The sequence below is a fragment of the Pseudoliparis swirei genome, chromosome 22 (assembly GCF_029220125.1).
Source record: "Pseudoliparis swirei isolate HS2019 ecotype Mariana Trench chromosome 22, NWPU_hadal_v1, whole genome shotgun sequence".
NCBI classification, from domain to species: Eukaryota; Metazoa; Chordata; class Actinopteri; order Perciformes; family Liparidae; genus Pseudoliparis; species Pseudoliparis swirei.
In genome coordinates, this window is record NC_079409.1 from 4,490,969 (window position 1) to 4,635,147 (window position 144,179).

Here is a 144,179-nt window from a genome sequence, read left to right on the forward strand (position 1 = left end):
CAGGTTGAGCTGAGTAATTTAAATACTGCTGGATATTGTAGCATATAAAAATGTATTTTATGTTGTCAAGTGGCAAAAGTTGGAAATACTCAAGTAAAAAATATCATAATAATACTTGTACAGTCGTGTAATAGACCATTCATCATTATTCTTATAATTATTTATTTTGTTTAGCCTTTGTTAATTTTTTTATCTTTTATTTCTTTCTTTAATAAAAAAAATTCTGTTTTACTTTCCTGTTTTCTTCTTTACAACTGTAAACTGATACACAAAACAAATTAAATACTTGATTATATATATATATATAACACATTGTATTATATATTTTTAAAGTGCTGTAATAAACCTCTACCCCCCACAATAAAATAATAATAATATATATATATATGTATATATAATTATTTTATATTGAAAGTGCTGTAATAAACCTCTACTCTCCACACAAAAATAATATATATATATAATTATTTAATTATATATTTTTAAAGTGCTGTAATAAACCTCTACCCCCCACAATAAAATTATATATATATATATATATAAATATAATTATTTAATTTTATATTTTAAAAGTGCTGTTATAAACCTCTACCCCCCACATTCGCCTCACAACAGGGCTTCTTTTCCGGGTCACCTGTGCATGGCGACCCGCTGCAGCTGCTCCCTCATCCACAGAGCGTCGCTGACCGCGGAGTCGTCCAGGGACAGGAACAGCACGTGGGTGCTGTCCGGCAGCTCCTCCACCAGGCTGACCAGGGACGACTCGGAGCTCCACATGCACTCCAGGAAGCCCGACTTGTTGGAGAAGGCGTGCACCACGAGGGCTCCCCGCGGGCCCCCGGGCTGGTAGGAGAACTCCCCGTCCAGGGTCGGGACGCTGAACGCGGCCGCGGGGTCCCCCGGCTCCGGCCCGGCGGGTGAGGCAACAACAACGGCAATGAGCCACAGCACCGAGGGCTTTGGACACAGCAACGCCATAGTTCCCTGGCCACGGCGGGTGACCGTGAACTCACCACGAACAGCCGAGCATTTCTTTCAGTTTATCTGAAGACAAGAGGTCGCACTGCCGTTAAACTCGACACACGTCGTTGTTGTGGACTTCCTAAATCCACCGAGACTTTTAAATTGGTGGGCGGGCCGTGCTGTCTTGTACGGTGGCTCCGCAGGGACACGCAAGCGCAGAGGAACGTAAAAAGGTTTTCCATTGGTCGACAAATAGATGACGTTTCTCGAAGGCCTAACCCGGAAGTGGAGTTTTGTGTCGCACTGGTTTTCACGACAACGAGCCGATGTTTCCCTTTTAGCTGGAAATAAGCTTTACAACTTATTAAATAGTTCAATTATAATTCGACTCGACTATGGTGCGGATTATGTGGATTTATTTAAAATATATTATATGAATAAATATTGTATTAATTTGGTTAATATATATATTATATGAATATATTAGATTAATTAAATTAATATAATCCGCACAATCGGTCTGACATGACCACAAAGAGACACGCAATAACCAATATGAATTTAAATTGACAAGGGCCCGCAAAACAACTTGGATGCAAAATAACCATGCAAGAGTTGTTAAATCATTCTGATAAAGCGTATCATTATTTTAAAGTTTCTCACTACAATGACTTCCAGGATCCTGTTTCCATCACAATGTTGAACATACTTTCTTCACAGTAATATTTAAAAGTGTCATTTCAAAAGCAACAAACCCCATTTCACTCCTCGGTATCATCACAGGTTTATTAAGTGACTTTGTACAATACAAATGAAAAATAAAATGAAAAATACAGAAGTGGAGTACATAGCCAAAGCCAACTGCGGCGTCGACTTCATTTTCCGCAGAGCATCGACGGATCGCTGTTTAACGTGAACGGGAGTTTCTGTTAAACGGCGGACGCTGCTCTCAAGTCTGAGGATTTATTTTTGTCTAAACATACAAAAAGAAGTTATTACTCCAGCTGGCTCGGTATATATATATATAAAAATAAACTAAAGTGAAATATAACACTTAAGACAATATATAAATGGTGGTCCAAGGCTAGTGGGAAATAGCTAAACACAGAGGGAAGAAAAAGCAATTACATTTCAGGAGAAAGAGAGAGAGAAAAAGAAAGATTTAGCTGTGTTTTTTTTTTTATTCTATAAAAAAGGCCCAAGGTGGATTTTATTGTTTGCAGGAGGGTTAAAAGTTCACTTGAACCCAAACAAGAGGGATGAGTTAATGCCTTGTCCTCTTCTTACTCGAACACATGAAGGAAGATCATGTCAGCGTTTATATATATCGGTACTTTTTCTTCTTCTCCCCGTAAACAAATAAAATTCACCAGAACTCGATTGTACAAGTTTTTTTTCCCTTTTCTTTTATCCGCGCTCTCCATAAAACTGTACACGTCAGTCATTAAAAAGCAAAGGAGAAAACAGAGAGAGCAGCAGGTAGGGGCAACAATAATAATAACATCAATAATAATAATAATATGGGTGTGGCCGTTCTGAAATGGGGTTATTCTTTTATACTTTGATGTCCCGAGGCAGCGGTGGGAGGGGGGAGGGGGGCTCTGTGGTGGCAGTTCTGACCGGACCCTCCACCTCCTCACATACCCGCATTACCCCCCTCTAGTGGCTGGGAGCAGGAGCACAGCTGTGGTGGCAGAACGGGGACACAATAAGGGGTGGGAGGGAAGGAGAGAGAGAAAGGAGGAGGAAGAGGAGGTGGTGGTGCGTGATGTCAGTGCCACACATGGGGTGTCCTGAACCAGCCACATTGGCAAACGAAGAAATAACTGGAGTTGTGAGGTCGTCCTGACGACCGTCTCCTAGAAGATTTTGCCTTTCTTTTTGTTTTTCTCCAGAGTTCTGCAGGAGGGAAGAGAAACACAACACACTGCAGCATGAACTCCAGCTCTTTTACTTCCTCCTCCTCCTGATCTAATAGCCGAGGAGGTGCACTGGAGTCAACAGTTCTCTTTTGAGCAGTTGGAGAACTTTAAATCCAAATCTCACGTATTCAAACCAGATCGGCGAGATTTAAGCGGACAAAAAAATACTGAAGTTGTGATCTTGAAGGCCGGCAACTTGATACGAGAACTTTCAGATCTTTCACTCTTGATTTAATTGCCAAACAACCACTTGGCAATAAAGATTCTGTTTCTGCATTGGTGTCAGATGGCCACAAGGGGGCACTGCTCTGTTACTGCCCACCATTTGACCAGCAGTTAAATGAGCGTCACGAGGAGGCGTGTCTGTACCTGGAGGCCTCCATCCTCTGCTGCTCCATGCGCTGCTGCGCCTCCCAGTTCGCTCTCTCCTCCTCAAACACGCGCCTCTTCTCCTCCAGCTCTCGGTGCTGCGCCTCCAAATTCTTCTTCATCTGTTCGTGACGGCGCTGAAGCTGCAGAGAGAAACGGGAGGGGGGGGGGGGCTTCAGTGCTTTGAACCTCCATCTGAACAAATCATAAACACTTGCGCAACACTCGGTCACACCACCGAGGGGCGTCAGCTAAAGAGGAAGGAGCTCAGACAGATGAGGAGCCACAGTATTCATTAAACCAGAGGTGTGTGTGTGTGTGTGTGTGTGCGTTACCTCTGCTTCAGAGTCTTTGAGCTTCTGCACTTTTTCCTTTACTTTCATCTCGAACACCTGCTCCATCTCCATCTCCATTTTCTTCATTTTAGTGATATGCTCTCGCCTTTCCTCCTCCATCTGGGCCAGGGGACTCCTGCACGGGGAGAGAAGGAGAGCGCACACACACACACGCACACACTTAGATCAGCACTACAGGGCATTCACAGACACTATCGTGACAACATTAGCACTAATCGACCCCCCCGCCCTCCAAAATGCATCATGTCTGGGTGCAGGAGGGCAAACGGAGCGAGGGGGAAAGAGTTAGGAGGGAAGGGATCCAACGAGGCGGTGAGAGGAACAGGATACCAAACCCACCAGGAGACCTTCAGGACACCTGCAGGCGGCGGGTTCAATGTTAGTGAAGCTGCAGTGTTAGTGGACAGAGACCCGGCATGACCGCGTGGAGCGCTTCAATTATAACTGGGGAAGAGGAAATGGCTCAACGAGACAAAAACGGCGCCGTCTTCATTATCGTGACTCGCAACCCGCTCCACACGCCATGTGCCGGTCTCCGTTAGTTCTCCGAGCGCGGCCAAGAGGAGGGCTTCAGAGGCTTTCTGCTGTTGGGAGGGGAAATGAAGGCATTCATTCAAAGCTGTCAAACTACATCCAGAAGTTTCTTCTGCCGATCCTGGACTGGGTAGAAGTCTGAGGGAGGGGGGGGGGAGGACAGCGGAGCAGACTTAAGTCAACAGAGAGGAAGAAACAACCCGAGTGCAGCCAGCAGGCGAGATCGGAGAGTAGATTATAAAAATAGGAACAAAAGAAAATCACCACTTACATTCCTTCAACTGTGTCGAGTCTAAAAAAAAAAAAAACACATACGACCAAACACACACACACACACACACACAGACACACATAGCATGCAATAATGAGTTCATGCACTGAAATGAACCAACAGTCTCCTCGACGTGTTCCGTGACTTCATTTATCCTTTTTCACTGCGAATGTGGGAGAAACAAAAATGGAAAGCTTGGAAACAATAACAGTGTAGGTTTTGAGAGCCGTGTGTCGGATCCATTAGTAGAGTTGAGCCGTGAGCGAGTGTGTGTGTGTGTGTGTGAGTGTGTGTGTGAGCATCAGCAGTGTAAGGCCTCCAGTCCGCTTCAGAGCTGGAGTTGGAGCTTATCGAGTTAGCCATTCTGCTTGTGTCTCCAGGAATGAGAAAGCCGACTGTCCCTCTGGATGAAAACCAGCAGCAAGTTGTTGTTGTTGTTTTGCAACGGGAGCAGAACCAGCGAGTGTTTGTCAAACGTCACCGACCGGGAACGAACGGGCGGCGAGTGAAATCCCCCATTTTAAGACTTTTCCTCATTTAGATGAAAAATGAAATACCTTAATAAACGAGGATGGGAGTAATTAGTCGACCGTCTACAATCAATTCCTTCAAATCGAATGTCAGCCGTGTTGCTTTAGGAGAGTTTCACCAAGTTAAAGAGAAGCTATTTTATAACCTATATAATACCCAATGCAGTAGAATACCCCAAAGGGACCAGTAGGGACGATGAGACCTGCACTTAGTTATTATTCTCACATTGATTTATGCATTTCCCAGTTATACTACATCATTCCCAATGAGTTATAGAATAAAATGATGTGACCTGGAACGGCAGCATCACAAGTTAAATAAATATCTCACTCGGCAGTAATTAGCTCTCTTGCGACATCCGGATCAATCGATTCCATCGCGCCTCCCGGAATGACGTCCTAATAATCGTGCAGTAAATAACCCTAAAAGCTCTGGGTTCATTCGAGTTTAAATCAAACGAGCATTATTTAGCCGTGAGCCGTCTCCCGCGACCTCCGCCCAGCACTCACTTGGTGCACAGTTGACCTTTAGCCCTGTTGTTGTCCACTCCGTTGTAGGTGACGGCCGCCAGCTTCCTGCTGCGGTAGTTTTCGTAATGGACGTTGTTGGTCACGTCCTTGAGGTCCTGCATGTGCGTCCTGGGGACGACAAAAATATTCAAAATATTTTTTTAAACGCTGCGCGTCGCTTTTCAGACCGGTCAGTCGGCGGCACCGCCGTCATATTTTAAAACAATGGCCGATGGGCATTTTTCCTTTTGTGAAAAAAGGCGATCTTATCTCGTTAGAAACTCGGGCGGCGGGCGATGAGTCAGCGTTATCCGCATGAACATGTCGCCTCTCAACACCCTGGAGCTGCTACACAGAAAGCCTCAAAGCCATCTGAAGCATCAGAAATTATATCAAAGAGAGTTTTGAAGGGAAAAACTCAATTTAAAAAATACATTATCGATTACAGGAAAATTAATCGCTTGAGTTTAATCTTGTAGAAGATGAAGAGGAAGTGAGTGACTTCGTGGCAGTTGATCATAAACCCTCATTAACTGAATCGAGCCGGTTCCTCTCCCCCTTACCTGATCAGCATATCTCGGAGGATGGTGAAGTCGCAGTGGTCGCCGTTCTCAACTGGGCGGGAAAACAAGAAGTCGGTCAGCCAATCAGCGGACAACGAGTCCACTTCCAGTTTGTCGTGCCTGGTTTTCCACCGCGCGGCCTACCTTCTACGACCCCCCAGGGGTATTGTCTCCCTCGGATTCGTTTGCCGTTCACCTCGATGATGGTGTTGCTTCCGACGATGGCCAGCGGCAGCTTGTCCTTTATCTTCTTCACCAGCCTGTTCTCCTCTTCGTCATCCGTCTCCGGGAACTCGTAGATCTTGATCTTGTGCTCGAGAATTTCACTCATGATCTGGAAGGAGGAGATCTTTTAGCAACTCCTGGGACAGATGATGTGTAAATAACGAACCAAAGCACGCGCCACCGGAGTCTCAATTTTAAATGCCGATTGTCTTTTTGGGTCATGATAATAATAATTTATATAGCGCTTTTAAAAAAGGTACTCAAAGACACGTTCCATGTTACATTCATACGCCGTAGACACAGCTACAGGGAGCAATTCAGGGTCAAGTGTCTTGCTCAAGGGCACATCGACTAGGGGCGGGGATTGAACCTCCAACCCCCTGATTGAAGGACGGGCCTGCTGACCACTCGTATAACAACTTCCACTGCGTGACACTGGCTGCAACATATTCCTCTTAGTGGTTTTCAAGACATATTTACATCAGATGGCAGATTTTATTCAACATTACCACTGAAGCTTCGACCGTTCCCTCAGATGTTCCCAATTCTAATTATTTGAAACATCTCAAACGCACCGTGACTTTTTGATGTGCACTAACTGCCGACGTCATTTAGCGCAACGCAGCACACAAAACAGGGCTCATACACATGTTGACCAAGGGATTTCCATGACCTTTCCATGACCTTTCCGTGACTTTAAACCAAATTTCCATTGGTGAATCTCGGTGTTTAAGTGACTCAAATGAATGGGAGACAATAGTTTGATTAAAAAGAATAAATATTGATATAAATGTTTATTCTTTTAATCAAACTGCGGAAATCAACATGTGAATAAATACAAATCTCCATGACTTTTCCAAAACTTTAGGAATTACATTTTTCTAGGCCTGGAAATAACCTTCTTTTTTTTAAAATTCCATGACTTTTCCAGCTGTTCCATGACCGTACGAACGCAGCAAAACACAACGGTTACATCTTAAAAAGGAACTTCATATCAATCGTTCTTTTTATTTTATAAATATTGATAAAAAATATGTACACACCAGAAACCAACATGGCAGAACAAACCGCTGTAAAAAGCCATTTGGATACATATTTATTTGGCTTTGCTTGGTGAAGCACATGTTCCCCCCATCACACCGATGATAAATAAATAGAAAAGTTAAAAAAAGATGCTTATGTTCTCTGCAGCTGTGGAAACCACTGACCTGCTTCTTGAACTGTTGGCATTCCTCGGGGGTCATGGTGTCCGATTTGGCGATCAGAGGGATGACGTTGACCTTCTCGTGCAACCGCTTCATGAATTCAATGTCGAGGGGCTTCAGCCTGCGGGGAGATGAAGACACGGTGTGAGGTTTGAATGGATACGGCAAGCATCATTCGGGGCGAACGCGCGTTTATTTGTATGTTTTTGGCTTCCTCGGACAACACGCGGATGAGAGGAGCGCTACCAAATATGGAAAAGTATCCGCGTGACCGCGTGACTGATGGTTGTAACGTCTGGAGAAAAAGACGCTGGTAGTCGTGAGAAAAGCGCCGCCGTTCTTGGCTGTCTTTGAGATGAATAAATAAACATTAGACTCTCCTGATTTATTGAGTTATGGCTCGGCATCTTGTAAGATATTCATCTTCTTTGGTTCCTTGAGTGCACATTCTTCAGTTTGGGGGAAGGCCGTATTAAAAGATTAAACAAAGAAAACCTTTAAGGCCACCAGAGTTCAACGAGCAGATTGTCTCTCAGTGTTGGAGGTCATTGTGCTGCTGTGTGAGAGCGGTCAGCTGGTGGTATGAGGGGATGCTCCGTGTGTCATAAGCTGCCCATCCTCAAGGCTTGTGTGGGTACAGAGGACAGGCTTGTACACACACACACACACGGAGAGCTACTCGGATAATTCATGCAGCAAAAAAAATAAAACCGGCCTCCAGCGTCTTATCGTCGAGCTCCTATGGGAAAATGCTTACGGTGCACTTTAAAGTCGCAGCAGAAGGATTTCTGTTGATGTTCCCAGTTGGCTGACAACAGATACTTGATGTTGAAAAGATGCAGCACTTTTTTTGGAAACCACTTTCTTAATATAAAAAAAAAAAAAAGAGTTCACGTGACTGAAAAAAATGGATTCAGTGAAAAAGTGGCCATGTGCTCCAGAGAATTGAGGATACAAATCAGTGACGGGAGAATCAGAGGAATCGCGAGGCCAGTGAAGATCCACACCTCGACGGACTCCTGAGAATTTGAACGCGTCATCTACGGAACACCAGCGACAGCTTTTCAGAACGGGAAAACAAGCGTTCGGCTTCTCGACCGAACGCTTCGTGGCGCGAGGAGCGCGTCCGAGCGGCGGCGGACGACACGGCGGCTTGTGAAGAACAAACGGCGGGAGGTCAAATTCCACACGGTCGCCTCGTTACGAAACGTGGAGCGATCGGCGTCACGAGACGGGCGACGTGCCGGCGTCTTCACCCGTGTACGAGCTTTGACCCCGATTCAGAAGACGAGCAGCTGAGAGGGGCCGAGGGGGGGGGGGGTTGTATTTGTAGAAGATAAAATAAGTGACAGCGTGACCTCTGCGCCATGGCGACGGCCACCGATCTGTTCCAGAAGCAGCTTGCCGAGGGAGAGCCTTTATGACTACCCTCTCCAGGGATTTGAACCGGCAACACAACCTGCTTTTCTGAACGTTGGCCGACCTCTCGTGTCCCTCATACTATTCTTTACTCATTTCCTCACACTGTTCCTGCCTCCACTTCAAACCTGTTGTTTCCCCCCTTAATCAATCCTGACTTCTATCTCTTCGTCGGGAGTTTGATTCTCAGAGGAAACACGTCCACGGTGTATGAAGAAACGGATTCATTGACTCACCCGTGTCCCGAGGGGGCAATGAAATAGAGGCAACAGTGAATTCGGCTGTCGGGCATCAGTCGTCTGTTCACCCGGGATTCAGAGTTCAGGTAGTCTTCAAATTTGCTGTCTATATGGTCGATGATCGGCTGCCAGCTGCGTGAGATACAAATGAGATAGATATGACGACTTGCATTCAAGACAAATCCCCCCACACACACAAATAGGAAATGGGAATGGTGGGAAACAGCTTTGATTTTTTAGGGATCCCGAGGGAATATGAGCTGAAGTGGTGGCGATCCTTACCAGTTGCTGTTGTCGACGGCGTCGCCGAACCCCGGGGTGTCAACTATCGTGAGCAGCAGCTGGACTCCGCCTTCTTTGATTAAAATCTTCGACTGCTCCACCTGGCCCGGGAGACAGAATGAAGGGTTTAACGTCAGCCACAAGCGGGGCCTTTGAAACCAAATGGTTTAAAATGAAGCCAATGGCACGGCAGATCAGACGTTTCAGGTAAAAAAATTAAGAAATTCTCGGCATAGCAAAGTCTGACATGGCGTGTCTTTTTTAATTTTATTTAGCCAGACATACACACACGCATCTGGAGGTCAATTGAGTCACTCAAGATTCAGGAAGGACGTTGCGTAATCGGGGAGAAGAAGAAGGAAGGGTTCAGGGCGGGAGGCGACAGCGAGGCTGGTTTGAGCCATCGGGAGGGACCCGCCGCAATATACCAACCGTTGTAAAAAGGACCAGAGACTTTTGTTGTCACCAAGCCCCAGAATACTCTGAGGATGTATCTCCCGAGTAGATTAACCGCGAGAGCACATTGAAAGAGAGCAATAATTAAGTGGGCATTTAAGTCATTAACACACTTCGTGCTATGAGGCGGTGAACGATCCTGTCGTGGCCACATTTTCAAATAAACCGTCACATTGAAGGCGGCCACCAGCAGCCGGTGGTTAGCAGCCACAACCACAATGTGTGACAACATGTCAATGCCATTGTTTCAACTCTAATAATAATTATAATAACTTTATTTATATAGCACCTTTAAAAACAATGTTTACAAAGTTCTCCTCAGAGAGTCAAAGCAAAACAAGTGGAAGAGCAAGAAACCAATATTACATTTAAAAGTATATCTTAAAAATAAAAATAAATAAATTTAAAACCAAATAAATTTAAAACAGACAACTACATTAGGGGAACCAAAGTTCTGCATAAAAAGACTAGATCACGTAAAAGCTGTTCTAACGTTTGGTCTACTCAGTGCCGTATGAAAACAAACAGGCGGCCCATCCAGTCTGTGTATCAAAAGGTTTGTTGTTGTTTTTGCCAAACCTGCACAAACCTCTTGGCTAAAAGATTGTCCGCATTTGCCCAAATGTACCTGCACAGTCTTTTTAATGCGATGGGAAGGTCCAGGGTACTCTGCCGAGTAAAGGTCTGTGAGGAACAGAGAGTTGATCAGGGTGGACTTACCCAACCCCGACTCACCTGGAGAAAAGCAAAAAGGAGAGAAATCAGTAACGCGCTGCGTCACTTGGAATAAAACGTATATATTTGTTGTGTTTTATCCACATAAAGATCCCTGTTGACACCCGAAAGACAACCAAAGGCCACGGCGTCTGTCCGGGGATGAGTGACATTTGCCCAGGACATTAGTCCATTCGGGCGAGCAGCTCAAAGGCTATGGAAACAACAGACAATGGCTCTTGTTCTGTGCAGCTGGCCGGCCGTGTGGTCTGGGAGGCCTCCCGAGCTTGCCGGGCCGTTGTGTGTGTGCCCAGTTTCCAAGCTCCCGATGAAAAGAATCATTAGTGGAAATGACCACTGACACTGCCTGCCTTGGCTGATACCCCCCCCCCCCCCAACCCAAGTCAATATTTAACAAGCCACCATTTACACCAGAGCTGCAGCCAGAGGCTAATGCGTGGCGCTCGCACTGTAGCGTTTGTTAGTCGTGGGGTTTTCCCGCTGCGGGTATGCGCTTGTTAAATGTGCTGCAGTGTGCGGTGATGACGGGCCTGTGGGAGGAGCTTCTGTGAAGCGAGCAGGTCGTCGGGTCGTGTGTTCCACGAGGCCCGGGCGGACGGGCCAGTCATTGCTGGTGATGCCGGTCCCGTGTCCTCTCCTTCCGCTTTCCTTCATCCTCTTTTACGCCACACTGGTGGACATGTGGGCTCACAGCTCATCAGAGCCAAGAAACGCTGAATATAGTGTGTGTGTGTGTGTGTGTGTGTGTGTGTGTGTTTACATGCAAGAGACATACCATAAAAACAATGGCAAGCATTTTACGACCGACGAGCCTGGAGGACCTCCTCTAGTTTCCTTATTACCGTCACATTGAAAATGCGGAAGGTAATGTTTTGATCACGGTGTATTTATTTATTTTATGCGTGTTACTCGCATAACTCAAAAAGTATTAAACCGAATCGCATGACATTTGGTGGGATGATTGGTTATTATCCGGGGACCATTTGATTAGATTTTGGGATTGATCGGGTCAAAGGTCAAGGTCATGAAAAGGTCAAAATCTTTTTACCATAGCCCGGTCAATTTCTATCCAATTGGCATGCAACTAATGCCAAAATGTTCATAAGTCAATGCCCAATCTTGTGATATGCGAAGGTATGCGCTCTACCGAGTGCCCGTTCTAGTTGCTAGATGCAACGGCATTCACAGATTACACAAATACATTGATCGGCATAATGAGCTCAAAGCAGCAGCTCCTCTCGACAACACGCTCCAGTTAAACTCGCCCACGATTCAATAAAGAGCGGGAGTATTTTTGTAGATACTTTGGCCCCAACGTTGTGGTGCTCCGTCTACTCGGCCAACTGAAATGACGCTCTTATGGTAATTTAACGTGACAACGGTAACCGTGTGAGAAAATGGACCGTTACAGTCCGTAAAACATTCTAAATAGGGTGCAGAAATAAATTTACATATTACTCATGTGATGAAATGTCAGAAGCATAATAACTGGATAAAATCGTCGTCATACTAATTAGGAATATTAGAAAAAATCCAACATGACGCTGAAATCCATCAGCGGCGTTCAAGCAGGCAAAAAAACCAAAGTGCTGTCGAACGTTATGGGAGATTTGCTATTCTTAGAGGCATGCTGGGTAAATTCTGTCGGTCCCACCACAGGAAATGGTTTTGACCCGAGGAAGCATTTTCCATCCAAACGGGGACCGATGAGCCGAGAAGGATCTTGGCTCAGTGTCAACCACCACATCCAGACATTTTAAAAGAATGTCTCCGTATTTTTTTTATTATTCCGAGTCCGGCTCTCAATAGATCCATCCCAAATGTTCCTGTTCTGGCAGACAGTGTCAAGGACCTGACATTGAGATTAATTCAGACAGCAAAGCAAAGCAATGCAACCCCCCCCCCCTCCTCCTCTGACTCAGCCTCTACCACTACAAAGCTGGGGGCATGTACACTTGTGCATAAACATGACCGTGCACTCGCACAACTTTTCTTTTTCAAAAACCAAATGGAGGAATTTGTTCACAATTACAACGACTCATACAAAAGCAGAGCGGCGTGTGTTCTTACCCACGACCATCAGGGTGAACTCAAAGCCCCTCTTGACGGACTTTCTGTAAACTTGGTTGGGGAGGCTTGCGAAGCCAACATATCCTTCCAGATTCTTTTGCTGCTGTAAGAAAAAAAATGACACAAAATTAATCCACAATTAAAGATAATCTCGCACCACTCACTGCTTTAAATGTAGGAGAAGAAGAAAAAGAAAAAAATCGCTCCTCCCACACTGCCAAACCTGAAATATACTCCCGGTCTTCTCACCACCTGAACTCTAAATGTTCCCATCCAGTAGATTCCAAGTCAGGGCGACATCTTTGTTTTCTACTTGTGTTTGACAACTCTGCTTATTGCAGTTTTCATTGAAGACATATATAATGTAAAATGACTAAATTATTCAAATAAAATGGAAAAATTAAAGCGGTTTTGGTCATGTTTGTATGAAGCAGGACGCTGGGGATCTTGAGATCTTGAAATAAAATTCAGAAGTGGTTTTTCAGCAGAGCGTCACGACGCTGGTTGTACACGATGATTAAAAATGTTAAAAAAGCCGTCAGCTTAGAGACTGTGTAGATGTATAAATGAAAGGAAACGGAGAGTCATACGAGGGGAGGGGTGGGATGGGGAAAAGTTTGTCATGTTTTTGTTTTGTCTTGTTTTTTTTCTCTCCTTGTTTTCATCTGTCAAAAAAACCAACATCATCCTTGTGTGGTGTTTTATATAATAATAATATTTTCAGCATAACAAACTGTAAATGCTGGCTATTTCACTACAAATATCCTGTAAAAAAATGTTTAATAAATAAAAAAAGCCGTCGGCTATTTAAGGCACAGAGAACATTTCAATACTTACTGTTTGTACTGCTGTTTTGAGTCGATCGATGGAATGTTGTCCCGATGTGCAAGAAAGGCCAGCGTTCCCAGGGTCAGGAAGCCAGGGGAGACGGGGCACAAAAACAAACAAGCAGCAGAGAATCAATCTCAGGCCATCGGACAAACAAACCGCTCCGTCTCCAGAATCAGTTTCCCGAGCTGAGAGAAGCTCGAGGCGAAATGATTCACGATCTCGGCCACCGGAGCGACAGACAGTTGGCCAGCGTGGTGCCTGTTCCACTCTGCTTGCTCCTTTAATGTCAGCAGCGTCCGTGGCGAGGAGGATTTCTGCCTCTTGCTCTTGAGCATCTGCATGTCAGCCAACAACATGTCTTCTGTGCAGGGTTCGTACACATGTTGACCGATGGAATTCCAGGACTTTAAACCAAATTTCCATGACCAAACTGAAATCTCGGTGTGTACATGAAAACTTTTTGAAAATGTAGTATTCAAACAATGAGAATTACAAAGCGTACAATATACCTTAAAGGAAACAAATGAATGCGAGACAATAGTTTGATTAAAAGAATAAACATTACTATACATGTTTATTCTTAGAAACACTTATATAAATGTTTAATCTTTTAATCAAACTATTATCCTTTATGTGCAAATCCATCTGTTTGGACTTGGCGTACGCCGGCTTATAATTTGAGTCTTCCTTTCAAAAACATATGAATTATTTTATACTCGACGTAAATGAACATGTGAATATCACAAATGTCCATGACTTTTCCAAAACTTTTGTGATTTAAGTATTTACCATAACTTTTCCAGGCTTGGAAATTACCATTTTAAAATTCCATGACTTTTCCATGACCGTACGAACCCTGTCTGTGTGACACGGACTTTACATGCAGGATGTGCAGTTTAAATCTCATCAGCATCCTCATGCGTGTGAATCATTACGTGCCGTGTTCTGCAGAAGGTTAACGAAACCAACGCCTTTTATTTTTTTAAATCACATCTTTTTTGGGGTATTTCTAATCTAAAAAGCAGGAAAAAAATCGTCAGAGCTGTACATTGTTAAATGACGGTGTTTCCCTTTCTGAAAATGTCTGACAGGCATATTAAGGAAGTGATGACAAAGGAGGATGTGATAGAGATGTTAAAAGTGTTCATTCTGCAATTTAGTGGTCTGAAGCCAGTGAATTTAAATGTTTTAAAAAGTCAAACATGAACTCTGGAGGTACTAGATCCACTGTAATCAAGATTAGATGGCAGCCGTGCCCTCCTCATGCCTCACAGAGACACATCTTCTAGCTTTGGCTTCCTTTGCCTAACCTGGATGCTCCAATCATGGCAGTTTAACCCTCCTGTTGCCTTTAGGGTCAATTTGACCCCATTCAATGTTTAATGTCGGTGTTCCTTGGGGTCAATTTGACCCCAGGCTGTTTTTCACTGTCAAACATATAAGAAATATCAACTTTTTATATATTTAAAGGGCTATTTAGGTAGTCAACAAACAAACATAAAGTACCTCACACTTAAACTTGGGAAACAATATTAATTCTAATAATTTTCTGGAGGTTTTAATTGCTGGGGTCAAATTGACCCAGAGGGTAAAATATGTTAGTAAATATAAAGGTAACAGGAGGGTTAAGCACATTATTGATCTAAATCACACAGACAGACAGACACACACACGTCATTAAAGCTCACGAGCAGTTCGCCGTTTAATCCAACGCTCGACACCAAGTTAGCTAGTTAGTCCAACTAACTGCTAGTAATTAGTAATTAGTAACTAGCTTTAATGAAACTACAGTACAGGTCGCCCCCAGTCTTAACGTGTCTAATTACGCGAGACATGAACACAAACGGTGAGGTTGACTGGGAGACTTTGCTAAAAGGCAGGAAATGACTCCCCCAATCAGGGACCCTGCTAGCCCGGCTAGCTCGGCTAGCGACTGGAGGCGGACGACTGGGCGTTGGTTGCTCAGACAACTGCAGAAGCTAAAAAGCGGCACCGACAAAATAAATATTTAAAAACCAAGCAAATACAGACCAACGCGAATCATGACAGGTGCAGTTTACACAGCGGATACGTGCGGGCTCACCCATAACGTTGTCTCTCCCTGCCGCTTCAAAAATACCGATCATTCACGAGCCGACATTCCCCTCCTCGCTGATTTTGCGCCCGCGCTACGCAGTGTGAGGCACGCAGGGGCTCGCGTGCCCCGACGTGCTTACGCCTTGAGGCTGACGTAAATTCTACGTGAATCACAAAGGGAGGAACGCTCCGGTATCGCGATAACTTATATGTTCCTTGTATGCCTGGTATAAAATGATGAGTTCTCGCGATAACTGTCTAAATACTTTTATTATGTGTTTTTGGATCTAATTACACGTTTGAGCACGGTAAATAGTAGCTACAACGAAGCATTCGTTGTAAAGTTATTAATTATATGGGGTCAATTGTACATACATACATCCCAAATTCAAAAAATGCTACCCCGAATTACACTTAAAACATTATTGGACTCTTAAACTTAAAAAACAATTTTGAAAAAGGAATGAGAAAACTGACATTAAATCCTGAATTTACTGAATTGAAAATGAACTGCTTTGGTCCAGATGATCAACATATTTCATGCGTTTTGTGTGTTAATTTTAGGATCTAAGAGAAAAGAAAGGACCGTGAGTCAAAAATCCACTTAGAAATGCATAAATATATTTGTGATTTTTCTTTTACATTTATATAAATTGTAATTTATTTACGTGTACACTGGAATATATTTGTGAATCGTTCTGCTCACATTTGTAAATTAAATATATTCGTGAATCGCTCTGCGTTCATTTGTCAATTTAATATATTTGTGAATTGTTCTGTGCACATTTGTGAATCTTTGTTTTTATTTGTGAGTCTCTCTGTGTGCATTTGTAATTATTGAGACTGATCCGACTCCATTCTGAAGAGCCTCATTTGGCTTAATGAGCTGAAGTCAGCGGATGCAGTTCCCCTCCAGGGCCACCAGGGGGCGCTATGAACCCGGCTATTGAAAGCCGCCGACCTCAAACGTATGGAGGACTCAAAATGACTTAAGTATAAATAAATAAATAAATGCAAACGACCTCACAGCTCCTCCGTTCGCCCTCAGAGATGAGACACAAGCCGGCAGCTTCACTGGAAACACGACACGGACTAAATGAAATCATATATACATACTTTTAATAACAACAAAACAAAACAAATGAAATGTGATGAAATGTTTCAGGTTAAAAATTGGCAAAATATGGAAGACGTCGCACATGTGGAGTTAAAGTACACAGGATGCTTTGTTACTCACAGGAGATGTTTTACCTAAACAACATCCTTTTCTTCATGGGATGTACATTTATTGAGGCACAAATGTCATTTAAGTCAATTTTTTTAAATTATAATTTTCTTTTCCAGCAGCGAGCCGATGCCGATGTACGTGTTGCAACATTATGCCACGTTCCCCATAATCCTAATGCACGTTTTCTTTCTTTTTAATTAGTGTTACTTCTACGGTAAACAGTATTTCACTCATTTCTAAGGTAAACAGTATTTCACTTAGGCAAAACATTTATAAGACGCTATCTGTGAGAAGAGAATATCAAATAATGCTGTCTAAAACTGTCTTATTTTGTTAAAGCATAAAATAAAATAAAAAATAAAGGAACTTTTCGTTAATACTGAAACTTGAACATTTCGGGTCGACCCAATAACTGCATGAACGCCATCTGGGATTAAAACTTTGCGTTATAGAATATATGAGAGAATAAAGTTGTGTGTTAGCTTACTTTCACTGTAACTATATTTGATACTGCAATTTCAAAAAAGATAAAAATCAGGCAGAACATTGTAAAACAACTGCTCCAACCGAACGACACGCTTTTGAAAAGGCGTAGTTGTGCGTGTTGGCGTTCCTCACGCCACCGATATACAGCTGCCCGTTAGCTTAGCTTAGCATTAAGACTTGAAACAAGGCGGAAAATGTGAAAAACTTTTCACAGGGAATCACTCCCTGTTTACGATAAAAAGCTCCACGTTTACGATGCAACATTTTCTTAATTTGAGTCTTATAATGGTGCTCTCGGAAAAACATAAAAAGACAAAAAATATAACTTCCTGTGAACAATCCCCCACAATGCAATGCATCACATTTTAGGGCTGACCCGTTTTGAAAATCTCGAATTCGCATTATTTTTTACTAATATTATTTCATATATTAGAAGGAATGATAATTTCTTTACATCATCATTCTCCTTGAAACAATTCAAAATGATTGTGGAGAGATTCAGGGATTTATACCAAAGACAAGGACAATATTTCATTTAGAAATTGTATTTTTTACACATTTCACTTAATTTAAATGAACAAAAAATATTGCGCCCCCTACAGTCGACCGCATTGTGAGATTAAATAGAATATCAATAATGTCTTTGATTTGCCCCATCACATTTCATAGAGATAAACCACAGTGTGACGACCACATTACTTACTAACTCACTTGCAGTTTTTCCCGTACGCACTTTTCTATTCTTCCCGTATGAACTCAGTCACATTACATTTGAGAGCTTCTACATTTCCCTTTTGTGCACATAAAAAACCTCATTATTTCCCCCCTCTTCAGATTCTTTTTAAAACCAGCGTACATTTTAAGTCCAATATGTTTAATAACTACTCTAAAGCTAACGTTGTTTATTATGAAATGAGGTAAAAGGCAATCCATGCGAGTATGAATACAGCAGTGTGTGATCCCCTGTGGTTAACGAGGGGTTAAAAAGGAAACTGTGATACACTTTTAAAAACTTTACTGCATGAGCTCTTCTTCAAGCGATCTGTGAGAGGTAAGACGCCAGCGACCCTCAGTGTGACCTTCAGGTCAGACTGGGAGGGAAGACGGGAGACAATGTTCTGCGGAGGACGAGTCAGAGGAGTTCATGTGCCGTGCATGGGGGGTGATGCTAGTGTGTGTGTGTGTGTGTGTGCGTGTGTGTGTGCTGGCTGGTGTCGGCCTCCTCAGAGTGTTTCTCCAGGCTCTGCAGGTCCTCCAGCATCTCTTCGATCAGAGGGGGCATGGAGCCCGGGATCTCCATCTTCAGCGTCACCACCCTCTCCGCTCCTGTGGGAACAACAAAAAACACACGCGACTCAATTAAAGGACGGATTTGAATGTTTTGGGGGATTTTTTTTGTTTTTGGGTGAAGTGTCTGAAACCAGATGTCTGTGGTTCACACGTTTTATTCTACGATACATAAAACACATTCGGGAATTCACAGAAATATATACGAGGTAAATATTCCACGTCACTATTGTCATCATCACGATAATCATCAGAATATAAATAAGAATAGTGGAAAGATTTTACCCTAGATTTTTGTAAAGAATGTCATTTTTAGTGAGAAAAGAAACAAACAAATAAGGTTATCGTGAATCATGAGGTCACGAGGATAAAGAAATGTTTTAAATATTGCGTGAGTCAGCTCTTTATATGATATATTCTCATGTAATAATCCCAATAATGGTAATTCACCACGCTCAATTTATCGACAGTTTTTTAAATTTATCGGGAGCCACAATAATATCCCTTTTTTTCTGAAGTTTAAAGCTCTTTTTTTCTAAAATGGTGTGAAACATAAAAGTAGCGCAAACTTTGCTAAAGAGCTTATTTTCTGCAATTATTTAAATTCCAATAAAAAATAAAAATTATAATAATATTGTCCTTTTGCTGAGGGAACTTGTGAGACAGAAAAAAATCCATCTTCAAATTCTTGAAACACGCCAACTGCAGATTTTATTCCTCAAAATAAAGAAATCCTCATATCATTGTGATAACTACACATCAGTGACGTCATGGCGGTCCACGCTCTGACCTTTGGCGCTGATGCTGCGCAGGTCAGTGATTTTCATGAGGGCCTTGGGGAACATGAGGGGCATGCTCGGCCGCCGCTTGCGGGAGTAGATCTTCAGCGCCTCCAGCAGCGGCTCCTGCAGCACCTCCACCTTCGACGGCTCCTCCAGGTCCTGGCGGTCTGTTTGAAAACCGGAATAATTTAGCTTCTATGTGTGAAAGGGGAAAAAAGTTGTATTTCTCTTCTTCTTCTTCTCTTCTGGGCTGCAGTACCTCCGGAGACGAGGCAGATGGCGCTAAGGAGGCCGCTCTCCGTGTCGTCCATCTGCAGCGGCAGCAGCTGGCCGGCGAAGGTGAAGACCTGATCCGTCAGCGGGCCGAACCCGGCGTTGTGGATCTGGGTGCGGGTCAGGGTCAGCCCGTCGGAGAAGGTCATGGTGTCCTTGTCGGGGGTGTAGCGAGTGCAAATCCTCAGGATCTGGACGGGAGAAGAACAGAGCAGAGGAAATAAAAAGAAAGACTGGATTAGATGGAATAAGTGTCAGGTGCTCGTGAACAATATTTAAAATGCACCCCCCCCTCCCACTGTTTCTACACATCTGTCAAATAAAGATGAAAATGACAAAAATATGATAAAAAAACTAAAAAAAGAAAGGACATCGAGTGTTGGACGTCATATTTCTACCCGCTTGTGCTTCTATCTCGGACATTTCATTTTTTTGCCCCCGATTCCAGATTAAAATATGCAGGAGGTGATTCACAGCCTCACGAGAAACACGGCGCTCCTCGAGAGAGATCCGGGTTCTGATATATTTTATGTGATTCTTGTTTAAATTAATTGTACTTTAAGTACTTTGTGTGATATTTTAGGAGGAGAATATTGAATTATTTCAGCGTAATTCAAGACAATCTTGTGTTGTTGAAGGTAAAAACACTTGAGAACGCCTGCAAGTCGAGGAGCAGGGCGCACACACACACACACACACACACACACACACACACACACACACACACACACACACACACACACACACACACACACACACACACACACACACACACACACACACACACACACACACACACACACACACACACACACACACACACACACACACACACACCAGGATGTCCAGGCAGGCGGTTTTGAGTAGAGTGATCTGGTCGGCGATGGTCAGGCCGGTGAAGCCGGGCACTCGCTTGGCGAACTCCACCACCTTGATAATGCACTTGGTGGCGAGCTCGCTGAACTTGTCCCACAGCCCGAGGTCCAGCTGGATCCGGTGGTCCGAGCTGGAGTTCTGGACGCGGGAGAAAAGACGAAAGAAGTCGTTTAAAGAAATAAATAAAATGGATGCGATTAGAGATAAAAGTACGAAAAACAGCATTTTTTTGTGTGATGAAGGGCAGACGCTTAAATCCATCACTTGACTAAATCACCACAAAATAAGAATCCATCTTTTACAACAATAAAAGCATTCTTTTATTTGGCCATGTGTGGGCTAAAACAAAGACATATTGTGAACGTGCATTTATTTAGCGCTGTTTTTCTTTTTTTTTGTCCAACAAGTCTTAGTCTGGAAAACCGGTCAATGAGAGCAATATTTACTGAGGGAATAACTCCAGAGATACAAATCGGGACTTCTTTTTGCGACCCGCGTCGCCCCCTGCTGGTCAGTAGAGAGAATGCAGGTTTAAAGGCACTCGAGCCAACATGGTCGTTTGATCCTTTGTGTTATAAACACACATTGTGAGACCAAACCAATGCACACATCAAACGGAAAGGATGAAGTGTGTGCAATTAACTGTCAATCAGCCCGATCAGTAGAAACTGCAACACAAAAAATATTTTAATTAACATCTTTTCAAGCTTAGTTGAGAAAAATGCACAAATGTTTCTTCTGTGATTTTAAGTCATTGCACTTTAGGATGTTCAACCCTAAATATAAACAAAAAGCATTAATAAAACGCTAAAAAATTTGACCTTGACTGTAAAATCACTTAAAATATCCTTTTTTAAAATGTATTTAATTTAGGCACATTACGATTCTCTTTTTTCTTCTTCTTACGATTCATCCAGGAACAAAAAGAGCAGCAGGTGTCTTCTCATCATCCTCTGACTCATCAAACCCGGAACGTGCGAAGCAGTTAAGAATGTGTGGAAAGGGCACACCCAGACCCGTGAGTACGTTTGGATAAACGGGGGGAGTTTTTGGGCTTCTGTCCCGGAGGCACAAGTTATTCCTGTTCGCGGCGTCACGGGTTGAACGAAGCAAAAATATAGAATATTCCCGTTGGTCATGAGGTCATCGATTCATCGCCATTATAGAAACGACCTCAGCTCATTATTACAACACTGCAAGTGCTGTGTGGAAAAGTCACGCAATGGGCTCACATGTCCTATTGGTGGCGCCAAAGAAGCACGTACGCACACACACACACACACACACACACACACACACACACACACACACACACACACACACACACACACACACACACACACACACACACACACACACACACACACACACACACACACACACACACACACACACACACACACACACACACACACACACACACACACACACACGATAATCACTCACAGGTCATGTGCATGGTGAGGTTCAGTATGTGGGAGTCTCGTGCTTACACTGCTGGTAATAATAATAATAATAATAATAATATTAATCATAATAATACTTACAATAATAAATAATAAGCATAGGGTGGTACGCCATCGCTTATGGGCTGGTTTAGTATTTTACCTTTCACAACTAAAATGTATCAAAACTCGGTTGAACATGAGTAACTCCATATTTAAAATTGCACAATTAAAAAGAAATCTTTGTTTATTAAATTCAAGTTCAAACCCAACATTAAATCGAGTTTAATCAATATGGAGATGCTTTCTGACCCCAAATTCAAATAAATAGATGTATATGTGTTGTAGTTCCACACATATACATCTATTTATTTGAATTTGGGGTCCGAAAGCATGTAAGCGGACTTTAAAACAGAGCTTAAAACCCTTTAAATTCTCTGGAAAAGCCTTGACACCGCAAGCTTTGGGAAAGTTTAACCACTTCCACCTACATTTCCTGTTTTGTTTTATCTTCTGTTTGCAGCGACAACATACATATCTGTTCAATGCATGCTGTAATCAACTATTAACCATAAAATACATCTAAATCTAAAGCACCCCTGGGATGACAGCGCTGACTCTGCAGAGGAGCCCTGAGCTCTGGACTCACGGTGGTGTATTTGCCCAGCTGGCACAGGGAGGGGAAGGTCTCCCTGTGCGCCCGGCAGATCTTCTCCACCGTCAAGCCGAGCTCCGCCGTCAGCTCGTACGTCTCCATGATGGTCATCTTCACCGCCTCCTTCTTCCCCTTCCGGCTGTTTCTGTCGTTTCTCACTGCTGAGGGGAAAAAAGATGACGACCGTTAGAAGACGTTCAGAAGTGAAATGAATTTAAACTCTGAACATTTTGGCATTTTTATTTTTAATTGTCCAAACTAATCAGAAAACACAAAAGTGTTCATTGTATACAAACACATAGAATTAATATACATGATGTATATAAAATATAAATACAATTAATATTAGTATATATATATATATAAACACAAACATATATATATATGCAATTAAATAAATATATATTAAATAGATATGTGTTTATTTAACCCTTGTGTTGCCTTAGGGTCATTTTGACCCGAATCAATATTACACCCTCCCCCCGCTTTAGGATTAATTTGACCCCATTCAATGTTTAATGTCGGTGTTCTTTCGGTAGTCAACAAACAAACATAAAGTGCCTCACACTTAAACTTGGAGAACAATATTAATTCTAATAATTTTCTGGAGGTTTTAATTGCTGGCGTCAAATTGAACCCAAAGGGTAAAATATGTTAGTAAATATAAAGGTAACAGGAGGGTGAAACATTGAATCGGGTCAAAATGACCCAAAGGCGGGGGGAGGGTGTAATATTGATTCGGGTCAAAATGACCCTAAGGCAACACAAGGGTTAAGTAAGTTAAGTTAAAAATATATATATACATGATGTATATAAACAAAAAAATATTACTATATATATATATACATATAAATACAAACATATATATCTTCTAGGTATATATATATATACAGGACTGTCTCAGAAAATTAGAATATTGTGATGAAGTTCTTTATTTTCTGTAATGCAATTAAAAAAACAAAAATGTCATGCATTCTGGATTCATTACAAATCAACTGAAATATTGCAAGCCTTTTATTCTTTTAATATTTAATAATTTTTTAGTTGCATTACAGAAAATAAAGAACTTTATCACAATATTCTAATTTTCTGAGACAGTCCTGTATATATGTAATCTAATGAATATAAATATATGAAATATATATATATATATAAATAGAAACATGTATATATTCTAGGTACATATACATAATTTAGTAAATATAATATATATATATATATATATATATATATACACACACACATTTGTAGGTGAAGGCCACACGGGGCCCTGACACTTTGAGTCTGTGCCCGGTATTCAACCTGTCCGGTAATCCATCAACGGCTCTAGACCGTTGGATGATTTCTACACATTTCCTCCATCAAAATTCAAATGGAGGTACACAGGATTTCAACGGCGGTTTGTAAAGCCTCTAAAACTCTGCACAGCTCTCAGTGGAACTCTTTCTCTGCTCAGGAAGACCCGGTCTCCAATGTCATCGGTCGTCAGTAAACCGTGTGGATTAACTGCTGCTCCGGGAGCCCGAGAAGCAGCGCGGCAGGTTAGTCCTTCATAATCGCCTCGCTAACAGTGTCAACACGTTTCAGAGCGTCCCAGTGACACGGCTCTGGCAGCCACACACATGCTCAGAATTATGCAACCAACCCTCCTCCTCATCATCTCTGGGTGCCCTACATTCACTCGTCATTGTATAAACAAGTGAGATCGTGTTACACGCCAGCGGACTGGGGCGGTTACATGGCGTCCACCTGTGTGCGCCATGTGACGCGTTTATGTAATGCGTGTGGACCCGGCAACCAGGACAGCATGTGGGGGGGGTGGATCCTCCACTGCCCTGAACACACACTCTGTTCACTGGGTCGAGTTCACTGAGAACGCCAATGGCTCATGTTAATGTATAATCTATTCCGACGAATCTTGACTGAACATTTTCTGGATTTTTTTTCTTATGGAAAAACAATAAATTAAGTTAAACCTTAAATCAGATGTACTGGAACTCTTTCTTACTGTTTCCATACTGGTTTTTGCTGGGTAGTTAAATGAGTCATAAGCCTCTCTCATATATATATATATGTAATATTTATATGAAGACATATCCTTTAAACAAATGTATTTATTCAATTTTCTCACCCAAAAACTATATTTCACAAGTTTACATTTGAACACATCATGAAAACCAAAGATTTGGCATAATTCTGACTGAATAGAGCCTGAACGCATCACGACGTGAATCGGCGGCACCTCATGAAATAATGTCTCAAGCTGCTTTTCCTGGCGGGTTGATGCCAGGCAGGAAAACATCCTCTACTAAAGAGTGAATGCTGAAGAGCTTTAAACGTGCATTCTCTCTAATGGCCAGCAGGGGGGCGACAAAGAAAACCCGGTCTAATTGTATACAAGTCGATGAGAAAATGACTACTTCTCTCTTGATTCATTGTAAACATTAGTGTATGGTCTCAAGCTCTAGTTTCAAGTCTTCTTTAATACAGCATGATGTTCATTTAGAGTAAAATAAAAATAGAGTATGCTTTAAAGCGGCTGACGTCACAACGACTATGTCGACTTTTGTTGGTGCCGTGGCTGAGCCGGCGGATAGCAGCTCACAGCGCAAACGGCGCAAAATAGTTCTTAAATTCACGCTCTCAAATTTAAAAATAGGAGATAATTAAAACAACACACACACCGTCTGAAACAGACATGAGCTGATATGCATCACTTTGGATGAGTCAACGTTATTAACGGGATTAAAAGCAAAAATACGCGAGTAAAATGCAACATAAGTTAACCACTTATATAACTAAGAGGTTACTGCTTCAGCAAAAAGCAGAAGTTGAGAGGCCGACCCTTCAGCCGCCTCCTTTATCTTCCTCCATCTGACCAGTGACCTCTACGGTACATTGCCCCCCCCCGGCGTCTCTCGGGGGTCGGACACTCACACTCCTTGGACATCCCCGCGGCGAAGCACCGCTGCAGCCGACAGTACTGGCAGCGGTTCCTCGTGATCTTGTTGATGATGCATTTTCGGTCCCGGTGGCAGGTGTACGCCATGTTCTTCTGCACGCTGCGGCGGAAGAAGCCCTGCAGAGGCAACGGGGGGGGGGGGGGAGGAGAGGAATTTTATTTTTTAACAGACGCATTCAGTTTTATACTTGAAGGGTGCGTCGTGGTATCAGTGGGCTGTTTCTCCAAATACAATTAATCCTGTCTGGACTTGTTATGCGTTGAGATATTTACTCCATTCGTGGTCATTAGGACGCATTACATCACCAAGTTAATGTGGAGATATTGATTTAAACTAAAAAAGGATTTAATGTCGCCTCTTTTTTGTTGTTGTTGTTTACAAACATTACAGATGTAAAGAAACCTTTGGGAGACTTTTATTGTCACTTTAATTGAGAATAATAGCACTTTCCGATGATATATTTCGACAATAAAACTGTGATGTGTGTTATACTTTCTAATGAGCAAAAATTCAGTTTGATTCTGCAAAGATGTCCCCGACTACAGCTTCAAATGTGTTAAAAAAATAATCTGTCGGGTGGAAACGTCTACACACAACTCAAGAGACACATCTGAAAGTACACCAAATCAGATTGTTCACAAGAGCGCGTTGAAGTCGTGGAGATGGAAGTGTTCCCCGTTGCTGAAATACTGACGAGCCACACGTTGACCAGGAGTCCAGGCGCTGTGGGGATGTTTTTGTGGCATTTCTTTTGTTTTTGCGGCCCACTACAGAGGGTCGTTTTACATGTGGTTATGTTACCTTGCAGCCCTCGCAGGCGCTGACGCCGTAGTGGTAGCCCGAGGACTTGTCCTGGCACACGAAGCAGGGCTTGTAGGTGCGGGGCGGCGGCGGCGGGGAGGCGGGGCCGGCGAACAGGTCGTCCGAGCCGGAGCTGGAGCTCTGGCTTTCAACGGCTGCGGAACACACGGAGAAGACGACACCGCGAAACACTCGTTACACGGTTCACACACAATGTGGCTGATGGATTTACATGACTTTAAAATACATTTACATGGACTGTTGCTTATGTAGCCAAGCATGGCTGAATATACACTTCCCTGGCATGGGGGCTTATCAAGACACCTTCCCTACTGTTGCTATGGCAAAGTATGAGATCGTATGCCGGCTTATATTTTGAGCGTCTTTCTTTTAAAAGCATGTTAATTATTTCAAACTCAACGTAAATGAACATGTGAATATAACAAATTTGCATGACTTTCCCAAAACTTTTGGGATTACAATTTTTTTTTTCAAGGACTTTTCCAGGCCTGGGCATAAACATTTTAAAATTACATGACTTTTCCTGGTTTTCCTTGTCCGTATGAACTCTAGGGAGGGTGTATATATATATATATATATATAAACACAAACATATGTATCTTCTAGGTATTTGTATGCATATATATGTATGCAATTAAATAAATATATATTAAATAAATACATATATGCGTTTGTTTAAGTAAGTTAAGAAAAATAATAAACATGATGTATATACATAAAATAAATATATATATATATATATACAGGACTGTCTCAGAAAATTAGAATATTGTGATGAAGTTCTTTATTTTCTGTAATGCAATTAAAAAAACAAAAATGTCATGCATTCTGGATTCATTACAAATCAACTGAAATATTGCAAGCCTTTTATTCTTTTAATATTGCTGATTATGGCTTACAGCTTAAGAAAACTCAAATATCCTATCTCTAAATATTAGAATATCATGAAAAAGTATACTAGTAGGGTATTAAACAAATCACTTGAATTGTCTAATTAACTCGAAACACCTGCAAGGGTTTCCTGAGCCTTGACAAACACTCAGCTGTTATAAATCTTATTTTTTACTTGGTCTGAGGAAATATTAAAATTTTATGAGATAGGATTTTAGAGTTTTCTTAAGCTGTAAGCCATAATCAGCAATATTAAAAGAATAAAAGGCTTGCAATATTTCAGTTGATTTGTAATGAATCCAGAATGCATGACATTTTTGTTTTCTTAATTGCATTACAGAAAATAAAGAACTTTATCACAATATTCTAATTTTCTGAGACAGTCCTGTATACATACATATAAATACAAACATATATATATATATATTCTAGGTATATATATATATATATGTAATTTAATGAATATATTAAATAATTATATATACAAACATATATATCTTCTAGGTATATATATATATATATAGTATATATAGAATCTAATGAATATAAATAATATTGAAGAAAATCGTTATTAAATTTAACCTCATTAAGAAAGAAAATCGGAAAAAAAGGCAAGGAATATAATAATAATAATAGATTATGATAAATAACTTTCATGGTAGAATTGAATAATTCAGATGAGAAAGTATTAATCCAAAGCACGTCAAAAACATCGATACATGAGCCCTTCTGCATTATGGATTACAGCCACTCGGAGAGAAGACTGCACACCGAGTTTGAACCTCTCGTTGAATCAAATATTCATAGGAAGATAATGTGAACGTATGTTCATCCTCACAGAGACGGAGGCTCCTCTGAATGATGTTCAATTACATAACAATGTCTCAGTGGGACAATGACTTCACCCTGGTGGTCGGGAGAGAGAATGCAGCTTAAACACGTGAAGCATATACTTCTATACAAGAGGAGTCGCCCCCTGGTGGTCAGTAGAGAGAACGCAGCTTTAACACATGAAGCATAGACTTCTATAGAACCAGAGGAGTTGCCCCCTGGTGGTCAGGAGAGAGAATGCAGCTTAAACACGTGAAGCATAGACTTCTATACAACCAGAGGAGTCGCCCCCTGGTGGTCAGTAGAGAGAATGCAGCTTAAACACGTGAAGCATAGATTTCTATAGAACCAGAGGAGTTGCCCCCTGGTGGTCAGGAGAGAGAATGCAGCTTAAACACGTGAAGCATAGACTTCTATACAACCAGAGGAGTTGCCCCCTGGTGGTCAGGAGAGAGAATGCTGCTATAAAACATGAAGCATAGACTTCTATACAAGAGGAGTCGCCCCCTGGTGGTCAGTAGAGAGAACGCAGCTTTAACACATGAAGCATAGACTTCTACAGCCAGACGAGTCACCCCCTGGTGGTCAGGAGAGAGAACGCAGCTTTAACACATGAAGCATAGACTTCTTTACAAGAGGAGTCGCCCCCTGGTGGTCAGTAGAGAGAATGCAGCTTTAACACATGAAGCATAGACTTCTACAGCCAGACGAGTCACCCCCTGGTGGCCAGGAGAGAGAATGCAGCTTTAACACATGAAGCATAGACTTCTACAGCCAGACGAGTCACCCCCTGGTGGTCAGGAGAGAGAATGCAGCTTTAACACATGAAGCATAGACTTCTACAGCCAGACGAGTTGCCCCCTGGTGGTCAGGAGAGAGAATGCAGCTTGAACACATGAAGCATAGACTTCTACAGCCAGACGAGTTGCCCCCTGGTGGTCAGGAGAGATAATGCAGCTTTAACACATGAAGCATAGACTTTTATACAAGCAGAGGAGTCACCCCCTGGTGGCCAGGAGAAAGAATGCAAATTGAAGGCACCTTAGCGTTGGCTTTAAAGAAACTGTGTCATGAATAACAGAGTAGGCTCTTTGGAAATGTATTCAACATAGAATGTACTCCTCCATCACACACGCACACACACACACACACACACACACACACACACACACACACACACACACACACACACACACACACACACACACACACACACACACACACACACACACAGACTTGCACCTATTGTAGAAAAGCGGTTTATCTAAATTCTTTCCAGTTCAATGTGTCATTTCGCATTAGTCCCTCCTCCCACTTCAACACCACCTTTGAGAGGAGGGTCGCCCGGCCTCCCCGCCGGCTCTCTGAGCACCTCCACCGGCGCTGACAGAAAACGAAGAAAGTCCCTTTGAAAAAAGGGAGAAAAATTGCTCATCTACATCCCCCTGGAACCCGTGGCCCCTGATTGAACCTGGAATCAGCGGGTCAATCGAGGACAACCCCCCAAAAAAAGAAAAATCAGCCCCATCTCTCTCCTGAACACAAAACAATGCCGGAGCATGCCACAAGCCCAGCTGACTGATGAGAGGGAAGGGGGGGGCAACAGAAAGTGTGTGTGCGTGGAGCAGCGGGAGTCATTTCGGTTGGGGGAAGGGAGGAAGAGGTCGCCCGGTCCCATTTCAGGTGGTGCTATTCGATGAATAAACCTTTACATAAAAAATATTTTGGAGCCTAAAAGATACAAAAAGGCAAGAAAGTTGTGTAAGATTGTCATTACTTTAATGAAAGAAGAATTAAAAGAAGCTCTTTTTGTGATTTTACTGACATTTTATAAATTTGATAAATCAAAATTCAATGGAAGCAATTTCTGTTGCACCAAATTTCCTCATTTGTATGAAAGTTGTGTCCAGAAATGATATTAAAGGAACCGTAAAAACAGATAAAACATTACATTTACTGACAAATTTGACAAATAAAAGCTGGACCCAGTCAATTAATTAATTTATATGAATTATTTTAGGTCATATATTTGTGTGTATTTTGTCTCCACCAAGCATTTTGGCTTTTTTGACGGATAAAACGTTGTTCTTTTTTAAAATAAATTCAGCAAGTAAGTTTAAGACGCCCAAAGAGGTGCAAATATTTCACATAAATATTACAGTTAGTCCTCTACATTAATATTAGTGTTGCATAATTTTTGAGCATTCAATAAATCAAGCAATAAAAAAATGACACATTAAATAATATATTATCAGCCACAGGGGCCATTTTTCTGAGAGCGAGCACATGCCGTGAGTTTTACTCGACACTACTGCCCGCCTTGTGTACGCGTGTTGTACTTGTACTTGTATGTGAGGACAGTACACGGGTTCTTCTTCCATCCCCGGCAACGGTCTGGCTCTCCTCTGTCTTCGTGAGCCGGTGACCGTCCGGTGAACCCGCGGTGACCCCAAACTGACCGGCCCCAAAACACAGACCAGAGGGTCGTTGAGAGCATTTTAAAGTTGTTAACACTGAACAGTAGTTGTCAACGGTTATACCGTCTGCTTTGAAGACGCATTTTATACTATTAAAATTGTGTTTTGTCATATTGTTGATCTGTATGCGTTATGGCTGCCGCATGAGTTATAGTTGTTGACTAATTAATTATTAAAACACTTAAATCTAAACATGAAACCATGATTAAACATTTATATTCTGCATGTAAATGTTAAATAGTGAAAGAATGATTAGATTAGAGGAGAAAAACTCAAATTCCTAGTAAAAATTAAAGCAACATGCTTAATTAAGCACACTTTAATGCCCTTAAGTCCGTTTTTGTATTTATTATAATATTATTTTGTCGTCTTTTAAAGCATTTCCTGATTAATTTCATTGTGTTCATATTTTTTAAATCTAATTTATATCATATTTTATTTGCTACCTGCATTCTGCTCAAACTGTTTTTTTTTTTTACATTTGCACAATGGTATTATTATCTGTGTCATCTGTAAAGCACTTTGAATTGCACATAAAAAATTAACTTTGACTGATTGAAGGGAAAAGTCACAACAGGGCAGATATCAACAAAGCATATTTATATGTGTATGTTTATATTATCAATATTCATATAGCTACCCAGTGCATGTATTACATTGTTATTCCAAGTGGAAGAAATTGTTTTTATGCAAACTATAGCAACCCACCCATACGGATCCTTACTATTAAGCCGTTTGTATTGTATGATCCACACTGTTAACCTCTTTATATTATATAAGATTGTGTATATTTTGGATTTGCACCTCATCGTTATTATTGTATTTCCCACAATTCCGTCTGGGATAAGTAAAGATATCTCCCCTTCAGTGACACTAGGTTTATTCTTAATTAGATGCATGACTACATCATTCTCGACATTTTGATTTCAGTCTTGTTGACTACATGATGTAATTCTGTCTGGAGGAGGACGTCAACCACAAACTTGAAAAGCCATTTGAGGCACACACAAAAATGGCCACTTAACTTAATTTTTAATGTTATATATATATATATATTTCTTCTTTTTTCTCTTCTTTTTAAATAAGCTGCCACCGACTTAAAAATCATTTTCCACCTACACTGCGAGCAGCGGCGCGGCTGCCAGTCCGCCTCGACCAGCTCCGGGAAGAAGGCTGCCAGGTCCAGGTCCTGGTCCTGGTCCTGGTACTGGTCCTGGTACTGGTCCTGGTTCTGGTCCTGGTCCTGCAGCATGCACGCCGGGCTGGACGTGGTCGCGTACAAGTCCATGACTTCTCCCGGTCCGAAAGCTTGAAATTCCAGATAGTCAAACATGTTTTTCTATAGGTTTTCGGTCCGTGCGCGCGAGACGACGTTTGTCCGCACGTGCAAATACCTTCACACAGCAGGGCGGGTTTTCTTCTTCTTCTAGGTTGTGCTTCTTCTCCCTCCTCCACCCCGTGTTAGAGTTTGATGCAAACGCTGTTACGAGACTAAAACATGCTCGTGTTGCATTCAAAAAAGGGGGCGTGTGCGCGCTCCCGAGGAGAGCGGACCTATATATGTGATTGAGAAATCGTCGCGCGACGGCGGAGGGGAGGGGAGGGGGGAGACGACGACAGGAATTTCTGAGTCTGTTTAGCATAACAAAGTTAAAGTCCCCCAGTTAAAGACTCTTATCTCGTCTCCATTGACGAACCGTCTCCACTCGGCCCGGCTTCCTACTAGTTATGTCACAGCGAGCGATGGCGTTGCCTAATGTATGCGGGTGAACTCCCGGTGAACCGCCTCCGCTGCTGTCCTTCACATGACCCAGTCTGATGACGTCACCGGCAGCGGAAACAAAGTAGCGAAGTTACGCGACTCGGAGTAACAAATGTATCAATATTGGGAAAGTAGCCGAACTTTGAAAAGGATACAATCTGAAGAAGAAGAAACATAGATATGATACATGTTATACATATATATGTATATATATATATATATATATATATAAATGTGTGCATAACATGCATGTATAATATATATGTATAACATGTATACAACATGTTATACATATATATATATATGTGTGTGTGTGTGTGTGTGTGAATAACATTTTGGGAGTGGATATTTTCTAATTATTTGCCTAAATGGAAAAACAACTCAACACGTAATTTTTTCATTTTTTAAAGAAAATGATGTGTTGAGTTGTTTCTCCATGTATATGTATATGTGTATATATTTTTGTATTACCGGTTTAAAACTCTGGCGCCTACAATCCCCATAATGCAATTCAAGTGTGGACATAGGCCGGTTAAAAATGACCAACAAAGTAATTTTCTCAAGTAAAAGTATGAATACTGTAAACGTATTAATACCAATATCAAAGTTTAACTTTTTTTAGCCCTAAAGTACATTACTATCATCGTGAAGAAGGTCAGAATTAAATTATTAACAGCCTGTACATGCTATTGCATCAATAAGGATTTATTCTGCTTTCAGATAGAAATAAGGCTTCATGCACCTCCACAGGGTTAGAAAATCAAAAACAATAAAGATCTTTATTATTAATAAAATCCTTCTACCGACCAACTGAAGTGTGTTCATGTTTTGAGAAATGTATATTTATGTGATGGGATACAATACGTATACCAAACTACATAGACTATTGGTTGTAGAATGTAAAATGATAATATTAAAACCATAACTTGTTCAATTTAATGCCGAAGAATATGTCTCATCTGATATTTATATATTTTCCCTGTGCATGTAGCGTCACCCCAACATCTTTTATTTTTATGGAACGAAAGAAAACAGGGTGGCTTGTTTTAAGCTTGGAGATAATTCATTATTTAGAGATATTCCAATGACTTTTAAAATAATGTCACGAGTAGATAAAGTGGATTTCTATTCAGCCATTGTTTAAGCTCAATGAGAAAAACGTCTGCATACTCGAATATGTGTTTAGTTAAGAAAATTTTGATCAAAGAACTTTTCTAAGGCAAGAGCGCAAAATATTCCAGGAATTCACTCAATGAGCTTTAATGTAGAAACAGTTGTGTAAATCCATTGTACTTTTGTGGCATAACAACAAGGGGATTGTAGTCCAAGATAATGTGGACGACAAGTTAGGACACAGTGTATATTGAAAAAATACAAATTACACCCAGATAGAATATGCAGCAATATGTAACCCCGTGGTTGCAATGTTCTTATAAGAAGTGTATCGCATGTATTTTCACTGGGCGTTGATGATATTCAAATTATTCCAGAGTTTGAGTGAAATTCTCCTCCTGTTTCCCTCCAAATCACACAAGTGCAGTGAGATTAGTGTCATTATGCAGGAGGACACTCAGGCTTTCAGCTTTGGATTCATGGCTCCCCATAAAGAGACACTTTCCCGTCTTAAACAAAGGACATCAAAGCAAAGCAGGTCAACACCGATGTTCCCGTATTGGCATTTCACGATTGAAACCATGTGGCCTTTTATAAAATCAATGCTTTTTAGGCTCCGTTTCTCTTCATTTACGTCCACTTCAATTCTTGATCTTTGACTTTAAGTGAGAAATATTTGCAGCCAGGAGGATCCATAATTAAATCTACCGGGAGATAAAGTAGGTCAGCTGCAAGATGGGTGGGTGGATAGTTGGGGGGGAGGAAATCTGTTCCACTTCAGGAATAATGGACCAATTCACCAGCATTCATCAACTGGAAATGAATAAAAACAACTTCCATGCCTCCAAAAAAAAACTAAACAAAAAAAAGAAAGAAAGACAAAAAAGTGTTTAAATACATCGTCTGAAACGTGTCGATTAGAACGAGAGATGTCAGGCGGGCGATGCCAGAAGGAGAATGCTACACTATGTTGTTTGAATATATAAATACACTTGATCTCCTTCAATGCCACTGCTAACCCCATTGAGGCGTGGAGGCAGCACAGATCCAATGTTAAAGGAGGCTAATTACTCCCAGTATCTCCCACACTCCAGGGAGGCGAGGTCATCCAGAGGACAGGCAACGTGAAACATTCCTGCAGCCTGCTGCTGCCGGACCTCCCTCTCAGTCTCAGTCTTCCCCTGTCCTCCTTTTCTCCTCCTTTGCCCCCCCACACACACACACACTCCCGTCCTCTTCCCTCTGTCCCATTTAGCATCGCTCTAATTTCCTCTTCTTCTATTTTTTTCTTGCTCTCCGTTCACTCTGTCAATTGTTTTCGTCCTGCGGGAGGAGGGCATCTATTCAGCCCTCTTATTCATCAATCACATTTTGCGGCACGTGACGTACGGATCTGTTTTCGGCCCTCTGAGGTTGTACTTAGGGCGGCTTTGAAGTAATGCTGATGCAGGCAACGCTAATGTTCTCCCAGGGACAACGCTAACTTGCTGATATTAAATCGGTATAGCGATGATAAACTAGACTTCCAGATGACTATAATCAAACTCCATTTGGATTGCCAGCACAGAGTCACGGATACCTCCGTGGATGTATATAGAGAACGGGATACGGCGTTGAATGTGGTGCCCCTCATCATTCCCATGAGCCCTGTGAGACTTCCAAGTGTAACATTCTGATGGATCTGAAGAACAAGGGTGCAAGTGTTTCCTGTAACTCCGCCTCCCAGCCCTGAAACAAACGCCTGTTTCCCAATATAAGCCTATGAGGAAAGTATTTTAGGGCCTGAAGGCTTCACGTGAAGCTCAATGCTCTTGTTGTGGATTAACACGCCCACGGCATGGAGTTTCCCTTTTCTAGTGTTAACCTACTCTACTGTGCCTCTGATTGGTTTACCCTGATATTCTTACCCTAACCAATCATATTCTTCATGCCTAAACCCAATCAACCGAACCAACGAAGAGGTGAAATATGCAACTGTAGACTGTATATAAGAAATGGACGTAGTCGTTGCAATGTCACGTTGTGGTGGACTTTTGTCGTTTTTAAACCTTCAGTTCAACATTTTGTCCGTCGCCATCTTGGATTATGATCGTTGCCATCTTGGATTATGATTTTCGCCATCTTGGATTATGATCGTTGCCATCTTGGATTATGATTTTCGCCATCTTGGATTATGATCGTTGCCATCTTGGATTATGATTTTCGCCATCTTGGATTATGATCGTCGCAATCTTGGATTATGATCGTTGCCATTTTGGATTATGATCGTCGCCATTTTGGATTATGATCGTCGCCATCTTGGCTTTTCACAACCAGTGGAGGAGTGACGTAGAGACGCCGTATAACAGCTTTGATAGCGGGCAATCACAAGATAGCCCCGCCCTAAAGCATATACCCTGCTTTATGGCCTATTTGACTCTAAATGGACCATCATTTACTCAATAAAAATCATGCTGTATTGACGGATATTTTTAAATGAATGATTAAGACCATAAACTCATGTCTACAATGTTTCCTGAGGGAATAAATCAAGAGAGAAGTAGAATCATTTTCACACTGGGAGGGCTTTCACTACATTGAAACATGCACCCGCCTAACCAGCCAGTTAATCATCTTTGAATCCTGTTAACAATTCCAACAAAGCATTAATCCCTGTACTTTGTTTCAAGTTAAGCATCTTCCTCGCTTCATACTTGCATCGCCAAGACACAATGGGCTCATTACTGTCCCTTGTGGCCAGAGAAAAGAAGACACCCGCCACGCCCACCGATTGCAGCGGGTGTTTTTCCATCCATCAGCCACAGAGGGCAGCAAAGAGTCCGTTCAAAGGTGGGGCAAGGAAGATTGTTTTTAATGAGGGATAGCTTCAAGTTTTTTCTCTGGGAAACATCTGGGATTGTCTCCCACGCAGTGAGCTATCGTCCATCGTTCATCAGCCTCAGCTTTAGGCTGAATACTTACAAGTTCATTACAACATGCTGCTAGCATGCTGGATGCTGAAATTGGCACAATTAGCATGGTAACATCTTACCATTTAGCAATTTAGAGCGCAGTAAAGTTATGTTTCGTGGGAGATGATGTCGTTAGTTGTATTGCATCGTGATGGATCTGTCATCTTGCGTTTGACGAAGTGCAAACTTTGAGCGCCTACTGCCGCTAGATGAAACATCAGAGGATCCCCAAAATCACTGGGATTCATCCAACGAGGACCATGAATGTCGCCGTCAAATATCATAGAAATACTTTTGGCAGTTGAAGAAATATTTTACTCTGAATCACCAGACTAAGTGACACTGGTGGTCCTGGAGAAACATTACCAAATTCTATTTATTTTCAATAGACATATACTCAATATAGATGTATTATAATTAACTTACTATATAACAATGCCCTTTAAATATGAAGAACTATTTACTCCATTTTTTCAGTTATTGTTTTTATCCTGATTTGACGGAAAGCTACCCCTCGATAGAGAAAACCACACAAAATTAAACCACATCTTAGTTTTGTTAAATCGTTTTCATCTGCTCATCATTTTTGTGTATTTCTCCAGCATCTTGTCCAAACATGGCGTTGCAGCAAATGGTAAATAGACTGAATGGCTGACTGCCCAACAGATCCTCAGCCTTCCTTTTGATTCTTTACAACCAGTTGTAAACCTTCACTTGGAGCTTGGCACCATTGAGGGGTTGTTTATTAGAGCAATATATCTCTTTATTTCCACTGTCACACAAACGGCAGCGGGATGACGGGGACGGAACAGGTTTAAAAGAGATTTCTGTAACTCAAACTCCTCTTTGAAGTCTTCTGGAAGATGGCGCTTAGCTTATTAACACAACTGAAAATCAAGATCACATTGCCGACAGATGATCAGTTGCCACGTCTGTTTTTCATTTGGAACATCTGGGGCCAATAAGATATTTGGACCTGCAACCAAACCGTTATCTGTCCGGGATAGAGTGGATCTTTAATGACTTCCCCGTACCCTTCAACTGTATCAATGACACTCGTCAAACTGATGCGTCTACCTTTTATAATACTCAACCAGATTTCACCTCACAGTCAGTGAGCTGGTCAGTCACTTACTTTTAATAGTGTGTATTACTTACTTGTAATGGTTTTTAATACTTACTTTTAATGGTGTGTATTAATTACCTTTTATGGTTTTTAATACTTTCGTTTAATAGTGTGTATTACTTACTTGTAATGGTTTTTAATACTTACTTTTAATGGTGTGTATTAATTACCTTTAATGGTTATTAATACTTTCGTTTAATAGTGTGTATTACTTACTTGTAATGGTTTTTAATGCTTGCTTTTAATAGTGTGTATTACTTACTTTAAAGGTTTTTAATGCTTACTTTTAATGGTGTGTATTACTTACCTTAAATGGTTTTTAATACTTGCTTTTAATGTGCGTTACTTACTTTAAATGTTTTTTAATACTTACTTTTAAATAGTAGTTTTTTCTTAATTTTAACTTTGCATTGTGTGTATTTATCCTGTACCGTATGATATTGTTTTGTGTTGTTCGGTCTGTCGAGGGACTACAGATGCATATTATCTGAAGCTACACTCTGGTTCAGTGCATTAAATGGTGACATTTATGTTTTAACTATACATGGTCCCCTTTAAATAGAGATAATAATAATAAAAAGAGACAAACTTTGGATTTATTTATTAATAAATGCTTTCAGTACACCCAAAACACGCAATCCATGCTGCTACATGACTCGATGAATACTTAGCTCGCTAAGTAAAGAAACACATTTTTGGATGTAATGTCAATTATTGGAAGGAAACAATTTTTAAAAAATTGTGGCATATGCCATTTCTCATCACCTATTATCCCATTGGCCAATGTGGATGCTTAATTACGGTGTTTCCCATGAAAAATGTGCAAGGAAATCTGATTCCCAAATGTTAAATTTGCCTTCATCCTACAAATGAAACACAGTGAGCTGAAGCAAAACCTCACAAAGAAATAACATGTTTAAAAATCTAATTTATCAAAGACGGCAGACTTTAAAGAAAAACACTCCCCTCTGAAACAAATGGCATGCATATGGGTTAAACCTAAAATAGGCACAGTTATTAAAAACAATTGTAGGGTTGTTCAAAAGCATTATGGGTTATACAGCTAATCACGGAGGTTGTTAGAAGCAAGAGCAAATTGCCTAAAGTTGGAATCACTCACATCTTTCAGCGACCTGAGGAGCAACCAGTGCTCTGCATTTTACAGGCTCATCTTTGACTGTATGCAAAAGAGGAAACTCACAAAGGTCACCTTGATAAGTCACCTGATAACATCAGCCACAAACTGCATGCGGGCGCCAGTTGTTTTATTACGAGAAAGCCACAAATTACAGCTAAAGTGTGTCATTTTGATTTACCCTACACCATTTACCAACACACACACAAATACCAGAAATAAACAGTTAAACTAAGTTTTACAGTGTGGTCATGATTCATTACAGTAAGATACTATATATATTTAAAAAATACGCAATAACAAAAAATATTTTCGGTTTTCGTAATGTGAGCCAGAGATGAAAGCACAGATGAAAACATGAAATCATCTATATATATATATACATACATATATACATAAACATATATACACATATACATATATATAGAGTACTATCCTGATAAGATAATAAGATGCCTAACAAACTAATAATAATGATAATAATAATTATCATTATACGATAAATATAATAAATAAACAATAAATCCAGTATTTTCATCAACGAAACTTCTGATCAACGCTCTGTAATCAAATGTCTGCTGACCTTTGAGAGAAGTATCCTGTGCAAGGCTAAATTTGTTTAGACTCATATTTGAATAAACAAATAAACATTAAAACGAAAGTCATCTTGGTTTTTGTATGACCATGCAAGATGTTTGAAAAGTGACATTTTCTTTGGTAATTTTTTTCATAAACGTACTCTGCGTTAAACACTTAATAAAGAAAAAGTGTTTCATTAAATATATATATATATATTTTAATTAAAGTCACAAAATTACCTTCAGAGACGAGAGGAAAAATAAAAACAACCCAAAGCATTTCATGTCTCACACACTAAATCAGATGTGAACTAAATACATTACAACGCTGCCATACCTCCATTATTGACCCTTAACAAAAACTGAGCAATGTCCAATGACTTGTATGCAATCTACATTATTCTGTCACATCTAACACACACATCACACGCAGGAGAAGCTTAATTGCAACGAATCCTGATAAAAAATGAAAGTAGAATTATTCAAATAATCTCAATTTCCTCCGACAATTTTTCTTTAAAACGTAAACATATCAGATACTTAAAATAAGCCCAAACTACAAGGCAACTTATGCTTGAAAAACTGTGAAATCAACCTTTTCTCGTGAGCTACTATTAATGGGGTTCATATTCACCAAGACTAAGAACAGTATTGTTTTTAAGCTTCTTCATGAATCAGAAGAAATACCCCCCACATCAAACACTAACTATTAGTCACAGCAGAGTATGTTAAATATGTTTTAAAATCTGACAACCAAAGTAATTCTAAACGAAGCTGGTGATGACATCAAGTCCTTTACTCACCATGTATCAGGCAGAAGTGAAGGTGTCGATACATAAAAAGGAAGAAAACAGAAAAGTAAAAAATTAGAGCACTGAAGATAACATAAAATGATAATTGCAGAAAAAAATTGAATATGTTTTACATCTAAAATTCTGTGCGTTCCTTCTGCTTTCTGGGCGGTGTCTTCCACGTCAGCTTGAAGTCGGTCAACCCCTGCCTGGTCAGCGCCGCGCTCAGCTGTAAAAAGGAATGAGAACCGGAAGGAGATCCTGTAGTTTTCTGTCATGAAAATAATCAAAACAAAACAGAAAGAGTTGCAACCTGCTGCAGGATCTGGGCGTTGGTAGCTGGGTCTGTGATGTCAGCGCTGGTCTTCATCTTCATCCTGATCACGGTCTTTAAAGTCGGAACTGAACGGTGAAATAAACATTGCAGTAAAAAACAACAACTCGTAATGTAAATTTGGATCGATATACGTCTTAAGAATCTCGAAGGATCACCTCCATGGCAGACGAAATTTAACTTATGTGTACAGTCGCCGTCGTCCCATTTTTGTGAAGTTATCATGTAGGCGCAGTGTTCTCTGCGTTGAAAGTAATCGGGGCTTCCACTGCTCCAGAACCTGAAGGGGCTCTGGGACTTGTCGGACCAGGTCCAGCGCACTCGGTACAGGCCGATCCAAACGATGCGATTGCCTTTCATTGCAGAGACCTCGTTGTTTTCTTCATCGTTCTCGATGAAGGCCAAGTCTGTGTAGTGCGCTCTGCAGTAGTCGCGGGCAGCGGGCCACTTCATCTCCTGCTGGATGAACACGAAGGTTTCCTCACTTTGGCTCGTCTCCGCTAGAAGAAAGAAAAGAAGAAAATAATTCATCAATGATTCATGTGTGGAATTCATTTATAACCTTATCAGAAATAAAAACACAAACATATATATGCATACATATACACTTAATTATATAAACATACATATATACAATATATACTGTTCTGCCCCACATTGTCATGTGTTGCATTTGAGACGCCAAGTGGTGTAGAATGCAATTGCCTCTTTGTTTTGGAATTGTCCCTCCTCTCTTACCGTAGTTACTTCCTGTTTCATGATTCTCCTGAAAGCACATTCTGCAGCGACGTTTCTCCTTTACGGCTGAAAAGCCTTTGAAGAGCTAAGTCTGTGAGTATCTATGTATGTAACATGTAAATATCTGCTATCTGTGTCATTACTGTTATCGTGTAATATTGTGCCGTAGCAACAGTCGCGAATTAGAAAACATTAGCATCTAGCTAATCGCGATTAGCATTTCGTCATGTTACGGTTAGCTTAGATTCTTAAATATTCAGGAGATTTATGTTGATGGATAGGGGTAATTTCTGGCATGATGGCTTTGTGTTAATCATAGTTTTGTTTATGTATATGTGTGTGGACAGTTTGTCAGGTTATGTCATGTTATGTCTCCACAGTTAGCTATCTGCTAAGCTACATACCTGCAAACTCATGAGGGGTGAAAAAGGTGACATGGGGGGGGGGGGGGGGGTGCAGGTGACTTTCTTTTTTGTCACCACACCACATCCACGTTGTTTGAAGCCTCAAAGCTTTTAGAACCACAACTACAGTCATTTTATTGTTCTGACCACAAATCTAAATAATGATAATAAACAGTTTAAGAACAAAAGGTTCTCCGCTCTGACTCAGCCCTATAATGATAGTAATAACAAATATACATTGTCATTATATATAATATGGTTAAAGTCATTCATGAACCAACTTCCTTTTTTTTTCCTGAACAGTCCTCATGGACTTCTCCCTGAATCTGTTCTGTCTCTACCTGTTTGTCACGATACTCATATTATAACTTCTATACATATTACATACCTGCCATAAATATCATGATACCCGATACCAGAATTCAATACCATAAATACGAGACTGGTATATTTATCTATAATAGTAATAAATGTGCAGACAGCTCGACACGGAGCAGCGCGTGCGCTCCGATCGCTCTCTTAATGAAGTATCGATACTAAAAATATGCTAAATCACATCGTGTTTAACGTACGGGTACTTTGTTAGCATCGCTACACCGTGCAGCGTGACAGCAGCAGATGTAGCGGGCTAACATTCAAGCTAACCTGAACCCCCAAACGCTGTGGACATCTGAACGCTGATTGGCCGAGACGCGACACGTCCCATCAAAGATGTTTTATTGCGAAGAGCACCACTTCACACTTTTCTCAGCGTCTCACTGCAATCTCAATGGCAGCGGGCCAGGTGACCCCCCCCCAAAAAAAACCTCTTCGGATCTCCACGATTCACGTGGATGACCTATTTTGAGTTCAAAACGGTGAATTTCACCGAAAGGTGACAAGTTTGCAGGTATGAAGCTAACTTAAAGAAGCAAGATCAGAATACATACATATTCATATATACACATACATACATAGATACACAGAAGGGAGCAGTATTTGTGACATGTTCTATGAACAAATACATTCAGTATGTAAAATCCCTGAACTCGAACGTCTCACCGGTGTAACAGACGGACGAGAGAGAAATTGATTCACAGCCGTAGTCGTCCCATTCTCCATTGGGCACCATCTGGACGCACAATTCATTTTCCTTAGAGCCGGTCGGTTCATTTGGCGCCCATCTCTGGAAACCGGTTCTGCTCGTTTCCCCGGTCGCTGACCACCTCCACGAGTTGGTGTCGCTGCCCATGCTGTACTTCCAGGATTGCGGGTCGTCGCGTAGCCCGATCCACGACTTGGTGACGCCATTCAGCATCCTGATGTCATCCACGCTCTCGAAGGTCGCCAGGTCGGTGTATTTCTCTCTGCAGTATCGCTGAGCGTCGGCCCAGTTCATCGGTATTTTAACATGGTAGTACTTACGCAGGGGGAACCGAGAGCAGCAGCTGAGGCTGAAGCCTGAGAGAGGGCAGATTTAGGATGCAATCAACATATGTGCACATTGAATCCAAACAACTCCTGCAGACGTCCCACAGCTAGACAACTATCACTGTTTATTATTGTAACTACCACAGTCACGTTGTACATTATATATATATATATATATATGAGAGATTTAAAAAAAAAAAATTTAAATATATATTCAGGGTGGCCTCGGGTCCTTAAAAAGTCTCAAATCGCCGTTCCTAAAAATAAGGCCTGAAAAGATCTTAAATTGTCTTAAATTCAAATATGACTGGTCTTACTTTGTTTTGGTGTCATGTCACTGTGAATATAATATACACTTTTATTAATCCCCAAGGGATTACGAGGCAATCTGTTCCGCCAGGTCTAATATTTTGCTCCGGTCGGCTCTGCGGTGTCTCTGGTGTCACCAGGGCCACGCCCCTTCTCTTAAAGGGGCCCCGCGTAGTCAGTGCTATCCCCTACAATGTGAAGCATCGGCTATTGAAGAAAACATGGGGGGGGGGGGGGAATGCAAGTTCAACAACAAATGGCTAGAAAAGAACGAGTATTTCTGGGTGAAACGCTTCTGAAGCTGCGTTATTATTTCACGTGCAGAGCAAGAAGCACAGAGACTAGCGAAGGCCGCCAGCAGCCCGCGGGGCTAGCTCCTGCTCCGCCGCTAGCAACAACGTCAACTACAACGCTGGAGGTCACCGGAGGAAATCCAGCGCCGTGTAACAAAGAGCTCATCACCGAAGTCCAACAGTGCGGTGCGTTCTTCATTCTGTTCCACGAGACTCTGAACCAGACCACCGAGAGACTCTGAACCAGACCACCACGAGACTCTGAACCAGACCACCAAGAGACCCTGAACCAGACCACCACGAGACTCTGAACCAGACCACCACGAGACTCTGAACCAGACCACCAAGAGACTCTGAACCAGACCACCAAGAGACTCTGAACCAGACCACCAAGAGACTCTGAACCAGACCACCACGAGACTCTGAACCAGACCACTAAGAGACTCTGAACCAGACCACCAAGAGACTCTGAACCAGACCACTAAGAGACTCTGAACCAGACCACCGAGAGACTCTGAACCAGACCACCACGAGACTCTGAACCAGACCACCAAGAGACTCTGAACCAGACCACCGACCAACTGGACTTCATGTGCTATCGGTTCAATGACCAGGTCCAGTCAGGATCCTATGGAGCTCATGGGCCATGACACGCCCAGGACCTACTTCAGCATCTCAAAGTAAGTCTGCCATAAATATATAACCTCTTGTATATGTTGGTGTATCATATAGTTCAGCTTTACTGATTCTTCAAGTGAACAACATCTATGTATAGGGCACTACACGTTAAAATTCAGTTTTAGAATGGTTGTATAGTCTGGTCAATATGTCTAAATAGTAAACACGAGGCTATAGGGATGGCTCACGTTGCTTAATTTGTTTTTTTAAAAGTATTCATTCATATTGATCCAGTCTGACATTAATCTGAAGTGGTGGTGTCATAAAGAGATGTGTTGACTGCTGTATGGCTAATGTCTGTGTTTTCTTCTTCTTTTTTCCAGGAGTGTGCAGCAGCTCGACCTCAGACATGTGACTTATATCTCAATGGACAAAATGTCAATTGGAAGATTTTTTTATTCATACAGTATAAAAAGGATTGTTTTCCTAATATATTCACAAAAGCTCAGGAGTAGACGTATGAACTTGTGTACAAAAATCCATCACATAGAGACATGAGAACTCACACACACATCCATTCTATTATGTAAATGAATTTGCATTTTAAAAGCAGCTGGAATTGTTAAATATGTTATTTTTTTGTTCAATAGAAAATATGTTGCCCATATTTATTTTAATATATTTACTTAATTTTATAAGCATTTGTTCATGGGACCTAAATGTTCTGAAAATATTGTATTAATAAATATAATTTAGAACAGCAATGGCATTTTTGTGTTATTCTTTCGCATTACACCATACTGTTCATTTTGAAAAGACATCGGTGTGTTTACTTTTAATTAAATAATTTAGATTAATGTATATTTCCACTTTTGATTTGTATTTCCATCATAAGTTGGGTCTTAAATTTTATTTAGACGTGGTCTTAAACAGTCTTAAATTTAACATGTTTATTCCTAGACACCCTGTCTATATTCAATGATAAGTTCACACTGAAAGGAGCAATTTGAAACGGTTAAATGCTTAAAATAAAATCTGCTGAAAACACTTCGACATTAACTCGAGTGACATTTTTGAAATGAGGATATCTACTTTTAATGTAATAGTTTTAGATTATGATACTTCTTTTATTGCAGTCAAGAAAGATCTGCTGTGACGTATGTCATTAGTTTAGTTAGAAACTTCCGTCACATTTTGTATAAATTAGGTCCTTCTGAAGCACTTTTCCTGCTTATACCTCGATAACAATTTTAAATAGATTTATTGTTTTTTACCTGCATGGCTCAACAAGCTTACATTGTTACGTCATGCACCGTTAAATTATTTAAATGACTCAACCTTACCGAAGAAGAGAAGAATGAAGGTCACGGAACGATCCATTTCGGATTTTCACTGCAAACAATAAAAAGAAAAAAAAGTCAATAATCAATATAAAAACTGAACTCTTAAACCTTCCGCATGAGCAACACGGGTGTTTCCAGTTATTCTGCTCCGGTTGTCACTGAGAGAGGTTAAAAGATTCAGGAAGGTCCAAGCAGCTGCAGCAACAATAATGGGAGATTGGAGTAGATAAGCTCTAATTAGAAGTTAATTAAACACTATTACAACTAACTATTCAATTCAGTTTATTTGTATAGCCCAATTTCACAAATTACAAATTTGTCTCGGTACTACTAGTACAAGTTAGTGAGTGCAAACATTTCAGATTCCAACTATTTAGTTGAGATATTAACAACTTAAAAAACACCCCTACCAACGGCTCTTGAATGAACAATTATGCCCCTGCAGTTTATTATAAAAGTGAAATAGAAAAAGTATACTCACAAATTTAAGGCCCGGCCGTCAGACGACGGTGTTCTGAGGTTGAAAGCATCGACTAAAACAACCTTGAGTGATTTATAGTGTCTGACAAACATTTTCATATGCAAAACGTGACACCAACACAGGCATCCTTTAGCGTCTGCATCCGACACACCTCGTCGTCTAAAGTACAACATATTCCACCAGGGCTCACGTGACTAAAAGATAGACGTTGAGATTTGAGAAGTTCAGCCGAGGCAACACGTCTACCTCGTTAGCTGAGGAACAGATCACGTAGCTCGGGTTAAAATAACCCCTTTTCTGGCCTGGTGACGAGTAGCACTAGAAGATTAGAGGCTGTTCGATACTTAGATGTCGAAGTTTCAGGCACTACACAGACAATACATCACCTATTTGTTTACAAAAAGAAGAATTAAACTCTCGTTCATCAATTTCTGGTTGTATGTATTTATTGAATGTCGTTATTTATGAATCTCTTTACAACTAAAACACGATTATACAATAACTGCAGCATAAGATACTGAAGAATAGATCGATGACAATAATCTTCAGTATTATGGGTTTCATGAAATGGAAAGTAAGAAATATTTCTTATGAGTTGATATATTGGTCAGTTTATGACGTAACATTAAATCTAAGTTTTGACTCTAAGTGCATGTGTCAAACTCACGGAAACTACAATTTACAAGTGACATCTTCACACTGCAGATGCAGCACCAGTGTGAAAGCTAACACACACAAACTGAGAAAACACACACATAGAAACACACTGAAACTATATATTTAAAATATATTCTCAATTTCCTATGACCATTTAACTTTAAAATTATAGAGATACTTAAAATATCCCCAAACTACAAGGCAACTTATGATTGAAGTACTGTGAAATCACCCTTCTTTCTTAGGATAATAATAATAATATTAATCTAAATAATAGATTGCTACTCGCATGTAAAAACAATAAATCCAGTATTTTCATCAACGAAACTTCTGATCAACGCTCTGTAATCAAATGTCTGCTGACCTTTGAGAGAAGTATCCTGTGTGGCGCTAAATTTGTTTAAGCTCATATTTGAATAAACTAATAAACAATAAGACGAAGGTCATCTTGTATTTTGTATGACCATGCAAGATGTTTGAAAAGTGGTGTGGTCCAGATGGACAATCACCTTTAAAAAAATTATAAAATACCCACATTTTACAAATCTGAAAAAACCCACATCAAACACTTCTTATTATTCACGGCAGAGTATGTTTATATATGTTTTAAAACCTATTTGATAACCAAAGCAGTTCTAAATAAAGCTGGTCCTTCAAGTCCTTTTACTCACCATTTATCACAAGTGAAGGTGTCGATATTATTGTCAAGATGACAGAAAAGTAGAAAATTAGAGGAGAAACAAAAAGAATATGTTTTACATTTAAAATTCTGCGCGTTCCTTCTGCTTTCTGGGCGGTGTCTTCCACGTCAGCTTGAAGTCGGTCAACCCCTGCCTGGTCAGCGCCGCGCTCAGCTGTAAAAAGGAATGAGAACCGGAAGAAGATCCTGTAGTTTTCTGTCATATTTTTCTGCCTTAATATAAACACACACAAAACAGAGAAAGAGTTGCAACCTGCTGCAGGATCTGGGCGTTGGTAGCTGGGTCTGTGATGTCAGCGCTGGTCTTCATCTTCATCCTGAACATGGTCTTTAAAGTCGGAACTGAACGGTGAAATAAACATTGCATGAATAAAAAAAACTCGAAATGTAAATTTGGATCGATATACGTCTTAAGAATCTCGAAGGATCACCTCCATGGCAGACGAAATCTAACTTTCAGGCGCCACACAGACAATACATCACCTATTTGTTTACAAAAAGAAGAATGAACCCCTTGTTCATCAATTTCTGGTTGTATGTATTTATTGAATGTCGTTATTTATGAATCTCTTTACAACTAAAACACGATTATACAATAACTGCAGCATAAGATACTGAAGAATAGATCGATGACAATAATCTTCAGTATTATGGGTTTCATGAAATGGAAAGTAAGAAATATTTCTTATGAGTTGATATATTGGTCAGTTTATGACGTAACATTAAATCTAAGTTTTGACTCTAAGTGCATGTGTCAAACTCACGGAAACTACAATTTACAAGTGACATCTTCACACTGCAGCTGCAGCACCAGTGTGAAAGCTAACACACACAAACTGAGAAAACACACACATAGAAACACACTGAAACTATATATTTAAAATATATTCTCAATTTCCTATGACCATTTAACTTTAAAACTATAGAGATACTTAACCCTCCTGTCGCCTTCGGGTCAATTTGACCCGATTCAATGTTTAATGTCGGTGTTCTTTCGGGAGTCAACAAACAAACATAAAGTACCTCACACTTAAACTTGGAAAACAACATTAATTCTAATAATTTTCTGGAGATTTTAATAGCTGGGGTCATATTGACCTCAAGGGTAAAATATGTTAGTAAATATAAAGGTAACAGGAGGGTTAAACATTGAATCGGGTCAAATTGACCCGAAGGCAACACAAGGGTTAAAATAACCCCAAACTACAAGGCAACTCATGATTGAAGTACTGTGAAATCACCCTTCTTTCTTAGGATAATAATAATAATATTAATCTAAATAATAGATTGCTACTCGCATGTAAAAACAATAAATCTGTAACCTCCGGCGCGCCTTTCGCCTGGTGGTCGCCCGCCGGCCCACCCCCCCAGACTGTTTCTGCCATACCCTTTGTCCCTCCGCCGGCTCCCCTCCACCCACCCTTGTTGATCCTTTGGGACGTCTGGTATCCGTCCCTTAAGAAGGGGGTACTGTAACACCCCGTTCTGTTTCTCCTGTGTTCCGTGTCTCCTATGTTCTGTGTCTCCTATGTCTTAATTGTTTAATTCCCTACACCTGCCCTCAGCCACTCTTGTCTCGTTACTGTCTGATGTCGTACACCTGTGTTTCCCCCCCTATATATTGTGTCAGTCTTTCCCTCGTCTGCTGTCGGATTGTCGTCTATGGTTCCGTGTCCTTTCCCCGTCGTCCTGTCCGTGTTCCTGATCCTGCCTGCTTCGACCCTGCCTGCCTGCCCTGACCGATGATCCTCTGCCTGCCCCTTTTGGACCTTGTTTATTTTGCAACTGTTTTTCCTCATTAAAGAGTGCTTTTTGTTTTTTATATTGCGTCCGGCCTGTCTCTCTGTGCCTGAGCCTCACCCTGTCACAAGGACCTGACAAAATCCAGTATTTTCATCAATGAAACTTCTGATCAACGCTCTGTAATCAAATGTCTGCTGACCTTTGAGAGAAGTATCCTGTGTGGTGCTAAATTTGTTTAAGCTCATATTTGAATAAACATTAAGACGAAGGTCATCTTGTATTTTGTATGACCATGCAAGATGTTTGAAAAGTGGTGTGGTCCAGATGGACAATCACCTTAAAAAAAATTATAAAATACCCACATTTTACAAATCTGAAAAAACATCGTTCATCAATTTCTGGTTGTATGTATTTATTGGATGTTTTATTTATGAATCCCTTTACAACTAAAACACGATTATACTGTACAAGCAGTGCAAGATACTGAAAAATAGATCAATGATAATAATCTTCAGTATTATGGGCGATATTAAATGGAAAGTAATCAATATTTCTTATGAGTTTATATATTGGTCAGTTCATCACGTAACATTAACTCTTTGTATTAACTCTAAGTGCATGTGTCAAAGGCACAGAAACTAATTTACAAGTGAAATCTTCACATTGCAGATGCAGCACCAGTGTGAAAGCTAACACACACAAACACACACACACACACAGATACACACACACAAACACGCAGATACACAAAGTAAAACAAACTCTCTGGGAGTTGCTTTTTTCATCAAGCACCTAAACAGAAGGATAAAGGCATTTTTGGTATTTACATAATTATATTTGTGTGTGTGTGTGCGTGTTACCAGGCACGTGCACAGATAGAGCCCTAGTGGTGCTCAAGCACCAGCCCTTTTGCCCTGGATGAGAAAAGTGCCCTTTTTGCTGGAGACACTTTTTTTTATTCATCAGTATTTAAGAATAAAAGTTACTCTTTCTGTCATCAAGTCCTCCCAAATATGTTTTAATATCCGACGGGGCATTTATCTGAGAACTTCGCCCCGACCCGCTCCGCGGCGCTCACGAGCTCACGTGCCCGCCCCCCCCCCCCTCCCTTCTCCTCCACTTCCTCCTCCACTTGGTGCTCGCGCAGTGCTCCTCGCGCCACCAAACGGGTGCACCTCCTTCTCCTCTGACCCGCAGCACCAGACAAACAGGTCATGACGGTGTTTGTCCCCTGACGTTGTTTTGTGACAAATCAACCACAACATTAGCGCTGCTGAAAACATGACGTCACAACTGGTCCGTCGTTTCCTAAAAAAATAAACAAACAAAAACTCACGAAATCCGTGATTTCAAAGCCTTGTAGCTGTTTACTGACGTTAGTTATGTTTAGAGCAGTGGTCGCCAACCCGTCGATCGCGATCGACCGGTCGATCTCGGAGACGTTCCCTGTCGATCTCCAAAATAAAATGAAAATATAATCAGAAACACATTGTTCCTTGTTTTCGAACATTTTCTAAAGTGTCTTCTGAAATGTTTTCTTCCTGACTGGAAGATTGACGTCAGAAAAGATCTCCGCCTGATTTTAATGAACGCCTGAAAACGGGTTCGCTTGTGTTGTCAGCTGTGCGCCCCGAAAGAGGGGAGCGTAGGCCTATAGGACAGGTGGGGCGCAGGGGAAATGCAGAAAGACCTTGATAACTTCACATATTGCATAAGCTCAAAGTACACCGACATAAAACTACGTCATCAATAAATAAATGTTGAAATGCCTGTACCTTCGTGTACATGTTTACGTTAAGGCATTAACAGGTTACGCCTGCGCATGCGCGACAGCCGAGATTCTTGGCGACTTGCCAGGTCTTACCTCCGTGAGTTGGGCTTTTCTGCTGTTGTCCTTCAAAACAAAAGCTCAACATTGAGCTTTTTTTTCTTGTCTGATAGAGCAATCTGGTTTACTTGAAAGTGATTGCAATTGAATTTATTCGATTATTTGAAAAGGGACAGATGCAGGAGTCACAAATGGTGATTCTCATATTTATTATTATGAAAATTATTTAAATCTGAGGATGTCTGTAGAGCTGATGTGAATGTAATCACCAACGGTCTGAGTTCAGAACCAATCCCAGATGAGAAAACTTTCATGAATACCAAATTTGCCCCGAAAAACTCAGTGGAGTTGAGAAAATCACCAAATCAAAGACCAGGAGCTGGATTACTGACAGACAGCTGACAGACGGCCCCAGACTGGCTGTCTGTGATTATGAACAAACTACAAGCTCACAGGCAGAGTTCAGTCACATCCATCACACTGACTGGAGTCACATGGCTTGATGGCATTATGATGAGAGCTGAACTTACACGAGTTGCACTGACTGATCATGTTGTCAGTGTTGTGTTGTAATTGGATTGGATTCAATTTATTGTCATTGCTAGAGTACAGGTACAGAGGCAACGAAATGTAAATAAATACAACATTTATATTGGTAGTTCATCCAGCTGCTCATTGAAAATGTGTTTTTTCTTGTTCATATTTAACAAATATCTTACTTGTTATATTACACTTAAATTCTGTGTACCTGGTCACATCAATTTGAACGCTGGACCAAAATGACAATTAGGCCAAATAAAAAGTTGTAAGTCCAGTCTGGACAGTCGTTTTCTCTCAACGCCTCAATAGGTAGATCTTGCCGGTCATGAAGGCGGAGGTCAGGGATCTTGGGCTCAAAAAGGTTGGTGACCACTGGTTTAGAGAATAGAGAGAGAGAGAGAGAGAGAGAGAGAGAGAGAGTGAATTCTTATTCCGTTCTATTTAACAGGGGCTAGTCTAGGATTTGCGTGGCCAGACTGAAAAAAAATATCATAAGGCCTCTGGTATTGTTCAGAGGGATGTCTGTTGATGTCTATCAATATCGCTCATTTTGAAAATGACGTAAGAGAGCAATACTGATCCGTATCAGACCAGCGAGGAGAGCAATACGTGGCTGGCATGACGCCCATTAGCCAATCAGAACGCTTGTAGGCCTACTGTTGTTGCTATATAATAATTCATCTTTATTCATAAAGAAAATGTAAGCAAGCGGTCTGATGCTGCCAGAGGAAATGCAGGTCGAGGATGTATTGCATCATCAGTGTAAAGCTGCTTATGCTTCAACTCTGTCAATTCTTTTTGTGGCATTGGGTGCCCTTTTTTTTGGTTTGAGCACCTGCCCCCCAAAATGTCTGTGCACGTGCCTGCGTGTTACCTTACCTTTTTCTGACCGTTTCTTCCAGCTCAGTTTGAAGTCAGTCACATCCTGCTTAGCAAGTGCTGCACCCAACTAAAGAGAGATGGTTCTTAGAGTATTTAGCTTTGTATTGCTTTTCAGTCTTTTTTAATGCACATACACACACTCATGTCTAAGTACCGAGCTTCACCTAATCCTAATTATAACCTAAACCTAAACTCTGAACCGTCAAACTGCCCTTTGAAGAAGCGAGGACTGATCCAAATGTCTTCAATTTCCAAAATGGTCCTCTTACTCTGCAGGCCTCAAATGTGTCATGGTCCTCACAATGATAGCTATGTAAGTGCACACACACACACACACACACACACTATACCTGTGTTGGAACCAGTTCATTTCAATGCGTTATGTGCTCTCTAGCAACACCTAGTGGTGTTTGTGGATAGCTGCACTAGGTAGATTATAAACACGGAGTAACCGGAAGTGACATTCAGGAAGTCCGCTTTTGGCCCACGAGCTCACGGAGTGTAATCTGTTGACAATCTGCGCAATCCACGCCTTAAGGTCCACTAAATCGGCTTCATCCGTAAATTATACCCAGTTACATTTATATTAACATGTTTACGTTAATATGTCTTTGTTTTGAATACAGTTTTGGTTATTATTAGTTAATGGTCAAACACTTAATGATGTACAATTGTATTTACAAAAGCATGTGTTTTGTGCTCTTTTTCAGTTTTACAAATTATTACATTTTCCTGCATTAAATCTGCCAAATACAACAACTGTCTGTTCCTTGGAGAATACGGTGCTGGATAATGTATTGTCAAGCTGGCTGTTTAGCTGAAGAACACGTTTGAACAACAAACTTTAGCGAAAACAGTACAATACCCGCTTCATCTGGTCGGCACTTTGGGCTGAATTTACCACGTTTCTGATGGACTAGATCTTCATCCTCACCACTGTGTTCCGTGTTTTGTAATCTGTAGCCACAAACAAGAGCAAAAGGAACTCACACGCACTTTCAATATTAAAATCTGAATTAATTAATTAGATTTTTGGTGGGAATGTTTTTTGTTGTTGCTGTAACAATATTACTTACAATGTCACTTCAAGGTATTGTATTTATATTGCTTTGAAAACATCTCAATTAACTTATTTAAAGTTTCTCACCAACACTACATTTAACGAGATTACATCTGAATGCATCATGATAATGTTGAATTTTACCTTTGCCCAAAAGTCATTTTCACTGACTCGAGCCTGAACGCATCATAATCAACAGTGGTTACACCACTAAAATGTATATATAATATATATCCTTTATTTTGACTCCTGTACTTTTTTGTACCAAATTGTATTTGCCAAAAATGTACAGAATTGAAATAATAGAAAAATAATTAGCAGTGATACACCTCACATTTGGAAAATTAGACTGTGATGATTTGTCCCCATAAGCTTTGATCTATCGATCATTACACAAATCACGTCTCACCTGTGAGCAGAAGTATCGCCCGCACGGCTCCGTCCATGACTTTGATTGACTCTATGCAAAAGAACATGAGAACATAAAGCACATAAGTATTCACATTAAAATATACTGAAATTACTGTAAGTAAATGTACGCATTGTTCCAATTTCAGAATGAAGATCATAATAGTGAATTAAAAAGATTGCTCCATTACTGATCACTTGCTGTTTTACAATGAATCAACAAAGTCTTAACTTTATTACATCATTGTTCATGTGTTGATTGTTAATCGGAATCTGCAAAGTACATAGTAAAAAACATGATGTACCATGTGTAACTTTAAAACAATTATTTTATCATTCATCTTTTTTCACGGTCATTTTCCACTATTTTCATGCACACTCATACCACAAATTTATATATATGCTGCTCTCAGTAGACACAAGTAAAGAATAAGAAATCTTAAAGTCATTTATTATATGACGAGCTGCAGAAAGATAATTTCTCCTTTAAACAATTTGCAAAAAAGAGATGTTGGATAGTTACAAAAATAATACATGCAGCTACATATTTACAAAGATGCCAACGTACCAAATGTCTTCAGTGTGTTGATTGTCCGTCCTCTTCGAGGTTTTACTCTCCGGTCGTGTTTGAGGCGTTTCTTATACGGCAATGCAAATCAGAAAAGTAGTGTTTAAGGACAAAGGGTCCACTTTGAGATACTAGTTACTACTCTCAGATACCAGTACAGATCATTTAGCTTGGCTTGATCTTTATATAAAAGACACGACGGGAAGATTATCTGTAAATCTCTAAAACCCTAACTGATGATTGTTAAATCACAAATATCCTGAAGTCATATAAACTGAAGAAATATTTGGGGTATGGATCCTAAAATCAATACATGACTGAGGAAGTTATTCTTAGTTGGGGTTACAAGAAGGTTAATGTTTTCCTTCAAATCCACGAATTATTAAATTTGTTGTAAGTGTTGTTATTTTAATTGTTTTACTTTCGACATAGTCGGCCACCTTAGCGTAGCTTAGCTTAGCATAACGTCTATACAGATTGTAAAGCCCTCTAAAGTTGTGTTTTTAGGCTACACAAAATAAATGTAATTAAAAATGCAAGAGATAACCGTGTTTGCTCAGTTATATTTGAATAATACATCTGGAAAGTCATAAATGCAAATAATGTAGTTTGCAGCATGTCTGACAAGATTTACCTGAAACATTCATACAAATGAGAAACAATTATTGAGTTGTGCATCAGCGGAGTATTGGACCATTAGACCGAACAGGTGGATTCACTCTATCGTTTGAATTTAAACAAATGAGGCCGGCCTGTAAATGATGATATTTTGAGTCCTTTTGTGCCACATTTATGTTTCTAAATCAGAGCTGGTTTTAATAAAAAATATCTTTAGTTTTCCCTGCCCTCTCTTTATTTTACACCAGATCAACGCTGCACTACTTTCCTCTTTAACTGCCAGGTGTCATCATCAGCTGTTGGATGTTGATGTTGATGTTCTGCAGCCTCTCGGATTTGAATGAAACATTTCGAGAGATTTGAATTCTGACACGAACCTCGTGAACAAACGTGTGTAGAGAAGACATCTAAAGAAAACACGGATGATTGAGGACTTTTGTAATTTCTTTTAAAAGTAATAAAATAACATATTTTAAGTGTTGCAAGTGTGCACAGGTGTTTTCACTCTGCGCTCGATAAAATGCAGCCGGGTTCAAAAGGTCGTGCCGCGCCGCTCATGGATCACCGGACTCTGAACGCATTAATATTTGTTGACAATTTACATTTTCAATTTACATTCGGAGGGCAGGGAGAGTTTTGAGTACAGAGAAAATCTCCTGTTAAAGCATTGAGCTTTTTATGGAAAAGAAATTCAGATAGAGAAGATTAGTTTTTTTAATATTTGGCTCTTTGTCTTGACGGCATGATGCTCACGTGCTCATGTTCTCTATTACCTGGGTATTTATTCTGCACCCATTTGTTTTCAGACATTTATAAGTTCGGGGTCTTTAATTTGGATAAAGGGCAACACTGTTATAGCAGGTAACTTTTTTAGCCATCTGCTAAAAAAAAAAAAAAAAATGCAACAGTTCAGCTTCACACCTTCTTTCTCTTACTAGTTGTTTTCATCCCATCTGCCTGTTTTAGTAACTCTCATGTCATTCCAGATCCTGCTTCACACCTGATCATCCCTCATTCCCTTCACCTGGTCCTCATGCACGTCTCACCTGCAGCCCATCCCCTCACTACTAAGGTCCCCTCACAATGCAGATGCAGCACCAGTGTGAAAGCTAACACACAGATACACACAACCACACAGATACACACAACCACACAGATACACACAGAAAGTAAAACATGTGTGTGGTGAAGCTGATTTCAATCTTTAGCATAAAAGACAAACGTTCCAGCTCACTTTGAATTGAGTCACACCCTGCTTAGCAAGTGCTGCACCCAACTAAAGAAGAAGAGAGATAGTTCTTAAAGTAAAAGTAAAAGTAAAGTAGTAAACCTAATTCTGACTTGAGCCTAAAGTCTAAACCGTTAAACGGGCCTTTGAAGAACCGAGGACTGGTCAAAATGTCCTCAATTTCCAAAAATGTCCCCTTACTCTGCAGGCCTCAAATGTATCATGGTCCTCACAATGATACATATGTAAGTGCACGCACAGACACACACACACACACATACTTTATACCTGCTTCAGCAGGTCGCCACTAATGGCTTGATATCCCACATTCTTGCTGGACTGGATCTTTATCCTCAGCACTGTTTTCTGTGCTTTATAAACTGTCGTCACAAACAACAGGAAAAGGAACTCGCACCCAATTTTAATATAAAAATCGACATTAATTCATTCGAATTTCGAAACACTTGTGAGAATACTCTAGATTTCTAAATATAAGCCGATATGTTACTGGTTAGGATTAAATGAAGATGGCACAAAAGCACACATTTAAAAAAATGACAGGTTTGCCTTGTAAAAAGCATTTGTTGGATGTTGTATGATAATCTATAGGTCCTCCATTCTGACACCAAGTCAGTGATCGGGCCTATAATACTATAATAATAGTAATATTGTGTATAATATGGTCATTCATGAACCAACTTCCTTTTTTTGTTGTTGGCGTGAACAAGTCTTCAAGTCTTGTGCTCTGCTGAGCCATGAGTCTGTTCCTCGAGTCTGTTCTGCCTCTACCTGGTTGTCACGATCTTCTATACCATACCTGCCATAAATATCATGATACAATACCATAAAAACAGTATACCATAAATACGATACTGGTATATTTATCTATAATAGTAATAAATAAAATATCTGTATGGTTCACTTTTTACCAACTTTTTCAACACTTAAATGACAGTAATATTAGTATTAATACAGCAAGATATTAATGAAACTACATGGAGCCATCATAGCATTGATCAATGATTATACACTATGAGGCCGTTAGTCTCTGACCAGAGGATACAGAGTTCATCAGGAAGAGCAGCTGTAGAGTTACAGAACTTTACAGACTGAACTTCAACATTTCACTTCTGGCATCTTTTTTTATTTTTATTTTTAAAGCCGAAAATTCCGCCACTTAACGCCCCTCGCTGTGAGCGCTGCGCTGCGCGTGCAAACAGCTTGACACGGAGCAGCGCGTGCGCTCTGATCACTCTTTTAATGAAGTATTGAGACTAAAAATATGCTAAATCACATCGCTCTTAACGTACGGGTACTTTGTTAGCATCGCTCCACCGTGCAGCGCGACAGCAGCAGAAGTAGCGGCTAACATTCAAGCTAACCTAAACCACCAAACGCTGAAGACATCTTGACGCTGATTGGCCGAGACGCGACACGTCCCATCAAAGATGTTTTATTGCGAAGAGCACCACTCCACATTTTCTCCGTGTCCCACTCCAATCTCATAAACGCCGGCCGGCCAATTGACCCCCCCCCCCTACCCCAAAACAAAAACTCTTCGGATCTACACGATTCACGTAAGTCACCTATTTTGGTTTCAAAACGGCGAATTTCGCCGAAAGGTGAGGGATTCTCATGCCTGATTTGTTGACTGTTAAGCGATAAAGCGATTCATGTTGCCGTGTTCTTTGGCTCATATCTCGGTGATGCTTTGGTGCAGAAGGATTTTGTAAAGATATTTAGAATCTGTGTTAAATCGTCTCGCTTTTTGCTATCTGGCTTTTTCGGATAGCACCGAGCTACGGGCTTTTTAATGGTTTATTTAATAAGGGACAGTGCACATTGATAAAAACATTGCAGTAAATGTGCCAGAGTTAGCTAAGAGGCTATTTTTCATCTGTAGTCCCAATGTTGCTGATGTTAAGAACAAACCTAAAAACATAAGATTACAAATACAATCTACAGATAAAGCAAATAAAATAAGGGAGAACAATGTTAAAATGGACAGAATAAAAACATAATGTCAGAGATACAACGTAAAAGCATACAGACTAAATGTGATATATAACTGCAAACAGGTGAACGACAAGAGAAGACACGCAGGTGGAGTAAACGACCGACCAGCAAGTCAAGACATACAGAGACCGGACAACAGACAGACAACAACTGACAGACAGAAAAAATGAAAGTCCAACCTGGACAGATGGAGGAGGGAGGAGCCGTTACAGTCTAGTGCTGACAGAGCTGGGTAGTAATGAACATTTCTTTGTTTCTGCTTTAAAAGAGTTGAATGATTGTAGCTCTCTGATAGATACTGGAATATAGTTCCAGTCAACTGCTGCTTGTACTGAGAATGTGAGAATGCAGCGTGACTGAAAGCACTTTTCCTGAGAGGGACGATACAATCCCCTCTCGCTGCTCCTCTTGTGAGCCGATATCCAGTTCGTGTGGTGACACATTGTTTGAGGAGGAGAGGTCAATCCATGTATGATTTTGTACATCAGACAGACGTGCACATATTTAATCAAGTTATCCCAACTAAGCAAGTTGTATTTTTTTAGTATAGGACAGTGATGTGACAGAACTTTTTTTTTATCAAGAGTTTTGAGCGTACGCTTATATGACTGTAATGGTTTGAGAGTAATGGCACTAGCATGTGACCAGGTTGTTAAACAGTAGGTGATGTGGGAAATAACCATTGAATGCATGAATGTTTTAGCCTCTGTTGACATGTAGTTGCGCGAGAATCGGAAATTGGATAGATTGAATTTTACCCGATTACAAACTTTTTTCACCTGTGATTTGAAAGACAAATTAGAATCAAAAAGTACTCCCAGGTACTTGTATTCAGATACAACCTTTAGCCTCTCCCCAGATCCAAAAACATCCGGTTCTACACTATCAGAGTTTCTGATTATGTTTTAGTAATTATTATAGTTGGTGTTTGAATTGTATTGAAATGGCTTATTAATTCTTGTAGCCCAAGTTCTGTGGTTTAATTTGATGTATAACATTATATGTTTAACCATAATGTGTCAATTTCACCCCATATGGCGGGAGGCGGGGGGGGGAAGAGATTTGAAAAGTATGAAAGTAAATTTAGAAGTTGTTCTCAAGGTGGATAGTCGGAGGCTCAGATGTTCATATTATGCAACAGTTTTGCAAGGACAAACTGGTGATGTCATTGTTTGAAGTAGCTGGTGAACAGCGCCACCTGGTGGAGAACAACTCCAACACTTCAGATTCATCCGCGCTGATCTCAGGTCAGCTTCATTCGTTCAAATACACACAAAGTACAAAAGAGTATTCTTCACGTATTTATTCATACTATATATATCATTTATATACTATGTTCATCCGATATTTATATATATTTAGATATATATATATTTATATAGTTATTTACACATGGCAGTTTTGCCAGTTGAAGAAACTGATATTTCAACAAAATGGATGACAGACATAAAAATTCCGTGCTATGCTGAAAGCACAATAAAAAATAAAAAGTATATATGTATATACACACACACACACACACAGACACGTGTGAAAACAGCAGAAACACGTGTGACATTGTTTACATGCAGCTTGGACACGTTACTTGGTTCTTCTGCTCCAGAACATTTGCAAATGTAGTGTTGCCGAGAATAAAAATGGCAAATTGCAAATAGCTGCCCCCCCCCCCCCAGAAACAATTCAGCAGACAGCGTGCAGGCAGACATGAACAGAAAATAAAAATGCATTGAAATAAAAACATTCAACACTATTTACAGTGAACTGGCGCTCTCTGAGACATCGGACCGAAACGAACATGCAGACCGTCTCTTCTCGTTCGCCCTTTGGAACCGAACGGCGGCGTTTTCTCTCTCTCCCTCCGACACACACGTTGCGCTCTCGTCGGGCGTCGTGCGGATCACGGCACAGTCTCGTATTCTATTCTCTCCTCTCGTTGCGTCGACTGCAAAAATAAAATCTGGAGATACATTCTCGAGAAAAAGGGAACCGCTGGGTTGTGGTCGGTCGGGTAAGAGGCAGTTCCTGGTGGAGGTGTGTGGATATATATGATGGACGAGAGGGGGGGGGGAGGGTTGGGGTGCACCTCCCCCCCCCCCTCTCGCGGGAAGCATTTTTCACGGGTGCACTTTGAAGGAGAGCAGCTCCTCCGAGTGCATGTTGTTGAGGGAACGCAGCTCGGGCAGCTTGAGCAGCAGCTTGGTGAAGGTGGTGGCCGACTCCTCGCCGTGGTTCTGCATCACCAGGTTCCTCAGACCCCGGATCAGTTTGTCCTGCAGGGCCTCGACGGAGTACAGGTCCTGGATCCCGGAGCGATCTGAAAACAGGGAGGGAGAGAAAGGGTCAACGCTGGAGGCCAGAGAGGCTTTGGGGAGAGTTACCACTTGTGTGTGTGTGTGTGTAGTAACCCGACAAGTATCAGGAGTAACCGTGTTTTCTCACCGGCTGAGACGAGCACCACGGCCGTGAAGAGGCTCATTTCGTCGGCGTCGAGCCGCAGCGCCGCCAGCTTCTCGCTGAACTCGCACATGGAGTTGAGCAGCTCTCCGGCGCCCAGCGACCGCAGCGCGTCCAGGCCGTAGCGCTTGCCGCTCAGGAAGGTCACCGTGCGCTCCGCCACGTTGAACAGGGAGGCGAAGCGCACCATGAGCACCTCGAAGGTGCCGGCCTTCAGCAGGCCGACCTGGTCGTGCTCGGGGAGGTCGCGGAAGCCCGGGATCCTCTTGGCGAAGTCGACCACGTCGCGCACGGCGGGCGTGAAGCTCAAGGAGAACTCCTCCCACACCTCCTGGCTGGGCTTGCGCGGGTCCACGAAGGGCGACGTGTTCATGGGGCAGACCTGGATATGAGAAGAAGAAACAAATAAAGTCCCGACGGTCAAATTGGGGAAGGAGGAGCCGAACGTTAAGATTCAAGAATATAATCAATTTCAAGCACTGAAAAGACGAAATAAAGAATCCACTCACCAAGTGTGCTCTGCTGGTTGTGCCGCAGCCGTGTTGCCTCTGGCCGTCTTCTGACGGCTGACAGCTAGGGGTGCTGTTGAGCTGCTGCTGGTCGACTCCCCTCTCCTCCCTGTAGGCGGCGTTGGCGACGACTTGCCGGTGACCCCCGACGACCACGTTGTGGTCCCAGCAGCTCCAGCTGCTCCTCTGCTCCTCCGTCTCCAGGGCGACGGTCCCCGACGAGGGCGACCGCTGCTGGCTGCACGCGAAGGCGTACTGCTGCTGCTGTTGTTGCTGTTGTTGTTGTTGTTGTTGTTGCTGTTGTTGTTGTTGCCGCCTGCTCGCCGTCACAGCCTCGTCCTCGCCGCTGTCCGACGCGCAGGAGGAGGCCGAGCTGGAGTTGGTGTCCATGGAAACCACGGACTCGGAGTCCTGGGGGAAGTGCGGGGAGGACGGGTTGGAGCACGACGGGGAGTCGGAAGCGGTGGAGGAGGAGGAGGAGGATGAGGAGGAGGATGAAGGCGAAGATGAGGAGCCGGCGGCGCCGGTCACGGCCTCAACGGGGCTCTGGTGGCCGTGCAGCTGGCTGCTGTTGCTCATCATGTTGTTCATGGCGTTCTGCATCTCCAGCAGCATCCGCTGCTTCTCCCTCTTCGGGATGCGGCCGAACCGAACGGCTGAGAGTCCAAATAAATAAACCACCGTTAGCATCAAGAGTTTATTTTGTCATTTTGCATTTAAAGGACGTCTAACGCGCCGCACTCGCTCACCGTCTCGGGACATGCCGACGGCCAGACACTTCTTGAAGCGACACTGCTGGCAGCGGTTGCGGTTGATCCTCATGATGGTGCAGTTCTCCATCTTGAGACACTTCTTGTACTGGATGTTCTGCTGGATGCTCCTCCTGAAGAAGCCCTGAGCGACAAACAAACAACAACAAGAGAGGTGAGCACGAGCACAAAACGTCTTTTTCAAAGCGACTGGGCGTGAGCTTCGTTTCCTCTCGGCTCACCTTGCAGCCCTCGCAGGCGTGGACGCCGTAGTGGAAGCCGGACGCCACGTCTCCACACACCTTGCACAGCAGCACCATGCCGTTGATTTCTGCAAGAAGAAGAAGAAAAAAACGATGTTATTAATGCGTCGCGACATCTTTCTCGGTAACAACAGAGTCGTGATGCCGCGCTTACTGGTGATGCCGCTCTTGGCCGACGCGGAGGAGCGTCCGGCCTTCTCGGCGGCGGCGCCGTGGCCGCGCCTGGCCGGCGGGGAGATGTCCACCACCATGCCCACGGCCCGGCTGGGCAGCGCCGGGCGGGACGCCGGCTGCGTCGCGGCGAGGAAGCCTCTGCTGCCGGGGCTGGCGCCGAACACGAAGGACTCCGGGCTGGACGCGGAGCCGGAGGAAATATAGGCGATGACTCCTCCTGTGGTTGAGGTTGAGAGAGAGAGAGAGAGATATGACACTGTTAGAGCAAGTTGACGAACAAAAAACAAAAACACACACGCCCAACGTCGACATCCGAAAGGCAGGCAGCCAAAGTAAATCCACCCTCCTGTGTACCAGGAGATTATTACAGGTATTAAACTGAAGCAATTAATAAGAAAAATGTTTTGTGTGGCAAATGACACTTGGCAGAACACCAAGTACATAAAGTAAATATGTTCAACCGACACGCAAGCACCAGCGGCCAGAGTATGTGGTTATTTTATTATTTCCTGGTCTGGTTTGCTCAGATTGACCCGCTCTTATCACCCAGGGTGCTTTGCAGTTGGATTACATTACACGCATCTGGAATGTGTGTCGGATTGTTAAAACTTCTAAACGTGCGAGGAGACACACCTAGCTGGTTGGAGAAGATCTTTGTACATCAATGTCACGGCAAAGTGACATTGGTGCCCTGACCTGGCATTTTTTAAGTATCGTTTTGACACAAATTATTTTTCCCCTCATGTGCTCTGTCGTTAAGTTATTAGTGAAGCAAATTCTCCCAAAAGTTTAGGGATTATTTTTATTTTTTATTTTTAAGTCCATGACCTTTACAGTTTTTTAAAATTTCTTTTTTAAGACCGTTAAAACCCTAAAGAATGTACCGGTTAACTGCTCCAGGTCACTCCTGGGAACTGATGTGGGGCATTTAATGCTTCTTAGAAAATAGGTCAAATGTACTTTCATTTTTTTTCTCATTTAAAACAAAATGTTCGTTTTTATTTGTTTATATATATCTATATATATCTATATATATAGATATATATTTGCGTAAAAGCCTGATTTTCTTCTTCAAATAAACATTTAGAGGCCATAGAGCAGCTGATTACCTAACGTCGACAATGACTGTTCTTTTTTTTTTTTTTACGTCCCACCCACTCGTGGACCTGTCATGAATTTCTGCGAAATCGAAGCGCGAGGGCAGGAAAATAAATCTAGGTCAGTAGCTGCTGCCGCCTCCCTCCCTCCCTCCCTCCTTCCCTCCCCCGTTCTCACGTGTACCTTCGCAGTGCAGCCTCGCGTCGAGCTGTGCCCGGCGCCCCCACGTGGTTTTATGCAACCTCGTGCGTCACGGGCTCCCCTCAACCCCGCAGCCAATCGCGAGCAGAGCTCCAAACCCGAGAACGCCTGCGCGCGCAGGACACGCCCCCTCGACCAATCAGATTAGTGTTCCCAGAGGAGCGTGAACACACGGAACACGTGGCTTCCGCTCCGCGGTCCATGTGAGCCGGGAGAGCGGAGATAAACACTGTTGTTGTGTCAGATGGACGCGCAGCGCTGCGGCGCCGTGGCCTCCTGACCCCGTTCTTCAGATGCATGGATTTATTTTATTTTTTTAACTCAAGAATTTTATTACGGTTCAATTACGCGCGTGATGTAATAAAACAACTTTAGTAGCATTTTCGGACAGAATTTTTTTTTTTTTTAATCGAGAGTTTCAATGGCAGGACTCCAATAATGTGTGTGCTGCATTCCTAGAAACACTGTATTCCCTGGAGGCGTTACACTAAATAAACAATACACATATATAATAATAACAACGTCATAACGTCCTTTTCCACGCGCACCGTCCATAACGGATCCTTCAATGTTCCTTATTGATGATTTTAAGAATGAATTTTGAATTTCTGCACATATCCTTTTTAAAACGTCAGCTCGAGCGCGTGCAATGCATGACACCATTACATGAACGTCCCTGCGTGCATCCTCCCATCACCGAAGCGTCCTCTTACCAGGCTTGGTGGTCCCCATGTCCTCAGGCATCTCTGATCGAGGAAATACAATATATTTTTTAACTCCCCCAAAAAAGATGAATCAACTGGTATATGTGCCTTGTGTCGTCACGACGTCTGCAAAATCTCACAGAAGAAGAAGAAGAAGAAAAGAGAAGAATCCACTAGAATGCTCTTGTGGGTCGGAGAGTGCGCGAGAGCGACGCGTCCGGCTCGCTGCGGCTTGTTGTGTGAGCAGCAGCAGCTCGTCAGGAGAACTCAATGTTCTCAATTGTGGGCTCGCCCATGTGACCTATTTGTCGGACACGCCCCCCCCCCCCCCCTGTCCTTGCGTCTCGAGCCACTTTAACCCAGTGACACACTTTCAGGACGTCCTGGGGAGGGGGCGGAGCCGCGCGCCCGCCTCGTGGAGTGTGCAGAGGAGAGGAGCGGTGCCACGGAGCAGGTCACGTTGCACAGCACGACGCGGAAGGGTGGGTGGTGGGGGGGGGGGGGGGGGGTGTCCGTGGACGACCCGGGGGCATTTCTTTCAGTCGGTAACGAGCTGCGGGGGCGCACGTGCCGAGAAGCACGCGCATGGGAGCGGGGATGTGTGTCGTACATGTTAAATGTTGCAGCTGATAAAGTACATTTCACTCCAGTACAGAACAGTGGTGGAAGAATGGCTATATATATATATAATATATAATATATATTATATATATATTATATATAAGACCGTTAAAACCCTAAAGAATGTACCAAGTAGGTCAAATGTACTTTAAAAAAGTTTCCATTTAAAACATTAAATGTACGTTTTCAATTGTTATATATATATATTATATATTTATATTATATATATTTGATATATTATATATATTTATATTATATATATTTTATATATATGGGTCAATTTGCATACGTACATTGCTTCTACTTATTTGTGATTTTAAGGAGATTTCTTATCACTCCTTAAATCTGGAAAATACTGTCAACAGCTATTAGAGTGGAATCCCCTCCCCCCCACCCTCCCCACACACACACAATTTTTTACAGAAACCAAATATTGTAAACAGAAAATTTTACATTTTTCTCTTCTATTGTTTTTTTTAACACACAAAAATGTAGACACTTACTTGCTCTCCTTCTCTTATGAGTGCAAGTATCATCAGCACGGTACATCGTAGTATTAAAAGATTATTGTGATGCATCAATGACACAGAATCTGTAACACAAATATAAATGTAGTGAAGAAGCATTCAGGGGGTTTATTTCAGTAAATATAACAATATCACAATGTAAAAATACATGAAAAGTCATGTATTCAAGTTTTTACTTCAGGTAAAAGTAAAAAAGTAAGTGTTATATATCTGGTCACATGCGATATAAATCTACAGTCATCAGGTATATAAATATATACATAAAAAGAAATAAACGAATAATAACCAACTCAAGCGTAACATTCCTTGATTAATTTAGGTTGTTTGCTAATTGGTTTAAATCCAAATTTGTAGGAAAGAAAAAACGACGTGTCCAACACTACATTATAATATAGTAAGATACATTTTTTTATGATAGTAATATACTAGGGCAACGGCAGTGCGAGCACATGGGTGCGGCCGGTGGCGACCCTGAATTTGGCTACATTAACGTTTTAATTTGTCGTCTCTTTGTGTTTATTAAAGAAGCACCGAAGGCATATCAAATAATTACACTAAAATCTGCTGAAAATCTGGCTTTTTAAAAATAATCTGGTTTTTTTGTCATGTTTTTCATTTGTAACGAATTAGCTACGACTGCACGTTGTTGCGCAACTCTTTTGTTATGCAATGTCCACCATTGAAACGTACTCTGACCTCATACCTTCCACAATTGACGAGCCCTCTTCAACCCACAGTCCTCAGGGCGTGTACAAAAACAAGCGACAATGCAATGATGAATATATATAGATATAAATATATAAATATATATATATATATTTACCCCTTGGACCACCACTGTACTCTACTGGAAGGGAATGTACTTTCTCAATTGGACAATTGGAACAGGTGCAGTCAGCCAGGTAAGTGTGGACATCATGTAATTTGGTCAGGGGGGAGGAGGCGGAGTCATCCCATTACACGGGACAATAACTTAGTTTATTTCACTGTAAATAACTGGATTGTAAAGTTTAACCAAGTGCTCGTGCTCAAGCAGCCCGTCTTCATTAAAGTAACCACGAGGAGCATTTTAACTGGTCATGAAACTCGATGTAAAACCCTTCGTGACCTTCGCGAGTAAACGAGAGCCAAAACGATTTGTCCGTCTCCGTGTCGTTCTTCTTAATCTCTGAATCCCGCGCGGAATAAAACTTTACGTTTAGCGTCAATAACACTGAAGAAGAAGAACAAGGACACAGAGTCTTCGGTGTTGTTGCAGTTAAAAAGGTGTTTCTGATATCATATATTGTAGTAGTGGCTGTTAGCCAAAACACTACAATCTCTGTCCACAGGGGGCGCCAGATCCACGCAAAATAAGGAAAGTGTGTACTTACTTTTAACTGATCATAAATAAGGTCTCCATTGTGATACCGACGCCTCTGCGTGACCTCGTCTACCTAATGTACGTTTTTCCGGCGTACAACCCAGAGACGGCTTTGATCGAGAACCGTCTCTTCATCTTCTTAAAAAAATAGTTTTGAGAATAGTAGAAATGGTTTTAAAAAGAAGTCCCTTCTTTCTTTCACTTTCACTTAAAAAAACAAACGCACGGCGGGAAGCGCTAGTCAGTACAACATCTCGACGAGTCGGTGACGATGAAGAACTCTTCACGGCAATTTCTGTCCACAGGGGGCGCCAGATTCCACGCAACGTTCTCGCCTACGCAAGTTAACGAGAACATCAGCAAGGATATCGTATATATTTCTTAATAGTTTGTGTTAATGCTTCTCAAAGGGGGACACCGCAGAACAAGGACTACACAGAGCAGACTGTCAGACCCTAGTGCAGTAAAATTAGAGGTTTTCTAAAGGGACACTACCACCTTTGTCCACAGGGGGCACCGACAAGTCCTCGTAGTAGCTTTAAGTTAAAGTTAAGCACTTTTTGTGTCATATTGGTGGATTTTGATGTGTTTTTTTAATATCTCATTGGCTTGGCACGCGTCTCTTTCCTTTACAACCGCACAACTCAACACACATCTTAATTGTGTTGACTACTTTGAGATATATACGTCTCTGAGCTTTAATGTCTCCATTTTGGGTCGACACGAGATGATGCCTCTACCAGACGGTTACAAGACTGTGGTGACAGACGGGGGAGTCCAAAGTGAACACGGTCTGGCTTCCAAGAAGTGAAAGTGAAATTTACAATATGTCACATTATTGCCTCGTGTGGAAGTCCCCAAACTGCCCCTGAAATTAAAAAAACTGACGACCCTCCACCGCGCCGCGTCGGCAAACTGTGACGAAGTTAGACCTCGACCACGTTAACGTGAGACCGACTTTAACGGTTTTTAAATGAAATAACTATCGGGTGTTTTGCTGATTAATTTAGATTTATTTACGCCTGCAGAACTAATGAAACTTTTGAATTCCCCAAAAATATTTTATTGTTTTTCCTGAAAGAAAATATTTTAAAATAGAATAATAGAATTAAAAAAAAAACGTAAACATGGACGCGGGATTATAACCTTTTGCTGGTCGTCAAAACTCGAACGCGTGACCTTCCAACGCGGTCACCGGCGTAATGGGTCGCTTATGAAATCTCGGCGTACACAATGTACAATCAAAACAACGCTACAGGAACGGTCCTCTGGCAGCACATCTATTCATCAAATACCTTAGCAGCACACACTGTCCCCGACGTTCACTCACCTTTTGTTCTCATAACATGTAATCACGAAATGTCGATAGCTTATTATAGCGTGAGTCACGATATAGAGCCTCGCCCGTTTACATGAAATACCAACGATGTGAAGCGCTTGTGTACGTAATGGAGAGCGGCTTAACGTTGACTAAATAAAGCGGAAAATGGGGAATAAACTCGCCGCACCGCTGTGGGATTTCAGCTTGTTTTGTTACATATAAATAATAATAAAAATACGTAAAAAATAGGAAATACACGTTTCTAGCTCGGTGTAACGTGTCGGTTAGCGTGAGTGTTTTATTGCTGCAGTTGGCCACGTGTGAGTGAGAAGCCTTTTTTCCTCGATAGTCCCGGAGTTACGGGTTTTAAATCGTTGAATGATTGATGGGAATGTTTAACGTCCCGCCGACCGGACAAAACCAGCCGTGTTTCTAGCATTCGCTAAACATTAACTCCCAGTGTTGTTATTCAGTATGTATCGGGTTCCTGGAAAGGAGTTTTTTTTTCTTTTTGTGAGGAGATTATTGAAAGAAGTCACTGAGATAACAAAAAACGCCCGGGTTAAGTTTAGCAAACACGTGCACGTCTAACACCAATACAGAGCCGCCTGTGTGTGTGTGTGTGTGTGTGTGTGTATGTTCATTCAGACGACTCAGCCGTCTGGCCCGAGTTCAGACTTTAGTGAAATAGTTTTCACTTGGCAGGTCATCTAGACCTTTCATAATCCTCCTAACGTATTTTAAGAACTGAACATTGAAACCATTACAGAGATGTAAAATGCAAATACATCAAACGCTTCGACAGTTAAGGTGCGTTCACTTGCAGCGCGGAAAAATTGCGAGTATGAAGAGAGCGTATGCCGGCTTATATTTTGAGCGTCTTTCTTTTAACCCTTGTGTTGCCTTCGGGTCATTTTGACCCGATTCAATGTTTAACCCTCCTGTCGCCTTCGGGTCATTTTGACCCGATTCAATGTTTAATGTCGGTGTTCTTTCGGGAGTCAACAAACAAACATAAAGTACCTCACACTTAAACTTGGAAAACAATATTAATTCTAATAATTTCCTGGAGATTTTAATAGCTGGGGTCATATTGACCTCAAGGGTAAAATATGTTAGGAAATATAAAGGTAACAGGAGGGTTAAACATTGAATCAGGTCATATTGACCCGAAGGCAACACAAGGGTTAAAAGCATATTAATTACTTAAAACTCAGCGTAAATGCACAATGTGAATTTAACACTTTTCCATCACTTTTCCAAAACTTTGAGGATTTTTGACTTTCCCAGGACTTTTGAATAATCATTTTTTTATTGTTTTCCAGGTTTTCCATGAGTGTACGAACCCTGTATATATTAATATTAATTAAATGCACCGTCTTAGTTAAAGTAAACATTCGACCCATCACAGCGGGTAATTTTCCCCACAAACACATTTTAGAGGGTACGTCTTCTCCTTAAAGGGCCACGCACGGATTTAAACACTCGCCGAGCAGAAAGAACATTGCACACGTAAACATGGAGGAAGAATAGATTATTTTGACTGTCTTAATCCTTCCTGTCTGTGAACAGCTCGTTACTGTATTTCTTTTGTTGTGTTTGTGGGAATCCACTCAGGACTAATTACAGTCCGTGTTCTTCATGCATCGGTGTGTCTCATTAGTGGACAATAATTGGGCAGAAATTAAGGCCGAGTGGCACCGAGGTGTAGGCCGACCTACAATGAGAACTTTGTACTCGTTATTTAACATCGAGTTAAGAGATTTCTCACCGACCATTTACGGGTTGCTAAGCGACAGACAGAAACACATAAACATGACACGGGTGCTTAAATAGTTTTTCTTTCTGAGTTAATACACCTTTTCTTTTTTAAAGCGTGTTTATGTTGCCATAATTTCTCTATGGGGAATAATCAGGAAATCACGGATAAATTTACATGAAAGTACTGTATTATCTGTAAGATACATTTTCATTTATTTTATTTGTAGTATTTGTATTTAATTATTTGTTATGCCTTTTTCCCAATTTTTTGTTGTTCTTTTCTTGGAGTGAGCAACATTTGATGTGTGTTCTTTGTGTGTTGTGCACTGTACATGAATATCATGTGTACCAACACATGCAACTGAAAAAATGACAGAAAGTGACTGTGTAAAAATACACATTGTTATGTTGTTGAAAACTGTTTAAAAAAAGTGAGTAAAAAAATAAATAATTGGAATTAAATGTAATTAAAATGTTTAAAAATGTCATCACCCGCTATGTACCTGAACTGAGCTTCCACGTGAACATCTGGGGATGGGCCGGTGTGCAGGGATCTGCATACCTGTATGTCATCATGCATGTCATTAATAACCACAGTCATTTCCATTTGCCATCATTACCATTGTCCCGGAGTCTCATTTCCTCCACTCCCATCACGTAGTCAACGCTGGCGTGACCGCTGAGAGCGAGGCGAACATTCCTCCTCCATTTTTACACATGCAATGTTCTTTCTGCTCGGACAGGTGTTCAGTCGGAGGGACTTTAAATCCGTGCGTGGCCCTTTAAGAAGAAGGCGCACCCTTTAAAATGTCTTTGTGGGTGAAATTACCCGCCGTGATGGGTCGAATGTTTATTTTAACTAACTCGTGTTTTGATTGTTCCTCCCGAGACGATGCATTTAATTAATATTAATAAATACAGTGTTCGTACGCTCATTGAAAACCTGGAAGTCATTTAAAAATGTTTATTTCCAGGCCAGGAAAAAACAAGAATCCCCAAAGTTTTGGAAAAGTCATGAAAATGTGTTATATTCATACGTTGCATTTAAACTGAGTTTTAAATATTTAATATGCTTTTTAAAAGAATGACGCTCAAAATATAAGCCGGCATACACATTTTCATACTGCAAGTGAACGCATCTTAACTGAAGAGACATAAATGTTTTATTCTTCTATCTAAAATATTGTCTCTCATTCATTTGAGTCATTTAAGGTTATTTACTGTATGTTTGGAATTCTCATTGTTAGTTTAAATACAAATTTTTTTCACCTTTTCATGTTTACACCAAGATAAAAATAAATGAATGTGGTCATGTAAATTTGGATTAAAGTCCTGGACACCCATTGGTCGAGGTGTGTGTGAACCCTGTTCTTAAGCACCGCGTGACGTCACTCTGCCGTGTTCTAGGACACGTTGTACTTTTGCTTTCCAGTATGTGAAAAGTCAAATGTTTCAAGTTCCCAAGTGGAGTCAGAAAAATAAAGGGCAGATATGTGCCAACAGATGGAGAGGTCATCCTTCTCTTCTTGGCCTCCCGTGACTTCACGTGATGTGGAAAATGTCCCGGTGACATTCGAAGAGTTACGTCTCTGTGGCGACGAGGTCACAGAGACGGGGTCGTTACGTCATACCCCGAATCAAGAACACGCTGCTGCTGCTGGTCGTTGACTGGCCGCCGGTAACGGAGCTTTTAGTGGTTTAAACTCTCCTAAAGGTCACAAGGTCACAGCGGGAAATGCCAAAGAGGAAAAATGTGATCGGCAAAGAAACCGATGGGAAATTATTTAGTTTTGACTTAAAAGTCAAAGGTCAACGGTTTGTCTCAGCACCCAAAACATCATGTAACTTAATGTGTGATTTAATCTTAATTATATCTACCACTGTAACGGTACTTTTTCTATAAATGATAAATTAGTGTTTGCAGCATCATCATCAACATTATTATTATTATTAACTGCATCAGAGAAGAAGCAGCCAGAAAACAAAGTTATCCATACTTTAATTACCGTTAATATTTAACATTTACAGGCACTATAATAATAATAATTAATAAATGGTTTATAACATTGTGTAGTTTGTGTGCATTTATCTACGGTTGTTTACAAACTTCTCACTGGTTGTTGAAAAACGCATTAATAAAACTTATCATATGAAGTTAATGAACACTAAATACGGAGAGTTAAAAAATGTCACCAAATTATCAAATAAATACTCCTGAACGTTGTTGTGACATCATCACAGAACAACTTGTAATATTAATTGACGTGGCGTCGTCATTACAGGAAGTTATTATTATTATTGTTGTTGTTATGCTCGGCTGGTTCCCATGAAGTCTGAACTTTAAATAAAAATAAAGAGGCCGCCGACGTCTCCTTTTCCATCGTGTTCCTTTATTACCATATTCGTGGAGATAACTTAATCAGGAAGCAAAAAATATACCAGACAATAAAGAACTACAAATCTGAGATAGAAATCCCCCCCCCCCTCCCCCCGAGGGTCTATGTGGCGTATCTCTTGGTCCACTGTTTGGCCGTCCGGTCGTGCTCCGCTCTGTTCGTCGTGTACTGGGTGGCGATGCTTCCCACCAGGGGGTCGGCTGGAGGACATTATAGAGGTTATAAGAAAGAAATTATATATGTACAAAATAAAAATGTAAAACCACAAAGAGAGGACGAACTCAGAGACCCAAACGAACTCCCTCTCCTCTGCTGCGTCTCTTTATTCAGAAACAGGAAGTAGACGAGAGAATTTGAGCATTTAGAAATCTTTGCTCAGATTCCACGACCTCACCTCTACTCGGGATTCGTGTTTATTATAGAGAAAAACATATATTTTAGATCTTATAGAACTTGAAAAAAACGTATTTGCGGCGGTAAAAAGCAGAAACCGCCTCGGTGCTTTTACTCTGACGAGCGAGGCGTCCAGGTGACTTCCTGTCAAGGTGGCGGCGCCGACTAAATTAAACAGAATTCTCTCACACACGAGTTTCTGATTCCTGTTTTGTGAAACCACGGGGAAGCCGTTCGGACCGAGATTTGTCGAGATTCAAAACGTGATTTTGAATTTCCCCTCTCGTCACATTCACTGGAAATGTGAGATTTAAAAAAAGAAAAAGATTTCCCCCGAGTTCACGGCGCTAAACGATTCTTTCTAAATCAGATTAAAAAGACAACGACAGCCCAATCAGGAGCAATGAGGACTGCAGAGAGAGAGAGAGAGAGAGAGAAAGAGAGGGGGAGCAAGAAAGAAAGAGAGCGAGAAAGAAAGAGAGAGAGAGAGAGAGAGAGAGAGAGAGAAAGAGAGGGGGAGCAAGAAAGAAGAGAGCGAGAAAGAAAGAGAGAAAGAGAGCGAGAAAGAAAGAGAGCGAGAAAGAAAGAGAGCGAGAAAGAAAGAGAGAGAGCGAGAAAGAAAGAGAGAGCGAGAAAGAAAGAGAGCGAGAAAGAAAGAGAGGAGAGCGAGAAAGAAAGAGCGAGAAAGAAAGAGAGAGAGAGAAAGAGAGCGAGAAAGAAAGAAAGAAAGAGAGCGAGAAAGAAAGAGAAAGAGAGCGAGAAAGAAAGAGAGAGAGAAAGAAAGAGAGAGAGAGAAAGAAAGAGAGAGAGAGAGAGAGAAAGAGAGGCGGTGAAATAAAAAACTTCTCAGAGGAAGACGCCACAAAATGTTCGTCTTGCATCTTTAAAGAGAGGCGGGGCCGCCGCCACAAAGACACGTTTCCCAGCATGCACTTGTGCTCGACATTTTCCGCCCTGGAGTAAAAACTAAAAGCCGACGTCCACGACAACGAACAAGAGCGCCCGGCGTCTCACCGGGGTTGCAGTCTGTGAGCAGGGAGCAGATGGACAGCAGCACCTTGGAGACGGTGAGCGCCGGACTCCAGTTGTCCTTCAGGATGTCCAGACAGATCACGCCCTGGCTGTTGATGTTGCAGTGGTAGATCCTGGTGCGGAAGGTCACCTGAGGACACACACACACACACACACACACACACACACACACACACACACACACACACACACACACACACACACACACACACACACACACACACACACACACACACACACACACACACACACACACACACACACGAAGAGGTTCAGTCGGAGCGGGGGAGGGGAGGACGGGACATGTCGGACTACCGTTTCCCTGCCTCCGACCCCAAAACAATGAAGACCCGAGGATGTTTTCTGAGGAGTTCCTCGAGGTCTTGGTGTCTCAAGAAGGATTTCTGATCGTTCATATGAATTCTTAAGTGGTCAAAAATGATTAAATTTAGCACCGATTTAAATGGCGTCAACCTAAAATCGCGGCGACAACTTGTGATAAATAAAAGAGAACCTCATCTAAACACTCGACACACAGGGCTGCGTGTTCTGTGTTAATCCTTACATTAAAAAACTCTAAGCGTAGTCCTTCAGTGTCAAACCTGCAGTCAGGGCGCCACGCGGCCCTCATTTCTATCTGCAGACATGATCGCCCTCTGGTGGCGGAAAAGAGGTACTTCTAAATGCCAGGAAACGCCATCGCTGTGACTTCTGCATTCATAAGAAATGGAAACCTCTCGTTAAAAAGGCAGAAGTGAGAGCACATTATTTATTATATAGATTTAATGTTTCATCCCACTGGAAATGAGCCGTTGTAAAAGAAACAGAACTGTTTTACAAAGGAGGTTGACATTTTTATGGCCGTCATAACGCCCCAATATAACTTAATTGGTCCAAATAATAAACCTGTGGGGACAAAGAAATGACCCGCTGGGCATCTCCTCACTGTTCTTCACTCCACTGCACACACACACACACAATGCACTCACACAGAAAGAAGAAAAGAACGCTCTTATTGTGAAACATTATGTGTGATAAGTGACTTCCTGTGGCACCTTCTACATAACTGAAAAAAGGGGTAATACCATCAGTACCGTGGGGGGTTTGAAGGGGTAATATCATCAGTACCATGGGGGGGTTTGAAGGGGTTTGAAGGGGTAATATCATCAGTACCATGGGGGTTTGAAGGGTGATACCATCAGTACCGTGGGGGGTTTGAAGGGTGATACCATCAGTACTTGGGGGTTTGAAGGGTAATACCATCAGTACCGTGGGGGGTTTGAAGGGGTGATACCATCAGTACTTTGGGGGGTTTGAAGGGGTGATACCATCAGTACCGTGGGGGGTTTAAAGGGGTGATACCATCAGTACCTTGGGGGTTTGAAGGGTAATACCATCAGTACTGTGGGGGTTTGAAGGGTGATACCATCAGTACCGTGGGGGTTTAAAGGGTGATACCATCAGTACTTTGGGGGAGTTTGAAGGGGTAATACCATCAGTACCTTGGGGGGTTTGAAGGGGTAATACCATCAGTACTGTGGGGGGTTTGAAGGGGTGATACCATCAGTACCTTGGGGGTTTAAAGGGGTGATACCATCAGTACCTTGGGGGGTTTGAAGGGGTAATACCATCAGTACTGTGGGGGGTTTGAAGGGGTGATACCATCAGTACCGTGGGGGGTTTAAAGGGGTGATACCATCAGTACCGTGGGGGTTTGAAGGGGTAATACCATCAGTACCTTGGGGGGTTTGAAGGGGTGATACCATCAGTACCGTGGGGGGTTTAAAGGGGTGATACCATCAGTACCGTGGGGGGTTTGAAGGGGTAATACCATCAGTACCTTGGGGGGTTTGAAGGGGTGATACCATCAGTACCGTGGGGGGTTTGAAGGGGTGATACCATCAGTACCTTGGGGGGTTTAAAGGGGTGATACCATCAGTACCTTGGGGGGTTTGAAGGGGTAATACCATCAGTACTTTGGGGGGTTTGAAGGGGTGATACCATCAGTACCGTGGGGGGTTTAAAGGGGTGATACCATCAGTACCTTGGGGGGTTTGAAGGGGTGATACCATCAGTACCTTGGGGGGTTTGAAGGGGTAGTCGGACGTGAAGGCGATGTCCAGGAAGAAGACTCCTCCCTCGTACACGGAGCCCGGGGGTCCCAGGATGGTCGACCTCCACTCATAGATGTTGTCTCCTTTGGGGCCGGCGCTGCAGGCGGGAAAACAACAACAAACATGTTTACTCACAGCTGCACGAACACGCGGCGATGCAACGTCCACACGGGAACGCCGATCTCAAGACCTTTAACGGGCTTCTTAAAGGTCAACCTCAGAGGTAAAACCTGACTTAAAAACGCGGTGGATGCACCTGCCCCGGCTAAAACGTAAATAATCCATGTTTACTCTCATTTTACTTGTCAGTAAGGACAAAGAAATTAAATAAACAAACATTCTGAAATAAATCTCAGTAAATGCAGCGTGATAATGAATAAAAAGACGCCCACACACCGTCACTCTGGATGATACGCTTCTGCTGATCTGGATCTACATCAATGAACGACGGGATGAAGGTCATACGGACTTTGACAACAATTTTTAAAAAGGACCTAGAATGCACCGATACATTCCTGCAAAGTGACTTTCGCAGATTAGCGGTCACAAAGATTATAATCCACACCAACGTGGACGTGTTTCAGCCGGCCGCGACGTAGAAACATCGATCCGCGACGCCCCCGTTGGGACGAATGAGATTAAAGATACAAGTGTTAATGTGACCGATGAAAGACGTCCAAGTGGTTTTCATGACGTGGACACGCCTCACAACAACCGGTCTCGTCTCACCAGCGTCCTCGGTCCCCCGTTAAGGGGTGCGGGAGCACTTCATTTTGATTTAATTTAAGATATGTCGGTTTTTAACTCCATCAGACACATTTTAAACCTTCCCCGTAAACCAGAAGACCTTCAACTGTCAAACAGATTGAACTTCAAGAGTTTTCCAGCGAGACGGCAGCCAAACTTATTACCACACTCCAGATGAAAGCTCCTTTAAAGGGACAGTAACCCAGAGGGAGTGGTTGTATTTAACAAGACGGATTTAATTTTATATTTATTTAAATATAGGAGCTGAAATAGCAAATAAATCACTTATTTACCGGCTGTATCTTCTCCAATTTTAGAATTTGCGGATTTTGTTCCCCTCCGTTTTATATCGTTGATAAATTGATAACTAAGAAAAAAATAATACTGTTTAAGAATGGGACTTTGCGATATTTGTTTGAAAATCAATAAGGAAAATAATTGTTTAGATGCAGCCCTAATAGTTCAAACTAAATTTAAATAAATAATCTGCACCACACTTAGCAGTACCAATAATATTGCTATTACTTTCCTCTTGGTCTATATCAGTCCAATAAACAAGTTATAAAAACGTTCACGATACGAGAAAAACGGATAATCAACGACTTCCGTTTCATTGGCATCAGCAACGTGCACACGCGCTTCCTTCTGGCGCAAGAACAAAGTTAAGCTCGAGTGTATTTTCACATTATGAACGTTTGAGAAACCTGTCGCCCTTCAGAGGGAACCTTCAGCCATCCGTCCTTAATCCAGAGTTTAAGCCGTTAATTTAACCGAGAACAGTCACGACACAGACGGACGCATTTAGGACGGAAAGCTGTGAACACCCGTCCAAGTTCCTGTAGTTTCCCCGTCTTCTCACGCGTTTAAAAAGAGGACGACGACGAGGGGGCCGCGTCGTTCCGGTTAGCGACGAATATCCAGACGGGGGTTTGTTTTTGGGTCGGTCCGCGGCCCCCGAGGAGGCTCCTTTGATCTACCGAGCCGCGATGGAAGAGATTCCTCTGTGTTCTCCTTTTCACAGGGAGGTCAGAGGTCAGGCTCCTGCTGCAGAAAACCGCTCCCTGGAGCACGGTGGAGGGCGTCGGTGATTCGCCTCAGGGCGCCCCGGACGGAGCTCGAACCCGGAGCGTCTGCTTCTAAAAGGATGAACTTTCAAGCCACAACACTGGAGGAAACCGAGCTTAGAGCTGCAACTAGCGGTTACTTTCTTCTTTTTTTAAATTGGCCTTGAAAATGCCAGGAAATAAAAAAGATAAACGGTCTTCGCTTTTCAAAAACACAAAGTGAAAAATAGAGAAAAAAATAAGGAAAAAAACCCAAAAGTATTAAGTGTTAACATATAAAACAAAGAAAAGCGAAAGAGTAATGAGGTGGGGCGCCGTTACATAACCAATAACACATGTTTGATCTTTTTCAAGTGTTTTAAGAGGCATTTATGTTTTTTTAAAGTGAAGTTTGGTGAACGTTAATCATTTGTTTGTCTTTTGTAGGACTGCTTTGTTTTTAAGAAAACTAAAATGTAAATCAGATGTGAATATTTTTTTATTATTTTATTCTTAGACACTATTTTGAGGAGAGCCAAACTGAAAATGTGCAGTGAAAAAAGAAGAATATTTGGATGATTTTAAACAAACTGGCGTTCGTCCTTACGCATACCTGCAAACTCATGAGGGAGGAAAAAGGTGACAAGGGGGGGGGGGGGGTCATCGCGGCGCACGAGACGAGTCGACTGCAACGCCGCCTAGTGGTCGGATCGGGTATTACGGTCAGTGTGAGGCTTAATATCAAAGTCAGCCCAGTCAGAAAAAAATTAATTAAAAAAGGAAATACTGCACTTGGCAGCAGAGGAGCGCTCAAATATTCCTCACACTGCCCTCACTAAACAGGATATGGAATCAGGGAAACACGATTGCTATAAAATCAAAAGTATTCCGCCGTACAAACGTCTCCACCCGCCGCTGAGAAACGAGGCGTTTACACGGAGGGATGAACCCGGCCCGTCAGAGGAGGAGTCTGGGAGTCGTGCGTGTGCTTTGCATCCGAGCTTGAGGTTTGATCACGGCAATAAGTCGCGGGTGGAAAACCAATCGTGGGATCGGTGAGTCGAAAGCAAGAGGATGAAACCCACCTGCAGTTGGGCGGAGGGTCCAGAGTAATATCAGCCAGCTCTTTCTGAATCCTGCACACACAAGAAACACAAGTAAATAACAACAACAAACAGTCGCGGTTACATCGCGTCACCGGAACATTCGAGGGAAATGTGGGGGTTACTAACGGGAATGTAATAAATAAAAAGAACATTTAAAATAAGGAACAATACATTGAGCAGATCGCAGCGGCAATGCTGGCGGTGTGACACGTGTTGGTATAAATAACATGAATATTTCCACTGTTGTTTGTGTATTTAACTCAGAAAAGGGAAATAATCCACGTTACATCAATATTTCACACTTTCCAGTTCACCAAGATCGTAAAAACATGTCTTCGTGGGAAGCGAGAGAACCGCTTCACATGTCTTGTCAAGCAACAGGATAAACCGGGAAATCTGCATCGTAATTAATATTTGGTTTGACCTCCGCGGTCCAGTTGCTGCTCGATCGGTGCCAAGTGATTCGAGTCCTTGGACGACGTCGTCACTCTCACTGCGACGGTGTTCCCTTTCTCTGCAGGTTCATTACCTTCGCATTGAAAATGCGGAAGGTTATGTTTTGATCGCCGTGTATTTATTTATATGCGTGTTATTCGCATAACAAAAAAAGTTTTAAACCGAATCACATGAAATTTGGTGGGATGATTGGTTATTATCCGGGGACCATTTGATTAGATTTTGGGATCGATCGGGTCAAAGTTAAGGTCAAACTCTTCTTTTTACCATAGCGCGGTCAATTTCTATCCAATTGGCATGCAACTAATGCCAAAATGTTCATAATTCAATGCCCAATCTTGTGATATGCGAAGGTATGCGCTCTACCGAGTGCCCGTTCTAGTTCTCTATTGTTTTGTTTTCATGTTTGTTATTTTACACAACAAGTAAGAATATAGAATAAATCGCTTTTTGATCGTGATACTTTGAATATTTTTTGTTTTTTAAACAGGTAGTGGTATCGGATTACATTTTTTAAAAGACCCTCCCAAATGTGGCTGTAATAAAATAAAATAAATTGTTTTGTTTGTCTTTTCAGGAGGAGAAAAACGAAGTTTTTATGACGTGACTTTGTGGTCAGTTCAAGCTGCGGTGGAGAAGAAATTAGCATGTGTTCCTCTTCTAAGATGAATTTCCTCTTCAGCCGAACAACGGTGCACTAAATGTAATTAAAGTGGTCGGTATTCGTGTTTGAAGTGGAATTTTCCCACAAGAAAGAAACCCGATGAAAGCGAATAATTAGGAGGAAACAACTGGCCGGTTGTGGCATGCGACCTGAGCTGACGGAATACAACGGAGTCGTTCCTTTATATATTTGTGTTCACCTTTTGGCGCTCGTGGAAAGCAGCTTGGAGGTCTTGCTCATGCTGGCTTTGCTCTCCCGTTTCTTTTTGCAAAGTACGTCCCTCTGACTGCTTTGGCTGGAGGAAGGCGGCGATGAAGACGAGCTGGTGCTGGCACGGGAATCCTCATCCGACATACCGTATTGGATTGGAGATGAACCGGAAACCTGGAGGTGAGCGGAAGAGAACGACAAAAACAAACAAACTAAATAAGAAGATGGAAGGCGGAGCGGCTTCAGAAAGAGTTCCACCCAAAGACGACGCTCACATGGCCTCCGAGCGGCCATGACGGCAGACACATTTCATCATAATTATACAAATCACGATTCATAAACATTCATTAGTATCTTTAACTGGCAGAAATACTGACACTCTTATCTGTAGTCTGGTATTTAAACTGCAGAGACTCAGAAATGAGTGCTCGATGATGGAAGATGATGTTGGTGAAGAATACCCTTAACATTAGTGTATTTGCATTAAAAAATAATTATTTACGATCAATAACTTGCATTGTTTTCGGAGCAGAAACACTGACAGCCGTCTCCGTAGTCCGGTACTCTAACTCCTCTTTTCTTGAGCCAACAGACTCAGATTTGAGTGTTAGTGTAACATTAAATGTGTATTTTAAGTCGTTTAACGTCCATGTTTTTCACGTCACAGCATATTGTATAGAATAAATACTGACAGACGTCTCTGTGCTGTTAACCGCCACATTACATCCTTTAAATTGAGATGATTATGAGGGGTAAAACTGTATTTAACGTGATGTTTATTTACATTAAATCACATAGTAATCATCAGTTCGCCACCGGCTCCGTGACGGTTGACGAACAGCCGTTCGCCGCGACGGCCGTTTGGCGAGCGAAGTGCACGGTTCGCACGCGCACGCGCTACAATTAACCGTTTCACACCCGCGAACTCCAGCCTGCGAACAATGTGGTCATTCAATTAGAATCAATGGAGACGTTTCGCGGGGTGTGTTATCAACAAGATGACCCCCCCCTCCCCCGGTACAATAACAACAACAACAAAAACAACACATGAACACAGCTACCTGCAAACAGCCCCCCCCCTCTCACGTCCCCCGTAACAACAACCGACAACGCACGCGCAGGCTCAACGACTTCAGGGGGGGGGGGGGGGGTGCGACTACTTCTTGGAAGAGCGTGGAGGAAGAGCTGCTTTGCTAGGCATCCCTTCGCAAGTGAAACAGACAACCGGGCTGACCGTGATACACACGCCGGTTAGTCTCTGAGGGGAGGAGTTAAACTTAACCTCGCGGCTATTTATGTGAAAAAGGAGGGCACGGACTGCGTATTCTAAGGCCAGAAATGTGACAACGGAACGTTAAACGCGTCAGACGGCATACGGGGAACAGCGTCAAGTTCCAGCACGTAGCCGGAGCCCGTTTTCCATGCGAACCAACTAAACACCACGACCGTGTTGTTTATTTCTCTAAAAAGCCGACGAAATGACCTTCGACTTCACCGAGAAAAGGACGCAGGCTGCGGACCGAGTCGTACCCTTCGCGGTCTCGGTGAAACATCGGTCTTAAACCGCCTATTTCGGCCGCTATTAAAACTTACCCAGTCTATTGTGTCTGGAGCTCCGCCACAGTGTCGGCTGGCTGGTGGCTGTCGCCCTCTGCGGAACGGAAGTAGCCTACCGCGGCGGCAGCGAGCCGCCCGGCCCCCGGTCCTCGTCTGGAGAACCGCCTACATCACACACATTATTAGAGGTTTAACTATAATCATGGGGAGGTGACATCGTAATGTTATCTTTAAAAATGCAACACCTCGCTACGTCACCCGTGTTTGCAACACCGTCGGTCGAACTTGTGAACTTTGTGTTTCATGAACTTCAATATTTTTATTTTTATTTTGAGGATGTGTTTATGCCACCTGGTTACAACAAATGCATAATACATGCATTACTACATTTAGCATCTACAGCATTAAAACAAAACAAAAATGTCACAATTAATGTGGTGATAATGAAATCAAGCCACACATTCAATGCCAGTTTCATCATTTAAAAGACAATCTGGAGGGTGAGATGTGTTGTTTACAAGTGTTCATCTACTTCTGCAATGACTAAGTTGCTGCATCGCTGGCCACAGAAACTGAAAAACCACGTCTGACTCATGACTAAGAAGGTGTTATTATTATTAAATTATAGGGCCTGTGAGTTGACATCATTCATTGCATGCTGCAGCCTCCCAGAGCCCATTCTCACAGCTCCAATTGGACAATATGGCTTGTTTCTATTTCTGTCTCGATTCTCTGCACTTATTCTAACTGCATCTGGTACGATTACTGGTACACTACGTGGTGTGAGTTGTTCAGAGGCCTCAAGGAGCCATCGTGGAAGAACAATCAATACTTGTTTTATTAAGATCCAGCCATATATATGTAATTTAATGTCCATCTTATTATTTACACCGACTCCCGCCCAAATCAGAACAGACATAAGTCTTTTTTTGATTTGTTTGCAACAGGATCTGGAGCCTCAACTCTGTATAAACAGACCCAGAGCTGACTTACTTGGTGCTTCACTTAAAAGCTTTCGTAGGATTCATTTATAAAGCCGGAACATGTTGTGCGCGAGGATTTAAAGTTCCTTCTGTTTTTAATACTTTATTTCCCGCTGTGACTTTCCCAAAAGATCAGCGCTGGAATGTAAAACGGTTCGTTTGTCGGCTATTTCGTTGTATTATTTCACCGGTAAAGTGAAACAAGGTGGAGAACCTCTGAAGAGCCACACAGGGGCTCAACGTGTTCTCTGTGAGTGTGTTGGAAGACATGATGTATAATCCAAAACAGGAGAAGTGTGTTGATGTTCTTTGTGAAAACAGTCCAGGCTCTGTGGGGGAGGAGGTGGTGCCGATTCTGGGGTGGTGGTGGGGGGGGGGGGGGGGCAGCAGCAGGGGTCTGCTTCTGTGTTGACCCGTTTCCACCCCAGACCTCAGCTCTCCGACGTGGTCCTGCTGCAGCTTGTGTTCGAGATGCTTTGCTTCAACTTTATTAACATCGTCACATACGTACAGGTAGATACGTACAGGTACATACGCACAGGTACATACGCACAGGTACATACGCACAGGTACATACGCACAGGTACATACGCACAGGTACATACGCACAGGTACATACACAGGTACATACGCACACGTACATACGCACAGGTACATACGCACAGGTACATACGCACAGGTAGATACGCACAGATACATACGCACAGGTACATACGCACAGGTACATACGCACAGGTACATACGCACAGGTACATACGCACAGGTACATACGCACAGGTACATACACACAGGTACATACACAGGTACATACGCACAGGTACATACACACAGGTACATACGCACAGGTACATACGCACAGGTACATACGCACAGGTACATACGCACAGGTACATACGCACAGGTACACACGCACAGGTACACACACACAGGTACACACGCACAGGTACATACGCACAGGTACATACGCACAGGTACATACATACAGGTACATACGCACAGGTACATACACACAGGTACATACACACAGGTACATACGCACAGGTACATACACACAGGTACATACATACAGGTACACACACAGGTACATACACACAGGTACATACACACAGGTACATACATACAGGTACATACACACAGGTACATACGTACAGGTACATACATACAGGTACATACACACAGGTACATACGTACAGGTACATACACACGTACATTCATACAGGTACATACACACAGGTACATACGTACAGGTACATACATACAGGTACATACACACAGGTACATACGCACAGGTACATACAGGTACATACAGGTACATACACAGGTACATACACACAGGTACATACGCACAGGTACATACACACAGGTACATACACACAGGTACATACATACAGGTACATACACACAGGTACATACATACAGGTACATATGCACAGGTACATACACACAGGTACATACACACAGGTACATACATACAGGTACATACACACAGGTACATACGCACAGGTACATACATACAGGTACATACACACAGGTACATACACACAGGTACATACATACAGGTACATACACACAGGTACATACGTACAGGTACATACATACAGGTACATACACAGGTACATACACAGGTACATACGCACAGGTACATACACACAGGTACATACGCACAGGTACATACGCACAGGTACATACGCACAGGTACATACGCACAGGTACATACGCACAGGTACATACACACGTACATTCATACAGGTACATACGCACAGGTACATACGCACAGGTACATACGCACAGGTACATACGCACAGGTAGATACACACGGCTGGATTCGGAGAAAATAGGCCCCCGGGCTAAAGGCCCCCACCACCTGTCCGACACAGGAGCCTTTAAAGTTAGTGTGCCTCTTTGTCGTAATGTAATGGCCGTTTGTAGAAGTTGTGTCTTTTTCTAGTAATGTTGTGTCTCTTTGTGTCAATTTGTAGTAGTTTTTGTCTTTTTTTTGTTATGTTGAATCTCTTTTTAGTCGTTGTGTCCTGCGACAGCCACAGATATTTGATTATTTTTCTCTTTTTTTTGCTGTCAGGGTGAAATGAAAACATCAATGTCTTTGAAGATGATTACCAAACCCTGTGATAACCAGCAAAACACTCATCTCTCACCGGGGACAGATGCAGACTGAGTCCGAGTGTTGCCATGGCGATGCATTTACATCTCATCGTTACTGGAAATTGTAATCCTAAGAGATCAAAAAGGAGCGATCGTCTATATGGGTTCCTGGTCAGGTTGAGCTCTTCCAGTTCATCACTACAATACTAACATCATCGACTGGCATCAATCCATCCAACAGCTGCTGAGCAGCAAAACTAAATATCCTAAATTCATTTTGGCCCAAACCGGCTCACCACAAGCGATCACGTGACCCCATAAATATACCACTTACACTAAAGACGTGTAATAAGATATTTAATGACTGTCACGCTGAATTTTACTAACACGCATCACAATGATGGTGACTGTAAATAATGATAATTCAGTCATATATACACTACCGTTCAAAAGTTTGGGGTCATCCAGACAATTTCGTGTCTTCCATGAAAACTCACTTTTATTTATCAAATGAATTGAAAATTGAATAGAAAATATAGTCAAGACATTGACAAGGTTAGAAATAATGATTAATATTTGAAGTATTAATTTTGTTCTTCAAACTTCAAGCTCAAAGGCCAGTTGTATAGCTTATATCACCAGCATAACTGTTTTCAGCTGTGCTAACATAATTGCACAAGGGTTTTCTAATCAGATATTAGTCTTCTAAGGCGATTAGCAAACACAATGTACCATTAGAACACTGGAGTGATAGTTGCTGGAAATGGGCCTCTATACACCGATGGAGATATTTAATTAGAAACCAGACGTTTCCACCTAGAATAGTCATTTACCACATTAACAATGTATAGTGTGTATTTTTGATTAATGTTATCTTTATTGAAAAAACAGTGCGTTTCTTTGAAAAATAAAGACATTTTAGTGACCCCAAACTTTTGAACGGTAGTAAATAATATATATATAAATAATATCAATATATATTTATATTATATATAAATATATATGTATAAATATATAAATAATAAAAATATATATAATATAAATTATGTATATTTATATTATATATGTATAAATAATATATAAATATATATGCAGCACTATCAGTGGGCCATCAGCAAGTGGCTGCAAACCGGCGTTATCCGAGGAAGTCTCCCATTGGTCCAATCGATGCAATTGACCCTTAGTCCCGCCGCCCTCGGCCACCTTACCCCGGAGCCCACGCTGTCACTAATTGCCAGTGTTCCCGAAGAGAAGAATGTCGTGGAGATCCAATTCATCGCGTTTCTGCGACTTCCTGCAGACCAGAGGCTGAGGACACGAGGACAGTAGTTAGGATGCAGATATCGAATTAAAAACAAAAGAAACTCTTGTAATCGAGACGATGTTTCAGACTATAAAGGTTACGGGGTGTGTGTGTGTGTGACGTAAAAGCCTCCCCGGGCCGTGTGAATGACTAAATGAAGAAGTGTAAACATTTGAGGCCGCAGTCAAACAGACGGAGCACAGCGTGTGTTTTCATTCTTTCTTCTTCTCCTCACAAGCCAACCACAGTGTGTTTTATTGGGTGCTTCAGTAATACAAGTGCACAACAAACCACTCTGCAATTGCAGAGGTGGCGGGTAGCCAGTAAATATACAAGTCCTGCCTCTTTCACAGGCAGACCTATACTTTTGCGGTCTGCCTCAAAAGCCTTTGAAAAAATACATACAGTACAAACAAAATCAGAGGAAGTTTAAAAAGCATGAAGGATCCATTGACGCAAACCTTCCCATTCCATGCAGATAACATATTGATGACAAAAAAGGAAAAGTAAAAGCATAATATTCTGCATGTTTGTTCCAGGTGCCACTAAGAGAAATGAGAATACATACTAGCTGAAATGCGTATGATATTTATAATATGCTGTGTTTTTCTTCTTCTTCCTTTTTTTTCTCCAATACAATACTTCCAACATTCAGATATTGGAAAATAAAAAAATCCCAATCTCCTCTTTGTATATAAAAAAAGAAAGAATCTTTCAAGTCAACAAGGAACAAAAAGGACATGTCTTCATTGATTCTTTTTTCTTTCTCCTAAACACAGAAAAGGTAGATACAATGTTGAGGTGGAGGAGGAAGAGGAGGAAGGTGATAGGAGGAGGAGGAGGGCAGGATTACTGTTGCACTTAGTGAGTGTGCTTTGACAGACTGAAGGCCTGCACACACCGGGGGGGGGGGGGGGGGCATTTTATTTTTTGGTGTGCGATTAATTGGCACGTGAAAATAGTCGCTATTTTTGCAAACCGTTTAGTATTTTCACGCAGAACACGAATATTAAATGATGGCGGGGAAAAAAAGTATTGTCATCTTTTTCCAAGAACTTTAAGACACCACCAGATCCACTTCTTTCGTTTCTACCTTTCACAATAAAAGCCCGAGGCATTTAAAGTGTAATGGTTTGCCAGAGGGAACTCAAAATGAAGTCTAAAAGAAAGGAAACTGAAAAAGCCAGCCGACAGTAGTGCAGGCCACGCGACAGTTCAACCTCAGACGATAGGATCAGCGATCATTAGGATAAGAGATCAATAGGACCAGCGATCAATAGGATCAGTGATCAATAGGACCATCGATCAATAGGGTCCTGGTCGTTGGTCGACTGCCTGCGTGAATCTATGAGAACCTTTTTACTGGAAAAGTGTTGCAACCGAGGAGTTTTTATGCAACGTATTTTTTTGCACGCGAGTGTCGCGTTTCTGCGTCGTTGGTGTACGTCACGCCCCCTGCTGTGTGAAGGCCTCACGGGTGAGAGAGAGAGGTAGAGAGAGGTACAGTGACATGGGAGGGGCCGGGGGGAGGTGAAGGAGGCGATGGCTGCGGGTCTATGTGGCGTATCTCTTGGTCCACTGTTTGGCTATCCGGTCGTGCTCCGTTCTGTTGGTCAGGTACTGTGTGGCGATGCTTCCCACCAGGGGGTCGGCTGGAGGGACAGAGAGAATATTTTAAATCAGGGCTCTCACACACGGCGACCAATGGGTGTCCAGGACTTCAAACCACATTTCCATGAACACATTTTTAAAAAATCTTGGTGTATACATGAAAAAGTGAGAACATGTTGTATTTAAAATAACAAAGAGGATTCCAAAGCATACAGTATATAATCTTAAATGACTCAAATGAATGAGAGACAATAGTTTGAAAAAAAGAATAAAACATTTATGTATTTTCGGTTAAGGTGCGTTCACTTGCAGCGCGAAAAATGCGCGAGTACGAGAGAGCGTATGTATGTCCACTTATATTTTGAGCGTCAATCTTTTAAAAGCATATTAATTATTTAAAACTCAGAGTAAATGCAACATGTGAATATAATACATTTCCATGACTTTTTCAAAACTTTTTTCCAGGCCTGGAAATAACCATTTTAAAATTCCAGGACTTTTCCAGGTTTTCCATGACCGTACAGATCCTGCTAAATGTAAATCGATAAGCTGGGCAGAAACAACACGTTTACACTCTTAGGCCCAGATTCGGTGAAGATGAGTTGGAGAACAACAACGATAAAGATGTGGTGTGGCTCTCTGGCAGCGTGCCAAGGGAGCAGCGTCTCGGTTATTTATGACTCAAATCTAATTATTAATTTGTATGCGTAAAACCCCATATTCTTATTCTAGTGCATATCAGATCTTGGAACATTTAAATTAAAAGGCCCATGTTTCTTTAAATGTGCAGTTATTGTGATTTCTCACATTTTCCCGTCCACACTAAGAACCACGATTCAGATGAATCCAGCTGGTTAAGCATCTCCCAGACGCACGCCGGTTAACGACTTTAGATACTTCTGCTGGGGAGGAGGAGGGTGTGTGTGTGTGTGTGGGGGGGGGGGGGACCTTCACGTATACTTGATTATACCCTCTAAAATTCAGCTGTATCAATAACCACTAAATCATATTAAAAAAGGCAACGACAACCCAATCAGGAACAGCGAGGACTGCAGAGAGAGAGAGAGAGAGAGAGAGAAAGAGAGGGGGAGCAAGAAAGAAGAGAGCGAGAAATTAAGAGCCAGTAGGAAAGAGAACGAGAAAGAAAGAGCCAGAAAAAAAGCGAGTGCGAGAGCGAGAAAGAGTGAGAAAGGAAGAGCGAGAAAGAGAACGAGAAAGAAAGAGAGCCAGAAGTAAAGAGAACGAGAAAAAAAGAGCAAGAAAGAAAGAGAGCGAGAGAGCCAGAAAGAAAGAGAGCGAGAAAGAAAGAGCCAGAAAAAAAGCGAGTGCGAGAGCGAGAAAGAGTGAGAAAGAGAGCGAGAAAGAAAGAGAGAGCGAGAAAGAAAGAGAGAGAGAGAGAGAGAGAGAAAGAGAGGCGGTGAAATAAAAAACTTCTCAGAGGAAGACGCCACAAAATGTTCGTCTTGCATCTTTAAAGAGAGGCGGGGCCGCCGCCACAAAGACACGTTTCCCAGCATGCACTTGTGCTCGACATTTTCCGCCCTGGAGTAAAAACTAAAAGCCGACGTCCACGACAACGAACAAGAGCGCACGGCGTCTCACCGGGGTTGCAGTCTGTGAGCAGGGAGCAGATGGACAGCAGCACCTTGGAGACGGTGAGCGCCGGACTCCAGTTGTCCTTCAGGATGTCCAGACAGATCACGCCCTGGCTGTTGATGTTGCAGTGGTAGATCCTGGTGCGGAAGGTCACCTGAGGACACACACACACACACAACCGTTTTTAGAGACTTCACGGGGACATTTTATGCCGATAAACACACTCAAAAGAATAACCAGGAAAACAACTACATGAGCCTCATGGTGTCTTCATAGATCAGACCAGCAGGGGGCAGCGTGGCGTACAAACGAAAACAACACAACAGTTTTGTTGCCACCTTGAATATTTGGACCAGAGTGTTCAACAGCTTCACAACAGTGACGCATCACATGTGCATTCATAATTTGATTATGATTATTGGCAATAGTAAAACACAAGAACAAGTAAACGACGGACTTCCTTTTCACGCAAAGAGAAAGACAAACGACGACAGTCAAAGTCTCAGGAAAACATCGTCTGAAAATAGAAAAAATGAATGAAAAATAGAAGATAAATAACACACGTCAAGAAATAATGAATAAAGAACCTCAAGAAATAAGTGTAATGACAATTTCCATGAAAAAAGTTCCGACACCGAGCTCTCGATATCGAGTATTAAACAAATTAATGTAGGAATCCGTGCCCCCCCCCCCCCCCTCCGCCGTTTACCCATCAGACAGCGAGCTCGACATCGGCTCGGCTCTGACACTCGACACCGCCGTTCGCCAATCACCAACATCTGGCCCCCCGGGACCCACCAGAGGAAACCTCTAATGAGCCTTGGCATTCCCAAAAATCACACACGGGCAAGATGTTATAAATACCCCCCCCCCACCCCAGATCCTCTCCTCTGGCCCGAGTTCAGAAACAGAAACACATCCACCTGGTGAACTTGTCAGCTCTTGTTTCTCTTCAAGAGGAGTCTTTTAAAAAGGAGTCGGATTCTGGATCTAAAACCGCCGAGCCCGAGGACTGAGCTCCACTGGAGCAGCGAGGGGAGTGTGTGGCAGCTACAGGCCGAAGGGTTTGGTGTGTGTGTGTGTGTGATGGGGTTTTGGCTGCAGATCAGTGTTTTCAGGGGGGTAGGAGGTATTGGAGAGGGTGTGTGTGGTGTGTGTGTGTGAGGAAACACTCAAGAGGGCTGGGCCGGAGCCTGTGGATTTGTTTGAGTCTGCTGTCAAACACAGAGCCGGTGGTTACACAGCACAAAGAGCGAGGGAGGAGGGCGAGCGAGCACGGGGAGGGGTGTCCATAACAGAGAGGGAGAGGGACAACCGATGAGCTGCAAGAAGATGAGTCTGTTCTGATCACCGCGACACTCAAGACAGACGAGAGAAACCAAATTATTCTGCACAAAATATATATTAAGATATTAACCCTTGTGTTGCCTTAGGGTCATTTTGACCCGAATCAATATTACACCCTCCCCCCGCCTTAGGATTAATTTGACCCCATTCAATGTTTAATGTCGGTGTTCTTTCGGTAGTCAACAAACAAACATAAAGTGCCTCACACTTAAACTTGGAAAACAATATTAATTCTAATAATTTTCTGGAGGTTTTAATTGCTGGCGTCAAATTGAACCCAAAGGGTAAAATATGTTAGTAAATATAAAGGTAACAGGAGGGTGAAACATTGAATCGGGTCAAAATGACCCAAAGGCGGGGGGAGGGTGTAATATTGATTCGGGTCAAAATGACCCTAAGGCAACACAAGGGTTAAAGGGAGTTTTTATAGTGGAAGAACATGTGTGCTCTTGCAGTGTGTGTGTGTGTGTCTCTGTGTGTGTGTATCACAATCCCAGATATTTCCTCCGCACTTCCTCCATTGGGCCGCGCAGGAAGTCGACACTCGGGGGTTCAGCTCACTAAAAAAACATCCAAATTATTTAACGCTTGCGCCTACCGGCTGCCGTACCGTGGGGGGTTTGAAGGGGTAATACCATCAGTACCGTGGGGGGTTTGAAGGGGTAATACCATCAGTACCGTGGGGGGTTTGAAGGGTAATACCATCAGTACCGTGGGGGTTTGAAGGGTAATACCATCAGTACCGTGGGGGTTTGAAGGGGTAATACCATCAGTACCGTGGGGGGTTTGAAGGGGTAATACCATCAGTACCGTGGGGGGTTTGAAGGGGTTATACCATCAGTACCGTGGGGGGTTTGAAGGGGCTATACCATCAGTACCGTGGGGGTTTGAAGGGTAATACCATCAGTACCGTGGGGGGTTTGAAGGGGTTATACCATCAGTACCGTGGGGGGTTTGAAGGGGTAATACCATCAGTACCGTGGGGGGTTTGAAGGGGTAATACCATCAGTACTTTGGAGGGTTTGAAGGGGTGATACCATCAGTACCGTGGGGGGTTTGAAGGGGTTATACCATCAGTACCGTGGGGGGTTTGAAGGGGTTATACCATCAGTACCGTGGGGGTTTGAAGGGTAATACCATCAGTACCGGGGGGGTTTGAAGGGTAATACCATCAGTACCGTGGGGGGTTTGAAGGGGTTATACCATCAGTACCGTGGGGGGTTTGAAGGGGTAATACCATCAGTACCTTGGGGGTTTGAAGGGGTAATACCATCAGTACCTTAGGGGGTTTGAAGGGGTTATACCATCAGTACCGTGGGGGGTTTGAAGGGGTAATACCATCAGTACCTTGGGGGGTTTTAAGGGGTGATACCATCAGTACTTTGGAGGGTTTGAAGGGGTTATACCATCAGTACCTTGGGGGGTTTGAAGGGGTAGTCGGGGGTGAAGGCGATGTCCAGGAAGAAGACTCCTCCCTCGTACACGGAGCCCGGGGGTCCCAGGATGGTCGACCTCCACTCGTAGATGTTGTCTCCTTTGGGGCCGGCGCTGGGAGAATTGAAACAAAAGACGAGTTAATATGGTAAATCGGCGCCTCGACAGCCCGGCGTTCAAACTGCCAGCGGGGATTGTGGGGTGTGTGTAGGAGGGTGTGGGGTGTGTGTGTGTGTGTGTGTGGGGGGGGTCGCTCAGGCTTCTGACAAGCTAATGACGGAGATTTGGGGGGTTTTCTGTTCCGGGCTTATTTAGTCGGATTTAGATTATCTTACATTTTGATTACCTGCTACTGGACGCTACGTGGACACACACACAAACACAAAGAAACACACACACACTTACAGGCCAAGCGACGCAACATGATTTCACATTGGATCCAGTCTTCACTCATGGGATAAGTATTAATGCTGAAGAAGTGGGCCGAGGGTCACATCTGTTGTTTAGGCCACAGTAATTAATGCTATTTCCATATTACCCCCCCCCCCCCCCCCCCCACACACACACAGTTTGTGGTAAGACCCCGAGCTGGCAGCGAGCCAGCAGGAGAGCGGGGACAATGTCCAGATCACAAAGCCCGGGACGACGAACAATGCCCGATTTCATGCAATTACCTGGGAAGGTGTTCACCGGCAACCCGGAGTTTACTGGCACATGTGCTTACAAATGTACACACACACACTGGCGTTCCCTCAAGGCTGTTGCATTACCGTTTATTTTTATTCAGACATAAATCAATAACCTCAGACGGAGATTTCCGCTATAATAACCTCAAACAGCAGACAGTTTAAAGCGTCTGGAGGAGGAGGAGGAGGAGGAGGAGAAGAAGAAGAAGAAGAAGAAGAAGAAGAAGAAGAAGAAGAAGAAGAAGAAGAAGAAGAAGAAGAAGAAGAAGAAGAAGAAGAAGAAGAAGAAGAAGAAGAAGAAGAAGAAGAAGAAGAAGAAGAAGAAGAAGAAGAAGAAGAAGAAGAAGAAGAAGAAGAAGAAGAAGAAGAAGAAGAAATCAGCGTCCCGGCTGCCCTCAGAGGGTTAGAACTGAAACACTCTAAACTACTGCCGAACATATCGTTAAATAAGTCCATATAATTACTTCTTTTTGTTGTTGTCTATCTTCTAAAATGAAAAAGGCTTACGTTTCATTTTGTAAAAAGGTAAATATTATATCGATGGAGGCTTAAAATAAGACCAGTTGTCTTGTTGTCTCTTCCTGCACTGAGATATAAAATTTTCTGTTGTGATTTTTATTTTATTGTTTGAAAATAAATAAATACACTCTCTTTGCATTTGATTATTGTTGATTCGAGTGAAGAAATACTGTACATAAGAACATTCCTCTAATATAATAACATAAATCCATTTAATTTGAAACCTTCAAAATTAAAGCACAGGGTATTTTCTTGAAGAAAAGGTGATCATACGTCTTTCAAGCCGCCAGGGGCCACATCAAACGACGTGGCGGGCCGCATTCGGGCCCGCGGGCCTCGTGTTCCACACCTGTGGTGTAAGTACTAGGACATGAACACAGGGTTCTTACAAATGTTGACCAGTGGATTTCCAGGACTTTTCCATGACTTTAAACCAAATTTCCATGCCCAAACTGAAATCTCGGTATAAACATGAAACATTTAGAAAATGTTGCGTATTGAGAGCGTACGCCGGCTTATATTTTGAGCGTCTTTCTTTAAAAAAAACATATTAGTTATTTCAAACTCGCCGTAAATGAACGTGATAACACATTTCCATGACTTTTCCAAAACTTTTAGGATTTACGTTTCATCCATGACTTTTCCAGGCCTGGAAATGACCATTTTAAAATTACATGACTTTTCCAGGTTTTCCATGACCGTACGAACCCTGTGAACACGGAGGGCGCTCAGGTTGACGAACACGCTCTCGTCAAACAGCGTTGCTTTCCCTCTCTCCCCCCCCCAAAAACAAACTGTGTTGCATTTCCGTCGGACGGAGAGCGCAATCCCAACCGAGTACAGGAAGTGACCTCTGGAGGCTTCGGAGGCGCCCAGAGACAGATGTTGACGTCCGATAGCCGAGGGGAGCTTTTGGAAAGCCCGTCATAACAACGTGAAGCAAACGGGCGAACCGGTGGTCGCGTTCGGCTGCTCCGACATTCTTCTGTGAACTGAGAATTGGAGCGGAGGGATTCAATAGTTCCATCACGGATGAGTTTTGACACGAGGCGGTCGGGTTGCCAAAATAAACGTGTTCGGTAGACGACCTCGTCGTAAGAAATTCAAATAAGTCCCCGGAGTTGTTTGACTAATTGATTAATCTGTCAAATACCACAATCTGAATGAGAAGAAGAAACTGAGGAAACACAAAGAGAGGGGGATAAATGTGTCACGCGTCTCAACGATGTTCCCGTCACGGTGTTGCTCATGGGCTTTGGTCGGAGGCTGCAGTCATATGCAAGCAACGCCACATCTGCAGCCAAACGCCTGGATTCACTGGGTATTTGGGTCATGTGGTTTCAGGGGTCAGGGTGCAGGTGTCCGGGCGTCCTCAGAGATTACACTCAAGAGGAGGAGGAGCCCACGGTGACAGCTGGAGCACTAAAATAGAGTTGTTTTTATTATTATTTCCCCTTTGCCGTGTATTTATTTATTTATTTGTATGCGTGTTACTCGCATAACTCAAATAGTATGAAACCAAATCGCATGAAATTTGGTGGGATGATTGGTTATTATCCGGGGACCATTTGATTAGATTTTGGGATTGATCAGGTCAAAGGTCAAGGTCATGAAAAGGTCAAAATCTTCTTGAATCGCATGAAATTTGGTGAGATGATTGGTTATTATCCGGGGACATAGCGCGGTCCTTTTTTATCAATTGGCATGCAACTAATGCCAACATGTTCATAATTCAATGCCCAATCTTGTGGCATGTGAAGGTATGCGCTCTACCGAGTGCCCGTTCTAGTTCATCTTGTGATCATCAGAAAAAAATGTCTCCAGATCCTTCACTCGGAGCTGCAGACTTTAAAATCACAATGTGGGCTTCCCGCGGTCAGATGAATGAGATCTACTGCGATATCGATAATGAGGTTATCGATACCGTGCCGTATCGAAAATAAAAGTGAAAGCTTTTGGTAACAATCGACCTTTCAGTTTGTTTTCTAAACCCATCTTGCTGCAATAATAACCAATAACGATCGACGTGAAATGAACCGAGTGGATGCGTTGGCTTTTTATTAGATCAAAAAGATCTTGACAAACGGAGCATGAATCGCCATGAGATCACAATCTGACTTAAATATTCTTATCATACCGAATCCTTGGCCTTTGGTCAGAAGTGCTTTGTTGATTTCATTTGGGGGTAAAAGGTTTTTCTAACAATGTCCTTTTGAGTCTTTAGAGAACTTCGGCGTGAATGTCTCTTTATTCGCTCGATAGAAACGTGATCCAGACGAATCCCCCGGATAATAAACCGGGATTATAACCCATCGTTCACTCGACGTGGTGCTGCTGGAGTAATTGGGTCCCACGCTTCACCTCAACAAAGACTGGACGGTTGAGACGGCTTTCACGGGGTCAGGAAAACGGTTTCTTCTTCGAACATAAAAAGGAACTTAACATTCCTACGTTTCGGAAAACTATCCAAGGTTCAAGTCTGCGGAGGGCGTGTTTGTTCCAGACGCCAAGATGAGGTCACGCTCAAAACATCCAGGTTGGTAGAATACAGCTTCAACGCAACAAACGTGAACATCCTGGGAGAAGGAAACGTTCCCGTTGAAAATATCCTCCTCCTCCTCCTCCTCCGTCCGAGGTGACACCTCCTTCCTCTGCGCGCTCTCGTCTTTATTGTCTCAAATGACACGCTTTTGTTTTTTTTAATCAAGCCCTTTATTGCTCATGTGTCCAATGAAATCTGCAATTACTGGCCGGACAGAGAGAGAGAGAGAGAGAGGGAGGGAGGGGGAGAGGGAGAGGGAGAGGGAGAGAGGAAATGGTTGAGTGGGTGGTTGCGTGCTCGGGGAGTAGAACGGGAAAGGCACAATTTCTATTCTCGCAGGAGGCCGACCTCGCATGCTGGGCCCAATCAATCTGAACCGAGGTCGCTATTGAACTGAGGAAGTGGACTTCTACAACAAAAAAAAAGAAGGGAGAAAAGGAGAGAGTTTGAAGGGAAGGAAGTGTGCGCCCACTGAGGTTTAAAGCCACATTAGACGAGCAGTAAGTCAAACACGGAGATCTGTATATTCTTCCTCAGCCTTTCCGTTTTAATTCCGCACGAGGCTCCCGAGTTGCTGCAGAGGCTTGCATTTTTCTTCTTCTCCTTCTTCGTCTTTTTTTTTTGCCTTCCTCCCTGCATCTGAGGCGCGGCACGCAGCCGGCATCTGATGCCGTGCAAATGTTTGCCTCTGGCTAAGAAGAATGAATAATGCAAGGGGCATGGGAGCTCTGCATAAAAAGGGAACAACGCAACAATCACGAGGCGTGGAGAGAAAACGTCACGGAGCCGACTGAGCGATGCCCGGGGGTGTGTGTGTGTGTGTGTGTGTGTGTGTGTGTGTGTGTGTGGTGCCGTTAACGAGGACCGCGCGACTCCTTGAAGCAAAGTTGCGCAATTTGACAGAAGATTGTAAAGCCCCAAAAAAACGTTTGAAGCGATATGAAATCACAACTGCAGCGGATAGGAGCTTATTCCTAAAACATGAAAGTAAAAAGAGTGTGTGTGTGTGTGTGTCCTTATCTGAAGGGTAATTATAAACATTTGCTTTGCTTGAATAAAAAACGGGAGGTAGGGTTTGTGCTGATGTGCGAGGCGGCGTGCAGTCCGGGGATTGGCGGGGACGCCGCTTCAGGGGAGGACACGGCCTGAAAAAATGAAACGGCTTCAGCCTCCGAGACAAAACTGCAGCCTCTTGCAAAATGTCGAAAACTAATTTAGTCGAGAGTGGGATGGCGATATTTTCTAATGTTGCAGCCATAATTAGAGACCCTCTTTAGCCTCCCTCTGCATAAGCACCCCCCCCCCCCCCCCGGTCCCACATTAAGCTCTCAGGTTCTGCGGGTAGAGTAAATGTGACGCGCTTCTTCTTAACCAATCAGCACAGAGACGTCAGCCCACTGGTTATTCGTTTAAGCCGAGCTCTTAATTGTGACTGATGTATAAAAAAACGCCTCACAGACGAGGACATTCAGGGTTATTACACATTTTGATCAATAGATTTCCAGAACTGTAAACCAAATTTCCATGACCAAACTGAAATCTCCGTATAAACATGAACAATTAAGAAAATGTAGCGTATTGAGAGGGTTAATTATTTCAAACTCGGCATAAATGAACATGCGATTAGAACAAGTTTCCGTGGCTTTTCCAAAACTTTTATGATTTAAGTTTTTTTCCCCAGGACTTGTCCAGGCCTGGAAATGACCGTTTTAAAATTCCATGACTTTTCCAGGTTTTCCACGACCGTACGAACCCTGGCATTGAGAATTCAAAACGACGCGTGAATCGGCGGCGCGGTGGAAGAACGCGGAGGAGGAATTTAAACTCCGCTCCTACGGGAGCGCGTCGATTTATTTTCCCCACGCGAGGAGGAACACGAATGGAGGGCGGAGCGGTTTGCCGAGGGGAGGAAGTGATTCGGGAGCAGATGTTTCGTAGGTGCGCGGCCGCCACAACAGAACCAGCAGGACGCGGTCGGGTCCATCTGGGCGCTTTAATATCCTTCTGCTACAAACACATCTTTGTTTATGTATTTATGGGTGTGATGTTTTCTTTCTCCGCTTTGCAAACTTCTTCCCCGTCTTACAATCCTATCTTCAGGGCGCCGTTAGTCATCGACGCCACAACACATTGACTCTCCTCGATGCTCGTCACCGTCAGAATGACGTCATAGTTATAGCACGACAGAAAATGGAAAACATTGTGATCATAAATTGTTTAAAAAAAAAGGAATATCTCAACAAAACGGTTGAAAAGTCTCCTATAATTTGTGAAAAGCACCCGTTTCTCTCTCTCCCACGATGAAAGAATAAAAGAGCGAGAAACGTCTTTAACGAAAGCAGAACTATACATTGACAGACGTGTATAACTATGTTATTACAAATTTCTCACACAACCCATGCAGCACAATCCAACAATACCCCCGTTGAACTCACGGCTGCCAACGCCGTGTTTTCATTTAACTTCCGCCATTCCTGAGCAGCAGCCGCCCTCTTTTATACTTTTATACGATTGCGTACTAAATTGCGTTTTGGAGGACACATCAAAACCGTTTCTGACATTTTAATCAAAGCGGATATTTGATTAACCTGCAGCCATGTTTTAGGGTAAAAGACAAGATTTTAATTCCAGTATTCACTTCTTTGGTTATACTCGCTTATTAAAAATCACGCGCGTCGATTCTATAAAACCGCGTTTCCATTTCGCTCGGTCGTTATTTTCAAAAAGCATTTCATAAATTTCAAAAGGCGGATTTCGATCGAAACGCCATCGTTAGTCTCCGACTCCGCTTCTCCGAGAAGACGACCCTGTTTGCGTCCGACCGGCTCGGCGAACAAAGCGATCGGGGGTTTCGAGGCGGCGCCGCCGCGAAGGTCTTTAGCGTCTCCGCGGCGGATGAACAAGACCTTCAGGGAAAAGGTCAGGAGAGGAGCACGCCGCCGCCGCCAGGCACAGATGGGTGCGCATCCATATTCATAAAGAAGCGGGTGATTACGGAACAAGACGTCGATTAGGGGTCGACTCCTCCGAGCTCAAACGAAGCAGTCATCGTAAAAAGAATAATAAAAATACGCATTGGCTTGTTTTTTCTCTTTGCAAAAAGACCCGACGCACAAAAAAATGAATGCACAACGCAGCGATCGGCTCGAACAAGCGGGAGGTGTTCCTGCAGCTCATCCCACCCCCTCCTCTTCCTCCTTGTCTACCCCCCCCCCCTCATGAATATTGATAACCCTCCCCCCGCTGGGCTTAATGGTAAAGCTGTGAAAAATGATGCCGGGTGTGGGCACAGCATCCCCCCCCCCCCCAGAGGCGTGGCACACGCCAATACGCAGCCATGGAGACCGTCCCATCGGCGGGAAGACAATTAGAGGTCAGGAGAGCCTTGTGTCCGGGTGGAACTCGATGATGACGAGGAGGATGATGATGGAGATGCATATTCATGTCACGGCTTAGGCGTCGTCGTCGTGGTGACCAGCTGTGTGCGTGCGTGTGTTTGAGAAAAAGCCGTTCCCTGCAGCTTGCATGATGTCATCGGGGAGTGAAAGCTATGTTTTTGTAATTTTTAAAAAAAAGGCATCATGGGGCCATTACATCACTCCAGGAAAAATTCATGAAGAAGGCTTTTTGTTCCAAGGACCGAGGGAGGAGCGACGTCCGAGGTCAGCTGAAGCTTTAAAAAGCGATGTACAGGTCAGTTACCAGCCAGCTTTCTACAGCTGGTGAGATCCGCATGCGACATCCGATCATCCCAATGACACGCGCCTCTAAAACCAGGAGGTTATCAGAGGTTATTGTTGTCGCCAACGACAGCAGAAGGACACACCGGTTCCATATATTTCTTTTCAATCCATCGTCCACTAAAACACGCCATGCACAGAAATCTAACACACACCGAGTCTGAAGTGTTTTATTCTCCCTCCGTCACACCAGACAGGCACTGAATGGTCACTTTACTTTTCCTCTACCCAGAACCAATGCACTTAAGAAATCAGTAATGTCCAGAGCCGTTGCATCCTGGGATGTGCTCCCCTCATACGTGACTAACAAGAAATACATGTGATTTCAAAAGGAAACTTAAGGCAGCAATAATCAGAAAGGAAATTATAGTAGATTAGGTTATTATTTTAGGTATTTAAGGTATTATTATTTTACTTTTAATGTAAATGTTGTTTTCTAAGTCGAAGTGTTTTTGTGATAATTGATCATGCTGTACTGCATTTTATGTATTTGTATTGTATTGTTTTTTTGCCTGGACCCCAGGAAGAATGGTCTCCACTACGGTGCAGACTAATGGGGATCCTTAATAAACAACTAGAACGGGCACTCGGTAGAGCGCATACCTTCGCATATCACAAGATTGGGCATTGACTTTTGAACATTTTGGCATTAGTTGCATGCCAATTGGATAACAATGGTAAAAAGAAGATGTTGACCTTTTCATGACCTTTGACCCGATCGATCCTAAAATCTAATCAAATGGTCGACGGATAATAACCAATCATCCCACCAAATTTCATGCGATTCGGTTTAATACTTTTTGAGTTATGCGAGTAACACGCATACAAATAAATAAATACACGGCGATCAAAACATCACCTTCCGCATTTTCAATGCGAAGGTAATAAACAAGATGCAATGGATGGCGTTCGTCCCAAAGGAGGTACAACAAATGAGTTGCATTCATTTAGATGGCGAGAGCTCCGACATCTCATCCTTTGTTTTGGGACGAAGCCCAAAAGAGTCCAAGCTGTTCCTCGATCACCTGCCGCAACCCGTCTTTGAACGCCTCATCCTTTGACTTCGTCGTACGGCTCATTTGGCACGAGGGCGTGTCCACGCACGGCGTCTCCGAGGGGTCAAGCTGGCTCTCCGGAGGCTTTTGACGGAATGAGACACAAAATGCGGAAAATCCAACAGGTTCCAAAAACGTAAACACGTCTTAAATGTGCAACAATATCGGAAGGAAAATAGACTTTATGCGCAAAGGCCTTCGGGGGAATGTTTTAAATAACGATCCAATCCTGTACGTTAATGTATATTCTGTTAAAGTGTCAGGAGCTATTCTGTAATTAAATTTGGTAAATTACTTTCTTGCCGTTCCGACTCACCGGCTACCTTATCCACTTCAGTTCGTGGGTTCTGGCATTTCCCAGAACGACTCGTCTGACGGGGGAGGGGTGAGGGGGGGGGGAGCTGGTTACCCAAAATGCACTTCATCTATTCGAGCCGCCTCGGGATAATAAATTGGTGTCTCTGCCTCTCCTGCAGCGGATTATTCTGCTGCGGTTGCGAAACGTCGGCGGGCAACAGCAGCGTGTATTTGACTCTGGATGGGTTCACGCACCAAAAACCTGACGCGCCGCGCCGAGTTTCAGGCCGCCGGACGTCGTTCTGCCACCGCTCCACCGCGGCTGTGACGAAAGCATCGGCGAGGAGATGACAAAACGCTTCCGACAGGCAGCCGCGGTCCAGAGCCGCGAGGTTCGACAACGGCAGCTTTTTTTTTTAAACGTGAAAAAACAAAGCGTCTTTGTTTTGGATTCCTGCCGGAAAGCGTCGGAGCGACGGCAACCACGGAGGGAAAGTAACAAGTCACAACAGTTGCAGCGCCGCAACAACAACAACAACAACAAATGCAGCCACACAACTGTTGCTGTCGCACAACGCCGGCAGGTGCAAAAGATCACGAGACGGAAGAGGAAGAGTGTGGAGATATGAACCGAGAGGCAGAGGGGAGTCCTTACGGGGATGATTCAGGTGGGAAAGAAAAGAAAAAGAGATGAGGCCGTTTTAAAGAATCGCCACCATCGTTCCAAAGGCCTCGGACCCACGGAAGATTTCAACCAATCCGGCGAGAGCTGGACCTCTATGAAGGTCGATTTGTGTCTTTAATACGCAGGAAATTAATTGTTAGTTTTGCTGTTGAACTAGAATGTGTTGCTGCTAATCACAAAAGACTTTACTCTCAAAATTAAAAAAAACTTGCACTCGCAAATAAAACTTCGCTCTCAAAAAACAAAAACCTCAGAGTTGAGATTGGACGTAGTGGGCGGGGCTTACGCTGCAAACACTCATCGGTTTCAGCTTCTCAAACTGCGGGGAGCGTCTTCTTTTCCGTGTTTAATATTGTGCTTAATATCTTTGATTTCTTGACGGTTGGTCGCACTAACGGGACGTCGCTTCGGGGAACCGGGTAGATTAAACCGAGGGTGAGGATAGCTGTCAGTTGCAGACGTCAGGATGCCTTCAGTGTACAACTTCACATCCTTACGACTGGAATAAGCGGCGCCGATCAACCCGTCGCGTTTCCCTTTCAGCTCATCGGATCAGAAACGTGTTCTCCGTATATATTACTGCGATATAAGGTGCAGCGCAGCCAGGGTGGCAACAACACCCCGCTCCTGTCGGATGCCGCCCGTGTTAATAAAAAGCACAAGCCGCCTGTACAATACACTTGGAAGTGTAAATATTCGACAGTGACAATAATAGCCGTGTCAAATCCTCTCCGGCTTCAACGTGTTTGACGCCGCAGCGCCCAGAGGGAGCTAAAGCTCGGAGGCGCGTTTTAAATACTTGCATCGGGCTTTTATCCCCCCAAGTTGTGACAAAACACTAAAAGAAGGAGAAAGAAGACAGTTTTCAGGCATCGCTGCGTGGAAATGAATCGGACAACGCGAGCGTTCGTGTTACGACGCGTCATCGTTTATCGACACAGACGTGTTGTTGTCGTGGCCGTTAAGTCAGATTAAACGCGGCCGAGCACCAACACACTTTGATGGATGCCAGAGGAGGCGAGGGGGCTTTTTGATTAGACTTCATCAAATGGGTCTCTCCCTTTCTCTCTCTCTCTCCCTCCCTCTTCAAAAGCGACCAGAGTCAGTGGGACTCCTCAGCCGAGATAAAGATGAGGTGATCATCCTCCTCCTCCTCCTCCTGTCATGTTAACACAGGGCTAATCTATTTGGGTGCATCACAGAAAACACATTATTAGATTTTGGTATCATTTTCGAGTGTACAGAAAAGGAACACACACACACACACATGTGCGAGCACACACAAGCGCGCGCGCACACACACTGAAAAGGATTATCTCGAAGAAGCTTAATTGTTTCCCAGGCAACTAGTTCCCCACTAAGACGCTGACTGTGAAATTTCCGCTACCGCTTATTTTACTTTCAAATGACTTACTCGTGTCCTCCAGCTAAATCCTTTGTGAGAGCCAACCTAGTTATTTAGTTTTTGGGGGTGGTGTAGGAAGGAGGGATGGAGGGAAGGAAAATGAGGGGGGGGGGGTATTGAAATAGATTAGAGTAGTTAGAGGAAAACAACATTAGAGAGGAGAACATTTTATATTACAGATTTAATCTATTGACATTCATGAGAAGACAAGAGCGGGAGGTGGTTGGGGGTGAGTAACACCCCCCCCCCCCGGCTCCGGACCCCGAAGGCCTCATACTCATTGTGTGTAGTTAGAGGAAAACAACATCTCTTTTAGCCCCCGGTACAATAACAAAAACCGGGCTGCGAGCTGGAATGAAACGGTGAGCTCAATGTTTATCGGTAATGACGGTGGGACTCTGATGAGACCCAGCAGGGGGGATTAATTCATGCAATAAACACGGCCGTCCAGGGTGAAGTAATTCCAAAATCGCCAGACGAGTCGTTCAAAGTGTCTTACATTATTATTTTTAAGCAGGTGCCTTGCGAACCGATGCGTCCGTCATCCGAAATGGGTAAAAGAAATTTAAATACGGCCTCCATTTTATCCTCTTTTCTCAAGAGCGAGGGTCGATTATACTCCATGAAAAGCACTTCAAGTCGTCTCGTCAGATCAAGACGGTAATCAGTCTGAATGCATTCTGCCAGAGAACAGCTACGAGTACCTGACGATAGCTCCTTTCTTTGTTTACCTTCATAATGGGGGGGGGGGGGCGTGGCTTCGGAGGCCCCGGGCTGTCAGTGCTGTCGACTTTCTTGCTAGACTCGACGACGTTTGGTGCAGGCGCGGCCGGCTCCTGTCATTAATTATTATTTTTTTTAAAGAGTCCGGCCACCCTGGGTTGGGTCGTTTCCGTCGGATCATTTTGCAAATCATGCGTCCTCTCCCTTGTTTCTCAACACGACCAACCCTCTGATTCAGGGAGTAATTATCGAGCTGTGTTTTTTAAGCGAATAATCAATGACCTCGTGTCGCGAGCGTGAAAGCTGGCTTCGTCCCAGAAGGTTTTGCCTTTTGTCGCGTCCAGAGAGGCTGATGCACGTGTGGCGGGCCGCTCTCGCTCGCAGGATGCACAATAACCATCGTCTGTGGTAAATCCCCAGCAGAGAGGGGGGGGGGGACACACGAGAGTCAAAGCGGCTTTTTTTTAAGTCACACTGCCGTTCATTTCCCACCATTTTCAGAACAAGCGTACTGCTGTGATCCAGGCAGGCTGCGCTTGCATTGCGTGCATTATGCAGCAGCAACAACAACGACAACAACAACAGAATAGGCTCCAGTCTCCCCCATTCCACCTGAGATTACCATCTCAAACAAAACACGCGGCATTACGCAGAGACAACAGCGAGACGCAAGGAGCCCCGGTTCTGCAGCGCCAGCACCTGTAAACCTGCAGAGGCGTACGAGTCGTCGGGAAGGTGCTGTGAAAAAAGGGAACGTCTCCTTACCTGCAGTTCGGAGGTGGGTCGAGTGTGATTTCCGCAAGCTCTTTCTGAATCCTGGAGAACAGAAGGATTTGGATTGTTAAAATCGATGTTCGGGGGGGATGGATGAGAAAAGTCGAAGGAACGAACAGCTCGACGCCGCAAAGTCCGTGACGAGGGACGCGTCGCTTTTAAGCCCGACGTCGGCGCCCGAACGCCGCCGCGGAAGATAATCCGCCGTGCGTACGAAGCGTGGCGTTCGGGAATAAACTATACAATGGAAAACATGCAAGATTTAGCGCGGTTTTGTCATCTTTGTGCGAGCAGCGCAGCCGAAGGAACCTCAGAGACTTGATTTTAATTTTCTTTTAAAGGGAGACCTTGGAAACAAGGGAATCTCTGATAAGGACTCAGCTGGCCTCAGCTGACCCCTTTGCCCGGTCATCTCCTGTAGTTTTCTTTTTTTAAGTGTGTGTGTGTGTGTAATAAGTGCCAAGACTCGCGGAGGGAAGCGCTGGAGGTGTCGGAGAGACAAGTGCTGCAATGGGAATGTCATCGGAACGACGTCCCCGAGCTTCTCCCTCCTTCCTGTGGGTTTACTGTCACACTGACAAGCGTGGATGTCTGAAATGACGATGCCTGTGTGGCTGTCGTCTTCTCTTTGTTTATAACTTCACGCCCTCGGGGCGTGGGGAGAGGCCCCGACTTCAAAACAAACAAGCCCCACGTGCGCGTCCCGCTCCCTAGAGCCCGGCCGTCCTCGTTTCCTCTTTCCTCGTTTCCTCTTACCTCTTGGCACTAGTTGAAAGTTTCGCGGCGGTTTTACTCGAGATCTTGGTCTCCTTCTTTTTGGGCTGCGCCTTCTCCCGCTCGTGAGGTACCGATTCCCTTTGTTCGATGTCGGAGCTCCCCCCGCTGGTGCTGGGGCTGTCGTCCGGTCGCTGCACTTCGGTGGACATCGTGGGGCCCTGGGGAAAGTAAACGCCACGCAACCCGTGAGCGCACACTCCCACCTGCACAGGTGGCGATGGAGACGGTATCACGGGGGATAGGGATGGGGGGGGGGGATGTGATATTAAAGACACAGCGCTGTAAATTGCAAGACGTACGGGGCCTTTGTTAAAGAAAGAATATAATAAGCCGGTCCCCTAATGATCCATTGAGAGTTATTAATATACATTACTGGCCAATTGGTTGTTTCACGGGCCTGGATTCATAAAGCAGAGCTCATTGCCTGCGTCCAGATTATTTAAACACATACGGAGTATTATTACGGTTTCAGGTCATTAGTATGAGCAAATGAAAAAAATGGCTAACGTTTCTTTTATGGGGGGTAGAGGAAAGAAACATCTTATCAAAGAGGACACTTGAAGACCCCCCCCCCCCCTTAACACACGACAAAGACACGGCTAACATGGACATGTTGTTGGTTGAAATGCGGTTTAAAATGAGTTCAATTAATCCAAAAGGGGGGAGAAAGAGGGGGGGGATGTAGCCGTTGGAGATGCGGAGACATTCTAACCCCCCCCCCCCCGCCAAAAAAAGAAAAGATGTCGGACATCACTCTCGGACGTCTGGTCGAACCGGGCCGGTCAACATTTGTGGGGCTGGAAAGCACAATAGGGGTCAACCGGTGGGAGGGGGGGGGGGCTAGCTAACGTTACAAGGCCGGTGGGGAGGAGGAGAAGAAGGAGGGGGGGGGGGCGTTTGTGTTACATTAACGTCACCGCCGCGGGGGTACATTTAATATAGAAGAAGAAGAAGAGCTTAACAGGCGTCGGTGTTTTTTTAAAGTCATTGAATAAAATACCCAGAGAAGAAGGCGTTTCTGTCGGACTCCTCCGAAACAGCCGACGGCGCTGATGGGAGGACGGAGGAGGGGAGAGGAGGAGGAGGAGGAGGAGAGGAGAGGGGGGGGTATGCGGGGATCCTCGCCGTTTCTGGAGTGTCCACATTGTGCGATGAAGTGCGGTGACCCTGCCTCGGCACAAAGGGAGACTCGTCCCACACATCCACCACCTCCTCCACCCCCCACCCCTCCTTCCTCCGCCTCCGCCTCCTCCTCCTTCTTTTTCGCTGGGGTAAAAGAAACCGACACTTTCCACGGGACATTTGTACTTACTTTATCGACGCATCCACGAGCGGTGTGCGAAAAATAAAAAAAAGGCGTGTGTCGCGTTTACCTGGCGGCTGGCCGTCGATGCTGCAGTTCCGCGTCGTAATCCCCCAAAAAAGGGTAACCGGGAGGGGGGGGAAAGAAAAGTATCTCCTCTCTCACGGCCTGCCTGCTCGCTCCCGTGTCCTCGCTATTTAACTGGAGGTAGCAGCGGCGGCGGCAGAGAAGCGATTCCAGAAGAAGAAGAAAAAAAACGGAGCCAGCCCCGGACCGCCTCCGTGCGCGCTCCCGGACCGCCGGCGCGCGCGCAAGCCGCTCGTGCACGTGGTAGGCTGCGCGGGACCACGGTAGCACGGACTGAATCGGTAATTGAAACGGACACAAACCGAGAAGATGTTGGTCCTGTGACGTGGAAATTGACACCGTTTGTTCCGCGTGTGTGTGTGTGTGTGTGTGTGTTCAGGGGGTGGAGACTTGAACCCATGAGCAGGAAATGTCGCCCCCTTGTCTCCTGTCTGGTTGCCCCCCTGCACATCAGTGGTACTCTGGGGCCACTTCCATGGCCATATGCAGCTCCAGAGTTTGACACATGGTCCCCTGGATGCACGACTTATGATCACAGCTTATTCCATGTAAAAAAAGAAAGGTATATATATGAATATAAATATATATACATATATATATATACATATATATATATTTATATGTATATATATATATATACATATATATATTATATATATATTTATATTCATATATTAATTTATATATAAATATATATATATAAATAAATATATGAATATAAATATATATAAAATATATATATATATATTTAATAATGAATTGGACGGCCGGCGTTTATGAGATTGGAGTGAGACAAGGAGAACATGCGATGTGGTGATCTTCGCAATAAAACATCTTTGATGGGACATGTCGAAGGAACAGACTCCTGGAACAGAATCATGGAACAGAATCATGGAACAGAATCATGGAACAGAATCATGGAACAGAATCATGAACAGGATCATGGAACAGAATCATGAACAGACTCATGGAACAGGCTCAAAGCTCAGCAGAGCACACAAGTAAAAAAAAGAAAGTTGGTTCATGAATGACTTTAACCATATTATATATAATGATATTGTAAAGTTGTTATTACTATTATTAGGGCCCGATCACTGTATTATTCAGAGGACCTTTTTTTCTTAAAATGTTTGTTATTATTATTTAGATTTGCGGTCAGAACAATCAAAAGACTGTAGTTAGAAAAGCTTTGAGGTGTCATCAAACAACGTGGATGTGGTGTGGAGACAACAAAAACGCATGCTGTTCTTACTTTGTTTAAACGGAGGTTTAGTGGGTGTTTGATTTCACTTTGAAATGTATGTCTCTTTTCCTCCTTTTTTTAAATGTTACTTTGAGTCAGTAAAAGATGTCATTTGTATTTGTAATGTCAAAAGTCTAATTTACTATACAATAAAGAAGAAGGTGAAATTCAACATAATAATCATCGTTTTAATTCGGATTCTTTTTGGTCAAATAAATTCCAGAGGACGGTGCATTAGTTGTTACATTCCACGTCTTTTTATGCAGTAAGTGCCACTATTTAAAGGGATATACAATGAGAACACTATCATATAAAACAGCCAGGAGTAGCCAAGAATAATGACCTCCCCCGAATAATGGAAGTGAGATACTAAATAACGTAGAAAAAGGAACATTAGATGTTTCTAAAAGAATTTTAAAGCCTTGAATTTTCCTTTTTTTTTAAGTTGAAGGAGTTTGTAGTTGATGCTCAGCAGGTCAGAGTCTCGCTGTTTGACCTCCCAGCTCAATCAATGCATTGATTGAGCTGGATCAATAGATCTGTGACTGAGGGAGGCGACACATGATCATGGAAACAGTTCAAAATCAAGTGGACAATGGTGTTAAATTTGAAGAAAAATTCACTTCCCAAAGATACCAAAAGTCAAGTTCACAAGGTTGCAGTGAACTTGACCTTTGACCTCTCGAGTCCAGGTGGACGTCCGAGGCGAAGTCACATTCACAAGAACGAACAAAGCTCAAACAAGACATCCAGAGGCATAACAATGTTAATTAAATTGGGCTAGACTCATTTAGCCTGACACATAAACCAGGCTCACGAGGCCCCCCCCCCCCCCATCCTCCGCGGCACATATTTGCCGTGAGGCCCCCAGAATGACCCTTCTGTTCAGGTTAATTAGGTCGAAAAGGCAAATTTTGCTTTGAAATACGCAACACGGGCGTCTCAACACAGGTAAACATGCCGTGTGTGTTAATGCGCGGCCCGCTTCGAGACCCTTCATTATCCGAGTCGATAAAGTGATGGAGGGCCGCACGGTCCAAAACTAAATTGGCAATTCATCAAAACCAACTGACGCACAATGAGTATGAGGTCTTCGGGGTCCGGAGCCGGGGGGGGGGGGGATGTTACTCACTTTGCTAATAATACAGCTCGGCCCTCAAAGCGTTATACACCCCCCCACCCCCCGCTCTTGTCTTCCCATGAATGTCAATAGATTAAATCTGTAATATAAAATGTTCTCCTCAAAACCCAGATGATATATGCAAACTCTGTATTTAGAGCCTTCAATGATGCTGTATGACACTCATTGTTCATTTTATACCTGCAGCAATGCATTGCATGTCCCTGTAATTCAGAATCACATATATGTGGTATCCTCCAGACCAGAATGAACACTTACACTCGTAATAATGGACCCACCCAATGGTCTGTTGGGGTTTAGCTGCAACACTAAGAGAACTCTAAGTTAACTAACATCAAGTTATTGCCATAAACACAAAGTACAGCTGAGGCTGATGGGAATGCCATTAGCTTTACAATTGGGCAAATAGAATTTTTTTAATTAAAGGTCGGGATGAACGTTGTTACGGTTCATATGCGTCTCTCCCAAATGTCACGGCAATCCATCCCATAGTTGTTGAGGTATTTTCAATTAAGGAGCCCAAATATCAACTTCCTGGTGGCACTGGAGGAAACGCCAGGGGGGGGGGGGGGGGGGTGGCAAAAAGAGTAATTAGGATACAGCCTCTGGGGAACATGCCATCCATCAAGTAAAAGTCGAGTCAAATTGGAAACTTTGACCTGTTGGCGGCGCGAGAGGAAAAGACATGAGAGCTCCTCCTCTGGGAGCATGAGCGCCCGTATGAAGTGTGATGGCATCCATCTCACAGCCAGATGTTGTTTGCTCATATTTCTCGAAGGCAACAAGTATTTTCGTCTTTTTCAAAATGTCCACACTCACTCTTGCACCCCAAGGTGCCCCCACCGTCTCCACGACGACCTCCGGTGACCTCTCGCGTGTCTTTGTCGCCCCGTTGCAATTGATTGCTCAAACAGGGGTCGCCGTTGCAGTGGGTTGTGCACACATTGCGTAAGGCGATCGGTGCGCTTCAAACAAGCCAACAAGTTCTGGATTTGAAATTTGTCTTCACGACACAAGGAAATCACTTTCAATTAAAATGTTAAATACTTTTTAGAATAAGTAACTATAAGATGTAAAAAGACGAAAAAAATCGTAGGTATTTTTTGAGGAACAATACATTTTTTGATGATATGTAGCTTTTGAATTGTTTTATTTGTCCTTGTCTTGTATTCATTGCATTTTTTTTTTTTTTTAGTGTCTTCCAATCACTCCGTCATCACCGTCACACGTGGCTGGATGAGAACTGGATGAAAACTCGTTTTGTCGAGCAAACTTTGGTCTTAAAGGGCCGGCGTGCCATCGAAACGGTGCGAGTTGGAAGAGTCTGTGAAGAACAGATATTAATGTCTCATTCTAAGGGAACGAAAAACACAAAGACACAAAAAAAAAACTTATTAAAAAGCATCTTCTATATGTTAGACCCCCCCTCACACCTTACGCTGGTCCTTTAAAATGAGAAACTCCAGGAACATAAATACTATGTTGTTTGACTGACGTTCAAGTGCGATAAAATGTATAATCAAATATTTGTGCAACACTCACACCTGTTCCCTTTGCGATATGAATCTCCTCCGTGTTATATTACCCAGCTCATATATACATACTTATCAGAAAAGACATATTCTGCCAAGTGGGCTTCCTGCAACCCGTTATCTCTGCTGCTGCTTTCTGTCCGCGTGGGCGTCGCATTGATCGCTCTTTGCATCTCCGGAGGTGTTTCAGCGATAAAAAGGTATATTTGCCAACTGCGAGATCGAAATAAATGAATCGATGAATTATATAAAGAAGAAAAAAAAGCCTCTGCTGCCTTTGAAGCTCACCCAAGTTGGCAGGTATGGCGCCCGGTGTCAGATCAGATTCTGGTGTGCGAGTGTGTCAGGCGCCACCCTCATTCTAATGAAGGCCTTTTGGATCACCCCCTCCACAGTCATTAGATCAGCATAATAAAAGGGACTCTGGCCCGGTGTAGGAGGAGGAGGAGGAGGTGGGTCAGGGGTCGGACACTCGGCGTGATAGACAGCGACCTTTACGGCCTACACGTGAATGGGGGTGGGGGGGGGCGCTTCAGTGAATTCACTTCCTCCGTTTGTCCCTGGCAGGCCCCAAGGTCACGTCTGCTCGCTGCCGAGGAGGCTTTTGTGATGGAAATCCTGTGGATAGAGTTTAACCCAGAGAACAATCCAAAACCTGGTCCTCCGTGTTACACCGACCCCCCCCCCCACACCCCCTCCATACCAGAAGCAATAGGCTGCGAGTCCCGTGGCGGATCCTTGTTATATGACCTGCCTGCAGATTGGATGGATGAGTGCTAAGCATGCTTGAGTAGGGTGACATTGTATTATTTAAATTTGACACAGATGTTGTGGGGAAAGAGGCATTTATGTGTGTGTGTGTGTGGGGGGGGGATGAAATCCATCGGTGATAATGTGCATGAATGATCGATTCATGTGCTGTTGACTCATTTTAAGCCAACAATAATAAGAAACACGCATGTAATTCAAGATATGACGGTGCCAGATTACTCACTCAGTACAAATTGGAAACAGGCTAAGGTAAGGCTCTCAGCCCCAAAGAGGCACACGGGGAGAACGTTAAAAACAATCTTGGGACCACCCGGCCTTAAGTTCTCCCGAGGAGGGAAAAGTTAAATACGCCCTGCAGCTCGGTTTATGCTTGCAGGAAGAGCACAGTCGGCGTACACATCAAATATACCTCTGCACACGCTCAAAAACAAACTCGCTATTCATATAAAAATGAATCTGTTCCACGTCAGTTCGCTGACTGTAATGTTTTTCATGCCAAGAGCGCGATGCATGCGCTTGGCTGCACTGCTGACTCACCGCGATCTCACCCTCTGTTCTGCACAGCGGCGCGCCGTCGCATCTCCAGGCGGCGTTGTGCAAAGCCGACTGTGGTGCTGTTTAAAAAGGAACTGACGATAGGATCAGCCTGATCGTCGGCCATGACATCCTATTACAGGAGCCGGATCAGTCCATTGACATTTCAGGTGGTTTAAATCCTATTGATCAGATCGATTTCATTAGTAATCGATGAAGCCTCGATGATCACCGACGTTAGTCACGGAGTTCCACAAGGTTCTGTGCTGGGACCCATTGTATTTTCCTTTATACATGCTTCCTTTGGGCAATATTATCAGGAAACACTCCATGAACTTTTATTGTTATGCAGATGATACTGAATTATATCTATCGATAAAACCAGAGGGGACCAAAATTCAAGCTTCAAGTCATAAAAATATGGATGACCTGCAACTTCCTGATGTTAAAACTGAAGTTATTTGAACACCTCAGTGATACATTTTCGGGTGATGTGGTTTTCTGTAGATAGCATTTCTCTGGCATCTAACACCGTCGTTGTGACTTCTCGTCTCATCGGGTCCATTGGACCTGGCTGTGTCTGAAACTGGTCCTGGCTCCTGGGTCCTGACTCTTTACCCCTGCTTCCTGCATCCAGCCTCTGGCTTCCTTACCAATGGCCCTGCCTCCTACTTTGTGCCTCCTGCCTCAACGGCCTGGCCTCATTGGTCCGGCCTCTTCCGTGATGCCTCCTGCTTGATGCCCCCCTCTTCCTCCTTCTGTTTCATAGATTTTGTAAATCTGGATCGTGGTCCATGCCTCCTACGAACTATTCACACACTCTGTCATATTCATTAAATGTGTTTATGTAACTCTGTAATGCTTCATTCTGGTCACATGACATCTATTCTTCTGTCCACCCTGGAGATGGATCCTCCTATGTTGCTCTCCTTAAGGGTTCTTTCCTTTTTTTTCCATGTGAAAGTTTTTTTTTTAGTTTTTCCTGATCCGATGTGAGGTCAAAGGTCAGGGATGTCAGATGTGTACAGATTCTAAAGCCCTTTGTAATTTTTGGCTATACAAAATAAGCTAAATTGAATCTAGGAGCAGGCAGAAGAACACAAGACAACGAGTCTGCAGTGAGGATGCTCGATGAGCAGAATACGCTGACGCGTTCACGCTGAACATCTTCAAGGGGATTTTACACATCAGCCCGTTTACAGGTCTCGGGGGAAACATTACGGCGTTGCGTAAAGCCTCTTGTGGCTCCAGAGGGAGCTGTGTGAGGTCTGATAAATCGCCTTGAGTCAGCGTCAGGTGTTGCAGAAAAAGGAAAAGAAATCTGGGGGTTTGCGGAGTTGATAAGAGTTGCATTCTGGGAGATTTTAACGAGGAAGAAGAATGTGTGTAATATAAAGTTCGATATCTCTGGTTCTGCTGCATCGATTATTGCCATTTTCTAAAAACATCTGTCTAACAATATAGTTATACCGGTGAATTGGTACATTGGAGGTGTTTGTAATATTGACCATGTTCACATATTGATTGAGTGTGTTAACATGCCAATGCTTTGTAATCAGCACAGCAACTACAGCTCAGGCTCAAGAAAGTTGGTTTTAAATATTAAGAACAACTTCTGACCGTTAAAATAATTCCAGAATAACTATCAAAAAAAGAAAAAAGAAAAACATGACAGAAGGAATTAGAAGAAATAACCGGATCAACGTTTACGACCAAAATAAATGTTCTACTTTACCTCCGTGTTGCTGCGTATTCGACAACTGACCAATCAATCTTCCTGACACCATTGGAAAATCATTACTCTGCCTCTCTCTTCATCCTGATCTGTGTGTGTGTGTGTGTGTGTGTGTCACTTCCTGTCTTTGAACACCAGGTGGGGCTGTGAGACCTGTGCTAATCGCCCTTCTCTCAGTTCTCAACCCTCTCATCTCTCTGGAGACTTCTTCCCGCCGCTTGGTGGTGATTATGATGATGTCGGAGCTGCTTGTCATCCTGATGTCACAGCGGCGAAGGCGTGACCGGGACCTGGGAGATGGCGTGTGTGTATGTGTGTGCGTGTGTGTGTGTATTCCCGGGGCTCTTGTTGTTCTCTGGGATGGCAGCACTCGAGTCTAGGAGACATTGATTCGGACTAGCGCTCTGTGACGAGACGAAGCACACACACACGTCAAGGTCACTCAGACCCATCATCTCTCTATTCAAAGTAAGGCGAGCAGCGTGAAAGCTTCCCCCGAAGCGCCTTAAGCGTGGAGGAATGAACTCCCGGTCCGGAGTCATTTGATGCTCAATGATCCCTCGAGGCTTTAAATTGTTTTACCAGGTGTAATCGCCTCTCCTGAAATGTCACAGAAAGGCCTCCGGTCTGAGGGGACCTTTAGAGCTTTTCTTTGATAGTGTTGAGTCCTGAAAATCAGCCAAACGTTTGGTATGAAAATTGATTTTCTTTTTGGTGTGGGAGAAAAAGAAGTAACGGCCCAGGCAAATTTCTGCCCGGTCCACTTTATAATCCCAAATTCTGATATTTATGTTCCCACAATGGACATAAATGCTGATCCATGAAAACCTTTCATCACAACCAGAGACACGAGGGGTGGTTTTCTCCCAGAGCTCTTTACGGCTGGTCTTGTTCCATTTCGGGGGTCAATCATGTGAAACTCATGATGGACGCATTCCAACTCGCTCTGAGTCAGCGCTGAAGACTTTGTTGGGGTGCAAAAGTGAGAACATTCTTCCTTTTTATTGGTATTAAGGGGGTTGTGTTGCCTTCATTGTAACTTAGACATGTGGTGTTTAACTTTTCTGCTCATTGCCCCCCCCCCCAAGCTGCGTTCGCAGAACAAATTATGCTTTTCTCTGTGTTTCTTCATCTTTTAATGCAATCAGGCAGCAGGTTTATGTAGCGTGTGCGTGTTTCTTTTTAATTCTCTTTATTCATGGGCTCAACACTCAACCAGGAGTTCCCATGAAGCACTGGCGGGCCTGCAGTGTCTCTGCTGCTGCAGCTGGGGGTTGGATTCGAACCAGCAACCCTGTCCCGGCAACAAACAAAAACATCTGTTGCGCTACGTCACTACTGATCAGTCTCATATTCAACCGTCAAAAGGGATTTTTCTTCAAATGAGCAGAAGTTTAAAAGCTCAAATACAGTTTACGTTCTTAACATAGTTATGCATATTTCCTGTGCTGTCATCTGAGGATCCACGGCTCTCACCCATCTGATTAAACCATTATACTTTCTTTAAAATGGCTCTTTACTTGCTTTCAGCTGTCATTCCTCTGCTTCCTTTGACACACTACGCTTCTCCGTCAACTGTTTTCCATCCCCAAAATGTGACTCGGCTCAAAGTCCACATGAATCCTGCACGTACACTACCGTTCAAAAGTTTGGGGTCAGGTAGAAATGTCCTTATTTTTCAAAGCGCAGTTTTTTTCGATGAAGATTACATTAAATGAATCAGAAATGAACTATATATATTGTTAATGTGGTAAATATATATTCTCTGGTGTTTAATGAAGTCTATAGAGGTGTCTAGAGGCCCATCTCCAGTGTTCTGATGGTACATCGTGTTATCGCCTTAGAAGACTAACGGAGGGGTAGAAAACCCTTGAAAACCCTTTTATGTGAGCGCAGCTGAAAACAGTTATGCTGCTGAGAGAAGCTATAAAACTGGCCTTCTTTTGAGCCACAAGTTTGAAGAACAACATTAATATATACAATAAAAATCATTATTTCTAACCTTGTCAATGTCTTGACTATATTTTAAATTCATTTTGAAATTAATTTGATGAATAAAAGTGAGAGTGTTCATGGAAAACAGCACATTTTCTGGGTGACCCCAAACTTTTAAACGGTAATGTATCTGCATTCACCTCCTCATTCTCCACCAAAAAGCATCTTCCCCAGTGTTCCTAATGGGGGGAAAAGCCCTCTAATAATATTCTGTTGTTCATACTAAAGTAATTTTCAAGGTACACTGTGAAGATTTAATTGAAACATATTAAATGTACTGTCAGTTGCAGGTTTATTATTTTAAATCCGTCTTTGTTATTCTCTCTACGTTGTACCTCCCTTAGTTGGTGCATTGCCACGCTGCTTTGTGCGTTGCGGCCGCCAACCGTTCAGAAACGAGACGTAAAACTGGCAGCGGGAGTCTGGATCTCATCCGCATGCTGGTTAGATTGTGAATGGAAAAAAGGAAAGTCAAAGAAAGCGGAAAAAAGGGGGAATAACTTTAGGAGAAATAAGGATTTTTTTCTTCTTTTCCCAACGCTAATGGATACCTTCGATGGACAGCGTGCTAAAAGACATGAAGGAAGAACACTGCTCCTCTACAGACGGGCAGCTCTTTTTTAATTCAATGTGAAAAGCATTAAAAGTTATGACGGAGAAATGTAAGGTTTTGGAAACGTATATCTCCTTCCAAACTCCCCGGGTAACGGGTACTATCCTGTATCGCGGGAGCGACTCGTCCTTTTTTTCTGTCGACTTAAAACGAGAAAATTATCCAGAATCAAAACGGCGACATCCGATAATAAACGTTGACAATCGCCAAAATATTCAGGCGTCTGTGTCGTCGTCGCTGCACCTTGTGTGTTGCCGGGCAACCATTGCGCTAAAAACGTTAGCCGAAAGAGCTACATTGGAGGCGGATGGAGGATTAATTTTGTAACGATAAAAAAAAGATGTCGTGTTTTTTGCGTTTATGTAGTAACGGTTTTTTAAAAAGCAGTGAGCCACGTGAGGCAGAGATTTTACAACTACTAACTAAGGGTTTAACAACGCCCCTTAGCTGTTGTAAAAACCCAGTGAATCACAGGCTTTTCATGGCTTATTGCTTTACTGAGCATATATATACACATACATACACGTTAAACCCTCGGAGGAAAATAATCAAAACCAAACACTTGGATTGCTCCATCAATAAATAGTGAGATTATACATCGAACTGCGTGAAGTTTCTAAGAGTTCGTTGATTAAAGAAGCTTAAACAAGGAAAAATGACACAATGGAAACGTTGATATGTGAAATCTCATTTATGTCTTTTACTAACTGCAATAACTATTGTAGGTGAAACACTGTGGGGGTTATATAGCGCTTCACTTTCACCCGTCGTCCATTTTCCATGACCAAACAAACTCTGGATGTCTTTCTATGGAGGTGTGTCGGGGCTAAACTTTTAGTGTGTCGGTTCTAGAACATTTTAATATCTATTTAAACAGCTCGGCGGCGGCGAGGCTGCAATCAATCAGCGGCTATTCCAACACAATCAACCGTGTTTTGCCACACACACACACACACACACACAACTCCTCTACAATTACCAACACAATCGCATCTGATTGCACCCCGTATGTGTGTGTGTGTGTGTGTTAGTTTCCAGAAGGTTGATTTTCTGCTTTGTGACTCAGACAGAGATCTCATGTTATTGAAGTGGAACACACACATATACGTCGTGATGTATTCTAGTTGTGTGCTTTCTTTTTTCATCACAATCTTCATCAACATAACTGTTACTAACATATGTTCCTCGTTATCCTTTGTTTATTTATTATTTTTCCCTCTTCACACTCTGGCAGCGCAGGTGCTTTTACGGGCCAATAATAAAAAGCTGCAACTGTGACTGTAATTGAGAGCGAGCGCTGCTATTTCTAGTTATTTATCCATACTTCCCACACACACACATACACCCACACACACACACCGGGCTGCCGTTAATATCCACATTTCTTTCTGGATGCAGATATATACGCCTCGTCTTCACAGCCTCAACGACACCGTCTCGTTGAGCGTGTGAGAGCGTATTGGAGGCGCTCTAGCGGTGCGGTTTGTTTTTAATGGCGGAGATTAATGGCGTGTTTGGATTCCCCGCGAGCTGTTTTTGGGCGTCGCCCTGTCCCGAGAAACACGCAACTGTATACATACAAGGCTCACGGGATAATGGAAGATGCATGTGGTACGAAGGAGAGGGGAGTGGGGGGGGGGTTTGGTTTCTCTCTGTGTGTTTAGCTCCTGACCTCTGGAGAGTAGGGGAGACTACATCACTATCGCAAACTCTTAAAAGGGACACTTCACCCGGAAACACCCCGATGTAAATTGTGTATCGAGGTACTCGGCTGTACGGTCCTGTCAGAAGTCGGCAATCGAATGGCGTCACGGAGGGAACGAAAGATTTGGAGCATGTTCCTGATAAACTAAGGATGGTACGTTAGTTAGTTCATCAGGAACATGCTTTATATCTTTCGGTCGCTCCTGTCATAATTTTCATTTTAACGCTTCATCAACTTTTTTTTTGCCGTCCTTGTCTCGGCCTCCATCAAAAGTCCGCATGCACGGATCTGCTTTTGCTTTTTCCGAAAGCTTCGCGTTTCCCACCGACGCCATTAGCCGGAAAAAAACCCCCTCCACTGGGGGCAGCAGGGAGCCGAGGGAGGCAAACTTCCCATTTTTAGGGACAAACTTCTCATTTTAAGGGGCAAGTGAACACCGCCAGAGAGCTTCTCCCGCTTCTCGTTCGCTCGCGGTCAACATGCGTGGAGCGGCCCACGCTCTGAATTCACTTCTCTAGCTATCTATTTTAAAAAATGTATTCTGGACACAACTATATTTTGTTATCTGAGTGAAACACTGTGGACTGACTTTATGGGACCCAGGTGTTTTAAAGTACAGTATATAATTGCATCACAGTGAAGCCGTTCGGTGTATGAGCGTAAACACCGGCTAACGAGGGTTCCCTCATGTTAGCTCACAAGCGCTCGATTCAAATCCCCAAATGTCGGGAGCTTGGAAGACACGATGAAGACGCGTATGAGATTACAACAGATGACAACATGTGGTTTACACTCTGCCAGATTTTGAGATTTAATAATGATAAAAAACTTTTGACAAATTGGAAAATGATAGTATGGCACTATTAAGGTGTAAGATGGGTACTGGAAGACTTTCTTTGATTATAACCAATGTATTTGGGGTGCTGAAAAATGTGATGAGATGAATTATAACCTGTGAGTATGTTTTACAAAATAAGATTTTGGGGTTTTAACAAATACATTTGGGGGCCATAAAACCAGAGATACAAACACAAATACAATCCATAAAACATACATCTTGGGGACGCCGTAGCAAATGTTCAGATTGAAGAGAAAGTGACAGAATTTAATAAAAAATGTTCCCACGTTATGACTATAAATAAATATTTGGGATGTTATTCTGTCTTTTGGGGATTCGCGTTGACCTCGTTCAGCGGTGCGCTTCAGGCGAGGTGAGCATGAGCTGCTTGTGAATTATACGCAGCTAAAAGTTTGGCAGGAGAACACGTGGAATACATTTGTTTATCCTTCTCTGAAGGCCGGTGAGTTCTCACACGAATCCCTCGAGAGGGCAGATTGACGTCGGCCATTAAAGTCCCGACGACACGATCGCGACCCCCCTTTTGAACTCCGCCGTAATTGGTATCAGCCCCGTCGACAATGAATGAGAAAATGTCTGAGAATAAAAACTTTCTCAGTGTCGCTATACATGTTAATTATTGGGCTTATCTGTGGAATGAAACGGCTTCATTCTTGTCGACATTTCAAAAGGAGGTGATTTATTTCATCATCGAAACGTGATTTAATTGGTGGTGGAGGTCTGAAGAAGAAGATGATGACGATGATGAATTGTAATAATTCGTAATCTCCCTTTTCACTCAAACAGTAGAAAGGCTTTACTCTTGCAGCAGCAGCTGTCTGTTTCTATCCAGTCGGTTGCAGATTCGTAAATGCTGGAGCGGCTCGGTAAAACCAACTTCAGTTGGATGTTCAGATGTAACACTTTCCATATTTCATGTGGACTCGGTTTCCCATCAAATTGATCGATTTTGATCAGAATCTCTGCAGTAAAGTAAACGTTGCCCTTTTTTTCCTGTATCCTAACTGACACTGAGGGCCTGCTCTCTGCTATCAATTTGTCTCCTGGAAGCTTTCAACCGAGTTAACAAACCCACGGGAGGCTTATTTTGTTATTTTTTGGGGGGGAGTAAATCCATGCAAACATAATTCATGACAGAGGAGAAGCCGCTTGCTTTATTTCAGCAGGTATCTTTTTTTTAATGACGTTGACTTTTCTGGCGAGGGAAGAAAAAGCAGACCAGGAACACGAAGGAGGGAGGACGGCGTGCAGTACTGGGTCTGCCCTGTAGGGCGCAGCCATAGCATATTTTAAACGCAAACATATGTTCTCAATACACACACACACTATATATATATATATATATATATATATATATATATAAATATAATTCATATATATATATACAATATATATACAAATAATTTATATATATATATATATGAACTGATATCTTTGACCAGCTCTTTTGGAGATGAATTCTTTTGCCCTTTTTCTCAGACCCGCAACTCGAGTTTTGCTTTTGTCTCGACCCGCCGTCACCGCAAGAGGAAACATTAATAACGTACAGCGGGGCAAAAAACCACAACAACAACAAAACACGACAACACATATCAACTTCAATCAAAGAGAGGGAGACGTTGCTTTCACAGTTCCAATAAAGTATTCGTTAGATTTTTTAAAGTGGAGCAAGTCGAACCCCCGCCTGCTGCGGTTCACACCAGACTCCAGCTGTGTTTTCACCACTAAAGAAAAGCAGAGTGGCTGACTCCCCCCTCCTCCCTCCCACCTAGCCCCCTCCCTCCCCCGTGGGTTTGAATCAGTGACAAACACAATTAGGTTCTCTTTCTATTTCTGTGTTTGCGATCGCATTTTTTTTTGCAGGTTCATTTGCTCAACAACAAACAATAATGTGGAAAGAAAAAAAAGCATAAAAAAGAGCATCACGTCGAGGCACTTCTTCTTCTTCTTCTTCTTCTTCTTCTTCTTCTGATAATCTGACATAATTGGTAGAAACCTTCAGCACGGAACACGGTTTCCTTCACGAGGCGGTGACGTTTCATTAACCCTCGCTGTTCTCTTTCCCACGGCGCCCTGCATGCTTCGCATTCACGCCATCGCACTCGAGCCCTCGGCTGCGAGCGGGCCGGCTCCACCTCTGGAACAGCTGGCTGCCGTTTGCCTTCTCTCTCTCTCTCTCTCTCCGCGGCCCCCCATAAGGTAACAAAAAAAGAAGAGATTTCTTCAAGCGGTTCAATTTTCTGCCGAAAGAACCAATGAAAAAACACGAGCCAACGGGCCACCGCCACATACATCATCTGCTCCGGTTGGCTTTTTTATTTATTGGGCTGTCTTGGAAGTAGACGCCATCTCGTAAAAGACATTTTATATGACGTGAAAGTAGTCAGGACAGAGAGGAGGAGGGTTAGGATTTGGTTAGGAAACCTCAGCCTGAAGTGCCCTCAGCCTGAAGTGCCCTCCGCCGCGCGCACACGCCCACGGGCCGGTTCAACCTCATGTCAAGAAATAAATTACATAAAACTTCTGTGAATGAGTTCACTGCTGCTGAGTCACGATGACCTCCAGGAAGGTCATCCTCCTCCGTCCTCTGGCTGGAGGCGCCGATGGGGGTCGGTGGGGGGGTCAAATAAATGCATTTAGGCTCTCTCTCTCTCCCCCTCTCTCTCACTCTCTTTCCCCCTCTCTCTCTCTCTCTCCCCCTCTCTCTCACTCTCTCCATCTCTCTCTCTCTCCCTCTACATCTCTCTGTTTCAATCTCTCTCTCTCTCCATCTCTCTCTTTCTGTCTCTCCTTCTCTCTCTCTTTCTCTCCTCTCTGTCACCATCTCTCTCTTTCAATCTATCTTCTCTCTTTCTCTGTCTCTCCATCTCTCTCTCTCTCTCTCTCTCTCTGTCTCCCTCTCTCATTCTCTCTCTCTCTCTGCGTTGCCATTCAATTGACTGGATTGCATTTGTTTCGGGGAGGTTGTTCATTTGAAGGGATAAAGTGCACGATAATTAAACACAGCCCCCCCCCCCTCTCCCCCCCCCCCCCTCTAGGTTTAAATTGCAGCGAAAGAGAGCAAGAGGAGAATTGTGAAACACATTTTATCCGTCTCAGACATCCGTCTCCACTCTGAATAATTAATGTGTGTGTGTCTTGCCGGTTCGTCCTTGGGGCTTGTTGACTGGGTCCGGGGCGATGATGCCGGGGCCCGGCCACCCGGTCCCGGTGATCCACGCCGTCGGACCTCCAGAGGCATCCCTGAGCATGCGGAGGACGTCGACTGAGATAATGAACCGTAAGTAACGGGGGGGAAGCGACGCGGAAAGGGAAGCGTGAAGGGGACAGCAAACAAGCCGTCATATCTCTGTGATATTAAAGGAATTACTTCACCCCCAAAACCGGCGTTGGTAAAGCAGACACGTCCGTCGGAGGCGTTTGACGGAGCGGTTTGGGAAGTGATGATCACACAAGTGGATAAATGAGACTTTCATTATACTGTACACGAATTCACAGTCACACGCTAAGTGAAAAATTGATATGCAAATAGTCATTTTGTGAGTGCGAGGTCTTTAAACTGGTTTGAGTATAAATGTAATACAATTATACCATAGCAAGCAAGTTATTCTCACTCTCTGTGAAAGAAGATATTTGTATTATTATTATTATTATTATAGGCTATATATTACCGGGATGCATTTAAAGTGTTATTGTATGTCCTCTCCGTTAAATAACTGCTTTATATCATCCTAATAACGTGCTCTACTTCATTGTAAGATCATATTTTTTGCCTCCAGGCCTCCTCACGGAGGACAGCCTCTGGTCATTTGTTGCTGTGCATGCTGGGAAATCTGACGTGCGCGTTGATCTCAGCTCTCAAATCACCTTTAGTTTATATGAAGACAATGTCTTCTTCGGTGCGCGGAACACGTCGAGGAACACGAGCGGAAACAAAAGGCCAGGTTCAGACGCACTGTTGTAGACCACGTGGTCCCCAACAGACACACGACTTAATGAAGGTCCATCTGGAACCGAAAATGGTTCTTCAGGGTGATGCCATAGAGGAACCGTTTCTGGTTCCACAAAAAACTTTCCAAACCAGGGTTCTATAAAGAACCATTTTCCATTTTCTTAAAGAGTTCTTCAAAGAACCTATAAAGGTGTCTCAAAGAACATTCAACAAATGGTTCTTTAAGGCACCACATTTGGTTCCACAAAGAACCTTTCAAACCAGGGTTCTTTAAAGAACCATTTCTTTAAAGAGTTCTTCAAAGAACCTATAAAGGTTTATCAAAGAACCTTCAACAAATGGTTCTTTAAGGCATCATTTCTGGTTCCACAAACAACCTTTCAAACCAGGGTTCTTCAAAGAACCTATAAAGGTGTCTCAAAGAACCTTCAACAAATGGTTCTTTAAGGCACCATTTCTGGTTCCACAAACAACCTTTCAAACCAGGGTTCTTCAAAGAACCATTTCTTTAAAGAGTATTTAATTCGAAAATAATACTTAGTCATGTCGTAAAATTAAAAAATCTGAAAAATGAATGTTTTTATCGCGTAGCTATGGTTACCGTCGGTTTTCTCCTCCTCATCATATCGTCACACATCCGGAGTAATGGCGAAAATGGAAGGAAGGAAGACTCTCTACACGGCGGGTCATGCATAGCGTCTCAGTCTATTACATCCAGTGATTACGCAATCAGCTGATCTGCGTGGGCGTCGACTTTTAAGCGACCAATTGGATGCGGCACGATGTCTCTAAGCCAATCAGATCGTGGCTGTTGAACTTGAAAGGACTTCTCTACTCTGCTATCAGCTGTCGTTTCAGCTGGAACCGGAAGGCGACCCTCCTCCTCCACCAGTGTCTGGAACAGGATTGTCAAACTCATGTTCCCCGTGGGCCACATCAGCATCATGGCCGCCTCTTAAAGGGCCAGTGTACCTGAAACTGTATAAACTAATCCCGAACATATTGTTAAATGACTCACTTTGAATTTGATTATTGTTTATTCGAGTGTAGAAATATTGGACATGAGAACACTTCTCTAATATTATTTTTTTAAAGTCTTCAAAGCCTTCAAAATAAAAGCACAGGATGTTTCTTAAATTTCTTGAAGAAAAAGGTTGTGTGTCTTTTCAAGGCGTCAGGGGCCACTTAAAATTACGTGGCGGGCCAGATTAGGAAATATTGGATTGAATAACATTTCTCTAATATTATAACATAAATCTGTTAAATTTGAAACCTTCAAAATAAAAGCACAGGATATTTTTCAAAAATTCTTTGAAGAAAAAGGTGATCATGTGTCTTTTCAAGGCGTTAAGGGCCACATAAAATGATGTGGTGGGCCAGATTCGGCCCCCGGGCCTTGTGTTTGACACCTGGGCCATAGAAGAACCATTTTTGGTTCCACAAAGAACCTTTCAAAGAACCTATAAATGTGTCTCAAATAACCTTCAACAAATGGTTCACGGTTCCATTTTGTTATACGGATGTAATAAAGATTATTGTTAAATTCGGAAATAAGTCTCTCCTGATTGAAATAGACCCGCTCATAACACTTTGGTGCATAATGCCATTTCCTTCTTTACAAAGCGACATGGCACATCCGGTTGAGCCCGGCGCTGATCCCTCCGAACCCTCATGGTATTTATGTCTGTCAAGCACTAATTACAGCGATGAACTTACACCTAGCTCCCTCACGCCGTACATGTGGAAGTCCTTTCATATTCAAAGACATGGATTATAAGGTGTTGAGTGTGTGTCGTCCCCCCCCCCCCCCATAAGGTCAAGTGTCTGCAGGATCATGAGGAACACCACGTCTGAGACAATCCCGCACACCAGCAAATCGGCTTCTCATTTTTCCTCCGTGTACAGCGAGCGGGGTACAATGACCGTTAATCCTCCGCTCTCCTCCACCCCCCCCCCCCCTTCACATGATCATACGGGGAGAAAGAAAAGCATTGATTACCGATAAGTTGAGGATGTTTCGTCATCTCCGACCGATCCCCCTTTTTCTCTCGCCGGCGGCAATTTAAAATCCAATAACTATTTATTTTGTTTATTCAGCAAATCGTCGTCAGACCAAGTCTTCGGCTCGTCGGGGTCGTACACCGAAGAAAAACACAGCTTAACAAGTACGGATGAGTAGAATCAATAGAAAGTGTTCGCGATTGATTTCGCATTTTTGCGTATATATTTAGAGAGATGTGCTGGTTTCTCGCCTCCAAACCACCAAATGTTTGTCACCGCCTCCCTGAAGTGTTCTGATGGGAGCCGACACCAACGGGGGGGGGGGGGGGGGGCACAGGAGGACCAGGACTGTCAGACCCTAGCTGCAGTAAAATGAGAGGTACACTTGGGGGCACTACCACTTTCATCCACAGGGGGCGACACTGAACACACAATTAAGGTTTCCTTGTAAAGTTAATTAAAATCGTTCATTTACACCTATTGTACACTAATTTGTGTGGCAGCTTCTTCAATAAATACCTCACCAACAGACTGTCGGAGCGCAGCGTGAAGAACGAGCGCCGTGTATTTAGTGGCCGACCGAACGTCGACCGTAGATTGTTTACCACAACCACAAGCGCTACTCTAACATTAACCACCCCGACATGTGCAGCGTTCACAGAAAGACAAATGTTGGCTCTTTCTCTTCACCGTTTTTTTTATTTTTTAAAAGAACATTAATACAGAAGGACATCTGAAACAACCGTCTAATTAACCTCAGCGGGGGGTCTGTTGGAATCCTCTGTCCTCGCTGACCTGCAGAGTTCTCTACAGTGTTCACATGAGACGTGATGCAGGTTCTCTTTATGAAAACAGCCCGTGTGGATTTTTCATCGTCCTCACAACGTCTCGCCGCTTTTTCCTTTTCATGTGAATGTTTTAAACTGCGGCTGTCATGTTGTCGTCAAGACAAGACAGTGTTTCCCTGTGTTTCCTCTGTTTCCCTGTCCTTCTGTCTCCTGTGTGTTTACCCTGTCTGTCTAGGGCTCACCAAGAAGGTGTGGCTGTCTCCTCCCTCCCCTGGGCGGTGATTGCCAGAGCAGCTGTGACTGATCATCAATTAGGACGCTGGCTACTGAAACTGCCCTCATACCCCTTTATGTTGTTGGATCGTTTGTTTCTCTCCTGTTGCCAGACTGTAGTTCTGCTCAGTGAACAATTAAAAGAAACCTTTTTATTTGGAAAGAAAGACTCCTTGTGCTGCTTTTGGGTTCCTGCCTTGCTCACCCCTTAACAGAACGATCCAACCAAAAGAATGGACCCAGCTGACAAGGAAGATTTTCAAAGGGCAGTTGCTGGCCATGGAAATTTATTAGGACGACACCAGGAGGCAATACAAGAGCTTTTGGATGACAGCAGAACCATCAAGACCCAATTGTCGGAGATTCAAGGATTTTTGGACACTGTCAGCAGTCAATCAGCTCCATCCCCCGCTCCGCCTCAGGTAATCAAGGAATCACCTGTGCCACCTCCTGAACCTTATGCTGGAGATCTGGGGAGGTGCAGAGGATTCCTACTCCAGTGCTCACTAGTGTTTTCTCGCCAACCGTTCACTTTCACGTCCGATGAGGCTAAGATCTCTTATGTTACGGGACTACTAAGAGGAAGAGCATTAGACTGGGCTGAGTCTGTGTTGGGAGATGGAGGAATCAGTGGGTATTGCTTTGACCGTTTCATGAGTGAACTAAAACAAGTTTTTGATCATCCTGTTTGTGCTGAAGATACTTCTAAACGTCTGCTTAATTTAAGACAGAACCAAAGGAGTGTTGCAGATTACTCTGTGGAGTTCCGCATTGTGGCAGCGGGGTCCGGATGGGGCGACAAGGCTCTACGAGGAGTTTTTCTGCACGGTTTGTCTGAGCGACTCAAGGATGAACTCGCGGTTCATGATGTGGCCGACTCCCTAGACATGGTGATCAATCTGGCGATAAAGTTAGATAATCGTATTCGAGAGAGCGTCGGGAGAGGAACGACCCGGCCCACTCTTCTGGGAGCGTCCATGCCACCCCATTTTTCGTGAGACCTTCCTCCGGTTTCTCTAACACCCATGACCCAAACCCCTGTTCCTCGATGCAGCCTGAGGAGCCCATGCAGGTTGGCCGAGCTTCAATCTCTCAATCTGAACGCCAGAGAAGGATCAGAGCGGGTGAGTGCATCTATTGTGGTAGGATTGGACATTTTCTTGCTGCGTGTCCGCTCCGCCCAAAAGACAGGGCTCACCAGTAGCCGTGGGGGTCCTGGCGAGCACATTAGAAGACCCCTGCAAATTCAGATCCAGAACTCAAGTCCCAGCCAGACTCTGTCTTAAACAGCTCACTCTCCCCTTATTAGCTTTGATTGACTCTGGTGCTGAGCAGAGTTTTCTGGACACAGAGGTAGTTTCCCAGGCGGGCATCACAACGGAACCTCTGGATCCTCCAGTCAGAGTTTGTGCATTAGACAGCAAGTCTCTAGCTTTGGTCACTCACCGCACTGAGCTCCTGTCCCTCATTTTGTCTGGTAACCACCGTGAGTTAATTCAGTTTTTTGTTTTTTCTGCTCCTAAGACACCTCTAGTTCTCGGACATCCATGGCTGAAGCAACACAACCCCCACATTGACTGGACAACAAGTAGGATCATTGAATGGAGTAGTTTCTGTCATTCATCCTGCCTGCAGTCCGCGTTGCCCCCAATATCTGCTGTTCTGGACCTGTCGCTTGTGCCTACGGAGTAGTCAATTCAATTCAGTTTATTTGTATAGCCCAATTTCACAAATTACAAATTTGTCTCGGAGTGCTTTACAATCTGTACACATAGACATCCCTGCCCCAAAACCTCACATCAGACCAGGAAAAACTCCCAAATAACCCTTCAGGGGGAAAAAAAGGGAAGGATCATGACCTCGGCGAGGTATTCAGCAAGGAGAGGGCACTCTCTCTGCCACCCCATCGCCCTTACGACTGTGCTATCGAGTTGCTACCGGGTACCACGTTTCCCTCAAGTCGCTTGTACAACTTGTCACGACCAGAGAGAGACAATGGAGACATACATTAATGACTCACTGGCTGCTGGCATTATCAGACCATCCTCCTCCCCTTTAGGGGCAGGATTTTTCTTTGTCAGCAAGAAGGACAAGTCTCTCCGCCCTTGTATAGACTTCCGTGGCTTAAACAACATCACTGTTAAGAACAAGTACCCTCTGCCATTAATCAGTTCTGCCTTCGAACCCTTACAGGGAGCCACCATCTTCAGCAAACTGGACCTAAGGAATGCATACCATTTGGTGCGAATTCGTAAGGGAGACGAGTGGAAGACTGCCTTCAATACACCACTGGGCCACTTCGAATACCTGGTAATGCCTTTCGGACTAACAAATGCACCTGCAGTTTTTCAAGCACTGGTTAATGACGTTTTGAGAGATTTTTTGAACCGCTTTGTCTTTGTGTATCTTGATGACATTTTGATTTTTTCCCGGGACCGCTCAGAACATCAACATCATGTCCGCCAAGTACTACAGAGACTGTTGGAGAACAAGTTGTTCGTGAAGGCAGAGAAATGCAAGTTTCATGTCAACTCTGTTGGATTCCTCGGCTACATCATCGAGAGTGGGCAGGTGAGGACCGACCCAGAGAAGACCAAAGCGGTGGCAGAGTGGCCCGAACCCTCCTCCAGGAAGATGTTACAACGGTTTCTTGGGTTTGCCAACTTTTACCGTCGGTTTATCCGGGATTACAGTAGGATTGCGGCCCCCTTGACAAGACTCACCTCTCCTGCTGTTCCTTTCCGGTGGTCTGCTGAGGCGGCTCAATCTTTTGCCTTATTAAAGGACCGCTTCACTTCTGCACCAATTCTGGTGCAACCCGACTCTACGAGGCAGTTTGTCGTTGAGGTTGATGCGTCGGACATTGGGGTGGGGGCTGTTCTCTCCCAACACTCCGGACCTGGCCAGAAATTGCACCCATGTGCTTTCTTTTCTCGATGCTTGTCTCCAGCAGAGAGCAACTATGATGTGGGTAACCGCGAGCTGTTCAATTCAGTTCAATTCAGTTTATTTGTATAGCCCAATTTCACAAATTACAAATTTGTTGTCGGTGCTTTACACAATTACATCATCACATCCCTGCAAACCCGCACACCTCAGGAAAAACTCCCAAATAACCCAAATAAAAAAAAGGGAAAACCTGGAGGAGAGAGCAACAGAGGAGGATCCCTCTCTGGGGTGATGGACAGATGCAATAGAGTAAGATGTGCAGTATACAGATTTGGAACAAAAAATACATTTATAAATAATATGACATGTGACAGATTCCACGATGGACTGGCATATAGTCCATATGGCCACACGATCCAGAGGGAGGATGGCGGGTGGGGAGGGAGGTGGGAGGAGGTGCAGACAACAATTCGGCGTAGTCATGAGCAGGAGCAGGACCAGCAGATCGAGTCCATCAGGATAGGATCTATGCCCCTCTCCACGGGTCCGAAGACCCATGATGACATAAGTCAAGGGTCAAAAAGGGGAGAGATGAAAAGCAGAGTTGATTGAGTGTGAAGAAGAAATGAAAATTCAGAGAGAGAAAAAAAAAAAGATAGGGGCTCAGTGCATCCTCATCTAGGGGCTGGACCATAGCAGCAGCAGCACAAGCACTGGGACAGACGAAACAAACTGCCTCACTCCTAACTATCTGTCGGTCAAAGAGGAAGGTCTTTAAGTCTACTCTTCTACTAAGTGACTCTGTGACTGTGAGGAGCTTGAGGTGCAAAGGCTCTGGAGGAGTGGAGACACTGGCTGGAGGGATCGGAGACCCCTTTCATCATATGGACAGACCACAAGAATCTGGCCTACATCCAGTCAGCTAGACGGCTGAATTCCCGGCAGGCCCGGTGGGCATTATTTTTTGGCCGCTTCAACTTTACCATCACTTACCGCCCTGGTTCAAAGAACATCAAGCCCGATGCCCTGTCTCGCCAGTTTGCCTTTGAGGAGACCCCGAGTGGGCCCGACACCGTTCTGCCTGCATCATTGGTTGTGGGAGCTCTAACCTGGGAGGTTGAGTCAGCGGTCCGTGAGGTGCAAAAGGAGGAACCAGATCCGGACACAGGACCTGCAAATCGGTTGTTGTTCTGAGGGCGCCCCGCTCAGGTTCTGCAGTGGGGACATAACTCTCGATTCGCTTGTCACCCAGGGATTAGTCGGACGTTGTCCCTCCTCAGACGACACTTCTGGTGGCCCTCCATGGGTAGCAACACTAAGGAATACGTCCTTGCCTGCTCTGTTTGTGCTCGGGCTAAGGCCTCTCATCAACCACCTATAGGGTTGCTCCGCCTTGCCAACGCCTGGCCGTCCTTGGTCTCACATCGGCGTGGACTTTGTCACCGGTCTCCCTGTTTCTGATGGTATGACCACGAGACTTACCATTGTAGACCGGTTCTCTAAGGCCGCCCACTTCGTTGGTCTTCCCAAGCTCCCTTCAGCTCATGAAACAGCAGTCCTCTTGACAAACCATGTCTTCCGCCTTCATGGCATTCCATTAGACATCGTCTCAGACCGTGGCCCTCAGTTCATCTCTCAAGTTTGGAAAGCATTCTGCCACGCTCTGGGAGCTACTGTCAGTCTGTCGTCTGGTTTCCATCCACAGACCAATGGACAGACTGAGAGCAAATCAAGATCTGGAGTCCGCCTTGCGCTGTGTTGCCGCTTCTAATCCTACTTCCTGGAATGCTCACCTAAGTTGGATTGAATATGCACACAACTCACTCTCCTCCTCTGCCACAGGTGTTTCTCCATTTGAGGTTTCATTAGGCTATCAGCCTCCACTGTTCCCGGCACAGGAGGAGGAGTTGGCTGTCCCATCGGTGCAACATCATCTTCGATGCTGTCGCAAGATTTGGAGAGACACCAGGGCAGCGCTGTTAAAGACAACCGAGAGAAACAGGAGGACTGCTGATCGTCACCGAACCCAGGCACCAGACTACGCTCCAGGTCAGAAAGTTTGGTTGTCTTCAAGAGACATTCCATTGAAGGTTGACTCTAAGAAATTGGCACCACGCTTCATTGGACCATTTGTGATTGAGAGCATCATTAACCCCTCCACTGTCAGACTCATCCTTCCCAAGGCTCTCCGGGTTCACCCATCCTTTCATGTCTCCCGACTGAAACCGGTCCTCACCAGTCCTTTGGTCCCTCCAACCAATCCCCCTCCTCCCGCCCGGGTCATTGACAACCATCCAGCATATACAGTCAAACGACTACTTGATGTCAGACGACGAGGCCGGGGCTTTCAGTATTTGGTTGATTGGGAGGGATACGGCCCAGAGGAGAGGTCCTGGGAACCCCGTTCCCGTATCTTGGATGCGGAGTTAATTCGAGATTTTCGCAAGACTCACCCTGTCAAGCCCAGAGAGTCGCCTGGAGGCTCCCGTTGAGGAGGGGGTACTGTCATGTTGTCGACAAGACAGTGTTTCCCTGTGTTTCCTCTGTTTCCCTGTCCTTCTGTCTCCTGTGTGTTTACCCTGTCTGTCTAGGGCTCACCAAGAAGGTGTGGCTGTCTCCTCCCTCCCCTGGGCGGTGATTGCCAGAGCAGCTGTGACTGATCATCAATTAGGACGCTGGCTACTTAAACTGCCCTCATACCCCTTTATGATGTTGGATCGTTTGTTTCTCTCCTGTTGCCAGACTGTAGTTCTGCTCAGTGAACAATTAAAAGAAACCTTTTTATTTGGAAAGAAAGACTCCTTGTGCTGCTTTTGGGTTCCTGCCTTGCTCACCCCTTAACAGCGGCCTGTCGCTCGCCATCATTGTGATGGGAGACTTTGATATGCACCACGGAGGCTCATACATATTTATATTTCGCAATTGCCTTTTCATTCATTTTCTTTAGCTTTCTTCGTTGCCAGTGACCCAGTCTCCCCCCCCCCCCCTGAGGGAGTCAATTAAGTGAATCTAATTACAGTGTGTTTTACCTTAACATTGTTTGCACTGGGTCTGTGCAAGAAGAACACGACGTGGACGGCGGAAAATATTATGGCTCATATATATTGGGCTCAGTATTCCTCCCTGTAAACCTGCATGTGATGTATTGGTGTAACAAGAAGGAATGAAAAAGGGAAAAAAAAAAGAGTAATTTTTATCTTCCAAGTTATTCCGGTCTTTTTTAATAATTCGTGGTGGTTTCTGCTGACAGCCGGCAGCATCGATTATCGCTCCGTGAAGTCGTCTGTGAACTAATCTGCGCTCAGGAGCTCGCTGATGATGATTGACCTGCAGGTGCCGCAGGTTTTAAAAAAAATGCTCTTAAGCGAAGTAGGAAGGTGAGACAGCCGGGGAGGCGGCGACGCTTCTGATTCGCAGGTGCTGCTGGAAAAACAGTCCGTCTGTCTTTCAACAAACTATTGATCTCATAATTGTTGCTCTTGGGCAGAAATGCAGCAGAAACATGTTTTCTCCTTATTTAATTTTTTTGGGCTAATCCACGCATATTTTACCCACATTTTGGGCATATTCCGCCCCTTAAAAAACATTAGCGCAAGCCGTTTATTGCCGTCCAGATACCCGCTTATTGTTCGGTGGCGACCTCTAGTGGCCGTAGTATGCAAGTTGTAGGAGGTGGTTCTTCGTGACTACGCATTTCGACGATTTAAGGCGCTTTATTTTTTGGGTTGGTATCGCTAGATGAGACCAGCATGAACAAACACGGGACTTTGACCCAGGAGACCGCAGTTCTCGTCACATGGAAAAGCAGAAGTCAACAAATTAAGATTTGTTAGTTTATGATAATTAATAATCTTAATTGTTCATGCTGCAATCAGAAAACGTGAGTGTTTGTAAATTAAAAAATGTTATGGTGATGTAAACTTGTTTTTCGGGGCTCGAAACTTGAATAAATCCGGTTGTCGTAAATCAGAAGCCGATTTGAACTTTTTATTGTACACGTCCATCTCGAAAGACAAACATATGAATGAATTAATCTGATCTCGGCACTAAACATATCACTAAAATGTTATCGGTGAGGTCGTGGAGGAAGTTTCCTCCGTTCTGCATTGAACACTGAAAGCTGAGATCAAATGGAAGCTTGAAGTCGTTTTCAAAGCCCTAATAATTAATTTGCTTTCACACCATATTGTGAAAATTCATTCCATTTGCGCCGACGATAAAAATCCGCCGCCTCCTGCTTGCTGTTGTTTATTAAAGCTTACCGTCTTTCTCCTGAGGAAGTTGCATTTACTTTTCACTGCTAATTCGTTACCCGCCCTTCATCCACCTCCACGGCCCATCCGCGGTCCTCCTCCTCCTCTCGCTCTCAGCCGAGTGTTTACCGAGGCAATAGCATTTAGAGTGCTCTAACTCAAGGACGGCTGCATCGTCCTCTTGGGGGAAACGCATTAATGCAACGGTGATCCGACTGCCAGAATAACCAGCCTGCCTGCTGCTACGTAGCTCGGCTAATGCACAGAGTCTCCTCCGACCGCACGCTGATTAAAAACCACAATGGGGTTTTTGTTTTGGGTCCAAACTTATCTGGCGGTGCCTCTTCTTCTCAGCTGTTTTATTGATGTGTGTATAAATATATATATGTACACTACAGCTCAGAAGTTTGGGGTCACCCAGACAATTTGGTGTTTTTCATGAAAAGTCACACTTTTATTGATCAAATGAATTGCAAAATTAATATAAAATATAGTCAAGACATTGAGAAGGTTATAAATAATGATTTTTATTGTAAATATTAATGTAGTTTTCTTGTGGCTCAAAGGAAGGCCAGTTTTAGAGCTTCTCTCACCAGCATAACTGTTTTCAGCTGCGCTCACATAAAAAGGGTTTCAAAGGGTTTTCTACCCCTCCGCTAGTCTTCTAAGGCGATAACACAATGTACCATTAGAACACTGGAGATGGGCCTCTACACACCTCTGTAGAGACTTCATTAAACACCAGAGAATAGTCATCTACACATTAACTATGTAGAGAGAGTATTTAGGATTCATTTAATGTTATCTTCATTGATAAAACAGTGCTTTGCTTTACTCATTTTTATATTAATTTTCTGATTTATTTGATTATAATAATTTAGGATAGGAATATATAAGCATTTTTTGCTTCTACCTATACCTTTTCAGTCTTTCTGTTTTGTATATTATATAGAATAATATTGTATTGTATTGCAATGATTGACTGAATAAAATACACAACAACAATTTAAAAAAATAAGGACATTTCTAAGTGACCCCAAGCTGTTGAACAGGAGTGTATATATTTGTATTTAACCATTATCTACTCTATAATATGCCTTTTGATCACAATAAGTACCCCGGCGTTCACATCATGACAACTTTTACTTGCTTCTTTAGACTTCATGAACGCCGTTTGAGAGAAGCAGGTTTGGTTTTCTTTTTTCCGATTGACGGAAGATTTAGAAAAGGGAAAACTCTCGCTTTAAACTTTACGAGCCCCAGGTGTACAATCCTCAATGGTGGAAAAAGATCTCCGATCAATAATACATGTCAACCTCTAAATGATGCCGCAGAAGGTTTTTTAAGTAACGGAAGAAAAATGTTCCGCACCTGGAAAAAATAAGTACGCAGGAAGGGAAAAAGGGAAACGCACAGAATAACCATGACGGAGAAAGAAGGCGGAGCCTAGGAGGAGATAAATGAGCCACACTTGTGAGCGATGAAGGGAGTAATCAACTAACAAGAGGAGCATGGAGGAGCTGAGGGAGGAGATTAAGGGTACGTAATATTCAGCTTCTGGCTTGAACCTCGGGAATTGAGGAGTAAAAAGTGGATTAAAAGGTCGTTGTTTGGTGTATATTTGGGCTATCGGGCTACCGGGCTAATCCTCCAACTGTTGCTAGGTAGAATTTACAACTCCTACCGTGAGTATAGCTGGAAGGGAAACTCACGCTCCAACACATTAGCAAGAAGGTCTCTGCGTGTAAGGCCGACTTTATGTAGCTTTTTTAATGTTAAATGGTAGATTTAATTTCATATTTCGGTAACGTTGGTCGGTTTATGACGACGTCAAAGAAAGGCTCCAGACCATCGGCGAGCTAATTGTGTTACGTGTTTAAGTTAACGGAACGTTAAGAAGAACGATAGATAAATACCACATGGTCTTTCCGGTTAACACTCAATTCATTATTATTTATAGAAAGGTTTAAAAGTTGTTAGCTGAAGGTTAATCCTTGTTAAATGTGTATAATTCGAAGCCATTATATAAGGCAAAATATATAATTTGTGTCGGGGTTTCTGAAAGCTCAAATATATAAGCAAAAACCTAAAATAAATAAGAATAAATCAGTATTTTCCTCCGTAATATTTAAACATGGCACCAGACCGTAATGTAGGAAAATCTTGTTTACAAAAAATACAGGTACACAAATATTTTAATAAAAATGTGGAATTTTCTGATTTTCTTAAATGAGATCTATCCATGATACTATATAATAAAATAATAATTATAATAAAAATTATATATAATAATATAATAATAAATATATAATAAATATAAATGCTCATATAGCAACAAAAAAATATATATACTGTATATTTTAAATTGATCTGTTCATGTCTTTACTTGTTCAATTCTGTAATTAAATTAAACAGTGGCGAGTGAGAGGCTATATTTTTAGACTCGCACTACTGCTGTTGTATCTTTCCGGCCAGGTGGTTAATGGAAATTAATTGCATTCAGTTTTGCATCCGGAGAGTGAAAATAGCTTCTGATTAAACGGCTAGAATGAAATTGGGCAGAGCTCCGAGCAGCAAAAAAAACCCCGTCTCCGCCCCGAAGAGGGACGGCGTGGCAGCTCGGTGGCCGCCGCGCCGACATAAAGACTTCCAGAACGAGGTCCATCTTCCTGCCTCGCTCAGCCGGACAGACGGGATAATTAGATATTGATGGAAGGGCGGTAATTAATGACGAGTCTGCCAGCAACATTATCGGCCTCGCAATTTCCAACCGGGCGCCCCGCTCCGATTGGACCGCCGGGTCACTGAGACGCAGCAAATCACTTGTCGAGTCCTCTGACCTGAATCTGCTGTAATGGGATGTCGAGCCGCGGTGGAAACAAACAAAATGCCCCTGAGAATGGTTTCCAGGGACCTTTACAGGATGGATTCTCCTTTTAATGATCATTGGAGTCGATTTTCTTTTGCGAATTACCGCAGAAATAATCATATTTTTTTATTTTAGGTTTCCTGCTGCAGCGAGAATCTGCTACAAAGCTACTTATGAATCTCATAATGTACCCGTCAAATTCAAATTCATACGTTTGAGATCACCCTCGGCTCCAGATGGAGACGTTTGTAGTCATAATGGGAGTGATGGTACGTTTGGGTGGACTTTGATTTACACAAAATTGTTCTTTATAACTCATTTGTTACTAATAACTCATTAAATTCATTTTTTAAAACATATTTATGTCATGTCACAATGAAAAGCAGAACAATTGGGAGATGATGAGAATGACCAGCTCAATATGCATCATTAATCAGTAAATAATAATAAAAATGTGTTGACGCAAATCATATTTTTAAGATATAATGTACTTCTTTTGTTATACTTTCTAGAAACGTGTGTATATATAAATAATCAAAGTAAAACTAGACAAATTCCTGGATCCATATATTCTTTTTGATAGAATTTTACATATGTTATTGTTGTATGTGACTGTTTACATTATTTTAAGTTGGATTTTAACATTTACAAACAACTTGTGATACTTTTGCATGTTTTAAGTGATTCCCAGATACTTCACACGTGAAGGGTCAGACATCACATAAAAACAAAAATCCAAATAAAAAATTCACGTGTGCAATAAAAGCCCGAAATTCCATTTGCTTCTCGGATAAAGTTATTTCTTTGGAGACTTTTACAAGTTTGATTTAATGTTTAGTTTTTTTTACAAGCCTCTAAAAGCAACTGACGGAGATCTAGAAGTCTTTTTGGTGGAAACACCAGAAATGGTTTGGACCGCGGTCAACTCGTGAAGATAGAGAGAGGGGGGTGGGGGGGGGAGGAGGAGGAGAAGGAGGAGGAGGAGGAGGGGATTGGATGCACAAAGAGTGCATGTGCAAAAAAAACAAAAGGTGTGTGACAGTCAGAAAGGTGAATCGTGTGTGTGTGTGTGTGAGAGAGTGATGGCTTTGTGTCTGAGACAGGGTTACGTGTGCGCCGGTGCGTGTAATGAACGCCACCGTCAGCCCGACTCCTCGCTCTACCCCCCCCCACACACACACACCAGCTGTATATTGTATTTGCTCCTGATCACGATCAGTTCCAGTTCCTCCCGTTTTAACCCAAAGACATTTGAATAACGGCCGGAGGCTTTTCCGTGTAAAACGCATTATAATGATGAATTGGATTTTAAGGCTCCGATGAGAATATTCAAGGACGGCGTGCTGTAAAAAAAAAGAGAGATAAAGAGAGAGAGAGAGAGAGAGAGACGGGAACAGATGTGGGACGGAGGGGAGATGCTGCTGGAAATCAGGCTTTGAAATCTGAGACTCCTTTAGGCTGGAGAGGCGACGGTGAGGAGGGTTTTAGAGGGAGAGAGGAAGTCGGCTCGTGCAGTGAAATCGGTGGACGACGTTGTTTTCAGTATTATTTTCCTTGCGGCTGCTTTCATGTCGCCCTCCACCGACCACACGGGGAACAAGTGGCCTCGTCAGACCGCGACGTCAACAGTCCGCTCCGGCGACTCGTTCAGTCACTCCGTATTCGTGATCGGTCTTCAGGCCGGCTCAGTGGCTCATCGTTAAATGTTGCGTCATCGTGATACTCGTTAACGCGTACAAAAACGATATACGTCTCTAAATTTGTGGTTTTCTGTGTTAAAAACCCGCTTAGTGAGTGAAAGTATCCTGAATGTAAACACACGCTGTTTAAAGCTGCGTTCACAACAAAAGCTTTACGGATTTTTCAACGGAAACAGACGCAAATGGTTGCGATAGAAGCTTTCGCTTCTGTCTTGCCGTTTGTGACTGGTCTCCATGGCAACGTGTCGATCCCCACCACGCTCTGACACCGTCTTTGTTGGATCTTGACGAAAGAAATATCAAACTGAAACTCTTTTGATTGAATGGCCGACAGTAACTGAAAGTTACTGCGAACGAAAATCTTTGCGTCGTGCGAGAAGTTAAAGGGAATTTGAAAAAAAGCCTCATTGATCCTTGAGATGGTTCGGTCCATGCTGGTCGCTAATAGAGCGATATAATAAGAGATGGAGATGGGGATCTTCCAAAATTCTTATTTTTTGGTCAAACTCTTCCTGCAGTCGAGGGATAGAAACACAAGGAGGAGGGGCTACCTCTGAGATGGAGGTCTCACTTTATCGTTCAGGTGTCTGAGAGCTGGAACCAGACTCCAAATGTGAGGAATCTAAAACTTCATACACACCCGGACAGACATCCTCCAAATGAAGCATTCGTGTGTGTGTGTGTCCTCTTCCTCATGCTGGATATCTGATTGGATGCGTCTCGTGCTGCTTCCAGGGCGACGCCTCGGTGGAACATTTCCACCCAATTAGCCCGTTCTGCTGCGCATGAGCTCTTCTGGAGAGTTGTAGGCGCGAGGTGGAAAAGCACGCGGCGGCGGCGTCTCCGAGCCAAGCCGGCAGTCGCCGGGGGAGCATGACGTCGTCGGCACGAGTCGGGACTCTGGCTGTCGTCTTCAGGTTTCGGTAATGAGTGTAAGCGGAGATTTGATCTCGAGAACAAGACGTCGTCGTCGATGAATCACTCGCCGGGACGGGTTCGCCTGAAGCGTGACAACCTGGCGCCGGCCGACGTTAACCCGTTCGGGTGTCCCACCGCGCGTATGGATTACACGGGGGGCGCTCTCTCGCCGTGACGGAGGTGATGAAAAAACCCCGATGTTCTGTCTGCCTGACCCGCCGTGTCAAAGCCACGTGGGCCAAACCACCTGCTGCGCTTCACGGGGGTCGACCGGGGTCGGCTCTCACGGTTAGGGTTGATCGGGAACAGGGTTTCCACAAAGAGAAAATGGTCCAAGATGGATTTGTATAGCCAGGAGAGACAAGTATTTTGGAGTTTAACAATAATGTATTTTGAAAGTCTTTTTGGCGACTGAATTAGAATAAGCCCGGGGTAGAGATACTGATATCTACGCAGGCATATATATATATATCAAAAAATTCAAAATAAAAGATCTAAACATAACGACTAAAAAAAGTATATATAATATATACACACATACACACGTGTATGTATATATATATATATATATACTGTATATATATAAAAAAATAGGAACAAATTCTAAATAAAAGATCTAACATTACGACTAAAAAAGGTATATATATATACATATATACAGTATATATATACTTTTTTTGTCTTTATACATATATAAATACATATATATTTGTGTGTGTGTCTATATACACACATATAATATGCATATGTATATGTGTATATCCATACTTTTTTATTGACGTTATGTTTAGATCTTTTATTTTGAATTTTTAACTTTTTTTTTTCAGATGTTGTAAAAATGCTAACAATTATCAATTATTATTATTTATTTTTTTCTTTTCACTTTCCTTCTGGCGCCTGTGAGACATCAGCGGTGAATTATTACACGCCGGTTTCAGCCCGCGGCTCGACTCGGACTTGTTTTCAAACCGAGCGTCGGGGGGGAGGGGGCGGGGCCAAAGGTCTCCCCCCATTCATCAGAGAGATGCACGGCATCCAACAAAATGCTGCACAGCGAAGGCAAAGAGGGGAGGGGAGGATGTGAGCTGCAGAACACGCCGCGTGATGAACAATCAGCGCCGCTGTCACAACATCTGATGATCCAAACAGATGCTCTTCACCCGGCAGCGGCCTCGGAAACATCGGCCTGTTGACGGGGAGGCAGGGGGGACAGACAGACAGACATCTGCCTCCATCAGTTCTTACCTCCATCATTCAAAAATCCTTCGCTTTCAAGCTCCGTGTCCAGATCTCAGATCAGAGATATGCTGCACCTACAATGTTGACTGGTATTTTCCAGCATGGGGAGGAGGAGGAGGAGGAAGAGGAGGGGGAGGAGGAGGAGGGGGGCTAAACGCTTCTTGTTTTGACTTTTAATGCCGGGAAATCCTCGCCCTAAAGTATCAAAGCTCATAGTTTTAATTCTCTCGGTCATTTCTAATTAAACTGACGACCTGCAGCTCGATTCATTCTGCTCTTCAGAAGACGTTTTAAATATGTTATTCCTCTCGAGCAGAACTTCACGGCCTCGTCCCTCAAAACCAAAACCACAGTTTTTATATTTACTAATTTTAATACGACTTGTCCTCCCGTCGACCATTTTACAGTTTAAAAAATAAGAAGATTACAAAACGAGCTTCTGCGGGAAGTAAACATGCTCCAAATAAAATGTCTTCCTTTAACCTTTCATGCAGATGATTGAAATGTTATCATCAATAAAATAATGCATGAAATTACAAGACACTCATGTCTATTTTGAGACGCAGATGTCATATTTACTCACTTTATTTATTGTGGAGTGCAATCTGCTTTTCATTATTAGCTCACAGATGTGGGCGGAGCTCCATTATCGTTTAATTGAGCGCCGCTCACCCGTCTGAGTGGTGAGGGAATGTCATTCGGGGCTCACGGTATTTTCTCCTGTAGAAGAAGAAGAGCTGGAAGTCGTCTCCACGAGCTCCGGCTCCACAGCAGAGCGACTCCGACTGGAGGGGAACGCTCTGATTTATAGAGATTCTGGAGGCGCGTTAAACACCAACAAGAGAGAGAGAGACATTCTTCAATGTGACAAGACAAGAAAGTGCTCTCTCTCTCTCCATCTCCAGCTTTTTCTCAGTCTCTCCATCTCTCTCTCAGTCTCTCTCCATCTTTCAGTCTCTCTCTCTCTCTCCTCCGTCTCTTACCAGGCAGAATATTCCCGACAGATGCATTAACACGTCGTCACGGGTCCTCACAATAAGAGAGGGGGGGGGGGGGGCAGGCAGTCTGATGGGATTCAATTGCAGATTTTAAAAAACACAGTAGAAGACATTTTTGGGGGACGTAAATAATTTGATTTTGAACGGGCGTTTGCGAGGACAAAAAAAACTCTGTGAGACTTCCCAGAAGCTGAAGCGAGTAACATCGAGATCCAGTGGATTGTGCACTTTGATACTGGCAGTGCCCCGAGACGGAGAGCGAGAGAAAGAGATGGACAGATAGAGAGAGACGGAGAGAGAGAGATGGAGAAATAGAGAGAGACGGAGAGAGACTGAGAGATGGAGATGGAGAGAGAGATGGAGAAATAGAGACGGAGAGAGAGAGATGGAGAAATAGAGAGAGACGGAGAGAGAGAGAGATGGAGAGATAGAGAGAGACGGAGAGAGAGAGAGATGGAGAAATAGAGAGAGACGGAGAGAGAGAGAGATGGAGAGATAGAGAGAGACGGAGAGAGAGAGATGGAGAGATAGAGAGAGACGGAGAGAGAGAGAGATGGAGAGATAGAGAGAGACGGAGAGAGACTGAGAGATGGAGATGGAGAGAGAGATGGAGAGATAGAGAGAGACGGAGAGAGAGATGGAGATGGAGAGAGAGATATGCAGAGAGACAGAGAGAGAGGGATATGGAGAGATAGATGGAGAGTAATACTATAAGTAATACCAACAATAAACAACCTAGAAATATCGGTAATTTGTAGAAGAAGAAAAAACTATTATCATTATAATATAGTATTTTTTGCATTTCAGTGATCGTCCTTTATCCACTTTACTCCAACTATACGGACGTGTGGACTTTGAAAAGTAGTTAAAAGATTTCTGAAACTGAGTTTGAATGGGAGTCGATGATAAACGTTTATTATTTGTAATTCTTGGGCTACACGAGAACATCTGTCGTTATCAATAATTATAATGTTGAATAAATTATGGATTGTTGGCTTTGGACTTCTAACGAGTCAAAATGGTTGACATCGACCATCTCTTTGTGCGAGATGTCCAGGAGTATGAAATACAAACGTTTCATTGTCGTTCTCGCCCTACATTGCGGCGTTGCATCCACGGATGACGGCGGTCCACTGAGGCCCCGCCCCCTCCCAACCCCCTATGTACTCAGCCATCACTCATAGGACAGGGATCGGCGGTCAGGACGGAGAAGAGACGTCATACAACGGTGCGAATGATTGAAGAAGCCGCAGTCCGGAGAAGAAGAAGAAGAAGAAGAAGAAGAAGACTGTACGCGGTGACTCGACCCGTTATGGCCGGCGCCGTGAGCCTCCGCCCCCGCCGCCGGCCATCGGCCTCGCTCCGCCGATCCCGCTGCGTGGGCGAAAGGAGGACGAGTGGGGCGTCCATCATCTCCTGCAGGAAAGGACACGGGAACCTTTGGAGTCAGCAGGTTCACATCGTCCGATGGGGCGGCGGCGCGATAACGCCGCGTGATGTCGGGGGGCTCTGATTGGCTGCCGTAGAGGACAAGGTCACCCTGTTCACGTCTGGCAGCGGAGACGAACCCGAAAGAGGTTGCGGCGGTTGAACAGGAAGTTCACTCGGAGCGTGCCCCCCCCCCCCCCCCCCGAAAAAATCATCCATACGCTGATTTTGTTTCCTCTGCGTCAAACCGGTGGCGTTTCCAGTCGACTCGTCCCTTCAAGGGATTTCCCCTGCACGCCGAATAGGTGTATCGTCATCCTGGGATGTCAAACGACAACATTCACCTCGCCACAAACACAATTTTTTATTTTTTTAAAGGCAAGAGGAAGAGGAAAAACACATTTATGGGTAATTTCGTGGCATACTTGTGGCTCGATCCGACCGCCGTGCCATTTAGAACCGTCTCCACTGAAGCTGTGACTAAAGATCATTTTCATTGGAGATTAATCTCACCGTTATTTTTTTTCAAATCTATTTGTTTATAAAATGGAAGAAAATAGGATTTTTTTTGTTGGAAAACGCTCTTCATAATAATCCAGAACGAATGTCGTGACCAACCGGAACAAAAGCCAAAGATATTACAAGTGTATTTATTTAAGGGTATAAAAGAGGAAGCACATGTTCATATTTGTAAAGCTGCAACCAGCAAAGGCTTGTGTTGATGGGGTTATAAATATATATATATATATGTATATATGTATATGTACGTGTCGGTGTACGTGGACAACGACGGGTGGAAGTGTAACGCGACTGTACCTTTAAGATGAGTTCATGCCCGGTGCGTTTATAGCTCAGCATCAGATTGGACCCCACCACCTCCAGATGGACTTATCCAGCTTTAATGGTGTTTATGTTCTACATGTTCTAGATATAGAATATCAAACTCCTCATACACTCCGTCAGACCCATGTGATGTGTTTATGTAACTCTGTAATTCTTCCTTCTAGTCACATGACGTCTATTCTTCTGTCCATCCCGGAGGTTTATTCCCTTTTTTCCCCCGTGTAAGGATTTTTTCTATTTCTTGGGAGTTGTTCCTGATCCGATGTGAGGTCAAAGGTCAGGGATGTCGTATGTGTACAGGTTGTAAAGCCCTTTGAGGCACATTTGTAATTTGTGGTATTGGGCTATACAAAATAAACTGAATTGAATTGAATATACATTTACATCCAGGAAGCTTTGATCTCGTCTCTTCTCGTTAGTCAACGGGACAAAGAGCGAAGTTCATGACGAGCCCGCGGTGGAGGTGACGTCGTCATGAACGCGCCAAAAAACAACAACAACAGTTTTGCGCTCTGTGTCATGACAACAGATCGTTGGAAAATAAAAAGAAAGGCAAGAAAACAAAAAAGCCTTCTGCTTCCGATTAGATTTTACTTTATTCATCCCCACGGGGACATTTCTTGACACAGTAGCAGTTTTTAAAATGTATTTTGTACGAATATACAATACAATAAAATGAAATAGCAGGGCATATAACATTTAAGAATTTAAATAATAAAATAAATAAAAATGTAAAAAAAATGTAATAAAAAAATGAAACGTCTCCAGTGACTCTAAAGTATAGAGAGACAGCGTTGCAAGTTTTTAAAATAAAAATAGCAGGGCTTATTACATTTAAGAATTTAAATAATAAAGTAAATAAAAATGTAAACAAATTTAATTAAAACATTAAATGTCTACAGTGACTCTAAAGTATAAAGTGACAGCAGTGTAAGTTTAAATAAAATAGCAGGTAATATTATATTTAGGCATTTAAATAATAACGGAAATAAAAAATCTCATGAAAAAATGAAAGTGTCTAAAAAATAAACATTTAAGAATTTAAATAATATAGTTAATGAATAAAAAAATATATTAGGGTGTCTACAGTATATTTTGGGGGTGAGTTTGACCTCTGACTCGTCGTGCTTCCACAGGAATGAACAAGAAGGCCTCGGACACGGGAAACAGAAATCTGTGTTACTTCATCTTCACGAAGACGGTGATGAAACTTCAAAATGGATATATTATGGAGATCCGCCGAATTATCTGGCAAAGCGTG

At 43.2% G+C, this 144,179-nt stretch overlaps 6 protein-coding genes across 10 annotated transcripts in view; all 6 read right to left on the reverse strand.

Moving 5' to 3' along the window:
- The window catches only part of si:dkey-256h2.1 (uncharacterized protein LOC337520 homolog), a 7,343-nt gene extending 6,205 nt beyond the window's left edge, over positions 1 to 1,138 (reverse strand). The window contains exon 1 of the mRNA XM_056444212.1: positions 635 to 1,138. Within this exon, the coding sequence (XP_056300187.1) occupies positions 635 to 978 (344 nt within the window). The 5' untranslated portion in view covers positions 979 to 1,138. The remainder of the gene's footprint in view (positions 1 to 634) is intronic.
- A 597-nt stretch (positions 1,139 to 1,735) lies between these two features.
- septin7b (septin 7b) lies at positions 1,736 to 13,812 on the reverse strand. Its single transcript, XM_056444225.1, has 12 exons — positions 13,487 to 13,812; positions 12,650 to 12,752; positions 10,473 to 10,579; positions 9,389 to 9,489; positions 9,104 to 9,238; positions 7,452 to 7,569; positions 6,163 to 6,352; positions 6,019 to 6,070; positions 5,456 to 5,584; positions 3,590 to 3,725; positions 3,255 to 3,397; positions 1,736 to 2,862 (listed from the first exon to the last, which is right to left on the reverse strand). Exons 2-12 carry the CDS (start codon positions 12,657 to 12,659, stop codon positions 2,823 to 2,825), a joined length of 1,161 nt encoding a protein of 386 aa, XP_056300200.1. The 5' UTR covers positions 12,660 to 12,752; positions 13,487 to 13,812; the 3' UTR covers positions 1,736 to 2,822.
- Positions 13,813 to 16,727: 2,915 nt separating this feature from the next.
- LOC130212917 (retinoic acid receptor beta-like) lies at positions 16,728 to 31,905 on the reverse strand. Its single transcript, XM_056444219.1, has 8 exons — positions 31,692 to 31,905; positions 26,353 to 26,507; positions 25,526 to 25,667; positions 22,583 to 22,749; positions 20,450 to 20,626; positions 19,599 to 19,803; positions 19,348 to 19,506; positions 16,728 to 18,596 (listed from the first exon to the last, which is right to left on the reverse strand). The coding sequence occupies exons 1-8, from the start codon at positions 31,903 to 31,905 to the stop codon at positions 18,439 to 18,441; spliced, it is 1,377 nt and encodes a 458-aa protein (XP_056300194.1). The 3' UTR covers positions 16,728 to 18,438.
- A 27,589-nt stretch (positions 31,906 to 59,494) lies between these two features.
- On the reverse strand, positions 59,495 to 64,606 carry nr1d2a (nuclear receptor subfamily 1, group D, member 2a). Its single transcript, XM_056444213.1, has 7 exons — positions 64,368 to 64,606; positions 62,336 to 62,572; positions 62,161 to 62,249; positions 61,919 to 62,063; positions 61,170 to 61,825; positions 60,646 to 61,042; positions 59,495 to 60,520 (listed from the first exon to the last, which is right to left on the reverse strand). The coding sequence occupies exons 1-7, from the start codon at positions 64,396 to 64,398 to the stop codon at positions 60,321 to 60,323; spliced, it is 1,755 nt and encodes a 584-aa protein (XP_056300188.1). The 5' UTR covers positions 64,399 to 64,606; the 3' UTR covers positions 59,495 to 60,320.
- Positions 64,607 to 72,321: 7,715 nt separating this feature from the next.
- Positions 72,322 to 86,166, reverse strand: LOC130212923 (ubiquitin-conjugating enzyme E2 E1-like). 2 transcript variants are annotated; one of them, XM_056444229.1, is made up of 8 exons: positions 85,964 to 86,052; positions 84,809 to 84,885; positions 81,706 to 81,834; positions 80,102 to 80,286; positions 78,762 to 78,812; positions 75,851 to 75,983; positions 73,755 to 73,902; positions 72,322 to 72,547 (listed from the first exon to the last, which is right to left on the reverse strand). In XM_056444229.1, exons 2-8 carry the CDS (start codon positions 84,863 to 84,865, stop codon positions 72,450 to 72,452), a joined length of 801 nt encoding a protein of 266 aa, XP_056300204.1. In that variant the 5' UTR covers positions 84,866 to 84,885; positions 85,964 to 86,052; the 3' UTR covers positions 72,322 to 72,449. The 2 variants fall into 2 exon arrangements, with proteins under 2 accessions (XP_056300204.1, XP_056300203.1); XM_056444228.1 differs by lacking the exon at positions 84,809 to 84,885 and having other exon boundaries at positions 85,964 to 86,166.
- A 97-nt stretch (positions 86,167 to 86,263) lies between these two features.
- Positions 86,264 to 107,026, reverse strand: LOC130212926 (ubiquitin-conjugating enzyme E2 E2). 4 transcript variants are annotated; one of them, XM_056444238.1, is made up of 7 exons: positions 106,562 to 107,026; positions 105,229 to 105,407; positions 104,464 to 104,514; positions 102,985 to 103,020; positions 92,028 to 92,160; positions 89,272 to 89,419; positions 86,264 to 87,710 (listed from the first exon to the last, which is right to left on the reverse strand). In XM_056444238.1, exons 2-7 carry the CDS (start codon positions 105,396 to 105,398, stop codon positions 87,613 to 87,615), a joined length of 636 nt encoding a protein of 211 aa, XP_056300213.1. In that variant the 5' UTR covers positions 105,399 to 105,407; positions 106,562 to 107,026; the 3' UTR covers positions 86,264 to 87,612. The 4 variants fall into 4 exon arrangements, with proteins under 4 accessions (XP_056300213.1, XP_056300214.1, XP_056300215.1 ...); XM_056444239.1 differs by having other exon boundaries at positions 106,623 to 107,025; XM_056444240.1 differs by lacking the exon at positions 102,985 to 103,020 and having other exon boundaries at positions 106,562 to 106,989.
- Positions 107,027 to 144,179: the final 37,153 nt, after the last annotated feature.

Coding starts and splice junctions, on each gene's coding strand:
- septin7b (XM_056444225.1), bottom strand. Junction 7,570..9,103: donor ATTGCCCCCTCGGGACACGG/GTGAGTCAATGA, acceptor ATCTCCCCGCAG/GCTGAAGCCCCTCGACATTG. Junction 3,398..3,589: donor TCAAAGACTCTGAAGCAGAG/GTAACGCACACA, acceptor TTCTCTCTGCAG/CTTCAGCGCCGTCACGAACA.
- LOC130212923 (XM_056444228.1), bottom strand. CDS start 86,032: ATGAATTGGATCTCCACGACATTCTTCTCTTCGGGAACACTGGCAATT. Junction 75,984..78,761: donor GACCCTCCGCCCAACTGCAG/GTGGGTTTCATC, acceptor TCCCGCCTGCAG/CGCCGGCCCCAAAGGAGACA. Junction 72,548..73,754: donor GCTCACAGACTGCAACCCCG/GTGAGACGCCGG, acceptor AATGTCCTCCAG/CCGACCCCCTGGTGGGAAGC.
- nr1d2a (XM_056444213.1), bottom strand. CDS start 64,398: ATGCCTGAGGACATGGGGACCACCAAGCCTG. Junction 62,573..64,367: donor CATGGGGACCACCAAGCCTG/GTAAGAGGACGC, acceptor CCTCAACCACAG/GAGGAGTCATCGCCTATATT. Junction 61,826..61,918: donor CGTCGGCATGTCCCGAGACG/GTGAGCGAGTGC, acceptor TTGGACTCTCAG/CCGTTCGGTTCGGCCGCATC.
- LOC130212926 (XM_056444238.1), bottom strand. CDS start 105,398: ATGTCCACCGAAGTGCAGCGACCGGACGACAGCCCCAGCACCAGCGGG. Junction 104,515..105,228: donor CTTTCAACTAGTGCCAAGAG/GTAAGAGGAAAC, acceptor TCTGTTCTCCAG/GATTCAGAAAGAGCTTGCGG. Junction 87,711..89,271: donor GCTCACAGACTGCAACCCCG/GTGAGACGCCGT, acceptor CTGTCCCTCCAG/CCGACCCCCTGGTGGGAAGC.
- LOC130212917 (XM_056444219.1), bottom strand. CDS start 31,905: ATGTTTGACTATCTGGAATTTCAAGCTTTCGGACCGGGAGAAGTCATG. Junction 26,508..31,691: donor GCCGCGCCGCTGCTCGCAGT/GTAGGTGGAAAA, acceptor TGTGTTCCGCAG/CCGTTGAAAGCCAGAGCTCC. Junction 20,627..22,582: donor AGCTGGGCAAATACACCACC/GTGAGTCCAGAG, acceptor TCCCGCGTCCAG/AACTCCAGCTCGGACCACCG.